The sequence below is a fragment of the Vombatus ursinus genome, unplaced genomic scaffold (genome assembly GCF_900497805.2).
Source record: "Vombatus ursinus unplaced genomic scaffold, bare-nosed wombat genome assembly UNPS02014807.1, whole genome shotgun sequence".
Lineage (NCBI taxonomy): Eukaryota > Metazoa > Chordata > Mammalia > Diprotodontia > Vombatidae > Vombatus > Vombatus ursinus.
This window is the reverse complement of record NW_020954585.1, coordinates 9,767,123-9,911,301: the sequence shown is the minus strand read 5'-3', so window position 1 is coordinate 9,911,301 and position 144,179 is coordinate 9,767,123. Positions and strand designations below refer to the sequence as shown.

General features: G+C 36.2%; 2 protein-coding genes across 8 annotated transcripts in view; both read left to right on the top strand.

Moving 5' to 3' along the window:
- The window catches only part of LOC114052460 (centriolar coiled-coil protein of 110 kDa-like), a 27,453-nt gene extending 23,196 nt beyond the window's left edge, over positions 1–4,257 (top strand). For 4 of the 6 annotated variants that reach the window (XM_027875087.1, XM_027875086.1, XM_027875085.1 and 1 more), the window contains exons 13-16: positions 220–279; positions 833–918; positions 2,030–2,138; positions 3,602–3,663. In XM_027875087.1, the coding sequence (XP_027730888.1) occupies positions 220–279; positions 833–918; positions 2,030–2,097 (214 nt within the window). In that variant the 3' untranslated portion in view covers positions 2,098–2,138; positions 3,602–3,663. Of the gene's footprint in view, positions 1–219; positions 280–832; positions 919–2,029; positions 2,139–3,601 lie in introns of all 6 variants that reach the window. The other 2 variants (XM_027875084.1, XM_027875089.1) reach the window with 2 other exon arrangements.
- Positions 4,258–22,806: 18,549 nt separating this feature from the next.
- Positions 22,807–142,147, top strand: LOC114052273 (UPF0505 protein C16orf62). 2 transcript variants are annotated; one of them, XM_027874811.1, is made up of 31 exons: positions 22,807–22,899; positions 31,866–31,965; positions 32,536–32,703; positions 37,166–37,288; positions 37,979–38,003; positions 39,372–39,448; positions 41,641–41,769; positions 47,977–48,061; positions 50,189–50,248; positions 56,891–56,987; positions 57,884–57,931; positions 60,653–60,746; positions 64,246–64,323; positions 65,713–65,835; positions 71,222–71,268; positions 73,382–73,493; positions 74,205–74,321; positions 79,533–79,586; positions 81,176–81,256; positions 82,602–82,664; positions 92,119–92,204; positions 93,119–93,199; positions 97,495–97,558; positions 103,126–103,224; positions 104,645–104,722; positions 105,231–105,345; positions 115,258–115,397; positions 117,318–117,483; positions 126,660–126,778; positions 139,065–139,211; positions 139,792–142,147. In XM_027874811.1, exons 1-31 carry the CDS (start codon positions 22,883–22,885, stop codon positions 139,888–139,890), a joined length of 2,892 nt encoding a protein of 963 aa, XP_027730612.1. In that variant the 5' UTR covers positions 22,807–22,882; the 3' UTR covers positions 139,891–142,147. The 2 variants fall into 2 exon arrangements, with proteins under 2 accessions (XP_027730612.1, XP_027730613.1); XM_027874812.1 differs by lacking the exons at positions 126,660–126,778; positions 139,792–142,147 and having other exon boundaries at positions 139,065–139,199.
- The last annotated feature ends 2,032 nt before the right edge of the window (positions 142,148–144,179 follow it).

The following is a 144,179-nucleotide window of genomic DNA, read 5'->3' as shown; positions in this document are numbered from 1 at the left end:
TCTATTAGTAAATAAATACTGGCTGCCATGTTTGACACAGGTGCTCCTGTTTAAGAATTCAGTAAAAATTGGTTGGACATATCCAAGAAAACCTATTATACAATTAGCTCCTAACTTAATATTTTCCTTTAAGAAACTTAACATTTGAAAGATAATATAAAAAATCCAAATTTAATTTGTTTATTTTTTAGTAAACTGACTTATTTTCTTTGTTAACAGAGTACTTCAGCCAAGTCAAGGACAAAATGCCCCTATTCATAAGCCATTCTGTAGACAAGGGTAAGAGCACTGTATACATTTGTTTATATTAGAAAATATTTAAAATAAAAGGCAACTTTGAGAGGAAATTATTCATATTCATGATCAATGTTGCAAATACTTTTAAAACATCATTACTTATTTTTGGTTGCAAAAGTATATTTAAATTTTTTCAGATTTCTTTTTATCTTAGAAAACAGTTTGAAAGTAAATTGGGCATACTGTTGTGTATTGTGTTTTCATTATCATCATGTTTTGCCATGTGTTTTGCATTCACTTCATACAGTTTTGGTTCCATTAACAACAATGAAATACTAGCCATATAAACAGCATTAAGACTACAGAGGGATATAGGTCAATATAAATGATAAAGTATAAGCAAAGCTTTATGTGGTTGTGGAATGTGGATTATATTTTCTCATTAAGAACAAGTATAGCTTCCTGCAGGGTTTCTGACTGCTACTGTGTTCCTTTTTCAGCTATTCCTACTGAACAGTATGATGCTTATTTTCTTTCTAAGTTACAGCATTTAGACTTTAATGTGTAGCTTATTAACTTTTCTATATTTAATTAGAACCCCTAAGACATCAGTGAAGGGGGTTGAGCAAAATAGAGAGAAGTCCTCAGACAACAGAATGCGTAACAGAGTGCGTGTTTCAGGTGTGTAGAAAATGAGTTTCTGAATCTCATTTCATTGGAAAAAAGTGAGTAAGATGCTCAAATCCACATCATTTAAGTGGAATATATTGTTTTCTTTTTCTTGCCACTATAACTTTGGCATGTATAGTAAATCATTCCTCATCAAAGGAATGTGTTTCCAATTTAGTGGAGTTGAGAGGGTGGTGGAAAATTAAGGAAATATATGATTATAATCTTGGTTTCTAGAAACATCTGTATCCATAGATTACCATGTAAACTTTGCAGTTCAGAAAAAAGTATAAATTGTGAATTATATTGCCCCCTTTAAAAAATGAATACAAGGCAATAACTGTGCTGTGCCTAAGCTGCCCCGAATCTATACATATCTCTTGTTTTGCTGTGGGGAAATGTATGACCTTGTAGTTTGTTAGTATAGTATGGTAACTACAAATAAGGAAATAATTATTTGTTCTCTTCCTGTCTCCCCCAACTGCAAGATCATTTGGGAGGAGAATTTTTTTTTTAGAAAAGTTTTTTTCTTTTCTCCTTAGTTTCTTATACAAAACAGAAATTCCAGTTAGTTATCCTTAGGTTTATTACAGGGAGCTTGTTTCAGAACTTTATTATATCGTGGCAAGAAGACAAATACAATATTCAAATGTATCTAAAGCACTTATAAAACCTGTTTTTGTTAAATATTAGTTCTTACAAAATATTTGGGAATTATTCACTAAAATTATGTGTTACTAATGAAAATACCTTTATTAACACATAAAAAAGTTAAATCTAACATGTAATGTGGAATAATTCTTTAGATTAATACTAATGTTCTAACAAATATAAAACTTGACAGTCACAGAATGATTAATGTTAGTGTTCTAACAAATATAAAACTTGACAGTCACAGAATTTTCAGTACTTAGGAATAAAATCAGTCATCAAAATTAAAAAATGAGCACTGTAAGGTTTTTTTCATGTTACATTGTTAAATATGAGTTTAACATTAAATATCTTAAGAGATCATAGCTTTTTGAGATGAATACCAAATTTACAAATATATAATTGATCATAGAATATTACATTTGGAAGGGTTCTTAGAGAGATCATCTAGTCCAACTCCCTCATTTTTCAGATGAGGATACTGAGACCCAGAGAGGAGAGATAATGTCCAAAGTCACAGTTAGTTTGCAGCAGAGTTAGGCCTCAAACCCAGGCCTGTTGACTCTATTGTACCATACTTTGTGAGTATAACTCTTCATAGTGCATATGTAGTATAATCCACTTTAAAACAGAGCCATTTAAAATCATATGATTTATAGTAAGTGAGGTTACGTTAAAGGGAATTACATATTGAATATCATTTAACCCCCAAGTACATTCAGAATCTAATAGTTTAAATGATGACCAAAATCAGGAAAAATTTCACAAAATGACTAATGCATCTTCTGCTGTTTTTTAAAGGCCTTGGAACTATCTGGAATCCCTCTAAACATTATAGTTCTTTCCAGGATCTAAAGAGGCAAAAATTTTGATAAATTCCTGGCCATTTAGAGTTCTTAGAAATAGGGAAGTACTGGAAGATTTCTACATATTTCCTGATTGTAGTATATAATTTGTATGTGTTTTTTAATCAAATATTCCAGTTGACAACTATGAATTTTTTCCTATGTTATATCTTCCCTCTCATTTCATCTTCAAATGTTTGATTGTCACTTCTGATTCATCATATTTGTATGATCTGCACTTACTTAATACCACCTAATTACTTAAGTGCATATCAGTCAATACTCAACAGTATATAATTTGACATATATATAGTCACTGGGTTTATATATAAAGTATTTACAATCATACGGATTTGTATCACAACCAAATTACAGATGAGTTTCACCCTTGAAATGTAAAATTAATGTGCACCTGATTGTATACTAAAATTAATTTTAACTGTTTTCCTTACTGTTCTCAGTATCCTGTTCCATAAACAACAGTATTAGAATATGACTTTTGATTTATATATGATCCGTGAATTTATTTACACTGAGATCCATGCAGTTCTCTTTAAAAGAGAGCGTTTCCCTATTTACAATTTTTATTTCCCAAAACATACAGTTTATTCTAATTTTAATTCATTCTGACTTGACCTGCATGGAGAATGTATGCTTTGTCATTATAGAACTTTATGTGTGTTATACTGTATTGTATATTCATAGAATAGCAGAAATTGAAATCTCAAATAGAAAATTTAAGCTCTGTAGCAAAAGTTGTGAAGCTTATGGAGGCTCATTAATAATCTTTGTCATTCAAATTGAAATTAATTATTTCGTGCACATCAAAGACCTGTGATTTCATCACTGCAGGAATGCCCATTGGGAAAATTCCCTCCATGTATGTGGATTATAAGCCATGGATAACTTTTTATCATAGAGTATTAGCTGAGGCTGAGAGCCTAGGCTTACATAACTTGTCCATAATCACAAAGCTGTTAAGTGTCAGAGGTGGTATTTGGTATTTGAGCTCAGGTCTTCCTGACTCCATATCCAACACTCTAGTTATTATGGCATGCTTCTCCCAGTCTTCTAAGGTTTCAGAATACTGTCAAAGAACTTTTTTAGTTATTTATACTTAATTTGATGGTTAATGACATACAGTGTAATTTAGAAAGTAATAATTTATAGAAAAAAAACTGGTTTTATTTTGTTTTTAGGAGCATATGCAGGAAAAACCCAAAGAAAGCAGCCAAATGTTGCGACAATTTAAGAAGACAACATTCACTTGGATAAAACAATGTGGTCGTGCTCATCTATTTTTTTCTGCCCAAGAAAGTAAAGTGGAATGTTGAGAATTATTCAGTAATGTAGAGAAATCCTACTCTAAATCCATTTTTTCAGTAATAATAGGTTTAGGTGGGGAAAGAATACTGAAAAAAATACTTCAAGTCTGTGTTTTACCTATGTAGTCAAAATTTTGATATTTATGTGTCTAGGCTTGCAAAAGATGTGTATTTTCCAGATTTTAAGGATATCTGAACTGTTTTTGTGAAAGAAGATTGAAAAGATGTGGTAAAATTTTCATCAGTTGAGAAAACACATTTTACTTCTAAGAAACTTGTCTATGCTATTGTATTTGGTAAACAAATTTCATGATACCTTGTTCCAAAGGAGAACAATGTAGAAGCATATTTTGTTGTTTTTTTTAATTTTTAAAAACGATTTTCATTAGACTCTTAATGGAGTTGAGTCCCAATTTGTAAATTTTACCATGGACTAACAGGTACTTATGTAAACTGGAACTCTGGTTTAGGGAGCATAAATTGGATGAAAATTAACATAGAATAAAAATTTGGAATATTGTTTTTGGTCATAGATGCCTAATTGTTTTTCTTCTGGATGCCTGTATGCTAACAACAGACATATTAAATTTCCATATATGTTACTAATACTTATTAAAGCATTTTCATAGGATTGTCACTTCCTTTTATGGAGAGAAAATTTTTTGAGAAGACCATACAATCTTCTTGAATATATCATATTTAGGAATGTACTAAATCCACTGTAGTTTAAAAAAAAAAACAAGTTAATGCATGCAATTATATTTTCTATTTGGGCAGAACAATTTTTTTCCAGCAGTCTTGCTCCTTTGTGACATTATACTTTTTCTAGGATACTTAATTTTGGAGAGAATAAAAGGATTGTATCTAATAAATCCAAATTTTCAAATACGGGTTTATTTTCAATGTATGGATTAATTGTGTGTGAATATATGTGTGTGTGTGTTTGTGTGTGTGAATATGTATCTACACACACACACATAACACACGCATTATTATATATAGACAAATACCTATGTGTTTTATATACACATACAAGTAAAATTAAAAACATTACCCAGAATAACAGGAGGTAAGAAAACTTAATTTTCTTTAAGAGAGAATTTCATTTGTTCTTTATCAAGACGTTTTGGAATCTTAAGGAAAAGGTTTTATTCTTCTCTCATATGTAAATGTGGAAATCTTTCAAACTAGAATTTTAAAGAGAAATAATGTTGCATTTTAGAGAGAATACTGGTAATTTTGTAAAGCAGAGTGTACTTAAATGAAGGCTGGTTTTCTCCAATTTTCTGCTCCATTTAAAAATCACTTTTTGCCTCCAACTATAGACAGAAAACAACTACTCTGGGAATAAACTTGATTATAATTCTTGGAATTTTTACATAATTTATTGCCTGAGTGAACCAGAAAATTATAGGAGAGCCAGCAAAATGCCCTAGTTAGATTTCTTATTAATAAGTGAAACATATCAAATTGTTTACTATATAAATATGACAAACCTTGTTTTATAAAAATCAGAACCTCAGGATATTTGCTTACTTAATCACTATAGGTCTCTCCATTGATAAAGATGGATTCATTGTTTTGTGTGCAGCAGTGCTAATTAGCAAGATAAGCAATATGTTTTAGAGAAACTTAAGTAGTCTTAGAATAAAGTTGAAAACCTAGGTTATCTTTTAATTTTAAACAGTTTGTGTGTTACATTGCTGTCATCTACAAATTTTATTTTCCATGGATTTTTCTCTTAAAATGTGCCAGATACCTTTTTTGTGCTTTGGATGAATTTTTATTTATGTATACTATTTTTTATTCAAGTGTTTTTTATTTTGACTGGAATGCCCATTGATTTAAATTATATTTATTTTTGTACTTATAGTAATTTTCACCAACTTTGCTTCTAGGCAAGCAGCAAAATAAACTTTTCATCATTAAAGCTCTAGTTTGTTGTTTAGTTATTATTTGCGGGGAAAATGAGAAAAGAAGATGCCACTTTAAGGGGTCACGGTAAAAACTTAAATTTGTCAAAACTTTTCAAATCATGCAAATATGGTATTTTTAAAATTAGAATTAAATATTCAATAAAAAGTGTACTTTCTTTTAATTATCTTTGCACAGTGGGAAAGAATGTGTTTGATTTGGAGTCCAAGGACCTGGGTTCCATTCCTGGTTTTGCTACTTCCCTCTGTTACCTTTGGCATATATCTCTTCAATTATCTGGACTTTGGTTTCTTCTTCTTCTATAAAAGAACGAGGTTGGACTAGATGCCCTCTGAGGTCCTTGCCATCTGGAAAGTTAATGCTAAAGTGTGGTATGGGATTTGAGTTTGAATTAATTGGACTTCCCAGGAATTGTTAGTGGTCTCATCAGTTAAAACTGCCACTCCGCATCATAAAATTTTATCTAATCAGTCACAGAAATATTAAGGAATATTATCATGCTCAAGTGTTTCATGATAGTTTGGTGGTGAAACCTGGGTTCTCAAAGGCAATGCAAATAGGGCATACCAAGGCAGAAGAGTTTCAGGGAAGGGTCACATTTGCCTTTATTGGACCCAATATCAGTCTAGTTAAGTTTGTTTGTTCGTTCGTTTTGACTAGGCAACTGGGGTTAAGTGACTTGCCCAGAGTCATACAGCTAGTAAGTATCAAGTGTCTGAGCCGGATTTGAACTCAGGTCCTCCTGACTCCAGGGTCAGTGCTCTAGCCACTGCGCCACCTAGCTGCCCCTTAGTTAAGTTTAAAAAGAAAAACTCGTCTGCCAAAATACTGACCAACAGGTGATTTTTTTTTTTAATCACAGAGATCATTATTAAAATGTGGAAGGGTTATGATCAATGTTAGTGGAAGGAATATATTCATCCTATCAGATCTTTTGGAGTATAACTGAGGGGAAAAGAAATTGAGGTAAGAATAAAATTAACACTGAAACCTAGAAAGTTTCCCTTGTAGGCACTGAGTTTAAATGGTAACTTGCAGAGTTCTGAAAATGTTTGTTGCTATATTGTCATGTAGCAAATAACGTCTGGTACCCAAATAGGCATAATAAGTTAGATATACTTAGGATGAGTGAAGAAGTGAAACCAATATGCTTCCTGCAGGAGCTACTTTTCTCTCTCAGTTTCTTTATATGGAAATATAATAGTTTCTTACTTCTCATAGGCACATGTGATGCTGTTGAAACTACCTGATTATCCCTTTTATTTACTCATCCTACCTTGGGGATTGCCCACTTAGCCTTCATTTGTTTTTCTGATTTGAAAAACTTCCACCTTCTACAAGATGTTCCCAATCCTCCTTATTAATATTTTCTCAATGAAATTATCTACTGTATATACACTGTTTATACATAACTGTTTGCATATTATGTCTCTCTGAATTCCTTGAGAAAAGAAACTTTTTTTGTTTTTCTTTGTGTCTGCAGCACTTGTTCAGTCATTTTTCATTTGTGTCCAAATCTTTGTGATGCCATTTGGAGTTTTCTTGGCAAAGATACTGTAGTGGTTTGCCATTTCTTTTTCTTGCTCATTTTACAGATGAAGAAACTGAGGCAAACAGGATTAAATGACTTACCTAAGGCAATATTGCTAGTGTCTAAGACCAAATTTGAATTTGGGAAGATGAATCTTCATGATTCCAGGCTTAGCACTTTCTCCACTGTGCCACCTAATTGCGTTTTCTCTCACTTAGCACCGTGCTGTTAAGCAGCATGGAAGAGTGTTTATTGCTTGGTGACTAAGAGTAAAGAGTTTTTTTTTCCTTTGGGGCCACTAACTGATTGAATAACCATTCACAGGTAATTGGGTGCTTTGTAGCTATATTTTATCAGTGTAGGTAAAATTTCTGCACTGCAGGATCTGTAACCCCTCTTTGCTATCTAGTCTAGTCCAATGGAATTCTTGTTTTTCCATAAATTCTCCATAACAGTTTGACCCGATATACTGAAGGCCTTCCTCTTGTTATTTTCTGTATCCTTGGGTTCACAGTGTGTCTTTTGTCTTCTCAGCATCTCATTAATGTCTTTTATTCCTCTTATATTTAAGTCATGATTGTTAATATGGTACAATCTACTTGTACCCATCATTCTCTATTCTATTGTACTTTACTTGTAATTTTCCAAATTATGGGGTAGGTTTGGAGTTTTGGTTTTTGTTTCATTTGATTCAATAAAAAAACAAGTGTCTTTTCATGTACAAGCCACAGGGATACCAATGTGAAGTTACAACCTGTCCTAGCAGAGAGGATACAACACACATACAAATATAATACAAATTAAAATGTTACAGGAGAATAAGAATTCCAAAGAGCATTATAAGATAGGTGTCAAACATGCAGTCCACTAGCTGCAGGTAGCCCACACAAGATTAAAATGTAATTGGGACTACTTGAAAAAATAAAAATTCAACAAAACAGATAATATTACATTTTAAAAGTCACTATGCAGCCCACAGGGATTTATGGTTTAATGGCTCCTGTTTTTTGTTTTTCAAAATTATTTTTATTTATTTCTTAAATATTTCCCAATTACATGTAAAGATTTTTTTAACAATCATTTTTAAAAGTTGAGTTTGTGGAAAATGATTTTCTTAGTAATCATTACCTTGGAAACTCAGAGCTTCTCCATCCCCCTTTCTTTTAAGTTCAGTCCTTCAGAAAGACATTAAGATGTAATTTAAATGGATCTATACCTGCTCATTATGTTGCCTAGACAGGTTGATTCCTCCTTATTGTCAAGACAGGTGATATGGAAATTGATGTCTCTTTGACCAGGATTGAGTGACCTGGGTCACATACTGAATCAGACCCTTATTTTAATATGGCCCACCTCCCAGAGTTGAACACCTACTCTTCAAAGGGCATAAAAGGCTGTACCCCCAAAATCTCAATTCAAATCAGTTCTGAATTGGCCCCCTTAGGGGGGCCCAGTTTTGGACTGAACTCCCATGTAATGTATGTCAAGCCAGCTTGAGAGAAATTAAACCGTGGGCACGCACCCCAATTTCTTCTCTTAGAGTTGACTAAAATGGGGGTTTTTGGGGGTTCAAAACTTTCATATTCTCTCCTCCCATCCCCCCCTTGAGAAGGCAAACAATTTGATTTTAATTATACATGTGAAGTCATGCAAAATATTTCCATATTAGCCATGTTGCAAAGGGAAACAATAGAATAAAAAAAGTATGCTTCAATATGCATTTAAGAGTTGATCAGTTCTCTCTCTGGAAGAGGATAGCATTTTTCATCATGGGCCCTTTGGAATTGTTTTGAATCATTGTCTTGATAAGAGTAGCTAAGTCTTTTATGGTTTATCATCCTTACAATATTGCCTTACTGTGTAAAATGTTCTAGTTCTTACTTCATTTTGCATCAGTTCACATAAGTCTTCCCAGGTTTTTCTGAAACCTTACTGGTCATTTCTTATAACACAATAGTATTCTATTCCATCATAATCATATACTTGAACTTGATCAATCAGCCTTTCCTCAATTGATGGGCATCCCCTCAATTTCCAATTCGTTGCCACCACAAAAAGATTTGGGTTTTTTCCCTTTTCTTTGATCTCTTTGAGACACAGACTTAGCAGTGGTATTGCTGGATCAAAGGGTATGCACAGTTTTATAGACCTTTAAGTGTAGTTCCAAATTGTTCTCCAGAATGGTTAGACTAGTTCACAACTCCACCAACAGTTAGTGTTCCAATTTTTCCACATCCGTTCTCAAATTTGTCATTTTTCTATTCTGCCGTGTTAGACAATCTGATAGCTGTGAAGTGTTACTTCAGGAGTTGTTTTAATTTGCATTTCTCTAATTTAAAGTTTTCTTATATGACTATTGATAGCTTTGATATCTTCTGAAAACTGCCTATTATATCCTTTGACCACTTAGCAACTGGGGAATAGTCATTTTTATAAATTTGGCTCAGTTCCTTATATAGTTTTTTGTTTTTTTATTTTTTGTTTTTGGTGAGGAAATAAGGGTTAAGTGACTTGCCCAGAGTCACACAGCTAGTGAGTGTTTTGTCTGAGGCCGTATTTGAACTCAAATCCTCCTGACTCCAGAGCCAGTGCTCTATCTACTGCGCCACCTAGCTGCCCCTATTCCCTATATAGTTGAGAAATGAGGAATGGCCTCCATTTTTATTTGAGTTTGGCACCACTGTTCTAAGAGACTTCAGGGAAAAAGAGATCACTTTCAGTTAGGGTCATCTGGGAAGGCTTAGGATTTGAAGCTAGAAGAGACCTTAAAGATCATTTGGTTTGATCTCATTCTACAGATTAGAAAATTGAGGTCTAGAGGTGACTTGACTCATATGAGGTCATGTATATAAAAGTATTAGAGTCAGGGTTTGAACCTAGGTCTGCTGACTCTAAATACAGCGATCTATAAGTTTAAGCTCCTTCATTCAGCCCAAGACTACATAAAAAGACAGCCAGAAGCCTGAGGGCTTTAAGAAAGGGATCCCACTAGAAAAGCCAGAGTGAGCTCAGGGAAACAAGTCTGAAATCTTCCAGAATTCTCATCAGGGTTGCTTCAGGAACACTTGAAAACAGTAACACTGAGAGGGCATGTTCCAGGGGGGCCTGGAAATTACCTGACACTCTCAGGATGAACCAAAGGCACTAACTGTGCACAGGAGACTGACATGCTACTAGGGGTAGTGGAAGTCAGCAGTTAAAAACACAGGAAAATCAGGAACAGGAATAGGCCCTGACTACCCCATCCAAGAGAATGAGAGGGAGTGCAACCTGGCCCTGGTAGGAGTCCCAAAGAAGGAGCTGAATCTAGGAATATGAGTAAACAGAGAGTAATAAAAACCTTTTAAGGGATATACAAGAGGTAAACCCAGAAAATGAAAGTAAATCCATAACACCACAAAAAAGAGCCTCAGAGAAAAAATGGCTTGACCACCAGGGTTATAAAAATACCTGGAAGAAATAGGAGAAAGGAAGAAAGAAAGAAAAAGAAAAAAGGAGGAGAAAGAAGAAAAAGGAATGAGAAAAGAAGGAAGGAAGGAAAAAGAAAAGGAAAGAAGAGAGAAAAAAATCTAGAGAGGGAAAAATTAACTTTTCTCAACTAACAAAAAATATGTTTTTTTCCTCCAGCTTCCCCTTGCACTTAAAAAAAAAACCAAAACAAAACTCTTGTCACAGATGTGCATAGTAAAGCAAAACAGATTCTTGTATTGGCCAAGTGCAAAAAATATATGTCTCATTCTTCATCCTGAGTCCATCACCTCTGTAACAGGAAGTGAGTAACTTGCTTTACCAACAGGCCTCTGGAATCATAGTTAAGTCGTGCTAATCAGAGTTCTTAAGTCTTTCAAATCCGTTTGTCTTTGCATTATTTTTGTGTAAATTGTTTTCCTGGTTCTGCTCACTTCATTCTGCAACAGTTCATACAAGTCTTCCCAGGTTTCTCTGAAACTCCCTTTCATAATTTTTTACAGCACAGTAGGATTCTCTTGCATTTATATACCATAATTTGTTCAGCCATTCCTCAGTTGATGGGTGTCCCCTTCCCACCTCCAGTTTCTAGTTCTTTGGTACCACCAAAAGAACTGCTATAAATGTTTTTGTATACATGGGTCCTTTTCCTTTCTCTGATCTCTTTGGTAGTGTGTGGGACAAAAGACCACCTACCTAAATTTGAATCAGAGTCTTGACAAGAATTTGCAAAAAGGAAAGCTGCTTTGTTGGCTTTCTTGAGAAAGGACACCCCTGTGTCGCCCAAAATGGCGTCAGCCAAAGAGTGCAAGAGTGCTTTGTTCAAAATGGGTTTATATAGACCCTAGCACAATAGCCCACCCTAACCTCCTTCCCGTTGGGCCACTGGCTGAGCCTCAAGGGCACAATCTATTTGCATAAATCTTCCACAGCAATGAAGAGAACACAGGAATACAGAGATCGCAGCATGTTCCCCTTTTCAGGGCCCCATGGTTTCAACAGTCTTCTACACAAGGTCATATAGCTAGAGGACGAGATAAAACAGGATACACTATAGTTCAGGAATTTCTGCTTACACAACTAAAGAAGAGGGGGGGTTATGTCCTGAGGGGTCTTTACTGGTGCTGGTATGCATGTACCACTCAGTAGGATATAGGGATATGCCTATTAGTGATATCACTGGATCAAAGGGTATGCATCTTTAATAACTTTGGGGGTCTAATTCTAAACTGCTTTCCAGAATGGCTGAACATTTGAATTATAATTCTACCAACAATGCATTAATGTACCAGTTTCCCCCAGTTCTTCCTACATTAGTAATTTATTTTTTTAACCAACTTGGCCAATCATGTGGGTTAAAAGTGGAACCTTAGAGTGGCTTTAATTTGAACTTTTCTAATTATTAGTGATTTGGAACATTTTTTAATAATGGCTATCAATAGCTTGAATATCTTCCTTAGAATACTGCCTGTTAATATCTTTTGACCATTTGTTAATTATGGAATGGCTCTTATACATTTGAATGTTGATATATTTTGGAAACAAGACCCTTATCAGAGAAACTTGCAATAAAGTTTGTTTGTTTTGTGCCTGAGGTAACCCCAGGCCAACTTTTGTCCTGTGAGAGCATCCCTGGATGAGGGACTGTTTTTCTTTTTTTAAAAAAAAAATTTTATTGAAGCTTTTTTGTTTCATTACTTCTTACCCATAGAACCCTCCCTAGTAATAATGAGAAACAGTTAAATAAAATGAGCTGACATAGTGACCATGTCTGACAGTATATGAAGCACTCTTCATCTGTAGTACACTGCATCTCTGATGAAAGGGAAAAAATGAACTTCATTGTCCTGGAAATCAAGATTGCTCATTGCATTAATCTGAGTTCTGATATATTTTAGTGTTGTTTTCCTTTATGTTATTATGGTCTTTTTTTACATTGTTCTCTTGGTTCCACTTTTTAGAAAAAAAAAATTGATTTTAAAATTACCCAATGTAAACAAATATGAACATTTCAATATACCAAAAAAAAAAACCAAAACAGAAAAAAGAGAATTACATATGAAACTCAACTTACATTATATAGTTTGTTTTGTAAAGTATATATTAAGCTTACTATGATAGTACCAAAACTCTCCTTGTCTGTTTCCTTCTGAGTTTCCTTCTACTCTATTTTTAAAAATGTTTCACTTATACTTTTATCTTTTTGATGAGCAAATGGACTTAAGAAAAACCTGGAAAGACTTGTATGAACTGATGCTGAGTGAAGTGAGCAGAACCAAGATAAAGTTGTACACAGTAACAGCCGTGTTGTGTGATGACTATCGTTGATAGACTTAGCCCTTCTCAGCAATGCAAGACTCTAAGACATCTCCAAAGGTCTCATGATGGAAAATGCTATCCACATCCAAAGAAAGAACTATGGAGTTTGAATACAGATCAAAGAATATTATTTGCTATTTTTTTTCTTCTGTTTTGTTTTGTTTCCTCTTTCTGGTGGTTTCTCCTACTGGTTCTAATTCCTCCTTACAACATCTCCAATGTGAAAATATGTTTAATAGGAATGTATATGTATGGCCTATATCAGATTGTGTGCTGTCTTGGTGAGGGAAGGGGATAAAAATTTAAAACTCAAAAGCTTATGGAAGTGATTATTGATAAAGCAAAATAAATTAATAAAAAAAAATAAAGTGAAAAAAAGAGAAAGACTTTTTTTAGAAGATGCTGCTTGCTAATTAGTTTTGAATTAAAAACTAGGTATTCTTAGAGGCAGAGACAGAAGAAGTAATACATTCCAGGCAAGGTGGACAGCCATTATGAAGGCATAGTGACCACAGATAATAGTGTTGTGTATAAGACCAATTTGTCTGAACCACAGAGTCAAGGAAGGGGAGTAATATATAATGAGGCTGTAAAAATTGGTTGGGACTAATATGAAGGACTTTAAAAGCCACACAAAGAGTTTATATGTGATCGTAGAGGTAATAGGGAGGCACTGGGATTTATAGAGAAGGGAGAGTGACATGGCTAGATCTGTACTTAAGGAAAATAACCTTGATAGCCATATGGAGGAAATGGGGAAAAAAAGGCAGGGAGAACAATCAAGAGGATCTTACAAGGTAAGAAGTCTGAAATGAGGCAGTGGCTATGTAAGTAGAGTCAAGGGGCTGAATGTAAGATATGGTGGAGGTAGAAACAAAATTTGAAAACTGATAGAATATTTAGGATGAGCGTGAGTGAGAAATTGTGGACACCAAGATTACAGACCCTGGGACATTAAAAGAATGGTGGTGCCTTTGACAGAAATAGGGAAGTTTGGGAGAGGGATGAGTTTTTTGGAAAAAGATAATGAATTTTGTTTTGGACATATACATACATACAGAGGGAGAGAGATAGAGACAGAGACACAAAGAGACAGAGAGAGAGACACAGAGACACACAAGAACTGGATGTATATTTATGTATATATGTGTATATATGTATATATGCGTATATGTGTCTGTTTGTGTATATCTATCCATCTATAAAATCTATCTGTGAGTTATCTGCATTCAGGAGATAATTAAACTTAGGGCAGTTGAGGAGGTTATCAAGCAAGTGTAGCAAAAGAAGACAGTCCAGGACATCCTGGGATACAAACAGTTACCGAATATAATATGGATGATTAAACAGGAAATAAAACTGAGGAGTAGTAAGCTAAGTAGGAGGAGAATCAGGAGAGTCATAAAATGAAAATCCAAAGAGGAGAGAATATCCAAGAAAAGAGGGTGGTCATCTGTTTCAGATACCATGAAGAAGTCAAGAAAGAGGAAGACTGAAGAAAGATCATCAGCTCTGTCAATTATGAGATCACTGGTAACTTTGGAAAGAGCAGTTTCAGTTTAGTGAGGTGGAAGCAAAATTACAAAAGGTTGAGTGAGAAAGATGAGAAGTGAAGGCAGGAAGGGTAGACTGCTTTTCTTAGATGTTTGGCTGAAAAAGGGAAAAGAGATATGGGATAATTTAGGGGGTAGTAGGGCATAGTGAAGAATTTTAAGTATTGAGAGATTTGTGTTCTTTAAAGACAGTAGGGAAGGAAATCAGTAGACAGAAGTTGAGGGTTAGAGAAGGAAAAGGGATAATTGAAGGGACAATTTGCTGAAGAGGATGGGAAAAGATAGGATCAAATGTATATGTAGAGTGGTTGGCCTTAACAAGGAGAAGGAAGGGCCACTTCATTATCAGAGACTGGAGAAAAGAAGGACAAAGTAGGGGTTGTTGTCAAGGGGGTTCAGATAAAAAAGAGAAGGGAAGAAGAGGAAGCTCCTGGTGAATGGTCTGGTTTTTTTTTGGTAAAATAAGAGTTAAGGTCCTTAGCTAAAAGCATGGGGGAAAGGACAGGAATGGGATGTTTAAATTGAGAAGAGAATGTTTGGAATAGCTTCCATGAAGAGCAAGATAGGGAATAAACTAGAGAGAGAAAAAAGCATTGCCTTGCTGCAATGAGGGTCCATTTGAAGTTAGATAACAAAAATGCATAGCATACTCATTTGGAATAGTTGTGTGATTTCCTCAAACTCCATTTAGCAGCATATGAGTAGGAATGGGAGAGGTGGGCAGTGGGAGTAACTCAGAGTTTGGGTGAAGCAAGGGATTAGCCCAGATAGGGCAATGGGGTGAAGGATTTAAGAGTATTGTGTGTGGTTGAATTGTTTAACTATAGGGTCAAGATTAGGAAGGAAGGAGAATGAGGTCCGAGGAGGAAGTACAGAGAAGGCCGAGAAAGTACAGGGGAGGTGGATCTTTCTTTTCTAGGTCTTCAGTAGCTGCGGCGACTGAGGAGATGGGGGCTATAGCTCCAACCTAGAGGCATTATATCCCTGGATCATATCCCTGGATGATGGCTTTGAGTGTAAGTTGGAAGCAGGGATGGGGTGAGGTTGTTCTTGAGGTTCTTGGACACAGGGTCCTGGGCTGTCTCCACTGGAGTGAAAGGAAGTATTGGTAGTGATGGTGGTTTGACCCTCCTTGCCTATGCCACTTCTTGTCTCTCCCTCAGGTTTTCTTGATGCCTTAATTTATTGGCTTCAGTTGGTTCTTAGCTGGGGCTTGAGAAAGAGTGGATTAGATTGCATTTAGGAAATTGCACAATGCTTTTAACAGCTATAAGTTGCTTCCTAACACAAAATCCTATATTTTTAATACCAGTGTTCTCTTAGTGATACTTTATTTTACTTGTGAATCTTGAAAAATTATTATTGTGAGTGACCCAAGAAGCAACTAAGAACTACTGGATATATTACTCCAAGGAGATCAAAGAAAGAAAAGTCTTCTATATGCTAAATATTCATAGCAGCACTTTTTTTTTTTGGTGGTAAAGAAGCAAAATCAAAGTGAGTGCATTGATTGCAGAATGGATGAACAAACTACAGCATATGAAGGTAATGGAATATTATTATGGCTAAAGAAACAATGAATATAAGAAATTTAGAGAAACATGGGAAAATTTATATAAACTTATGCAATTTAGTGAGAAAGGAATTCATAATTTTCATATTCCTCTATATGATATGTGTAATGAATATACTAATAATTTCATTTTCTCAAGAGCTGCCTTTTGCAGTTTGTGAGACAGACTCACAATGCAGCTTGAACTGATCAATCAAACCTTGACAAGGCTCACAATCACTGGCATCCTTCTGCCTGTCTACCTGAAGAGAAGCAAATCAAAGACTGTAGAACCTGTTACCATCACAAAACTCTATGACCCACTAAGTAATGACTTCCAAGGACTTGAGCAGTATTGCTCCCACAGGAGTCCAGAATTGTTGTATTGTCTTCCATTTGTGGGTTTGTTGTGGCCCTGGAAATGATTGTTTGTAATCCACCTTCTCTCCTCCCTTCCCACTTTCCATTTATGTATAATCTCTGTCTTCACTTCAGCAAAGTGGAATTCTGATCAGGAGAATTCCCAATTTGCAAATCTGTTCGTCATAATGAAACTAATTAATTAAATGGCTACCTGATTACTGGCACTTTGTCTCTGGCCTGCTGATTGTTCACACTCAGGTTAGAGACTGGCTCAGTAAAATCCTATTAACATTAGTAAATCAGTAAAGAACTAATGGGGCAGCTAGGTGGTACAGTGGATAGAGTGCCAGGTCTAGAGTCAGGAAGAATATCTTCCTGAATTCAAATTTGGTCCAAGACATTTATTAGCTGTGTGACCCTGGGCAAGTCACTTAACTCTGCTTGCCTCAGTTTCCTTATCTGTAAAATGAGCTGGAGACAGAAATGGTAAAGCATTCCAGTATTTTGGCCAAGAAAACCCCAAATGGGGTTATGAAGAGTTGGACATGACTGAAACAACTCACCAACAACAAAGAACCAATGACCATAGTAATGACTCCATTATCCATTAAAAACAGTGACTAAAGAACTAATCCAATCCAATAAACTTTTATTAAGTGCCTACTATGTACAGGTACTGTGCTAAGCTCTGGGGATACAATTAATAAAAAGAAAGACAGTCCTTGCAGTCAAGGAGCTTACAATCTAAAGGGGAAGATGCAAAAGGAAATAGGAAAGGAGAAGGGGAGAGAAAGGGAAGGGAGCGCATCTCATTCTGTGGAACTGAAATCAAGCAGGGCAGCAGAGGCAAAGTGGAGAACTAATGGCTAATGAAAACTAATGACTACATCAAGGACACACTCCACCCCTCCCCCTAAAAAAAGACCAATAAAATGAAAGATGCTGTATAATTATAGTGACCAATCTTGGCCTTGGAAAAGGGATGAGGAAGAGGGACTATGATCATGGAATGCTGCATATTACTGACAGATGTGATCAATGTGTTGACCGGTTTTGCAGAACTACTTTTATTTTTGAATATTTATTTCATTGAGTGGAGAAGGGAAGGATGAGAGGATCATAGGTTTAGGGCTGGAAGGGACTTTTGAGATCATTCAGTCTAGTAGGCTTCAAAGTAGCCCTCCTGGCGTACCATACTATGACCCCAAAGAATGTGAGATCAACCAACTAGAGGGTGGTAAAATGGGTTACATCCCACCCTCCCTGTCACAGTTAATCATAGAACTTATCTCCTACATGACCACACCTATCCTTCACCCATTTTTGCCTAGTAGTTCACCACTCCACCCTTTCCAGATGACATTAACAAGCTTCCAATCTCCCTGTTATGAACTAAATTCCCAGTTTTATTCAGAACTGCTGTCTAACCATGCTTTCTTAATCTTCAACTTGTTATGTTGTGGGTTTTTTTTTGTTTTTTTGTTGTGCCCAAGTTCAAGACTACATCTATTCTTACTGAATTTTATTTTATGAGATTTAGGCCGATATTCTAGCCTGTCAAATTTCTTTTGGATTCTAACTATCCATCCCTTTGGTGTCATCCACAAATTTGATGAATAAATCACCTGTGCCTTTATCCAAATCAATGATAAAAATGCTAAACAAAAGGAGGTGAAGCACTGATAGTACCCTAGGGTACTCCACTGTAGGTCTAGCCACTTAAACACTGGAACATTAACACCCACTCTTTGAATACAGCCATCAACCAATTCTGAATCCATCTAACTGTATGAACATTGATTTACTATCATCCCAAGAACTGTGTGGTGCTTAAAGAAATCATACAACTATGCTAAATGAGTATGCTATGCATTTTTTGTTATCTAACTTCAAATGGACCTTCATTGCAGCTAGGCAATCCTTTTTTCTCTCCCTAATTTATTCCCCATCTCACTCCTTATGGAAGCTATTCCAAACATTCTCTTTTCAATTCAAGCATCCCATTCTTGTCCTATCTCCCATGCTCTCACCTAAGGACCCTAATTCTTATCTCACCAAGAAAACAGATCATTCACCAGGAGCTTCCTCTTCTCCCCTTCTCTTCTTCATCTGAACCCCCTTGACATCAACCCCTACTCTCTCCTTTTTTCCAGTCTCTGATAATGAAGTGGCCCTTCTCCTTGTTAAGACGAACTTACTCTACAATCCAGGGCAGCTAGGTGGCTCAGTGGATAGAGCTCTGGGCCTGGAATCAGGAAGACCTGAGTTCAAATACAGTCTCAGACACTTCTTAGCTGTATGCCCCTAGGCAAGTCATTTAACCCTGTTTGCCTCAGTTTCCTCATCTGTAAAATGTGCTGGAGAAAGAAATGGCAAACTACTCCAGTATCTTTGCCAAGAAAACCCCAAATGGGGTCATGAAGAGTTGGACAGGACTGAACAACAACTACAATCTAATAGCATTGGCCTCCTCGCCGTTCATCAAACATGATATTCCATCTCCTAACTCTAGACATTTTCACTGGTTGTCCCCTCTGCCTAGAATGCTCCTGCTCCTCATCTCCATGTCCTAGATTCCATGGCTTCTTCTTTCAGGTACCAGTTGCACCGCCATCACTTCTACAAGAATTCCTGCAGGCACCTATACAAAAATTGACCATGTACTAGGGCATAAAAATCTCACAATCCAATGCAGAAAGGCAGAAATATTAAATGCACCCTTTTCAGATCATGATGCAATAAAAATTACATGTAATAACGGACCATGGAAAGATAGTCTAAAAATTAATTGGAAACTAAATAATCTAATCCTAAAGAATGAATGGGTCAAACAACAAATCATAGAAACAATGAATAACTTTATCCAAGAGAATGACAATAATGAGACAACATACCAAAACTTATGGGATGCAGCAAAAGCGGTTCTTAGGGGAAGTTTTATATCTCTCAATGCTTACATGAATAAAATAGAGAAAGAAGAGATCAATGAATTGGGCATGCAATTAAAAAAGCTAGAAAAAGAACAAATTCAAAATTCCCCAGTTAAATACCAAATTAGAAATTCTGAAAACCAAAGGATAGAGTAATAAAATTGAAATTAAGAAAACTATTGAACTAATAAATAAAACTAAGCGCTGGTTTTATGGGAAAAAAAAACAATAAAATAGGTAAACCTTTGGTTAATTTAATTTTTAAAAAAAGAAAGAAAAATTACCAACTTACCAAATTACTAACATCAAAAATGAAAAGAGTGAATTCAGTACCAGTGAAGAGGAAATCACAACAATAATTAGGAGTTATTTTGCCTAACTGTATGCCAATAAATTTGACAGTCTTAGTGAAATGGATGCATATTTACAAAAATATAAATTGCCCAGATTAAGGGAATAGGAAATAAAATACTTAACCCCATTTCAGAAAAAGAAATTGAAAAGCCCTCAATGAACTCCCTAAGAAAAAATCTCCAGGGCCAGATGGATTTACAAGTGAATTCTATCAAACATTTAAAGAATGATTTAATTCCAATACTACATAAACTATTTGGGAAACTACGTGAAGAATAAGTCCTACCAAATTCCTTTTATGTGACAAATATGGTGCTGATACCTAAACTGGGAAGAGCCAAAACAGAGAAAGAAAATTATAGATCAATTTCCCTAATGAATATAGATGCAAAAATTTAAAATAAAATATTAACAAAGAGATTACAGCAACTAATCTTGAGGATAATACACTATGACCAGGTAGGATTTATACCAGGAATGCAGGACTGGTTCAATATTAAGAAAACTATCAGCATAATTGATCATACTAACAACAAAACTAACTGAAATCATATGATTATCTCAATAGATGCAGAAAAAGCTTTTTGACAAAATACAACATCTATTCCTATTAAAAATACTAGAGAGCACAGGAATAAATGGAGTCTTCCTTAAAACAATAGGTAGCAACTATCTAAAACCATCAGCAAGCATTATATGTAATGGGGATAAGCTAGAAGCATTTCTATAAGACTGGGGGTGAAACAAGGATGTCCATTATAACCACCACTATTCAATATTGTACTAGAAATGTTAGCTTTAGCAGTAAGAGAAGAAATTGAAGGTATTAGAATAGGCAAAGAAGAAACAAAGCTATCACTCTTTATAGATGATATGATACTTAGAGAATCCTAGAGAATCAACTAATGAACTAATTGAAATAATAAACAATTTTAGCAAAGTTGCAGGATATAAAATAAACCCACACAAATCATCAGCATTTCTGTATATTACTAACAAAGCCCAACAGTAAGAGATAGAAAGAGAAATTCCATTTGAAATTACTGTAGACATTGTAAAATATTTGGGAGTCTACCTGCCAACAAACCCCACAACTACATGAACACAATTACAAAACACTTTTCACACAAATAAAGTCAGATCTAAATAATTGGAAAAATATCAGTCGCTCATGGGTAGGCTGAGCTAATAATAATAAAAATGACAATTCTACTCAAATTAATTTACTTATTCAGTGCCATACCAATCAATCTGCCAGAAAATTATTTTATAGAGCTGGAAAAAACAATAACAAAATTCATCTGGAAGAACAAAAGGTCCACAGTATCAAGGGAACTAATGAAAAGAAATGCAAAGGAAGGTGGCCTAGCTGTAACAGATCTTAATTGTATTATAAAGTAGGAATCATCAACACTACTTGATACTGGCTAAGAAACAGAGTGGTGGATCCGTGGAATAGGTTCGGTATGCAATTCACAACAGTCAATGACTATATTAATCTACTATTTGATAAATCCAAAGACTCCAGCTTCTGGGATAATAAATCACTATTTAACAAAAACTGCTGGTAAAACTTGAAAATAATATGGCAGAAACTGGGCATAGTTTCTTACACCCTACACCCTATATCAAGATAAAGTCAAAATGGATACATGATTTAGATATAAAGACTGATATTACAAGCAAGCTAGGAGAACAAGGAATAGTTTACCTTTCAGATCTATAGAGAAGGGAAGAATTTATGACCAAAAAAAAAGACAGAAAATAAAATGCAAAATACATAGTTTTGATTACATTGAATTGAAAAGTTATTGTGCAAACAAAGCCAACACATCCAAGATTAGGAGGGAAGCAGAAAGGTGAGAAAGAATTTTTACAATCAGTGTCTCTGATAAAGGCCTCATTTCTAAAATATATAGAGAACTGAGTCAAATTTATAAGAATACAAGTCATTCCCCAATGATAAATGGTCAAAGGATATGAACAGGCAGTTTTCAGATGAAGAAATTAAAGCTATCTATAGTCATATGAAAAAATGCTGTAAATCACTATTGAGTAGAGCAATGCAAATCAAAACAACTCTGAGGTACCACATCACACCTATCAGATTGGCTAACATGATAAAACAGGACACTGATAAATGTTGGAGAAGATGTGGAAAAATTGGAACCCTAATGCTTTGTTGGTGGAGTTGTGAACTGATCCAACCATTCTAGAAAGCAATTTGGAACTATGCCCAAAGGGCTATAAAATTGTGCATACCCTTTTACCCAGCAATAGCACTTCTAGGGCTGTATCCCAAAGAGATCATACAAATGGGAAAAGGACCCACATGTACAAAAATATTTATAGCAGCTTTTTCTGTGGTGGCAAAGAATTGGAAACTGAGGGGATGTCCATCAATTGGGGAATGTGCTGTAAGAAATGATGAGCAAGCAGACTTCAGAAAAACCTGGAAAGCCTTACATGAATTGATGCAGAGTGAAATGAGCAGAACCAGGAGAACATTGTACACAGTAACAGTCACATTCTGAGATGACTGACTTTGATAGGCTTAGCTCTTCACAGCAATGTAAGAATCTAAGATAACTCCAAAAGACTCAGGATGGAAAAAGCTATCCACATCCAGAGAAAGAACTATGGAGTCTGAAATGCAGATGGAAGCATACTATTTGCTCTCCTTTTCCTTTGTGGTTTTGTTTTATTGCTTCATTCTTGTGGTTTCTCCCATTAGTTCTAATTGTTTTTTACATAATGACTAATGGGAAAATATGCTTAATAAGAATGTATAAGTAGAGCCTATATCAGATTGCACGCCGTCTTGGGGAGGGAAGAGAGGGAGGGGAATAAAATTAAAAACTCAAAATCTTATGGAAATAAATGTTGAAAACTGAAAGAAAAAAAAAAGAATTCCGGCAGGACGCCAATAATTTGAATTCTCGTCTCCGTTTTCTTCCCTTCTAGCTTCCTGCGCATTTTCCTTCTGGGGATCCCTGTCCCGTCCTCTAGAGGGCGCAGACACCCTACCGGGAGCGCCTCGAGCGCCTCAGACGCGCCCCTTGGTGTCTCTGCCCTTCACAAAGATGGCGGCAGCAGGCCGTTAAATGGGCGAGGCGGCGCGGGGCGGAGACGGTCTCGTGACGGGGGAAGATGGCTGCTTTTCCGTGGTAAGCTGGAAACCCACCTGGGCTAAGCTGTCGGGAGGTTGGAGTGGACGGGTCACCTCTTGCTCTGCAGCTGTAGGGGGGCGTCTTAAGTTGCTGGGCCCGGCGAGGGCGGCCATCCGGGAGTGGGGCGACGCTGTGGGAGGGGGAACCCTTCCTCTGCTCTCTCCTGTGGCTGCCGCCACGACCGAATCCTCCCCCCTCTGTTTGGCCCACCGCTCTCATCCCGTCCCCCATCCCACCCCTCGGTGTCCTCCGAGGCTCCGAGATCTCGTTCTGGAAGAAACCTGAAAAGGATGGCGTCCCCTTTTACAGATGAGGAAAGTGAGGCCCGCGGAGGCTTAGTGACTGGATCAAGGACTCACAGCTAGCTAGCTGAGTTAGGTTTTGAACCCAGGCCTCCCTCCTCCAAATCCAACCATTTTTTCCTTCCGTCATATTACGCAGACCCCTGCTCTTCCTTGTCCGGAGGGACTCGCAGGTTCTAGGCTTCTTGGGTGGATCGGAGTCTCTGGGTTGTTAGGGCTAGCTTTTTTTTTTTTTTTGGTGGCCCTCCCCTATTGTATTCCCAGCCAGGAGGATACCACGGAATGTAAGGGCACAGGTAGTAAGGTACTAAGGAGGAATTCGTACTCAGGACCGGGCTCTAGGTTCAAGATTCTTTCCACCCCTCAGGGCTTCCTTTCAGTTTTTGAATTGGAGCGGCTTTAGAGATATTCTAGTCCAGTGTCTAATTTCATGGAGAAATAAACTTTAAACCATTTTTATAGGTTTTATAGGTTGCCAAGAACACATTTCTAATAGAGTAGAACTACACAAAAAGACAACCTATTCCATTTTTAGACATCCTAGTTATTAGAGAATTAGGTTGGGTTTTTTTGCTAATTTGTTTATTTTTGCTCCTCGTTGCTTTAAAATCACCCATCTTGTGACTTTTTACAGCTAGTTTGGCTTTCCAGGGCCAAACAAAACGAGCCCAATCCCTCTTCCATGTTATAGTCCTTCAAATAGTTGAAGCCAGTTTTCATGTTTTTCCTTCCCCACCTAAAATCTTGAATATTTCCTCATGTGTTTTGGTTTTTATTATGCTCACCATCTTCACTCTACTTTGGACATAATCCAGTTTGTCAATGTCCCTCTTAAAATGTAAATGAGGGGCAGCAAATTCGGCCTCAGACACATAACACTTATTAGCAGTTTTGACCCTGGGTAAGTCACTTAACCCTATTGCCTAGCCAAAAAAAAAATGTTGTAAATTAAATTGAATACAATGCCCTTAATGTAGACTTTCCAGTGAAAATATTATTACCCTTATGCAGCATGCATTACTATACTTTTGTTACTGGCATGTAAGATTGTATTAGGATTTTTTTTACTCATATAGTTGATTTACATGTAACTTGCAATGAACTAAAACACCTAAGTCTTCATTTCAAATGGTAATAAGCCATATCTCATCCAAATTGTATTTAGGTAGTTGATTACTGGGAAGCCAGGAGCAAGACTTCACATTTATCTCAAATTAATTTTATCTCCTTTGTTTTGATCTAGCTCAAGTCTGTAAAGTTTTTTCTGGATCCTAATTTTTTCGTCCAACAAATTAGCTATCCCTACCATTTATATGGCATTCAACCATTATATCTTCTACATCTTAACCAAAACCATGGAGAAGGAGAAAAATGAAAAGAATAGTTTGGCATTGATACATTTATCATCACTTTTTGGGTACAATGAATCAATGAACTATGACTCCACTGAAACAGTCTATCAAGCCCACAGAGGGCTAGGTTAGGGCTTGGCCTGGGGACACCCATGAGGATTTGGGATGGGGGAAATTGTTCCTTTTGTCATCACCTGAGCACCTACTATGTGCCAGGTACTGTGTTGGTCACTGGGGAAAAGGAGAAAAAAAAATAAAACACTAATAGCCCCATCCCTCAAAGAAGGAAGTTCTTAGCCCTGTGCCTGTCACGTAGTAGGCACTTAATAAATGTTGATTGATTGATTGCCTGGCACACAGTAAGTTTGTTGATTTGTTCTCCTTGGGGTAGGGAAACAAGTATCAATTAGTAATGGCAATATGATTTTTTTTGAGGGAGTGGCTCTTTTCCTCCAATCAGAAGCCAAGAGATGGTTTTTCTGACCTTTGATAGCTCTTGGGGCGTTGTGGGTTAAAAATTCTTGTGACCCTCTGCTTGGGTTAAGTAGCCCATTCCAGTGTTTGTCATATGCAATGACATGTGGGTAAGGAGATTTCTGATCTGGAACATTTTCTCCCTATTTTTTTTTTAACCATACTATAAACTTTAGCATATTTTTTTCTGTCTTATTGGCACACTATCTAGAGAGGTGGGCTTGGAATTAGGAAGACCTGAGTTTGAATCGTTCCTCAGATACTTACTAGCTATGTGACCCTAGGCAAATCACTTAACTTCTGTTTGCCTCAGTTTGCTTATTGCAAAATGAGTATAATAGCACCTGCCTCACAGGATTGTTGTGACAATCAAATGTAAAATGCTTTGCAAACCTTAATATGTTATGTAAATGCTTGCTATTATGACATGATACAGGAGCAGATGTGCCCTAAGTACTATCTAAATCACAGGTGAAATTCTCATCCATTGTTACCAAAACTTTTCAGGGGTCAAGTCATTAGCTCAGATAAATCAGGGAGAACTATAGAAAGATTAGACTCTTTAAAAAAGTTATATATATGTATGTATATATGCATACACAGCAATGTATATGTATTTTTAACAAGAGAATTATTTTATTATATTTATTTTATATTAATTTTACAAATAAATATAGTTTTATATTTATTTATAGTTATTCCTAAAGCACAGGTTTTACCATGTCACTCCCTGCTCAATAAACTCTGGTTGCTCCTTATTACCTCTAGGATCTAGTATAAATACACTTGGCATTTAAAGCCCTTCACAATCTGGCTCTAGCATTTATTCCAGGTTTATTACAAACTGCTCACTTTCAGTCACTCTCAGGTAGCTGAACTGGCCGTCTTATTGTTTCTTAAACGTGGTATTCCATCTACATGTTTTTGCACAGCCTTTCTCTTATTCAAAATGTACTTCCTCTCTCCCTTAGCATTTGAGCTGCCTTCAAAGCTCTGCTCAAACATCGGTTCCTTATATATACTTTTCAGTTATCAACATTTATTTTTTTTCTCTTTCCCACTTCTGCCCCCATCCACTTTAAAAAAAAAAAAAGAGAAGGGGCAGCCGGCCCTGAAGTCAGGAGGACCTGAGTTCAAATCCGGCCTCAGACCAAACACTGGACACTTACTAGCTGTGTGACCCTGGGCAAGTCACTTAACCCCAATTGCCTAAAAAAAATAAATAGAATAAAATAAAGGAAAGACTAGATTCTTAAGGGTAGTGTTATGTGGCTATCTTTAAAATAAAGTCCACAAAAAACCAACAAATCTCAACAATAACGGTAGGAGGGATGGATAAAAAGGTTTGTCTAAGGAAAAGGTCACTTGAGATATTTTTCTACTAACTACTACTGTTTGTTAGTAGATTTAAATAGCTCAATTTTGAGGAAATAAAGAGTAAACTGAATAAGCCATAATAGAGCCTGTGCATCCATAGTTTCTTATAAAAAACAGCAATTTAAAATAGGAAGCCAGGTTTTTAACACAAGAGACATTGATAGGTAAGATGTAGTAGCATTTCTTTTGTCAGCTGCCTAGTGTCCATGCAAACTTTTATATATTCAGCTATCCCGTAGAGGGTGCTGTTTAAATTTACAAAAAGCAAGTTTAACCTCTGCAATGATAAGAAATATTTATATTTTCCAGTAGTAAAAATACTACATTAGTAGAGCAAAACTGAGAAAACAAGGGAAGAAATGACAGCCAATAATAGTGAAAGCTATAGGCGACAATTCAAGAACCACATATTTCTCATAGGAGAAATAAGGCAAACACAACCAGCCATATTCCACTTCTGAAAAATCTTTCCCAGAAAGGAAATATTTCATAAAATACTTTTGGAAGTTTGATCTTAGCTTTTTAAAAAAACGTTTTATTTTTCCCTAATTCATGTAAAAACAATTTTTAACATTCACTTTAAAAAATTTTTTGAGTTCCAAATTCTCTCCCTTCCTTCCTTTATGGAAGGAAACTCCAACCAAAAAAAAAAGAAAGAAAAAGTGAAAAATAGTGTGCTTTGGTCTCTGTTCAGACTCTATCAATTCTTTCTCTGGAGGTGGATAGCATTTTTTATCATGAGTCCTCTGAGATTTTCTTAAATCATTATGTTGCTGAGAATAGCTAAGTCATTCACAGTTGTTCATTGTACAATATTGCTGTTACTGTGTACAATATTCTTCTGCTTCTGCTCACTTCACTGTTCAGTCAGTTCATGTAAGTCCAGGCTTTTCTGAAATCATTCTCCTCTATTTTTATATTGGCTTTTTTTTTTTTTAAAGAAGAAACTTAGCTTTTATGACTCTCAGAAGGACAGAGAATTTTAAAGACTTGTTGGAAGAAATGTATCCAAGAGGAGGCTACAATGATTTGGGAAAGTTGTAGCCTCCTCTTGGATACATTTAGAAGATTGCTCTTTTTTTCCTGATGCAAAATAGCTATGTTTCATTAGATTGTATGTAAAATCACTCACTATACAGTACTGCTATTTTAATATAATGTTTACACAGATGTTGATTATTGTAGGACAAAACGTTTGAGGGAGGAAAGAACACAAATTCAGCTTTAGGTCAGACATGTCTTTCTGCTTTTATACAGTCTACTTCACAAATTGCTGACTGAATATTGTATATAGTTTAGTGCTTTAGCTTTGGGGTTTCAGATGGAGAACTGGCTTCAGAGTTAAAGCCAGACCTTGGTTCAGTTGCCCCTTTGGTCACACATTTTCTATATGACTCTGGGGGCAAACTCCTTCATCTCTCAGTGACCTGAGGGAACTCCCTGACATTAGAGATATCACATAGAAGGGCACATTCTGCATTGCTAGAGGATGCTCCTCACCAGGAGTTCTCTGCACTGATGAAATAATAAAGAATACATTCAATAATTAAAAAGTAGTCAAAAGTCAGCCTTTGGGGGAAAACTCGTCAGCAGATGTTTTGTTGAATTGATTGGCCAATATGAAACTTTTAAAACTCCTACTATGTGCAGAGCAATGTGCTAAGCCATCAGTTTATCGTTTCAGTGTTTTCCCTAACCTTGGGGATTGTTTTATCATCTGTAAAAAAAAAAATTTCTAAGGGAACAATAATCAGTGAATCGACATTTTCCAAAGTATAATAATGTGTGCTATATAATGACTACCAAATACTAGCTCACATTTATATAACTCTTAACATCTGTATTATCTCATTTAATCCTCTTAGAGGCAATGTGACCTTATGGATAGAGAACCTGGCCAGAGAACCAGGAAGACCTGGGTTGCAGTCCTACTTTTGAGCAATAGCTGTGACTCTGCCTAATCACTTGATCTCTTATTGCCGTAGGCAACTCTCTAAGACCTTCATTGATTGAGAGTTTCCTTATCTATACCTATGTGCAAGGGTAGGCATTATTTTTAATACTCATCTTGCACATGAAGAAACTGAGACCCAAAAGTTTAGTGCAGGGTCACACAGCTAGTAAGTCTTTGAGGTGGGATTTGAACCCAGATCTTCTTACTCCAAGTCCACTAGTCAATCTGTCACATCACACTGTCTCTCTTCTACTGAATTACATTCTATTTTTAGGCATTTTCTTCTCCCTTGCACTCTGTTACCCAACCTAGCTCTGGTGCTTGCTCTTGCAAGTTCTCATTTTCTAGTTTGAGTTCCAGATCAAGCAAATGCACTCTGATACATTAACCAGAGTTAGGTTCACATATTTGCTCTTTTTTTTCCTGTCTTTTTCTAGCTTCTTCTTAAAGTTATTCATGTACGTTTTAGCACCTTTCTGTTCCTTTGACCAATGCTGGTTGGCACTTTCTCTTCATTTTAAAGTTGTAAAGAATTGGTAGAGAGAGTTTCCTCAGGAGGGAGTTCCCTATACTAGTGACCTTCCCTTTCTTTTCCTGTTAAATTTCTTTAGAAATAACATCTAAATGTGCTATGTAAGGGGATGATTCTATGCCCCATTTCATTTAGGAAAATAAATAGCATAATCTCTATGAAATGATGAAGGACACAATGATGACTATGACCTGTCAAAGAATTTGGGTATGTGTTTCTACAAAAACTAATGAATGAACTAATGAAAAAGATGGTAGATCGAAGAGAGAGGAGAATGGACCACAATAACATTCAAAGGGCTACAGCTTTAGGGGGAAAACAGGAAATTAGAGATTAAGAAAACAAAAAGGACATTTTGGTATGCCTTTTGGGTTTTATTCTCTTTCCTTGGCCTGAGGTGTTTCAGGAATCTCCAGTTGTGAAATGCTGGAGTTTATGGCTGAGGATTTTGCTTCTTTTCAGTACTTAGATGAAAAGAAATAGACTTCTTTGTTGGTTTAGGTGTTAGCTTAAAGTCAGAACTGTCAAGGATTCTGTCAAGGATCCATACCACCTTTCTCTGAATGTAGACAGCATTTTCCATCTTGATTCCTTTGGAACTGTCTTGGATCATTGTATTGCTGAGAAGAACTAAGTCAATCATAGCTGATCATGGCATAATGTTGCTGTTACTGTGTACAATGTTCTCCTGGTTCTGCTCACTTCACTTTGCATCAGTGCATGTAAGTCTTTACAGGTCTGGTGATTCTGTGACTGTAGTTAGATTTTAAATTTATGTATAGATTTATACTTATTTTGACATTTAGCTATTAAGCATCTATACAATAGTTTCTGATTTTAAAGAAGGCTATTGAGTTGTCAGGGGAGATGTTCAAAAATAACACATTAAGATTTCCCAGTCGTGAGTCACTTATTTTATTTTTCACTTGTCTCCTTCAGAGTATAAATCCATTGAGTAGGAGCTAGGAGTGAATGTATGTGTATGTCTATGTTCCCATGAAAAAAGAAGGCAGTTTAGTAGCTTTATTGTCAAGAAGTAGAAATCAAAAATGGTCAAAGGATATGAACAGGCAGTTTTCAAATGAAGAAATCAAAGCTATCAATAGTCATATGAAAAAATGTTCTAAATCACTATTGATGAGAGAAATGCAAATTAAAACAACTTTGAGGCACCATCTCACACCTACCAGATTGGCTAATATGACAGACAGAAAAGAAAAATGATAAATGTTGGAGAGGATGTGGGAAAGTTAGGATACTAATGGATATTTGGTGAAGTTGTGAACTTATCCAACCATTGTGGAGAGCAATATAGAACTATGTTCAAAGGGCAATCAAACTGTGCATACCCTCTGATCCAGCAATACCACTACTAGGTCTGTATCCCAAAAAGATCATAAAAAAGGGAAAGAAAATTAAAAAAATAGAAAAATATGCACAAAAATATTTATAGCAGCTCTTTTTGTGGTTGCAAAGAATTGGAAATTGAGGAGATGCTGATCAATTGGGGAATGGCTAAACAAGTTGTGGTACTGTTGTGCTATAAGAAATGATGAGCAGGTGGATTTTAGAAAAACCTGTAAAGACTTACATGTACTGATGTACATGTGATGTACAAGTGAGCAGAAGCAGGAGAACATTGTACACAGTAACAGCAACATTATGCCATGATCAGCTATGATTGACTTAGCTCTTCTCAGCAATACAATAATCCAAGACAGTTCCAAAGGCATCATGATGGAAAATACTGTCCACGTCCAGAGAAAGAACTGATGGAGTCTCAATGCAGATCGAAGTATACCAATTTCACTTTTTTTTGTGTGTGTGTATTTTTTTTTCCTTTTGGTCTGCTGCTTCTTTTACAACATGACTCATATGGAAATGTTTTGCATGATTGTACATATATAACCTATATCAAATTGCTTATTACCATTTTAGGGAGGGGGGAGAGAGAAAAATTTGGAATTCAGTTTTAAAAAATGAATGTTAAAATTGTCTTTATATGTAATTGGAAAAAATAAAATACTTTTAAGAAACAGGGAAAAAAGAAGTAGAAATCAAACCCTGGTTGCTTTAGGACTGTTAGAGTGAGCTGTTTTCATTATTTTGAGAAGATATTTCTGAGTATTTAATCTGCTTTACTTTTTAATCTTATGTCTTTTCTTATTGTTAAAGAAAGTAAATATGTACAGATTCTGTGTACTTCCTCCATCTTCATCGTGGAGTCTTAGAGAATGGCATGAGGTACAAAGAGGTTAAGTGACTTGCCTGTTGTTACAAAGTGTTAGAAGTGATTTTTGAATCTCTGTCTTCTGTGCTCCAAGTCCAGCATTCTCTCTACTACACTGTGCTGCCTTATTAAAAGAATGAACCAGATTGAAAAATAAAAGTGTTTATGGAAAAATTTGAGGTTGTGGTTGTATGTTTTTGCATCTTATAAGTTACTTATGAGTTTATCTTTTAATCACTATTAAATGCAATGTTTGATATTATGAAAATTCTCCACAAAAGCTTTTTGTTTTACTGTTAAGCCCAGAAGAGTACCTTTCAATTCTTAGAAACCTGCTATAGTTTTAAAAAAAAATAAACTATCTTTTTTTTTTAAATTTAGGGATGTTACATAATTTGTGCTATTGTAAGGAATTCATTTGCTGCTCATTTTTCTTTAAACTATTTTTGGTAAATGGAAAATTCATAGGAATAAGGTCATTTGATACTTTAGGCTAGAGAGCTAAAAACTCTGTAAGGTTGGTACTATTTTAGACAAACTAATAATCAGCTTTTTGGTCATGAAGGGGACATTTCTCTTCTGGCCTCACTTTCCCTATTTATAAAATGAGAGGATTAAGATAGATGATCTCTGAGGTCTCTTCCAGGTGTAATATCTTGTGATTCTAATTAGCTCAGCAAGAAGTGTTTTTTTACATGGGCTTTTATTAACTGCTTGGTTTATGCATACATGTATTTAACAGGCATTCAAGGCAGAGAAACTACAAAACTGAATTTGAATCATGTAGTTTAGAGGCTATACCCTTGGACTTTGGAGATTATCATCCACTGAAACCTATAACTGTAAGTTTGTTATGTATGACATTCTCATTGACTGAAATTACTGGTTGCTATCTTCCTTTATCTTTTCCTGTTTATCACTGGAAGTTGGTCATGTCACTGGTATTTCTGTGTTCTTTGACTTTTATTTTGTTGCTTATGTTGCTGACAACTATTATTTCCTTTCATATTAATGGAATTAACTTGAACATTTGATTTATTGCAGGGGTGGAGGAGGGATGAATCTAGTTTATTTTTGCTTTCTCCAATTAGAAAAGAAAGATCGTGCACGGTTAAGGCCTTGTCTCAAGTAAGGAACTTTTTCTGTAGCTGTTTTCAAAATGGAACCTCACTTACCATGTCCCATATGGACATGCTGCTTTAAAAATATCTGTGAGAATATGAGATGACTTGTGGAGGAAGTAGCTGGTGTAGTATACTCTGGGCAGGGTGTTCATTATTAACAAAAACAATGTCAGACTTAAAATAAATAAGCTAGTACAACTGAGTCATCTATTCATAAGAGAAAATTCTAAAGTCATTTTGTTGTTTGATTAGGAAGAATAGTAAAATCTCTTTAACGTTTTCCCACAGGTCACAGAATCAAAAACCAAGAAAATGGGGAGGAAAGGAAGTACTTCTTCTACTTCTTCTTCTTCCTCAAGCTCAATGGTGGACCCCTTGAGCAGTGTTCTTGATGGTACTGATCCACTCTCCATGTTTGCAGCAACATCAGATCCAATGACTGCCACATCTAATATGGTAATGGAATGTTCTTTTTTTAATCAAGGAAGGAGTTCTTTTATGTTGTCATTTCTCCATTTTTAGGAAATACTTTTATATGAAAAAAGTAATTATTGCCTTAACATCATGGTATCAAATCAGAGAAAGTGCTTTTATAAACTTTAAATCACCATGTAAATTCAACAAGCAAGTCAGCAAGCAAGTACCTACTATGTACCTGGCACTATGCTAAGTGCTTGGGATACAGAGAAAGGTAAAACACAATCCCTTCTCTCTAGGAGCTCATAGTCAAATGGGGAAGACAATATGTGAACAACTGAGTGTATACAAGATATGGAGAAGGCAAATTGGAGGTAAGCTCAGAGAGAAAGCGCTAGCACTGAGGGGGCCTAGGAAAGACCTTTTGTAGAAAGTGAACCCTTTTCCTCTTTCTTTGATCTCTTTGTCCATTTACAGTGGACTTTTGCCCACTTTTGTATCCAACATTCATAGTATGACAGACAGACAGTGAAAAGAAACAAAGTGAGGAGATAGAGTGACTTGTTTAGAGAACACGTCACTGTTGCTGGATTGTAGAGTACAGGGAAACTGTTACAGTGTAAGAAGATTGGGAAACATAGAAAAGGGCTTGAAAATCAAAGATTTTATATTTGATCCTGGAGGTAACAGGGGTTTACAGGATAGGAGTTTATTGAATAGGAGGGCGATATAGTCAGACCTGAATTTTAGAATGATTACTTTTGCAGCAGAGTGGAGGATATACCAAATAGGGGATAAACTTGAGGCAGTGAGACAACCAGAAAGTTACTGAAATTGTATAGATATAAAGTGATGAAGGTTTCTATCAGGGTGGCAGCTGTGTCGGAGGAGGGAAGGGAATGTATAGGAGAGGTGTCGTGAAGGTAGAAATAATAATTCATAACGAATTGGATATGGGGCTACTTTCTCCTACAAGAGAGTGAATTGTCAGTAACACTGAGATTGTAAGCCTATATGACTGGGAAGATTGTGGCACCCTTAACAGTAATAGGAAAGTTAAGAAGAGAGGAGGTTTTGGAAGAAAGATAAGTCCTGTTTGGGGCATGTCAAGTTTGGGATGTCTATGGGACATCCAGTTGAAGGTGTTCAATAGATAATTGGAGATGTAAGACAAGAGGTCAACTGAGAGGTTAGGACTGGATCTATGTCTGTATGGAGATGATAATTGAATGGGAGGGGGGGAAATGAGATCACTAATCAAGATGGCATAGAGTAAAAAGAGTAGAGGGCCAAGGACAGAGCCTTGGGGAATCACCCATGGTTGGAGGGAGTGACCTGGATGAAGATCTATTGAAGGAGACTGAGAACAGAGTAGGAGGAGAATCAGGAGAGGGCAGTGTTATGAAAACTTAGAGAGAAGGGAATATCATTGGCAATTAAAAGACTAAAGGTAATTTTGGAAAGATTAGTTTCAGTTGAATGATAAGGGAACCAGATCAAAGAGAATTTAGAAGAGAGTGAAAGGAGTAGAAGTAGAGACTTGATAAAGGAGGCAATCTTCTGGAGGAAATAGGATGGAATGGGTCTTCCTTAAAATAATAAATAGCATCTACCTAAAACCTTTAGCAAGCATCATATGTAATGGGGACAAGCTGGAAGCATTTCCAGTAAGATCGGGAGTGAATGTCCATTATCACCACTGTTGTCCAATATCATAATGGAAACGTTAACTTTAGCAATAAGAGAAGAAAAAAGAAATTGAAGGTATTACAATAGGCAAAGAAGAAACAAAGCTATCTTTGCAGATGACATGATGATATACTTAGAGAATCCTAGAGAATCAAGTAAAAAACTAGTTGAAATAAACAACTTTAGCAAACTTGCAGACTATAAAATAAACCCACATAAATCATCAGCATTTCTATGTATTACCAACAAAGTCCAACAGTAAGAGATAGAAAGAGAAATCCCATTTAAACTTACTGTAGACATTATAAAATATTTAGGAGTCTACCTCCCGAAACAAACCCAGGAATTATATCAACACAGTTATAAAACACTTTTCTCACAAATAAAGTCAGATCTAAATAATTGGAAAAATATCAGTTGCTCATGGGTAGGCCGAGCTAATATAATTAAAAATGACAATTCTACCTAAGCTAAATTACTTATTCAGTGCCATACGAATCAAACTACCAAAAAATTATTTTATAGAGTTAGAAAAAAATAATAACAAGATTCATTTGAAAGAACAAAAGGTCCAGAATATCAAGGGAACTAATGAAAAGAAATGCAGGGTAAGGTGGCCTAGCCATTCCAGATCTTAAATTATATTACAAAGCAGCAATCATCAAAACTGCTTGGTACTGGCTAAGAAATAGAGTGGGGGATCAGTGGAATAGGTTAAGTATGCAGGACACAGTAGTCAGTGACTATAGTAATCTATTATTTGATAAACCCAAAGACCCCAGCTTCTGGGATAAGAACCTATTATTTGACAAAAACTGCTGGGAAAACTGGAAAAGAATATGACAGAAACTAGGCATAGATCAAAATCTCACACCATATACCCAAATAAAGTCAAAATGGGTTCATGATTTAGATATAAAGGCTGATACTGTAAGCAAACTGGGAGAGGAAGGAATAGTTTACCTATCAGATTTATGGAGAATGGAAGAATTCATGACCAAATATGAGATAGAGAACATTACGAAAAGCAAAATGGATAACTTTGATTACATTAAATTGAAAAGTTTTTGCACAAAGCCAATGCAACCAAGATTAGAAGGAAAGTAGAAAACTGGGAAAGAATTTTTACAACCAGGTTCCCTGATAAGGGCCTCATTTCTAAAATATATAGAGAATGAAGTCAAATTTATAAAAATACAAGTCATTCCCCAATTGATAAATGGTCAAAGGATATGAACAGGCAGTTCTCAGATGAAGAAATTAAAGCCATCTAATAGTCATATGAAAAAATGCTCTAAATTACTATTCATTAGAGAAATGCAAATCAGAACAACTCTGAGGTACCACATCACCCCTATCAGATTGGCCAAGATGACAAAACAAGAAAATGATAAATGTTGGAGAAGATGTGGGAAAATTGGAACACTAATGCATTGTTGGTGGACTTGTAAAATGATCCAACCATTTTGGAGAGTAATTTGGAACTATGCCCAAAGAGCTATAAAAATGTGCATACCCTTTGACCCAGCAATAGCACTTCTAGGGCTGTATCCCAAAGAGATCATACAAATGGGAAAAGGACCCACATGTACAAAAATATTTATAGCAGCTCTTTTTGTGGTGGCAAAGAATTGGAAATTGAGAGGATGCCTATCAATTGGGGAATGGCTGAAGAAGTTGTGGTATATGAATGTAATGGAATACTATTGTGCCATAAGAAATAATGAGCAGATGGACTTCAGAAAAACCTGGAAAGACTTGTATGGCATGATGCTGAGTGAAGTGAGCAGAACCAGGGGAAGGTTGAACACAGTAACAGCCGCGTTGTGTGATGACTAACATTGATAGACTTAACCCTTCTCAGCAATGCAAGGATCTAAGACATCTCCAAAGGTCTCATGATGGAAAATGCTATACACATCCAAAGAAAGAAATATGGAGTTTGAATGCAGGTCAAAGCATACTATTTGCTTTTTTTTTTCTTCTGTTGTGTTTTGTTTCCTTGTTCTGGTGGTTCCTCCTATTGGTTCTAATTCTTCCTTACAACATCACTAATGTGAAAATATGTTTAATAGGAATGTATATGTATAAACTATATCAGATTGTGTGTCATCTTGGAGAGGGTGGTGGGGAGGGAGGGGGAGAAAAATTTTAAACTCAAAAGCATATGGAAGTGATTGTTGATAAATCAAAATAAATTAATTTTTAAAAAGCTAATTTATTGAACGATACACAAGACAACAATCAAAAATAGGTTATAAACCAATTAACATTTTTCATTATTTAGAGTAATCACTTTAAAAAATATTTTCAGTTTCAAATTCTTTCCCTCCTTCCTTTCCTTACCCATTGAGAAGGCAAGAAATACAATACCCATTATGTGTATGAAGTCATAGAAGACATGTTTTCAGATTAGCCATGTTGTAAACAACAACAAAAAAAAAATGCAAGAAAAATAAAGTGGAAAAAATATGCTTCAGTCTGTATTTAGAATTCATCAGTTCTTTCTCTGGAGGTGAATAGTATTTTTCATCATGAGTCCTTTGGAATTGTCATGGATCATAATATTGATCAGAGTAGCTAAGTCTTTCACAGTTGATTATTGTTCTGATATTGCTGTTACTATGTACAATGTTCTGGTTCTGCTCATTTCTCTCTGTATCAGTTCATATAAGTCTAGGAGTATTCTTTTGCAGAACAAAGCATAAACTGCCTACTTGGTAGGACCCTTGGAAGGTCATGGGGTTGTTTTTTGTTTGTTTTTGAGTTTTATCTGTTGCTATTGAGTCCTTTGTGCCTTTCTTATCTGTAGGATAGCTCAAGAAAGAAACGAGATAGAGATGATAATTCCACCATAGGAACTGATTTTGAACCTTGGTCAAGCAAACGTGGTGATATCCTTGCCAGATACACAACAACAGAAAAACTTTCTATTGTAAGTTGCCTAATCCTTTTTGTCTCAATGTAGTCTCAGGATTTTAGACTTCTTTCTCCTTATTATGTTTGGGCTCTTCTAAGTTTGTTATGTCATTAGTGTTAGAATTTTGGAGAGAAGGTGCAGATCAGGTCTTCTAGAACCTCATTATCACAAAGCAGTGGCAGAGTATAGAAAACAATTGTAGAATTTTCCCCTTTTTTTTTTTTTTTTTTTTGGCAGTTGGGGTTAAGTGACTTGCCCAGAGTCATGCAGCTAGTAAGTGTCAAGTGTTTGGTCTGAGGCCGGATTTGAACTCAGGTCCTCCTGACTTCAGAGCCGGTGCTCTATCCACTGCTCCACCTAGCTGCCCCCAGAATTTTTCCATTTATTGACCTACTTTGACTCCTCAGTTCCCTTGAAATTTGCTCTTTTGGCAGTTAATTTTTTTTTCACCTTTGAATAAATGTTCATCATGTTTTATTTATTTTATTATTCATTTATTATTATATTTTATTTATGCATCATATTGCTCCTTAGAACTGGCTTGCTAATAGGTTTCAGTCTTTTGTGATTTCTGCTTGAGGGTGTTGTAAAGGGGTTGCTTGGTCAGATACTTAACTCTGTGGCTTTAGACATCCCTTTTGACTCAGATTCTATGGTTCCATAATTGTAAAATCTTCATTATAACAACATGTTATTTCTCTACAGAATCTGTTTATGGGATCTGAGAAAGGTAAGTTAGTTACAAATTTCTTGATTGGTGAACTGTTATTCTGTTGGATTGAGGGACAGTATTACAAAAGAAACAGATTTTATCCTTTAACTTGTGTGCTCTCTTAATTTGTTAGATCACTCTACATATAGTAGACATTTGTACAGTAATTATTGATTGAATGAATGGTTAGGTACTTAATAAATGCTTGCTGTTGACTTATCAAATATTTTAAATAAAATTTTGTTTTTAAAAAATAAACAAGCATTTCTTTTCACTCTTTAATGACCCTTACCCCTGGGAAAAAAATAAAGAAAATATAAGATGCTATTTGAATTCTAAATTATTTCATAGGCCATGCATGAAGGAGCAGCTCCCCAGTTTATTTATTTAATCCTGAAATTCTAACATTTAATTTAATTCTACAAGCATTCATTAGACACCTACTAGATGGCTGACACATTGCTTGGCCCTAGGGATTTATAAACATAGCCACGAACCTCAAGGCTGGGGGGGAAGGTGGTTCTTTCTGGTTTAAGACTTTTTTCCTTTTAGAAAATGCCAGTAATCATGTGAGTGATAACTTTTCTGATTGGTTTTACCTATCATTTGTCTCTTAGAATCTGATAAACTCGTTAAGGCAGTTTTGATGAGACTATTGGATTCCTGAGTTGAGGGAGAGGTTTGGGGTCCTGGGAAAGCATAAAAAGGGGGGATTAGGCATGGAAGAGGAGGTCTGGCTTGGGCTGAGCCTGCAGCTACAATCACTTTTCACCATTCAGGGAGACTGAAAGCCGCTACATCTAGTATTGTTGGGCTGAAAAGGTTTGAAAGCCTACTCCCTGTTTTCAAGTAATGTAACTAAACAGGCTTAGTGCCTTGTGCAGTAAATACCCAATGCCCTAAGTATAGAAGGAGCTTAATAAATTTTTGTTGAATGAATAAATCAGTCAATGAAATGGTAGTTTCACTAGGGTAGCAATTTTTGTGTGTGCTCCAAAGGGGACATTTCAATTCACTTTGATTCCTGGAAGTAATCCAAGGTGTAATTTGTGTCATCATTTAGTTTGGTTTTTTTATATGGTGGGTGAGCAAATGATGCACTGCAAAGTTTTATAAATATAAAATTCAGTGGAAGTGTTTGAATGGAATGAAATCAGGTAGGTGGTAAATTCTGATTTTCTCTGTGAAATATTGATTACTTAGGTAAATTGCCCCTAGAGTATTGATTTGTTTTGTTTTTTTGTAAACATTCAGAAATTCTATTATGTTTAATCATAATGCAGCAGAAATTCTTCTATTATAGATGTGGTCTTGGTAGGAAAGAATCCTAAATAATATAAATTTATGAAAATTGAGATCCTAAAACATTGAACTCTGTATGTCTAGGCAAGGCTGCAGCCTCCACGTCTGCAGTGTCCGAGAAAGTCAGGACGAGGCTGGAGGAACTCGATGATCTGGAGGAGGTGAGCTGGTTTGAAGGACTGGCAGTGAGGAAAAGAAAGACATTTTTGTTGATTCTCTATTCTCTCCATTTAGGAACAGTTTCATTTTTCATCTTTTGCTTTCTTCCTGATTTCTCACCTAAGGAGCTCTGTGTAAAGTGTGCGGGTTCTTCTCTAGCACTGATACTGACTAGTAAAAGAGATGCCAAAGCTACATTGAGAAGCTCCTGAGACCTCTAACTTAAGTTTGCTTTAAGGGTTGTGTTCTATCCTCATTGTAATGCATCTGTATACAATAATCTGTGATGTAATCTGACAGTTAGGAGGAAGTTACTGTAGTTGATAATGCCCCTGCATTTTATGTGGAAGTCACATACATATTTTCCTTCCTTTTTTTTTTAAAGGCAATTGGGGTTAAGTGACTTGCCCAGGGTCACCCAGCTAGTAAGTGCCAAGTATTTGGTCTGAGTCCAGATTTGAACTCAGGTCTCACATACACATTTATGTGGCCCCATTTATAGTTACTATTAACCAAGACATGACCACCACGTGGCCTTTGGAATAGAGTATAATGCAGTATACTAATGTAGAAATTAGAAGTCTAGAAGAGTGTATTTAAGACAATCTTCATATCATTTGTCTCAATCAGCTGGCTTTAACTTAGTTGGAGATTTAAGTGGGACCTTTAGCAAGCCTCTTACCTTATTTGTAGAGCCTAGCTCACAGGATTATGAGGATCAAATGAGATCATACAAATGTGGGATGTGTTTTGTCAATATTAAAGTATTTATATAAATATCAACTACTAATTATTTTTAAGAATGTGAAGGTTCTGGCCTGTTATCAAGTGAAATTTATTTGTTCATGTTAATTTTAATTTGGTTTAATGTTCACAATTCATTAAATGGCAATAAGGTCTGCACAAATATTTTGGTAACTTTTGTATGTAAGTTCTATCACAGAATTTTGTACAGTGCCTAATAATCTTACCTTTTTCATGGAATGAATCATTCTAAATGAACTTTTCTCTCAGTGGCTTGATTTTTTTTCATTATGTGTTGTTTTCTTTGTCAATAATCTCTTTAGTTGGCTGTAAAATTGTATGTGCAACGTCTTTGTCATTTTTTTACAGTCTGACACAGCAACCAAAGACAGGCACACTTGGAAGAAGATATTTCTTTGTAGAGCAATATATTCAGGGATTTTGGCAGGGAATCTCTGTGTCTGATGACTCCTATCAACATATGGGCAGCATGGTGTAGTGGAAAGAGCTCTGTATTTGTATTTGAGTACCTGGTTTTAAATCCTGGTGCCCACTACACTCCCCCTCGCCAGGTAGTATATGGCATGGCCTTAGGCAAGTCAGTTTGCCCCTGCGGACCTCAGTATCCTCTTCAGTAAAATGAAGGGGTTAGACCAGGAGTGGGGAACTTGCAGCCTCAAGGCCACATGTGACCTTCTAGGTCCTTGGGTATGGACTTTTGACTGAGTCCAATTTTCACAGAACAAATACTTTTATTAAGGGGATTTATTCTGTGAAGTTTGGATTCAGTCAAAGGGCTGCACTTGAGGACCTAGAGGGCCACATGTATCCTTAAGGCTGCAGGTTCCCTGTCCCTGGATTAGACCAAGTAGTCTCAAATGTCCATTGCATTGCTGAAGTTGAGATCCAGAAGGCAAGAGGTGTTGTCATTTATTAGATTCTTGTAGAAAACTTCCAGATTGCATGTTATTAGATAAATCCACTACTCTCCATTGCTTACTCAACAACCTTGCTATACTATGAAGCACCAAAATAAAAGTAATACAAAATGGAGGTTTTTAATAGTAACTATGCGTTCTCCCTATTTAATAGAACCTGAGTGGCTAGTGAAGAATTTTGAATTTTTTTCTTATCCTACCCCCATCACTTGGGAATATCAACATCCTTTTTAATTTCAGGAACTTTTTATTGAAGGTTTACCTTCAGGTGGTATCACTTTGAGCACGTTTCACTCACATAACCAGTGTAGTTCAGTGTGCTCTTTGAAGAAAATGGAAAGAAACCATGTTGATGAAGAATAAATGCTGTTTAATGGGGAAGGAACATAGGGATGGAAAGAAAGAGAGAACTTCAGAGACCAAAGCTTAGCTAACTGACGTTCTTTCTCTTGGATGATTGTTAGATGCAATTTTGCTTTCTTGGTTACATTTCCCCTATGATTTATTTACAGGGATCTCAAAGAGAGCTACTGAATTTGACTCAACAGGATTACATGAACAGAATTGAAGAGCTCAATCAATCACTAAAGGATGCCTGGGCCTCGGACCAGAAAGTGAAAGCACTAAAAATTGTTATCCAGGTCAGGACTGTGATCCTTAAAGTCTTGTGTAAAAATGACAAAAATAAAAAAATTGCTGAAGTGAATAATAGGACTAAAGGAGACTTTTAAAACATGTCCATTGTTAGTAAGAAAACCTGCTCCCATATGTTTATCTTCTTATTACAATGTCTTCTTTTCCCTTTAAAAAGAGAGACAAGTCAGATAGTGAATGGACTACTCCTAGGGTATAATTGGACACTCTGGGGACATAAACTCATTAAAACCACCAAGATACCATTTAACAAATCTTCTGTTTCTAAAAGTTAATGCTTCTACAATATTTAAAGAGACTCTTACTTATCCATTGCAAGGTGTATTATTGGTTAAGGAAAAAAAGGAGTATATAAGTAGAGTCTTGGGATGAAAATAAATGACTTGTGAGGAGATAGGTTGTAGCTTATAGCAGCAAGAAAATACCAGAGCTCCTAGCATCATTCCCCCCTTTTTTTTCTTTCTTTCAACAAAGTAATGCTCAGATCATTAGCTGATCAATACATCTTCCATCATGAAATTAATAAATTCAAAGTTAGAATGAAATTATATGTAGAAAGGAGCAAATCACTGAGGCATTTCCTATTCTCTGTAGATAAGTTCATTCTTTTACCACCTGTCTTTCATTTTTCCAAGAATTTAAATTGCTCCTTTCAAAATACTATGTAAATCACACTAATAAACACAAAGAATACATAGTAAACCCTCTCTGGATAATAGGCTTTTCAATGTATAGTTTTTTCCATAAGGGGTATTTCCTCAGTTGTTATTTTAAAATATTAGTTATATAAGAAAGGTATTGACTTTCATAAAGCATTGCATTTCCCCCCCGAAACTTCACATTTATGTGATAAGTATGAGTTGAGTATTTAATAGCTTTGATTTCCTATCCAACTTTTTTTTTTGTGAAGCCACATTGGCTTTTGTTGGATATTTGTAGCCAAAAGGTGTATATCCCAGGCAATATCAAGCAGTAAACGTTTATTAAATACTTACTATGTGCTAGGTACTATGCTAAGCACTAGGGATGTAAAAAGAGGGAAAAGAGAGTCCCTGCCATCAAAGAGCTTACAATCTAATGGGGGAGACAACATGCAAACAAATATACACACACACACACACACACACACACACACATATATATATATATATATAGAGAGAGAGAGAGAGAGTAAGCAAGCTGTACACAGAAAAAACAGGAGGTTGTTAACAGAGGGAAGGTACTTAATTAAAAGGGGTTGGGGAAGAAAGGATTTTATTGGGGCCTTAAAGGAAGCCAGGGAGGTCAATAGCTGGAGCAGAGGAGGGAAAGTGTACCAGGCATGGGGAACAGCTAGAGAGAGTGCCTGAAGCAAAGAAATGGAGTGTTTTGTTTGTGAAACAGCCAGGCCACTCTCATTGGATCAAAGAGTAAATGTCATGGAGTAAAATATAAGAGGATTGGAAAGGTAGGAGGGGACTAGGTTATGAAGTTTGAATGCCAAACAAAGCATTTTGTTTTTGCTTCTAGAGGCAATAGAGAACCTCGAGTTTGCTTTAGAAAAATCACTTTGGTGGCTGAATGCAATTTTGTGCTATGTTCTACATTTTTTAATGTTACTGGAATTTTGTTTCAAGTTTTGGGAGATACATTTTGATTTGAATTGAAAGAAATCTTTGAATAACGATGTGCAATCCTGTAAAAAGAAAAACAGACTGATTCATAGGCATGAATGGACCTAGGAATGATAGTACCCTGTCAAAACAATCTTTGTGATTTACACTAGTATGAGTAATTTAAGTAACGTTATTTTTGTAGATATGTTAAAAAAGATTTCCAGGTTGCTATTATTTTTATTTTATAATGTCAACTTTCACCATTATTCAATACTACAGTAATGGTGACTTTTCTTACCTGTTTTTTTTTTTTTTGAGAGATTTAATAGAGTCTGAGATTCTTTGGTTTAGATATTTGAAATCTCATTAAGACGAATCTTTGGATCCTACTGTATATTTTTTGGGGTTTCCAGGACATGTGGCAAACTATAGCTTATATTCTTTCAAAGACTGTTATTATTTTACAAAGTAAATATTATTGAAGGAAGATCATCTCATTCCAAAGATATGTGATATGAATTGCTTGCTGTGTAGTTTAGGTGAAGAAATATCTGAATCAGCAAGTGTTTCTCCAAAATATTTTTATTGGCAAGAACTCCCTGTAGATTTAAGTTCTGCCCCTATTCTAAAACTGACTTTTTAAGCTTTATTTCAAGGAGATTTTATTTCATCTCTTTTTTTCCCAATAAAAGAACAATATAGAAGCTTCTATTAGCTAAACACCTGGTTAATAAGAGTATAAACTTTATTCACTCTTCTTTTTAAGTGTTTCCTTCTTTAGTTGAAGATATAGTCAAGGCAGAATGCTTACTTGGTATGTTGTCTTAGACTTTAGTACTCTTTTTACAGGTTTGATTTTTTTAGTTAATATGTACATCTGAAAGTTTTTTTATAGGTAAGCTTAAAATAGAATCAGGTCAAGAAAAATCATCAAAGTTTATTGATTTTTATCAATCCCACCTTTGGACCATTTTCAGCAAGTTAGTAAGCATTTTTAAGCACTTACTATGTGTCAGGCACTGTGCTAAGCACTGGGGATATAAAGACAAAAACATTCCCTGTCCTCAAGGAGTTGGCATTCTAACGAGTGAGACAGCATATGAATAACTAGGCACTTACAGAGGTCTATATAGAGTATATGGCAGGTAATCTGAGAAAGGAGTACCCTGTTGAGGGACTAACTGGGAAAGGTTTCCTACACAAGCTGGGATTGGAACTAAGCCTTGAGGGAAGGTGGGGAAGCTAAGACGCTAGCTAAGGTGAGAAGGGAAAGCATTTTTGGCATTGTTCTAAGATCTGTTTTTTCCCCCTAAAGCCAAATACAAATTGCTTTAAACATTTATGAAAGGGTAGAAGCTGCAGTAAATAGAGGATAATTTTGTGATGATTGTTTTAAAGCTTTGTATTATCACATGATTGATGGGGAAAGTAAAGAAAGAACTAAACTGAGAATTTATTTAAATTATCTCAGTTTCCCTCAGATTTCTTTTAAGCGCAATGAAAGCTTGTAGGATTGCCATGTTAATGGCATAAGTACAAACAAATGTTCCAGTGATGATGCTTTAGCTATTAAGAAATTTTATTGAGTATTTACTGTGTGCAAGGTTTTATATAGCCATCAGGAATTTTAAAAAATCTTCTGGAATAGATTTTTTAAAGTAGCATAAATAAAAATTTTCATAGAATCTTAAAGTCAGAAGGAGTTTTGGAGGACATTTAGTCCTATTCCACTCATTTTATAAATGAGGAAAGTGAGGCACAAAGAGGTTGGGTGACTTAACAAGGTCATGCAGCCAATTCTTCTTTTGATTTCTCTCTGTTCCTACTATATATCTACTATATGTCCTTCTCCTACTATATATACACCATGCTGCCTTTCACACAAAAAACCACAACATGAAGTTCAGACACAAACTTAAGCTTAGGAGTCTGATGTTTATTACTGAACAGGTAAGATGAGAGAATTTTTGTTATTAAAGTCTAGTTCCTATTGGCCTTAATTATATTTTTTGATATTACTTTGGAATCAAAGTTCCTGAGTATAGCTGTTGGAGAAATTTCAGCTGCGTTTAATTTTAAATCTGCAATTTAAGTTATTTTCATGTTACTTTGATCAAAGGGTAATAATTCATTCCTGAGTGGCTCTTTAAAAGGATAACAGCAGAGTGATCTTGGTGCCGTGTTTTAGAACTGGCAAGTTGTGGTAGTGCAAAGAGTTATCAGAAAAGAGAGATAGGGTTGGTTTTGCTAGCCTTGAATGCACTTGGAAAAACTTTTGAAGTTGGAACATTTATAAAGATGATGATAAAAATGAAGCACCAGCTAACAGGAAAGAGAGCATGCCTAGATGAATAGTAATAATATTGAAAATCCAAATTAACTTGGGAAGGCTTTACAAAACAGATTTATCAACTCATTTATTTTAAGACATGCACTTCTGAAGAAAAATTTTTAGGATAATTTAGGTAGGTTTTGTGAAACTCAAAGCAAAGTGAAAATGTTACCAGGATTCCAGAGACACATGTGTCTCTTCAAAATTTTCAGTGGATCTGTTTTTAAGTGTTCTCTTAACTGTTTTTGTGACATGGTTCCCTTTGGCAGTCTGGTACAGCCTGTGAAACCCTTCCCAGAGTAATGTTTTTACATGCACAAAGTAAGTTATGTAGAATTACAAATAAATTCAATTATATTGAAATAAAAATTTAATTTTTTTTTCCTGTCCAAGTTCATGGGCCAATTGACATTTATCTGTGGACCCTTTGAGAAACCCTAATGGTTTAGGTTCAGAAGGAAGTCAAGCCTTTCAAAGAAGTAGTAGGAAGATGTTGGTGGAAAAAGCCCCAAGGACTTAACAGTTGATTTCTTTAGAAAGAATATAAATCAAAATTTCTTTAAGCCAAATCGTAGTGGCAGAGATAGTGAGCATATATGGCAAAAATTGTGTACTTCAAGTAGACTGTATCTCTAGTAGGCATGTGAGCATGGCAATTTCATACTGCCCTCCTTTTGGATTTAAGACTTTACTTTGGAGTTTTTAATGTTCTCTCTCTGGGGTTTCTGCCAAATCAACTTGGTAATTTGCCTCAAAGGGATAACGTCACCAGGAAAGTGATTCTCAAATGTTTTAAATTTCATAATTCCCTAAGAACTCTCATCACTTAACTCTACTTTTCATGAGTCATTCATATAAACATCCCGAAAAGCCTAATTCACTTTGTCTTTCAGATGCTACTATCACCAAACAGAATCTTGGAGATATGAAATTTATCTCTTTGAGGCTCCCTTCCCCTTAGTTTCTCTACATGCTTCTGGATCTCCTGTCCCTGACTTGGAAAATATTTCTCTAGGGCAGAGACATCAAACTTGTGTCCAGCAAAACTCTTGAATTCAGTCCAAACCAGATTAAAATGTAATTGGGAAATGTTTCACAAAAATAAATAAAAATACAGTGAAACACAGCTAATGTTAATTTGTGGTTTTCTCAGTCGATATGCCGCCTACAGAGATCTGTATGTGTTGGAGTTTGACACCACTGCTCTAGGGTATCGCTGTAATTCTCTTGTGAAAAGAAGTTAACATGTACCCAATAGACCTGAAGGGATAGCAGCAGAATCCTTCTAGTCAGTTTTGTGGATGTGCTTTAGCTATATTATTCTATGTTGTGTGATTATTGTTTATCCTCTGTTAGAATAAATGTCTTAGACATTGAATTTAGAGAATTCATATGTTTTTAGAAAAGACCTTAGAAGTTATCTAGTCCAACATCCTCATTTTATTGATGAGGAAATTGAGACTTATAAAGGCTAAGTGTGCCTAAGGACATGCTGGAGTTAGTGGTAGAACTCAGGTCTCTTGACTCCCAATTTAGTTTTCTTTGTAATTCATCATATTGCTTGAGCCCTCCTCTATTCCCGCAGAGCCCGTCGGGGCAACTTTTAGAGCTTCATCTGGAGCTGGCACTCCCCTAATTGCCCCAGATCTTTGAGCAGTGCTTGGAAGGGCCCAGCTGGAGCTGTTTCCAGGTGGTGTGACTTTTTATCACTCTAGGGCTTGTAGGTCTCCTCCTTAATCTCCCTGCAATTTTTTTTTTAAACTTTTCCCTTCCTGGCAAGACATTGACTTTCTCCACTCCATCCCCACACCTTCTGGGGGCAACTTAGAATCCTCATTCCACTCTGACCTTTAGACCCACTCCCTCCGTTCTCATAGTGGTCGGCCCCCTCTCCAGGTTCCTTATTCTGTGGAACTGATGCTTCAATATGCCCTGAAGATTCCTGGGCCTTGCCATCTTCACTGCAACTCTCTGGGACTTTACATCTATCCTGCAGATGAACCGTCCTATCCTACATGTGTTGTCTCTCCCAATTAGAGTATCTGAGCTCCTTGACAGTGGACTGCCTGGTTTTTCTATTAGCGTCCTCATCACTCAGCAATGTGCTTAGCTCATGATATATGTAATGTTTTTTCATTCATTCATTTTGAAGTATACATTGTACAATGTTGACATCCCTTGCCTAAGTGGTTGTGATGTTTTCCAATACTGAAGAATTCTAAGCCAGATTCTTCATAATGAATGTGTTATTCTTTTTGCTTTCCTAGTGTTCTAAACTTCTTTCTGACACGTCAGTAATCCAGTTCTACCCAAGCAAATTTGTCCTCATCACTGATATACTTGATACTTTTGGTAAGTGCTGGCAAGATCTAGGAAATGTTTTTTTTTAAAAATCATATTATAGGTAAAGTAGATTTGCTCAAAAAGAACTTGTTCTTATTGCCTGTTTCTTTTTGTATTTCATTTAGAGTCCTCTTTTCCCATATTATTTTCTCTTGTCCCCATCCTTTAACTTTGCCTCCTGGACACTTAAATTTTAGGGAGTAGAGAGCTTGATTTGGTGCCTGGCACATAATAGACATTTCATATTTCATGAATGCTACTTGATTAATTGTGTATATAAACATGAAGAAAAGTAAAATGAAGGGTGGAATATGATGGAGAAATTGCAACTCAATTGGATTCAGTGTTGGATCTGCTAATCTCAGCCTCACCAATAGATGGGATTACCAGCACGCACCACCATGCCAGGCCAATGACTTCTTCCTGGTTATCTGTTTCCTTTCTTATCCTAGCTGCTTTGATTTTATTTGTGTAAAATTTAAAATTTTATGTAATCAAAATTGTCTGTTTTGTCTCAGTGATTGTCTTTGTTCTTTGTTTGGTCATGAACTTTTACCTTATCCATAGATTGCACGGGAATTATATATGACTACAACTCCAAAACACTCTTAGCAATTATTCTTAGTAATAAAACTAGCCTTAATAATTAGAAAAATATTAATTGCTAATGGGTAGATGAAAATAGCACAAATGACAATGCTACCTCCTTATTCAATCTACCTACTATTTAATAGGCAGCTAGGTGGTACAGCGGATAGAGCACAAGACTTGGATAAACAAAATGTTCCCTGTTCCCAATGTGTTTACATTTTTTTAAACTAAATTTTTATCAATATTTTTAGTTTTTTATGTTGCCTACGTTTCCCCTATATCCTTAACTTTCCCCCTCCCAGAGAAACCTGCCCATGTAACAAGAATAACAAATTTAAAGAAAAAAGAAGAAATAACAAAAAATCAGTGAAAAAAATCAATACGTTGAAAAACATCTGAAAACATATGCAGTGTTCCACACTCATTGACCCTCTAACCTGTGAAAAGAAGTGGGAGGAGGTGTCTTCTCATACTTCTGTGACTATAAGCTTGTTCTTTGTACTACTTTTATTTTTGATTGTTTTATATTCTTTCCTGTGATAGTGTAATATTGTTTTTCTGGTTGTGCTTACTTTACTGTGTATCAATTTATAGGTCTTCCCATGGTCCTCTATTCATATTGATAATTTTTTACAGTCATATTCCATTACATTCATGACTCACAATTTGTTTAGTTATTCCCCAGTTGATGACCTTCTTTGTTTCCTATTCCTTTCTACTACAAAAAGTGCTACTTAAAAATATTTGGTGTGGATGAGATCCTTTTAAAATGAAATAGTAATTTGTTATAAAGTAGTTAAGAAGTTATTGAAAATATTTTATTTTCTTGACTTGATTATAGTAAGTTATTGGCATTCTTACCTTTTTGGGACTATTAAAAACCAGTTTTTTTGGTGTTTGTTTGTTTTTTTTGGTTAGGCAATGGGGTTAAGTGACTTGCCCAGGGTCACACAGCTAGTAAGTGTTATGTGTCTGAGGCCGGATTTGAACTCAGGTCCTCCTGAATCCAGGGCCGGTGCTCTATCCACTGTGCCACCTAGCTGCCCCTAAAAATCAGTTTTTAAAGTAGTGAGATTTTTTTTTTCTTTGCTTCTGATCTTCACGTATGTATTTTGACTGGGTTCTATAGGAATGACTCCTATACAGTAACATATTTCCTTAGCTTTTCTGTTTTTCTCTAGCCTACCACAACCCAAATTTTAATACTCTTTTATCTTCCTGCTGTTGTCATCTCCAAGTACAATACAGAATATCCATTGAGTAAATGAAGAGTACCAAAGCTCCTTTCAGCCTTGATGTTTTCTGACCTCTGTCCCATAGAAAAGTCAGGGTGCTATTTTATTTGTTGCATGTTGTCTGCAATAAAGTCAAAGATTTACTTTAAATTTTATACTCACTAGGTGGCAGCATGATATAACAAGAAAACATTCAGGAAGCTGATGAAAGGAAACTTTATTTTTATTATTTGTTTGTCAGTTGTATAATGTCTTAATGCCATGTCATTTTCTCCCCCCCTCCCTCGCACTGTCTTCCCCCCCCACCCAGGAAAATTAGTGTACGAGCGAATCTTTTCCATGTGTGTGGACAACCGCAGTGTCTTATCAGGTAATTTCATAGATGGCTGGCTACCTTTGTAATTCTACTGCTTTCATGATTGCATTAATTTGGGGTATACAGTTAGTCTCTTGAACATATATTTTATATGTAAAACATATAGAGCTGTTCTACTTCTATCCATTTTTTGATGTGTTCAGAAAAATACATCATTAATAGATTTCTGAATAGATTCTATCTTTTAAGAACCCTAGAGATTTTTAAATGGGTCAGGTTAATTGGGAAAGTAATTTGAATTTGCTTCACGTTTTTTGAACACAAGAGAGTTAGATGGAACTAGATTTTATTTGATACCAATTTATTTTGTCTCCACCTGACGTTTCTAAAATCCTTCCTGATTCCTAAGAACATTTTTTTGCTTAATGTATATTTATATATATAATATAGAATAATTCAAATAGGTTTAATAATAGTGGCTAATATGTATATTTATATATCCTAAATTCTTAGGAAGAACGATCTGTGGATCAGTCTATCTCAACAGGTACCCCTAACCTATCAATTCTTACCTATTTACTCAAATGAATCTATGATTTTATTTAAGTGGGTATTTCCTCCATCAATACAGATGGAAGATCCCAGTACATCTCTGTCTGCCTATCTGGTCCATATTCTCTTCTGGGGGTGTGTTCCTTCATTTTTCTTGACATTTTCAAAGATACCAGTGAAGTGTATTGGTTGTCCACTGGTTATCCCTTATTATTACTGCCTGACTAGCTCTCCTTTTTTGAACATCAGTTTCTTTGATGATCTTCTTTAATGTTATAAATTAATTATAATGATTAGGCATTTGGTAGCGTAGAATTTAACAAGTTACTTCTTCCATTTTTCCTTAGCCTTTTTCTCTTTTTCTCGCTACATTACTATTTTATAAAATCCTTATGTAGGGTTCTGTCCTGGGCCCTCTTTTCTTCTCTCTCTATACTGCTTCATTTGCTGATCTCATCAGTTCCCATGGATTTAATTACCATCTGTATGTTGAAGATTTCAAATCTACCTATCCTGCCCCAATCTCTCCACTGGCTTCCAATCTTGCTTCTTGAACTGTCTTTCAGACTTCTAAAACTAGATGTCCAGTAGACATCTTAAAGATTTAAATTCAACATGTCCAAACTAGAACTCATTATCTTTCCCCTAAACCCTCCCTACCTTCCCACCTGCATCTTCTGTATTACTGCAAGGGGTAACACTATCCTCTCAGTCTCTCAGGCTCATGACCTAGGAGTTTTCCAGGACTCTACTATTTCTCACCCCACCATATCCAAGCTATTGTGAAGGCCTATCACCTTTGCAGCATCTTCCAAATATGCCCCCTTTTCACCTCTGAAACAGTTTACCACTCTAGTGCTGGTCCTCAGTTATCTCACACCTTGTTTATTGCAGTAGACTGCCTTGGGTCTGCCTACTTCAGTTCTCTCCCTACTTCAATCCATCCTCCTTTCATTTTCCTGAAACGCAGGTCTGATCATGTCACTTCCCTATTCAGTAAACTGCAGTGGTTTCCTATCACCTTCAGGAGGAAATACAAAATGCTCTGTTTGGTATTCAAAGTTATGAATAACCTAGCCCTCTCCTACCTTTCCAGTCTCCTTACATCTTACTCTCTGACACATGGCTCTTCCATCCAGTGACACTTGCTTTCTGCTGTTCCATGAATGAGACATTTCATCTCTCAGCTCCAGGCATTTTATTTTCTCTGACTGTCCCCTGTGCTTGGAATGCTCTGCCTCCCCTGTTCTGACTACTGACCTCCCTGGCTTCCTTTATTCCAACTAAAATCCCACCTTCTACAGGAAGCCTTTCCCAATCCCTCTTAATTTTAGTCCTTCCCCTCTTTTAATTATTTCCCACTTATCTTGTATATAGCTTGCTTTGTATTTATTTGTTTGCATGTTTTCTCTCTCATTAGATTGTAAGCTCCTTGAGGGCAGAGATAGTCTTTTGTTTCTTTTTGTACCCCTGTCTTAGCACAGTGCCTGCCTGGCACATAATAGGTGCTTAATAAATCTTTACTGAATGAATGAATGAAAGGTAGAGGCAGTGCCTCTTCTTTATTTTTACATCTTGAAAGAGGGCTGAATTGGGAGATGATGAGATTCTGTAGGTGTAAATAAATCAGCCTAGTAGTAATGCCCTTTTCCTTTTATTCATCTTTGTTCTTGCTATTCTTGGTTTCACTTAATTTGCAAATCCTAGTACTCTTTCTTTGAAAGTGTTAGCAGTCCAAGATTGAGGTAGTATGTTTTAATGAAAGAGCATTGGAGGAGTCAGGGATCCAAGTCATTTTGTCTCTTGGATTCTGTTTCTTCATCTGTCATTTGAGAGAGTTGAACTCACTTTTGCAGACATTTGTTAAGCACCTATTTGGTTCCAACATTTTATGATTTTATGCCTTCCTAGTCACTTCTGGCCCTATGAGGTTGGTAACATGCATTCCACATTTTAGCTTCATATTCCTGTAAGTCCTGAATATTAAATGTGTTTTTGCAGATTGCTGATTGTGCATTATTGTGCTTACCAGATTGTTCTCAGATCTAATTTCCAAGATTAGAATGTTTGGCAGACTACAGTGGGGAAAAGAACTCTCAGAAATAAGTAATGTCTAGCTTTTCTGATAGCATTTAAAGACATTTTTGCTCTCATAGTTCATTTAGCCTCTTGGCTACAAGATTATTTCATGTTCAGTTCCGTTTTCTGGTGTTTTCCTAGAAGAATAGGTATATGTTATCTAATTGTTTTTGAAATTTTCCAGTATTCCCCTCTTCATTCCATTGAACTGTTCCTTTTAACCAAAAAAAGCAGTTAAGTAAAAATAGCTGACACAGTGACCACATCTGACAACATATGTTGCATTCCAACACCTACAAATGCTTGCATTTCTACTGTGTAGAGCAGGGTTTTTATTTATTTTTTTTTTATATTTAATTTATTTATTTTTAGTTTTCAACATTCATTTCCATAAGATTTTGAGTTTTGAATTTTCTCCCCCTCCCACTTCTTCCCCTCCACCCTGAGACAGCATACAATTGATATAGGTTCTACATGTACATTCATGTTAAACGTATTTTCCCATTAATCATGATGTAAAGAACAATTAGAAATAATGAGAGGAACCACAAGAATGAAGCAATAAAGCAAAACAACAAAGGAAAAGGAGATCTGGAGTTTATGAACTTTAAAAAAAATATTTTGGGGGCAGTTTGGTGGCGTAGTGGATAGAACACCAGCCCTGGAGTCAGGAGGACCTGAGTTCACATGTGGCCTCAGACCAAACACTTGACATTTACTAGCTGTGTGACCCTGGGCAAGTCACTTAACCCCAATTCCCTAAAAAAAAATAATTTTATAACTATAATTGGTTTCCCTTGTAATGTATATATTTTATGTATTTAAGAAAATTATTCTGAGAAAAGAGGTCCATAGGCTTTACCTGATTGCTGGGGTTCGATGGGGGTGTTGGTGACACAAATGATGTTCAAGAACACCTGTTGTAGAGGGTGCCACGTTTCAGGATCTGTTTTCCTGAACAAGACTACTCGCTACATTTAGTTAACTGTCAGATTCCTTTAGTTTTTGTTTTCATTTATATTATTGTAGTCAGATATATTGATTTTCTTATTCTGCTTGCTTTACTTGGTATCAGTTCATACAGATTTTCCTGTGGCTTCCAGAATTCCTAACAGTTAGTGTTATTGTACAATACCATTCCATTAGATTCATATATTATGGTTTGCCTAGCCATGTCCCCATCCATGCATTCTTATTTGTCTCCATTTTTTGCTATCATGTACACACATGCATACATACACATTTTATATACTTACATACCTCCTTATCCATATATATGCATACATATGTAGGATTTTCCTTTATGCTTCTGACTTCCTTGAGGTATATGATCAATGGGGAATTGCTTGGTCAGAAGAAGGTATATTCAAGCAGTTGAATAACTCTTCCCACAAAATTCCAAATTTGTTTTCAAAGTGGTTGGACCAATTTACAGTCTCATCACCATTGACTTTTATTATCTTTGCTACTTTCAAGGGTATGAAGTGGTAATACCTTAGTGTTTTAATTTTAATTTCTCCTATTAGTGATTAGAGTAATCTTTCATGTTTGTTGCTACTTTGCATTTCTTCCTTTGAAAATTGTTTACTATCTTTTGACCACTTACACATTGGGAAATAAATCCTGGTCTTATGTTTGTGTCAATTTTCTTTATATTTTGGATATTAGACTTATCAATGATATTTTATGCAGCATTTTTTAACAGTTGCTCTTTATCCTCGCTACATTAATTTTATTTATTCTAGAGCTTTTAAATTTTTTCACAGTTGAAATTGTCTTTCTTTTTTATGATTAACTCTTGTTTGGTTAAGAATCCCCCTTCTTTAAGTTCTAGATGTGGGATTCCCTCTTTGCTTTCTCCTTTAGTTTTTCTAGGGAGTGACTTTTTATATTTAGACATATGTTCTTTTGAAATTTATTATAGCACATAGGCAGCTAATTGGCATAGTGGATAAACTGCTAGACTTGGAGTCAGGAAGACCCAAATTCTAATACTACCTCAGACACTGATTAGCTGTGTGGCCTTGAACAAATCGCTTAACGTCTCTCAGACTCAGTTTCTTTATCTATAAAATGGTAATAATAACAGTACTTATATCTTGGGGTTGGCATGAGGATCAAATGAGATAATATGTAAAAGTACTTTGCAAATCTTAAAAGTGCTATATAAATGCTAGTTATTAATTATTACGGGGTATAAGATTCTGTGTTAAATATAATTTCTTCCAAATTTCGTTCCAGTTTCCCCATCATATTAAACTGATTTAGTTTTGCAAGCGATAACTTTTTATGTTCCAAACAAATTTCTAATTAACATGTAAAATTTTTTAAAAATCAAAGTGTATGCTAAGAACAGGTATTTCTTTCCTTGACTTTTGGTGTGTTGCACTGTAGCTTTCATTTTATATGGACTTATAGTTGTAGAAGGGTTCTATATGGTAGAATGTAGTCTCTTTGAGGCCAGGCAGATACTTGAGTTTTTTGTCTTTGTATTCCTGGCACTCAGCTAGTGCCATGCTAAATAAATGTTTGTTTTTCTCGTTGTGAATATTTGGGAATGGAAATTGGCAATAATGAATTACATTTTTCTTCTCCCCATATTTCCACATAAGCTCCATGTCCTGATGGAAAAACAAGCATAACTTCAGAATAATTAGAACAGGAAAGGAAAAATCTCTGCTCTTTTTTACTCAAGGATTTTTCTAGATATAATTTCAGAAATGTGATTATCTGTCCTTGAAAAAAATTCTCATCTTACACAAAATAACCTTTTTTTTTTCTAAAAGGGCCTAGTGAGCTATTTTCAAATTTAGTGTCAAATTTTTATTATTGATTAACTGCAGATATACACTTAGCATCTAATCTTTAGACTTAGTGCAACACATCCATAGTATAATTTCCAGTGTGTTTGAATTGTGTTAGTCAGAGGATGATGTAATGGAAAGAACCTTAGAATAGGGGACTGGAAACTTGGGTGTTAGTCCTTGCTCTGCCACAAACTTTCCATGTTACCTTGAGCAAAGCATTCTACATCTTGAAGCCTCAGTTTCCTTTTTATTAAATGAGAGTTGATCTGGGTGATATTCAAGGCCTCATGATTCTAAATTTCATGCTTTAATTATATGAAGGGAAACAATTCAATACTGACAGTTCACAAAGACTTCAAAAAATACTTCCAGGCCTCTTTGTCTATTCTTTCTAGAGAGAAGTAAGTACTTTTGAAAGTGATCACATTTTTCTGTATATTAGTTGGGATGTTTTCATTACTTTTTGAACATGGCAAATGTGGTACTTAATGTTGTATGAATGAAGCCTATCAAAAGAGTTCAATGTAGAAAGATGCTCAATATTATATCTTTCAATTTCAGGCAGCTGTGATTAGTTATTGTTATCTCCTGTCAAAGCACTGAGTTTTTCTTATTGATGAATATATCTAAAACTTACCACTCTAATCTTCTCTCACTAAATGCTAGGAACAAGGGAGAAAAATTCCCTGTAAAAATTAATTTGCTACTCTAAAGGCTAATTAAATGTCTCCTTTTTGGTTCAGTTTTAGATATAACTGGGTGCTATTATGTTTTGGAAGATAATTTAAAGTGAACAATTACACATTACTTTATTCGTTCTCTCTCTGAGAAACCTTTATTTAATGGTCTTTTGGTGACGTTACTCAGGCCCCAGGTGAGTAAAATATTAATGCGCTAGTGTTGGAATTCCATCTCCAGGTTCAATTCCACAAGGCTGTGGCATTTCTGGCTAATGTGATGCTTTCAGAAGTTGAAATTTCATTTTAAGCAGTTAAATACATTATAGATTTCTTAAATATTTCAACCTCTCAGGATGTATGTTTCCTAGTTTGCATTGTAGAAATCAATTACTTGTGGATGTAGAATATATCTGTGTCATTGGAGGAAGAAGAAGAGAGAAGAGGAAGCCAGAAGATTAGGATTCTTGTATCTCAGTTCTGTGTTTCATGGCAAAGATTTCACTGTGATTGAGTGTGCAGGAGCAGAATCCCTTATGTAGGAAGGAAAATTCTTATGGATATTCACTTTTGTATTGCAGATCACTTTTCTCCAGAGAATGTAAATGACACAGCCAAAGAAACTTGCTTAAATTGGTTTTTCAAGATTGCTTCAATCAGGGAACTTATTCCTAGATTGTATCCTTTTTTCCTGATCACTTTAAAGATAGGCCGAGAGATCTCTTCTGTTAACAGAAGTCATGTGATGAACATTCTGTGGAAAATTTAGTCATTGTTGCTTACCCAGTGGTTTGTTAGTTTAAAAATACAAGAAAACACTAAATTAGAAGCTCTTAGCCATCTGATGAAGAATATGACTCTGTCATTAACTGAATCTTAATTGCATAGTGTATTGCTTATGCCCTGATTAAGTTTTAATTATAAAATCCCCAATTTCCATTTTATTTCATAATGTAACGAGATGACATGATTTCCCAAAGTTTATTTAAAATATAATTTTGCAAATTAGAAAACAAAATGTAATAATAGTAATTGCTAATATTTGTGTAGCACTTTGAGTTTGTCGAACACTTTACATTTATTATCTCATTTGATTGTCACAACAATCCTGTGAGGTAAGCATAAAATTGGGCAGCTAAGTGGTACAGTGAATAGAGTACTGGGCTTGGAGTCAGGAAGACTCATCTTTCTGAGTTCAAATCTGGCTTCAGACACTTAGACTGAGACACTCAGACACTGTGTGACCCTAGGCAAGTCACTTAACCCTGTTTGCTTGTTTCCTCATCTATAAAATGAACTGGAGGAGGAAATGGCAAATCACTCCAGTACCTTTGCCAAGAAAACCCCAAATGGGATCCGAAGAGTCAACCATGACTGAAAACGACTGAACGACAAAAAAAGCATAAAATACACAAAATATCTGCCTACTGAATTCTATGATTTCTAGAAGTTATAGGTAGCTAGAGTAGGAGAGTAGCAGCATTATTTTAATTCATAACCAGTTTTGTTTTCTCCTCTTCCCTACCAAGGAGGATATCCCATAAATATTTTTTCCTTAAACATTTTTGTTGTAGCTATGTGGAAGCAGCCATCCTGAACTGCAACAAGTTTTTGTCCAAAATGTAAGCATAGTGCCAAATGTGTAGAACAGCAAAAATTCTGAAGCATAGTAATTATATTTTTGTAACAAATTTGTTGATGCTGTTGTGTAGGCTATAGTTCTACTTTTAGTAATGACAGTAAAATATTTTAATAAAGTTGCCAAATACTAAATAGATTATAAATTGAGTGCAGGAACTGTGTTTTGTATTACTTTATATCCCCCAAGTGCCTAGCACAGTACCATGCATAGCATAGGTTTCTGATAAATTTTTACTGATTTTATTTGTTATTCAGTTTAACTGGGTTGAAGTTGGATCATGGTATGTCTGGTACAATTTTTTAGGATGATGTTGGCACTCAGGAAACATTTGTGATGGATGATAACTTCCTTGGGTAGGAAACACCAGAACCATAGAATAAAGGCATCATTAGTAACATTGATTTACACTACCCATAAGCTAAGCCTGATGATAATGTATTCTGCCTGAGAGTGAAAGGCAGCAAAAAGACATGAACTCAGTTTGAAGGAAGAGGATGGGAAAAAATAATGCTTAAAGAGAAGGGAAGTAGAGTGCCAAACAGATGGAAAGAAACTAGTAAAGTTGTGAAAGTGAGATGAGGACTCAATTAAGACATTATAGAAATAAATCTTTTATATAAGTAGTTTATTGAACAGTAACAGTTATATTTATAGTTAGAAATAATTGATAGAATTATACCAATTCATCAAAGACATATAAAAATCTGTTTTGTGCAAAGCATTGTTAGGCTTGATCAAAGTTCAGTGATTAAAAATGGGACACAAAATGTTTGATAGAAGTTAGAATATAATGATGGCAAAAGAAAGATCTTTACAAAATGCTATAAAATTTTGGAGAGAGAGAGAGAGAGAGAGAGCTCTTTCATTTAGGGAGGTGGAAGATTAGTCAAGATTGTATGGAGGACCAGGCATCTGACCTAGGTCTTGAATGAAATAAAGTATTTCGTCAGGTAGAGATAGGAGGAAGTGTATTTCCGACTTAGGGACAAGTTATAAGAATGCAAGACAGGAGTGTGGAAAAGCAAAAGCCCAGTTTGGCTGGAATATTGAATTCCTGAAATGAAATGATATGAAAGGAGGCTGGAAAAGTAGATGGGGGCCAAATTATGAAGGGCTCTAAGTGCCAGGCTAATGAGTTTATGTTTTTTCCTTTATTATGGGCAGAGCAGTTAAAGGATTTTAAACTACAAAGTGACATGATCAGATCTGTGCATTAGGAAGATTATTTTGGCAGCTGTATGAAGGATGGATTGGATGAGGAAGCTTCTGAAGGCTAATATAATAGTCTATACCAGAGGTCTGGACTAGGTTGGGGCCAGTGTAAATATAGGAAAAAGGATAGATAGGAGAAAATGTTGAGGTAGAATCAATAAGATTTGGCAATCTACTGGATATTGGGGATTAAGAAGGAGAAAGGAGTCAAATGTGATTTGACCTTGGCCTGGAGCTTTTCGGTTTAGGTGGTTGGGAATTTTAGTGGTGCCATGAATAGAAATAGATAATTATTGTTGGTCAAGAATGACTTGGACGTGTTGAGTTTGAGGTGTTGGTTGTTGGAACATTAGTGTAAACATCTAAAGAGGGAGTTGGAAATGCAGGCATGGAATCCTGGAGACATGAGGGCTAGATGTATAAAGATGAGTCATTTGCATAAGAGGTGATCATTGAAATCAATAAGCATTTCTTCAATACCTACTATATTATGAGCGCTGTACTAACAATAGGGATGCATGATATTGCTCAAGGAGGGAGTATAGTCTCCCTCCTAGAGGAGGGAGGAGTCAAGGGCTGTGGATAGAGCATTGAGAGTTAATTTAGTGAATGGGAAAGAGAACACGAATAAATGAATGAAACTAAGAAGGAATAATTGAGGAGGCAAGAAGAGAACCAAGGAAGAGTTATATTATAGAAGCTGAAAGAGGGGGAATAATCAGTAGTATCAAATACAACCCGAAGAGCATTGGAATTTGTAATCAAGAGGTCATTTATGTCCTTTGAGAGAAGAGTTTTACTTGAGTGGTGCGGTTGAAAGTCAGATTACTGGGCGTTGGAGTGAATTGAAGAAGTGGAGGCAAGTGAGTATAGACCAGTCTTTTATTGTTTTTAATTATTATTATTTATTATTTTATTTTATTTTATATTTATTAATCATTTATTTTTAGTAAAGGAGAGGGGAGGGAAGAAGACAATAGCTTGAAGAAGATAACAGGGTTAAGGGGAAGGTGTTTTTCCCCCCCCTCTTGGCACAGGGAGAAAAAGTAGATAGGCATAGATTGAAGAGAGAGGAGGAATGATTGATAAAGCAAGGTCTTAGAGGAGACAGTTGGGGATGGGATTAAGAATACAAGCTTTACCTAGGGCATGGAGGACTCCCACCTTACCCTCAGAGACTGCTAAGGAGGAGAGAAGGAGAAAAGATATATAAAATTTTGAGGTATGGAGGGAGGGAAGAAAATCTCAGCAAAATCTCCTAGGGGTAAGGGTGAGTAGGCTTGAAAGGGGTAAAGGATTACAATAGTGGGGGGGGGGGGCGTGGAATGTGTACCAAGAAACAAAAACAATATCTTTTAAAAGTCTTAAGATATTTACCTTGATTGGTGCCAAAAATTTAAATAAGAATTCTTAATTTACATAAAAAAAGATATCATTTTTAAATCTCTGTGTGTAATACTGACTTTTTTGTTCCTTTTACTTCTAACAGAGGAATTTCAGAATGTCTCCCACGACTGACATGTATGATTAGAGGAATTGGCGACCCTTTGGTTTCAGTATATGCTCGAGCATATCTGTGCAGGGTAGGCTTTGATTTAATGAGTGCTATTTAAAATGTATGTATGTGATGTTTCCTTGAATGCTCACATTTTTCCGCTGCCACTTCATAAGTCATTGAAAGAATGACTTTATTAGCTGCTAATTCTAGTAAATGAATCTTTAACAGAAAGTACTCCTTAAGCCATGCTTGTTGTTTGAAAAATTAATTTCACAATAGTGTAACTTGATTAACTAATTAAATAGGATCATAAAAATCAACTTTTTTCTGGGTTAATTTTTTTCAGTTCTTCCCAAGATAGAAGGCAAAAATAGAATCCTAAAGACTACGTTTTCATTGACACAAAAGACATTTAAAAAACCCAATGATTTTTTATTTGGTGCTTTTGTGTTCGTGTTGAAGTAGAGACTTGGGAACAACATCATTGCTACTTGCAAAGTGTGGAGACTCCCTTTATTTAGGACAGTGTGACAAGATGCAAAATCTGTCATGGCATTGACTCTATGCTTTACTTGTGAATCAGCCCAGGGTTTCAGTTTGCCCCTCAGTTATGGGCTATGTTGATTGTAAAGTACTTGAAAACCCTCTAGTTCTTGAAGTATTTAAATATTTCAGTTTCCATTTAGAAATAAAATGTTTTTGGCTAACCTCTGCCAGGTTTCTCTTGTAGTTCAGTGAACAATTTTTGCTGGTTTTATCAGCATCGTTATTATTTTAATAGTCCTAAAGGTTTGTGACTCTAGTTCCATTCAACAAGCACTTAATTAAGTATCTACTCTGTAACAGGCTCTATGTTGGGTGCACAGGGTACAAAGACAAAAGTGAAACACTCCCTGCCCCCCCCCCCCAGGGCAATATTCTATGGATGGAGATGGTAGCCCCATGTTGCTTTGATAGAGAAACTGTTTCATTGGTTTCTTTGGCTCAATATTTTCATAACCTCGAAGTTAATCTTTTGATGATGAGCCTCTTAGAATTTAGCTTGGTTGGATCTTGACTCTGTCAAGACAATGTTCCAAATCATTCGAGCTTGATAGGACCTACCCCAACTTGTGTTTTGTTGGCATAGCCTTGGAAAACCTAGGGTCCCTGCTAAGCCAAGTAGAGACATCACAATAATGGTGATATCAGCATAATAAGTTTTTAAAACAAACTTAATGATTAATGAGATCCTGGTGAACATTAAAATACTTTGAGAACAAAGCTATAGTTTATATTATTAAATCAAATAGATTTAAGTCTATAGGTTTTGATTTTGTCTTTTTCCAGAATATATAGCAATACTGGGGTAAGTGTTGTCTCTTAACTGGTCACAAAAGGAATCAGATAATCACAATTGTCCTCAGAATAAATGAGATACCCACTTTAAAGGAGACCTTTAAAGATTTTTTTTTTTAAATACTGACAATAGAAGACACAAATAGGCACTTTAAGGTTGGGATTTTTTTTTCCCTTTGTAATATGTCCATATATTTCCACCCCCTTAAAGCATGTGGTGTGTTTTCATAACCTACATGGGAATGTCATGTATACACAATGTTTTTCCCAAGCTGCTGAGTTTTGAATTTATTAAGAATCAAACAGTCCCTTAATTGGTCAACATTTACTTAGCACTTACTATGTGCAAGGGATTGTACTGGGCAGTTTATCACAATAAGCTAATATATTTAAAATGATTCTTCTTGTACCTTAATGCTGTTTCTTGCTTATGAGAAATCAGTTAGATGAGGGGGGGAACCTTGTTCTTCTAGATTTATATTATCTTAAAGAAGTGAGGAAAGTTAGGAAGTGATAATGTTACAAAGTATCTTTTAGTAGTCAGTAGTGGCTGTAACTTTAAAATATTGCCTCTCAGGAGTGAGAGACTAAATGGTGATAAAGATAGATCCTGCCTTTGATGTCCTAATAAATCTAGGACATAAATAAATTCCCCACATTGTGTAGATATAAAGGCTTTTTAATATTAAGAGTGTAAGTGATAGCCCATTAATTAACTGGGGAATAATCTGAGACAGATGTAGAAAGCCCTAGTGTGGGAGATGAACACTCTATCAGTGCTGCACTGGGGGAAAGTGATCCTGGCCCAAAGCAGAGTCCAAGCTACTCATTTGCTTTCCTTGGGAAGAAACAAACAAAAGATTTGAGTGGGTAGAATGGGGGGTGGGTGTAGGGATGGGACTGGGAAGCTGTTTATAAAAGGAAAGTATGATTAACTTTTCTTCTTGAGTCATATCTCTTTCTCGTTTTTTTGTGCTACTTGTTTGCAATTCCTTTCTTGGCTGCTGATCGTGCCTAACAGATAATTATTCCCTCTTCTATGGTATGATTAAATCGAATTCGAGGCAGTCAAAATATAATGCAACTTGATGTAACATTTCTCTTTAGATGTTTTTATTCTGTGTTCTTATCCCTCAACGTTTCACTTTTTATATACATTATTCATAGGGGCTAGTTGATCTTGAGGATCAGCCTTTCTCAGGTGAATTCAAAGTGATTTACAGACTTTGTCTCACTAAGCTTCCTGTTGTTTCTATTGAACATCCTCAATTCACAGAAGTTATTTTTCGTGTTGCATTTTAGTGATAAAACTGGAATTTTCAAATTGCTTTGATTCCCAACTTTATCAGCCACTTTTATGTGGAAAGATCTCAATTTCATGTAGGTTTTTCAGTTTGCCACTCCTACTTTTTTAATCCCACACCTCTTCACATATATGCTAACACACATTTATTACATACCCTATAATTAACTAGCTTATGTCGGCAACTACAAATTTGAAAGAGCTGTTTTGAAGAACTGATTCTTGTAATTATTGGATTTATACTGTAATAATGCTTTACAATATGTTTTATGTTGAACATTATTTTTAAAAAAAGTAAAAATTTACTTCTCCAGTGATGATTCTGCAAGGAGCTAATTTGGTGTAACAGAAGGAATTAATTTAATATTTGAAGTGATGTTAAGCTCAACCAAAATACAATGTCTTATCTCAGCATGGAGGGAACCCTGAGTTCACAAAGCCTATATCATTCCAGTGCAAGCTCTGGCTGATTGTATCAAGCAAGAAAAGCTTTGATTGTGAGACTAGGTATAGACTGTTAGAAAACCAGTTTAGTTATTTTTTCCACAGAATTAATCCCAGAAGTTTGGCCTCTAGGAAGTGGTTAGACTTTTTTTTGGGGTGGGCAGTGGTGGAGAGAAGGGAAGGATTGCCATGGCAGTTCACTAAGATGGTCTGCTAAGGCCTACCAAGGTTTGTAGTTTACATCTCTAGAGGAAGTAACCACAGCAATGAAACATTTAAGTAGAACTTGTAATGAAGGTCTCTCCTGGTTGCTTGGTTATCTTATTAAAAATTAGAGACATTAGTTGTATTTTCTCTAGAGGGAGAGGATATCATAGACAAATTAAGCAATATATTCTACTTTGGAGTTCTCTCTTTATTGATTGGTTCCTTAGATATCTGTTTGTAAATATAAACTGCTAGGAAGCTCAAAGATGATTTTACTTTGATTTGTCTGTAGGTTGGGATGGAAGTGGCTCCACATCTTAAAGAAAGTCTAAATAAGAACTTTTTTGATTTCCTCCTTACATTTAAGCAGGTAAGAAAACTAAAAAAAAAAAAAAACCACCCTAATTAATGGGTCAATTATATGACAAACTTATTATCTTATTAGTCAATTCAATTTTGTCTTCCAAAATGAAAATGCTTTATAGCCTTTAAATTGAGTTTATGCTGAGAAATTGTGAAACCACCTATTATTGGCAATTAAAATGTATTGATTATATTGACCAAGTATAGGTTATTAAAAATGTATGTGTTAACAGGACTGATCTCCAGTTGATTAGTTTTTTTCCTTAGCATCTTCTATTTTTTTCAGTTTACTAGCCCTGCAGTATATATTTCCAAATCAAATGAGCTAAGTGAGGTTGGAAACTTTGGGCATATTTTTTCTAGCTTTATCAGGACAACTGGAAATGGCCCAGGATACAATGGGACACCTTGGCCCTTTTAAGCTAAGGTCTTTTCAGGTTCTCACCCAGTTCACTCTGGAGCTCATAAATTGGACAAAAATAGGTCCCTGCCCAAGCATGGTTATTTTTTGGCCCTCCTTGGTCCCAGTGAATATAAAGAGTAACTGTTTCTCTTTTGGCCCGTAACCCTGAGGGTCTTCCCCTCCCAGTTTGATTTTCATTTTTTTTATTTAAGGGGCCATCCCTTGACTCACTTCTTAAAGAGGTCTATTCACTGAATGGGTGTCACCTCACTCAAAGTGAGAACCTGAAAAGATTTTAGCTTAAAAGAGCCAGGGTCTCCCATTGCATCCTGGGCCATCTCCAGTCATCCTGATGAATATCTGGCACCCAGATGACTTTGGAGGAGAAAGTGAGGCTAGTGCACTTGCACAGCCCTCCCTCACTCAAATCAAAGTCAATTGCAAGTCATGTCATCATCTCCCTAATGTCTTAGTCCTCTTCCAGAACAAAGGACAAACACAAAATCTAGCTTTAACAACTGGAGAGAGGAATGTGCAAAAATATCCATATAAGTATGCATTATTCATTTATTATTTTTTCTCTTTGGTATATTTTCTAGAAAAGTAATATGTGTGGGTGTGTGTGTATACACACACATGCATATTTATATTGCTGTCTAGGTCAGTCATGTCCAACTCTGTCCATTGGGTTTTCTTGGCAAAGACACTGCAGTGGTTTGCTATTTCCTTCTCCAGTGAATTAAGACAAAGAGAGGTTAAATGACTTGCTCAGGGTCACACAGCTAGGAAGTATCTGAGGCTGGATTTGAACTGAGATCTTCCTGACTCCAGGCCCAGCCTTTATCCACTGAGCTATCTAGTTGCCTCATCTACATATTAATGTACATAAATAAATTTATCTTTATACTACCATTTATATTAATTTAATTAATATAATATATATTTATATGTAAGTAAATATATAATTTTTATGTGTGTATGTGTCTCCTTTAGATTCATGGGGATACAGTTCAGAATCAGTTGGTGGTGCAAGGGGTGGAGATTCCATTGTATCTTACTTTGTACTCTCCTGCTATTGACTGGATTTTGCAGTGCATTGCTTATCATGCTCCTGAGGTAATTTCCTTATACAAATACTTTAAAATGAAATTTCATAGATAATACACTATGATTATTATTATTATTTTTTTTTTGATGAGGCAATCAGGGTTAAGTGACTTGCCCAGGGTCACACAGCTAGTGAGTATCAATCATGTGTCTGAGGTCGGATTTGAACTGAGGTCCTCCTGACTTCAGGGCCAGTGCTGTATCTACTGTACCATCTAGCTGTCCCCACTATGATTATTTTTAAACTGGATTTTTTTCTCTGAAGAAGGTATGTTGTCAAAAATAACCTTGACACATCTTCTTTGAAGCATTTTTAATACTTTGCACAGATTCCGGATTTGGAGTTATATTTGTCACAAGAATGATATGGCAGTTGAAAGTAATTTAAATACTTTAATATTTAAAATTTTAATTAATTTAATTAATATTCAAATTTAAATAATTTAAATGAAGGTGTTGCTATAACGAAATGATGAGTTGTTCCTAATTCTGGGGTAAGTGAACGTTAAAAATGTAATAAGTGTCAAGAACTAAACTTCCTTTAGGTTCTTTCTTATTTAATGCCAAATAAAACTGACGGGAGTTTAATCTAAGAAATCTCTGGTGATTGAGAAGAGTCAAGTCATAGAACTTTGTGAGGAAAGGTTCCTTGCCACACAGCCTTCCCCACCACCTCATGCTGAAGTGTTCTTTTCTCCCTTTGAACACCCAAAATATTTATCATCACCACCAATGTGACAGCTATGTAAGGTCTTGTGGCATTTCTGCTGTTGTCTTGAATAGTTATTTAAATCTTCTTATTTTTATTTAACTTATTACATGCTTGTCTTATTATGCCAACTTAATAATGAATCCTTTGAGAGCAAAATATATCTTAGACTTCTTATTACCCACAGCATCTAGCATAGTATAATTAGCCTTGCACATATAGGTGTCCAATAAATATTTGTTGAATTGAATTATGTTTGGTCATTGTTTTAGCGTATAGTATACATTTTTTCTCATCTTCAGTTTTCATTCTTTGAATTTTAATAGAGTCTTAGGTTTTTGAAGATTTTACTATGGAAAAAGATGGCAGCCCTGTATATTCAGTAGGGCACTTAAGATCTCGGAATAGTGGTAGGTGTTTTTGAAAACCAGGGAATTTTGTTTCCCATGCTTTAAGGAAAAACAAATTGGCATAATTTATTCTGTGAATATTTCAGCATCTACTATTTATGAAGCACTGTGGAGTACATAGAGAAGATAGACATTGCCCTTGCATAGTTTATGGATTTATTAGTAAGGAAACATATATAAACACAAATAATTATGTTACATGGTAAATTGTGAATATAAAGTAAAAGAAGAAGAACACAGTGTTAGGTTAGTATATAGGTAGAAAGAAGTTACTTTTGGATGGGGAGGATGATAAAAGAAGGCTTGTGGGAGGATTAAAAAGAACAATGTCACAAGGTATTCTAATTTTTACCTTAAGCCTGAGTCACACAGCTAGTAAGTGTCAGAGGCCTCATTTGAACTCAGGTCCTCCTGACTCCAAGGCCAGAGCTCTATCCACTGTGCTACCCAGCTGCCCCACTACTACATCCTCTTGACTAGTCTTCTTGATGGTAGGCTCTTTTCCCTTCTACTATATCTGCCATATTATTATCAGATTAATCTTATTTTCTTTAATTAATTAATTAAGCTTTCTTTTTTTATCACCACACCTTCCTTAAAAATCTCTAATGACTACCTATTCCCAACTATATCAGGTCTGAGTTTCTCTTCCCTGTATAATTGATTCTGCTTTGAATAGAAGAATTGGGGAACCTTTCATGAAGCCAGGACAAATGTTTTATCATGTAAATAATTCCCTCCCTCCCTCATCTCAAAGGATGTCAGTGGGAACTTAGAAATCTTTCCTGGAGAAGAGTCATCTAGGAAATCATTCATATTCTAGAGTGATCAAAAATTATATCTTTGATGTACTGTTTGACTCTGAATGTGACATGGCATCTTGTAAAAAATAATTGGTCATATTTCACAAAGTATAGGAATAGCGCAGGTAGAATTAAAACATCCTTAGTACAACCCTGAAAAGTAAGTACTATTGTTATTATTCCAGTTTTGTAGATGGAGAAAATTATGTTGAGAGATTAAGTGCCTTGCCAATTTCATACAGATAGTGGTAGTCTGAGGTACCATTTGAACTCATGTCTTGCTGACTCCAAGACCAGAACTTTATCCACTATGCCACCTTGCTGGCTCAAAGACAAGGACTATTTTTTGTCTCTTTATCTTCAGTACTTAGCACAGTACTGTGTACACAGCAGGCACTTAACAAATATTTATTGAATATAATTTAATACCAAAAAGAAGTAGCTCAAATTGAAGCTGAGTATATTTAAATAACATAGATAAGCCTCCACTTGAAGAAAAATATGATCCCCCAGATTTGAATTTAAAAATCAGATAAACCAGGAGGGAATTATTTACATGATAAAACATTTGTCCTGGCTTCATGAAAGGTTCCCCAATTCTTCTATTCAAAGCAGAATCAATTATACAGGGAAGAGAAACTCAGACCTGATATAGTTGGGAATAGGTAGTCATTAGAGATTTTTAAGGAAGGTGTGGTGATAAAAAAAGAAAGCTTAATTAATTAATTAAAGAAAATAAGATTAATCTGATAATAATATGGCAGATATAGTAGAAGGGAAAAGAGCCTACCATCAAGAAGACTAGTCAAGAGGATGTAGTAGTGGGGCAGCTGGGTAGCACAGTGGATAGAGTTCCGGCCTTGGAGTCAGGAGGACCTGAGTTCAAATGAGGCCTCTGACACTTACTAGCTGTGTGACCGTAGACAAGTCACTTAACCCTGATTGCCTCACCAAAAAGCAAAACAAAACAAAAAAAAAAGAGATAATAGTAATGTAGGTGTTCAATGACAGGGCTTAAACTAGGGTGGTGTTGTTGGAAATAAAGAAGTAACAGATACAAAAGACATTTCTTAGGAAAATTGGACAATATGTGGAATGAAGGACAGAGAACAATTCTAGATTGATTTAAAGGTTTTTGTAGTTAACTCTGATACCAAAAGATTTAATTCGTCAAATCTTTTTCCTTCTTTAGATATGTTTACCCTATGGTACAGTCTTGAAGACAGATAAGAACTTTAGTGAATTCACCAATGGAATTCTGTTATGTTGAAGTCATGTTGTAAATTCAATTTTTAAGTTCACATAAAAGCAAATCAAAGCATATCTTTGACAAAGAATTAGCCTGGAGTGTTGCAGCATTCGTGACCTTTATTTTTTTCTTAGGCCCACAATTCTCTGATTTGCTTTAAAAAATAAGACAAGAAACAGTAAAAGTGAAATATAAGAAATTAAAAGTCATCTTTTTACATACTGTGTTACATATATAATTATATATAATTACATATATAATTTATGTTGAAAATAATAAATTTTGTGAAATTTAGGATGCATTAACTCTAGATTTGTAGAAATGACAGTGGCTCTTGTCTTTAGGTCATTGTATGAATTTGCCCTTAACCTCTCTCTCTCAGCTGTAGAAGTATTAAGTGACATTATCTTATTTGTTAAAATCATTTTTCATGAAGTCATATCTGTGAAGGTATTGTAAAAAGTCAGTGCAAGCCTATTAACATTATGTACTTTAAAGAAATATTTAGAAAGTTAAAGTTCACAATGAAATGTTACAAGACAGAGGCAACAACTTTCCCTTCCTATATTTTTTTTCATATGCTTTATGCCCCTTCTGAGCCTATCCAAATATGTAGTATATAGGACAAATTGACCAAACTGCAGATTTTGCAGTGGTTTATCACTGCCAAAAGATTTCCTTAAATTGTAATCTGTTTTGAGCTAAAGTATTCATCTTGTTCTTGCCGAAGACAATCAACTTTGTCATCTTTTCAGATGAAGAACTTTTGGCAAACATGCCTACGATCGAGACATAGGTTTTTGGCTACATTTATATTTAGAGATATTTGTATTTCCAGAAAGAATTCAAATGCTTTCACAATCCTTTAGTGGGATATATTCTAAATACATACACATTTTATTCAAAATTGGAAAACATATTCTCTTTGTAGCTAAAATAATTCGAATTGCTCAATGTGTTCTTTTAGAAGTGGTGTGCCAAGTCTTCATTTATTCACTTCCTCTTAGGGGACAGCAAGGAAACTATACTTACAGGATACTACCTTCCCTTCCTAATTGGAGCTCCCCAGAAGCTAGTTGGTACCTTCTGCAGTGCTTGATTCAAATTCAGATACTTCTAGTAGAAGTCACTTTTTAGAGCATGGGTGGAGACCCTGTGGCCTCGAGGCCACATATGTCCCTTTAGGTCCTCAAGTGTGGCCCTTTGACTGAATCCAAACTTCACAGAACAAATAAAAGGATTTATTCTGTAAAACTTGGACTCAGTCAAAAAGTCATACCCAAGGACCTAGAAGGCCACATGTGGCCTTGAGGCTGCAGGTTCCCCACCCCTGTTTTAGAGCCTTAGCCTTAGTTAATCCTAGTTAATACCAGATTATTTGGTATTATTTAAGAGTCAGCTGAGGATAAGAAGCAGGACTTTAAGGAGTTGTACTAAGAAGGAGGTAAACCTTTTGATCCATGATTTATATAAAAGTATCTACTCCTTAATCTAGTTCAACAATATTTATTAAGTGTTGGTAGGAGAGGTAGGACAGCATTACAATTTTGCTTACTTCATATTTGCCTAGGGTGAATCTTGGCAATACCATTCAAGATTTTTTTGCATTCTCCTGGTAGCCTCCCTTAGACCCTTCCCTTAGAAGATGCTTTTCTTTTTTTTTCTTTCTTTTTTTTTTTTTGGTGAGGCAATTGGGGTTAAGTGACTTGCCCAGAGTCACACAGCTAGTGAGTATTATGGGTCTGAGGGCACATTTGAACTCGGGTCCTCCTGACTCTATCCACTGCACCACCTAGTTGCCTCTTTCTTTTTTTTTTAAGTGACTATTTTGAGGTCGATTGTCTTAAGAGCTTTTTCAATTATTCAGTAATCAACAAGCATTTGTTAGGAGTGTCCTATGAGTTAAGCACTATTCAAAACTATTGGTTATAAAAATGTATACAGAAGAAGTTCTTCCACTGAGTGCCATGTGGAATTGGTATCCAATTAATTTTCCCCTTCATTTAGGTTATGGGGAGAATTGGGAAGAGGTCATTGGGAGGAGTAGAGTGGGAAAAGAGGAAGCATCAAATGAGAGAAGTAAGGTAATTTTTTTTTCTGAAAAAGAGACATAGAATTTCATGGTTTAATTACACTTAGAACACTTAATTGTACTAGAACTTTACTGTAAAGAATGGTACATTTGGTTAACTCACCTCTAAACTCTTATTAAATGTTCACCTAGGTTCTGCTTACTGAGATGATGGAAAGGTGTAAGAAACTAGGGAACAAGTAAGTATTCTGTCATTCCTAGAGCATAAATTAAAGACTGAATCTTCTGTTCCAAGGCAGTGAAGTCCATTTGTGCATATGCTTGTAGAAGGGCTATATGAAACTCTTCCATCTGGTCAACCAGAAGCAATTTTCCAAACTCTTAACCTTTTTTTGATTGTCCTTGAAAGATATCAGACTTTATTTATTTTTTTTCTCATTGCTATTTTAAAGAGTATAAGCAATCATTCTTACTTAGCTAGAAAGAGAAATCATTACTACTTAATCAGGAGAGATATATAGAGGCAATTGCTTTTTGATGGCTAGCAGAGGGAATAAGAAAGTATCGCTCCTACACTCTGCCTTGCGTTTTGGTTATTTGCTGTCTGTTACAAAAGCCTTTTGCTTTGTTTTATGTAGCTGTAGAGTCTACTCTTGCTGCTAGATGCTGTTGAGGATAAAAGAGAAGTGTTAGATATGAACCTTGACTGCCAGGAGTTGACTGTCTGGTTGAGGACATGAGGGTTAAACATGTTAAATAGAAAATAATAAGGGGCAGCTAGGTGGCGCAGTGGATAGAGCACCAGCCCTGAAGTCAGGAGGACCTGAGTTCAAATCCGGGCTCAGACCAAACACTTGACACTAGCCGTGTGACCCTGGGCAAGTCACTTAACCCTGATTGCCTAAAAAAACAAAACAAAACAAAAAGAAAATAATATGTAATGCCATGTAAGATTAAGTGCCAAACTATGTGGTCTAAGGACAGTAAGTGCTTGAGACAAAGCAGGGAAAGAGATTGAGACTGAGCCGTTGATTTCCATTAGTATAGGTCCCAGGTGAGGGAATTCTTTCCACACAATGCAGGCTTCTCTACAACCTAGAGTCTTAGAGAGCTCCGTAGAGCACTGAGATGTTAAGTGAGCTGTCCAGAACCACAGAGCCCATATATTTCAGAGGTGGGATTTGAATCCAGATGTTGCTAGCTTTGAGGCTAACTTTCTATCCACCATGCCATGTTTCCTCTCATCAGAGTAGGAAGAGATCAAAATAAATGTAAATGGGATTCCTGGGTGTTTTTTTCTTTGCCAGTCCTTAAACAGAATCTGCTATTGGCTGCCAGTAAATATGACTGAGGATCATATAGCTCCTTGAAACCTTACTTTCTCTGAAATCTTTGAAAAGCATGTAAATAATATTTCTACTTTATAAATTGAAGCAGAGGGAAGTTCACATGGCACAAGTTCACATAGTAGTTTGAAGCCATGGCCAAAGAAAGATTTTGATGAAAAATACTATTTGTAAGCTAACCAATTTATTGTATACAGTTATGTGTACTGTGTGTATAATTGTTTGTTGGTTTTGTTTCAATAATACTGTTTTGAAGGGGCAGCCAGGTGGCACAGTGGATAGAGCTCCAGCCTTGGAGTCAGGAGGACCTGAGTTTAAATCCATCCTCAGACACATGATACTTACTAGCTGTGTGACCCTGGGCAAGTCACTTAACCCCGATTGCCTTACCAAAAGCCAAAAAAAAAAAAAATAATATTGTTTTGATAAATTCTACTATGAAAATAGAGTGCTCTCAAGGGAAGGATTTATCCCTGTGTACTTTATAATCTTGATTAAAATTTTTGTAAGTTTGGAAATGTGTTGATGGCCATCTTTAAAAACATGGGTAGGATCTAATATGATAGGGAAAATTATTAGACAATTATTAATTTAGTTTCCTTGTCATCATGGATTTATGTGGTTGTTTACATATTTAGAAATCAGATAACTTATTTTTTAGTAGCAATAAGGTAAAGTGAATACAAATTGGAAATGGAAAAGGTCTTTATTTTTGGTTTATCTAGCCTTCTAATTTTTACTTTGTATTTTCTTGAATATTATGTAAATAATAAATTGCCTTTTTTTCTCAAGCTATCGATAGTGTTGCCACTATATCTTTTTTTATTTGCATACTGACCCTCTGAAAGCATGTTTTTCTCCTAAGTTGTTTTTATTTTTCTTCAGTTGTTTTTTTTTAAGCTTTCATTAAATTGCTGTCAGTTATGTAGTAAAGCCCTGTAATTTGTAAATTAAAATGGCTTTCATCGATGGGAAGCAATGTTGATTGGTGTAATGTTTCTTGCAGTGCTTTGCTGTTGAATTCTGTGATGTCAGCATTCAGAGCTGAGTTTATTGCTACGAGGTCTATGGATTTTATTGGCATGATTAAAGAGTGTGATGAGTCTGGATTCCCCAAGGTAGGCTTTTGACTTAATGTTCAGTGAGAGAACAAATAAGCAGTATTTAGTTGATCACTCACAAGGGAGAGAATCAGGTGTTTTAGGTAACATAGTCCAAGAAGAATACAAATGTAGGTTCTATTCCTGTTAAAAAAGTAGGTGAAAGACGATTTAGATATTGAGTTTGTTGTACATCATGTAATTACTGTACATCTGTCATTCTAGTCCTAAGTTTTCTGGAGTAACTCTCCATGGAATAGTTTTATTAGACTTTGGTCCTAGATTTTTAAAAACTTTCTACCAGGGAGTAATCCTCAAAGACTGTCCAGTAGAATATTTTATTTAATAAAGCAGAAGGAAATTGATGCTGACTTTTTTTTTTTAGTTTCTCACAGTTTAAGCCATGTGATTCTATAGCAGAGATTTAGAAATGGACATTCAAAACAATAACCTTGGAAGTTATCAATTTTATTACCTTTATTTAAAAAACCTTACATGTCTGATTTAAAATCATAGTATTTAGAGGGGGAAGGGTGACCCTAACATCTAGTTCCTTATTTATACTGGTCAGAAAACAGAGGTCCAGAGAGGAGGACTTTCTAAGGTGTCATAGGAAATAAGTAGCAGAGCTGGGATTTGAGCTTAGGTCATCTGACTCTCAAGCCAGTATTTCTTCCATTATGTCACACTGTCCACCAAAAGTAACAGGATGATTTGATATTTTCTTAGCACCTCCTTTTTCGCTCATTGGGATTAAACTTAGCCTTGGCTGATCCCCCTGAGAGTGATCGACTTCAGATATTGAATGAAGCCTGGAAAGTTATCACTAAATTGAAGAATCCACAGGTGGGTTACTAGTCAAGACATCAAATCTACTTTTAACCGTGTTCTAACAGCATATGTATATTTTCTCTTGAAAAGATATAATCATAAAGTTATTTGCACTTCTGTTTTTAGTAGAAGTGCAAACCTTTAATTATTCTTGAGCTTATTGTACAAGTCTGTTATCTATGCAGATGTTTATTTGATTTGTGCCTATGTCTATACCCTATGCCATAAAGCCATGAAAGCACTAAAAAGTGTAAGAATATGTATGACTAAAGGCTTTAAAGAACTTCAGTATTTCTTAAAGCATCAGAAAATAATTTTTTGTTTACTAATTTTAAAAAGCCAACATGAAAGTGATTGAATAGGATTAAATAGATTGAATAGGAACAGATTCAAATCGTTTTTAGTAGGGAATTTCGGTTTCCTAGCTCCTACATAAAGACAGAAAAACCTCTGAATCTTGACTTCAAATTCAGGAATCATTACAACGGGCAGATTGATTTTGATTTCTAGAAGGGTATTGTTAGTCTTTACTTTATGATTTTGGGTTAGCTAATCTTAGCTGTTTAGATTTCAAGGTATTTATTTCTTCCTAGGCACTAACCCTACAATTTGCATAGCTGCTATTAGGTGAATGGCAGTCTGTAGATTAAGGGTTTGTGGACCATCTAGCTAGGCTTTTCCCACCTATACGTACCTGAACATAAATTAGTACACAATCTAGTCAGTTGTGCTTTTCTATAAACGTTTATTAAAATAACAAGCATATATATATATACATATATATACATACATATGTATTTGCCAATTATTGTCATTTATATAACATATTTTCAGAATTCTGTAATATAGAGAAAGATTTTCTTAAAAAAATAGATGAGAATGAAATCTGGTACTTCTGGGTAAGAGGACTTTTTTTTTTTTTTTTAGGCAATTGGGGTTAAGTGACTTGCCCAGGGACACACAGCTAGTAAGTGTCAAGTGTTTGGTTTGAGGCCAGATTTGAACTCAAGTCCTCCTGACTTCAGGGCTGGTACTCTATCCACTGTGCCACCTAGCTGCCCTGACTTTTTTTTTTTTAAAAAGACTGGTTTTCCTTATTTCATCCAGACTGCAAGTACAGGCCAGATTCCACTCCTGATTAGCACTGGAGCTTTGACCTATTCCATTTCTGACTTGGGCTGCCTCTTTAAGCAGCCTGGCGAACCCCTGGGGCTCACCTTATTGGTGGTGGATTTAGTATGGACACCTGATTGGCTTAGCGTGCTGCAGCTCAGAACTTCCTAACTCATGAGATTTGCCAGCCTCAAAATTCCTAGTAGGTGGGATTATAGGGTTGTACTAATCTGCCCTGTGAGGGAGCATTTTTAAGCGAACAAGTGATACAGGAGAGCATATAAAATAAAATAGATAATTTTGACTACGAAAGGTAAAAAACTTTTGTATGAAAAAAATTAATGAAGACAGAATTAGAAGATAAATGGTAGAGTAGGAAAAATATTTGCCTCACAGGAAGTCTGACATATAACATATATAAGAAATTCACATAAATATTTAACACAGATCAATTTCTTAATAAATAAGTGATGAAAAGATACAATTCCCTCCCTCCCTCTTCCCTTTTTCCCTCTCTCCTCCATCCCTTCTTTCCTTCCTTATGTTTTACATCACTTTTATTTCCCTTTCCCCTTCTCCTATCCAGAGAGCCATCCCCTTTAACAAAGAATAAAAAATAAAGGGAGAAAAAGGCAGTTCAGTACATCAGTGGAGTCTGATAGTGTAAGTAAGCTCTATTGTCATATGCCCCACCTGTGCAAAGAAGAGAGAGGGAGGTGAATATTCTCATTTCTTTAAGGCCAAACTTGGTTGGATATAATTACACAGTATTCAAATTTGTTCTTTTTGTATTTACATTGTTGTATTTTGACAAAGACACTTTCTCTAGCTGCTGGACAGGGAAGTCCTTTCCATCTTCATTATAAGGCCTTTTTCAGCTCTGAACTCATGCAGATTCAGTCTTAGGAGAGACTGACCATCTACAAAAAGGGTTAGGCTCATTTCCTTGCACAATTTAAGACCACAGTGCACATTGACATAAAAATTTAAACAAGCAGCAGCAATATATATACTCTTATTCTTTCCCAGGAGACTGATATTTAAAATACTGAGATATGATATTTTTGTAGGACTAATGAATAGGCCTTTTACATTTTACCTTAGCTCTGGTACTGTTCAAACATTTTTCTCTAGGTCCATGTCTTCTGGTGAGCCAAGCCAGGGCTTGGGCTCATCCTCCTGTCAATGGTTGTCTTCTCCTTCAAGAAATACTGTAGTGAATGTAGGAATTACCTCCCATAGTCCATCTAGCACTGGATGAGGATCCTAGGAACCCTGACCTCTCTCAGACTCACAAGATTGCCTTTAAGGCTGGACAAGCCTATCTTAGGATTGCTGTGTGCTCACATGTGCTCAAGGAAGGAAACCCAATGCTGAAGAAGCAGCTACGGCTCAGAGGGTCCAAGCTTAGCTCACTTAGTTGAACCCTTGGTTTAACTGCATTGTGGGAATAGTTGCCAACATATGTTGCCAGGGGGAAGGAGGCCACCCATCTATTATTCCTCCTAGGAAGTCTCAGAGTTGTATGATGCCACCTGGAGGAAGAGAATGAGCCTGAATCTGTCTTTCCTTTCTAACTGATGTAGCTCTCTGCATTCCCTGCACCAGTGGTCACTGGGTGGGGAGAGGATCAGAAGACTACCACCCAGGCTTTGCTAAATAACCTTGAGAAAACTTTCTCCAAATCATTAATAGTAAGAGAAATGTGAATTAAGACAACTCTGAGGTTTTACTTCATTCCACGTAAATTGTAAAAAATGAAAAGAAAAAAAAAGACGAAAACAGTGTCAGAGAGGTTATGGTAAATACACACATTGCTGTACTCTTGATGGAGCTATGAAATAGGTCCACTTGGTCTAGATTTAAAATTAGAATTGTGTAATAAAAGTGACTAAACTGTCCATCCTCTTTGACGCAGAAATTCTACTATTGGGAATATATCCCAAGGAAATCAAGCAGAAACTGTAGTCTAATGCATGCCCAAATATTTGTAGTAGTACTCTTTGTGGTAGCAAAAAGCTGGAAACAAAGTGGGTGTCCCTTCATCGGGAAATGACTGAAAATTCTGTGGTATATTATTATAATGGAATATATTATACAGGAAGAAATGATGACAGTGAGGAATTGAGAGAAACTTAGGAAGATTTGTATGAACTGATACAGATCAAAATAAGTGGAACCAAAAGAACAATATATGTAAATGAAAGTACTACGTAAAGGAAGTTGAATTCTGAGTAGTAGAAAAACCATTAAAGAGATAATGAAATATACTTCTTGCCTTAAGGCAGATAGGTGTGGGTCTATTAAGAGAAATATTGTATACATTTTCAGACACAAACTGCATAGAATGTTTTTGCTTAAATGTCTTTCTTTGTTATAAGAGAGGGTTAAGTATTAAGGGTGTGTGTGGGAAATTCCTATGGTGTAAAGACAAAAGTCATAAAATGTATTTTTTTTAATTTTATTTTTCTTAGGCAATTGGGGTTAAGTGACTTTCCCAGGGCCACGTAGCTAGTAAGTGTCAAGTGTTTGGTCTGAGGCCAGATTTGAACTCAGGTCCTCCTGACTTCAGGGCCGGCGCTCTATCCACTGTGCCACCTAGCTGCCCCCATAAGATGTATTTTTAAAAAGAAAATTAGTGAGGCAAATAGGTGGTGCAGTGGATAGAGCGCCGGCCCTTGATTCCAGAGGACCTGAGTTCAAATTTGGCCTCAGACACATAACACTTATTAGCTGTGTGAGCCTGGGCAAGTCACTTAACCCCATTGCCTAGCCAAAAAAAATTAAAGAAATTTTAACACTTTGGCACATAATTTGGTACTTTTCTTTGTCAAACTTCAGTTATTAACATCTCCTCTGTAGTTATGGTTCTGTCTCAGGTAGAGGAAAACAACGTTTATTGAATTTTACTTTTTATTTAGTTAGAAGTGGTCTTGGGTGTATACATGGTTCTGGCTCTCTAAGGCTTTGGAACAGCTATGGCATCAAATGTCCCATATTGGCATTTTTCTCCAACTTTTTATCTCAATTAGACCTTTGAATTTTAAGCCTTTATATGTTTTCCATTCTTTTAGAACAAGTCTTCAACTACCTGCTTGTCAGAGAGAAGGTGTTAATTTGTCTTTTTAACATTACAGTTATTTCCTGGAATATAATATTCTTTATTCATTTTTTTTTAAATTGAGATTAAAAACTTTTTTTCTTTAGTGTTTCCTTTCTCTTCCACTGTTAAAAAAAAAGGAAGAGTAAGATATGTTGAGTTATATACCACATTTTCTTGTGACTATCTTTCTAATCATACAGTCCCTCATAACCAGCCTTAGTAAATTCAGCTAAATCCTTTTCCCAGAAGAGAGTTGAAATGTCCAGTTAGTTTCTTTATTAAACTCTGTGAGCTTCTTTTATTTTATAGCAAAAATCCAACAACACAACTGCTTCTTGAAGTGTGAGAGCCTCCTTCTTTCACATTTTAAACATGTCACAGAGATATATGGATTTCTCTGCAGTGACTAAGAGGAAGATTCATCCAGTTCTTGAAACGATGGACATCTGTTCTATGTAATAAAAGCACCAAACTCCAAATTATGTGCTGAGATGTTCATGTTTTTAAAAATCTTTTAAAAAAAATACATTTTATTAAGGCTTACAATATTGAAAAGAATGGATAGTACCCATACATTTAGGGTTTTGTAGAATCACATCTTAAAAAGTGATAGGTGACAAATATCACTATAAAGCTAAATGTATTTGTATGTGTATAAATCAAATCCCTTTATAAAGGATTCTAAAAATAGAATTGGATGATAGGCACGTTGTGACTGCTTATAAATAAATTGGGAAAATAAGACATTCATGTAAAAATGTAACTGGCAGCAATATAAGGCATTATGTAAGTGCTGAAATGGTAGGTTGAGAGTCATAGGAGTTCATATGAGGAAAAATATATCATAGGCTAGTGGTCCTTGTATCACTCTAAACTGTTTTGTGGATCAGAGGACGTGAGTAGGCTTCAAGCTTGATTGGATATTGCTACTGATTAGATTAATTGAATCTTACTGTTTTGTAGCTAGTTATTATTATATTGTTATAAAAATAATTTACGTTTTCTTGTAGGACTATATTAATTGTGCTGAAGTATGGGTAGAATATACGTGCCGGCATTTCACGGTATGTCACTATTCTGAAATTTTGTGGAAAAACTTTTTTTTCCTGTTTTACAAAGAGGTATGCATGCTTTTCCATAGGGTAAAAAAAAAAAGGTTAGATGAGTTCATTGTTTTTTGTATGTAATTGTTATGTAACATAAGTAGTAATTTATGACAATTCAAAACAACAAGCATTTATTGAACATCTTACTATATGCTTGTCCTAGTGCTAGGCACTGGCAAAAAACTGAAAATATTGTCCCTTCCTTCAAGAAGCTTATATCCTACTGGGAAAAACCACATGCATGTATACCTGTAAACATGAAATATGTATAAAGTAGATAGCAAATAATTTTGGAGGGAAGCACCAACAGCTAGAGGGATCAGGCTAGACCTTTTGTAGGAGATGGCACTTGAGCTGAACCTTGAATGAAGTTAGGGATTCCAAGAGGTGGGGGAGAGGGAGGAAAACATACCCAACCCAGGGGAGACCCTGTACCCTGCATGGAGACAGAAGATGGAATTTTGAATTGGGAGGTCAGCAAGGAGGCCAGTTTGGCTCATAGAGTGTGTGAGGAGATGATGTTTCACAGGTAAACACATAGGCAACACCATTTGTTGGGCAGGAGAACACAGGAGGGGTCCTAAAACTAACAGTTTCATTCTAGCACAGGTTCACTCTTGATGTGGTCAGAGAGGAAGACAGCTTCAGAGGGGTTAAATAATACTGTAGTCTCAACGGGAGTTTGCTGATAATGGGAGCACCAGCTCCTACAGCATTCCCTAATCACTCTTCTCTATGGGACAGGAGAGAATAAGAGTACAACTCCTCATTTCTTAAGCCACAATGGGGGCTGGTTGAAGCAAACACAGATTCCCCCTAAGCCTTGATGGGGGTTTATCTAGGCAGGTTCATGCATTCCTCTATGCATTACCCAAATTCCAAAATGGGTTCCCCCCTTACTGATCAGTGCCCACTTGCTTTATAGGGTAACAGACAAAGAAGGCATCTTGCCAATATTAAGCTCACAGGTTAACTTTAGCAATATTGTCATTCAGCATAAGCATAGTAAATTTTCCTTATGTCATCCCTATATCTCACTGTGCAGGCGTGGTGGAAGTTGTTTTCAACCATAATTCATGGGAAATATTATCTAGGATCCTGGAATTGTTGTCTAAAAAGGAATAACAAAATCCTTCTTACACATACTAAAATCCACCTTACTTATAAGAGGAATATGAAATCAGTCAGGAAAGATAGGTTAGAGCCCAGTTGTCAAGGACTTTAAATGTAAGGCAGAGGAATAGGGTCTTTTTTTTATATTACTCCTGAAAATAGTCATGACATCCATCAGAATCTTTGAAAATGAGATTAGAATTGGTTTTCTGTGAGAGCAGCTATATTCTTTGGTTATGGATGTCTTTCCAGATTGTTTGCAGGAAGTACCATCTTAGACAAGTGACATGATTTGTATTTCTTCTCTTAAATTTGGGCTTTGAGGTACATTTAGGGGGAAATGAGTTATGGGTTCCATAAATGTGTGTCCTTTCATCAGCAAAATTTTCACAAACTTGTTCATGGTGTTTTGGGTTTAATTTTTCCCCAAATAGAAACGGGAGGTCAATACTGTTTTAGCAGACGTCATCAAACACATGACTCCTGATCGGGCATTTGAAGATGCATATCCACAGGTAACAGAATTTTCTCTTATTTCAGTTTTGTTAAATTTCATCTTGTACAATTGAATTAAGTATTAGTTATCGTGAAATGACTTGCTTACTATGTTTTATTCAGAACTAAACTTTTGTAGGCCAAGAGTTAGTTTATGTAATGATATAACGGCTCAGAATTTGTCTGAGATTGGTTTTGAACTCGAATGAATAAGAGGCCTGATAAAAGCTATAGAGTGTAGATCAGTTATGGGCTAGCCTTAATGACCTTTGAGGGGCATCTCAGTGGTGCAGTGGATAGAGTGCTGGGCTTGGAGTTAGGAAGACTCATCTTTCTGAGTTTAGATCTGGTCTCAGAAACTTACTAGTTGTGTGACCCTGGGCAAGTCACTTCACTCGGTTAGCCTCAGTTTCCTCATCTAGAAAATGAGCTGGAGAAGGAAATGGCAAACTGCCTCAGTATCTTCGCCAAGAAAATCCCAGATGAAGACACAAAGAGTTGGAAATGACTAAAGTGACTGAAAAATAACACATATGACCTTTGAGATCAGTTCCCATTTAAAGGATTCTGTCAGTATTTTTATTTCAAATAATTGTCCATTACATTGTCAGAAAGGTAAAACCAAATGACTTGAACTCTTAAGCAGTTAAACTTTATGATACTGAACTAATAGGAGTTTTCTTATAGTGTTTTGTCCTGGTGCTTTTTCTTTCTATCCAGGATTTATTTTTGTATTTTTAAATTAAAAAATTTCCCCCAATGAATAAAAATTGATTTTCTCTTCTTCTCACCCTCTGCTCCCCACATTAGAAAAACAAAACTCATATTTATTTTTTAAAATTAGCTTTCCAGAGATGTCCTGGGGTCAGTCAACATTCAGATCAGTTTTCTGCCACCTTCTTGGTGTATGGTCTTGGACAAACAGAATTGTTATTTACAATTTTGGCCCTGAGAACCATTGTAACATCCTATAATATAAAATGTTATTATTTTCATTGTTTAGTTTACATGAATTTTTAGTGATGAGGGTTGAAACAAGAAATCATAGTTAATGGGGCAGCTAGGTGGCGCAGTAGATAGAGCTCTGGCCTTGGAGTCAGGAGGACCTGAGTTCAAATCCAGCCTCAGACACATGACACTTACTAGCTGTGTGACCCTGGGCAAGTCACTTAACCCCGATTGCCTCACCAAAAAAAAAAAAAAAAAAAGAAATCGTAGTTAAAACAACTAATTCCTTGAGCTGAATCCTTTTATGTCCAAAACTGATTTCTTTTATTTCCAAATTAAAAATGTGTATTTTATACATGTATATGTATATATATATGATATGTCTGTTAAATAAAATGTGTACATTTTGTTTTTTAGCTTCATTCAATAATTCAGAAAGTTATCACCTACTTTCATGATTTTTCAGTTCTTTTCTCAGTGGTAAGTGAGTATTTAAAATCATCTCTGTGTGTATGTGTGTGTTTTGTGTGTGTTTTGTGTATGTGTGGTGTGCACATGCATGCTCGCACATGGGTGCACATGGATGCATCTAGCAGTGTCTTGAAACTCTAGAATATCTTCATAGCTTCCAGAACAGTAGTTTCACTTTTTCTTGTGCTGTTATAGTTTACTTTGGTTATAGTTGACTAAATGATATGTTATTTGCAGGAAAGCTTCATTATTAGGATTTTCCTAATTAGGACTGACACTAGGCAAAATGGTAAAGGAGGAAAGTTTTTTTCAATCTCTTTCTACTTTTGTTTTATGCTTGTCTTCCCCTTTCCTTTGTGTCCATTTCCTCCAAAGGTATTTACTGGATTGATACTGCTTCCTCTCTGCTCAGAATTTCACCATGACATCAGACCCAAGCTCCTACTCTTGAAGAAATGCTCCCTTAACTCCTAAATTACTTTCCCCAAACTGCTATTTCTTTGAGTCAACTGATCTCCTTGATCTTTAGTTGTTCTAGGCAATTCCCTCATTGAAATGAATTTTCCTTCATGTGTGAATTCTTAACCTGTTAACTGTCCTCTAGGAGGTTCTTAGACATTTCAAGAGATGGAGACATCGTGTGAAGTTGGATGGGGAAAAAAGTTATCATTATATCTACAAACCTCTAACTAAAATTTAACTTTTTCTTTAGTTATGGATTTTTAAAAATAGAGTTTTATTTTATTTTCAGTTCTGAATTATCCTCCTCTTCCTCCCTCTCTCCCCATCCATTGAGAAAGCAAGAAAAACAAAACCTTTACAAATATGCATAGTCAAGCAAAACAAATTCCTACATTAGCCATGTCCGAAAAAATGCTTTAAATCTGCACTCTGAGTCCATCATATTTCTATTTAGAGGTGGTGGATAGCATGTTTCATCTTGAGTCCTCTGGAGTTGTGGTTGGTCGCTTGTCTTGATCAGAGTTCTTAGGTCTTAATTATGAATTTTTAAAAAAGACAGTATTCTCGATTTCACCAAGACTGCTACTGACTTTGTGTCAGTGACACAAAGAAGATTAAAAACTCTGGCCCTAGAATATGGAGTGAATAAATTAATCAACAAGCATTTGATGAATCCTACTTTGTGTTCAGTTTGATGCTAGGTCTCATATAACTGAAGCAGAAAGAATGGGCACTTCAGGAGTTTTATTGCTGATAAATGTGAGGTTTTTGTTCAACCGTGGTTATGTTGTTGTACTGTGACAAAGACATTTTATATGTCACTAACAGGAACATGAGGTTTGCTTTTTAGGTTATAGCCTCCAAAGTACACTATTCATCCCTTATTGTTATTTTTTTTATCTTTAATTAATTTATTTTGAATTATCAACAATCACTTCCACAAGGTTTTGAGTTTTAAATTTTTCTCCCCTTGTCTCCCCACCTCCCTCCCCAAGATAGCACACAATCTGATATAGCCTATACATATACATTATTAAACCTTGTTTTCACATTAGTGATGTTGTAAGTAAGAATTAGAACCAATAGGAGGAACCACCAGAACAAGGAAACAAAACACAACAGAAGAAAAAAAAATAGCAAATAGTATGCTTTGATCTGCATTCAGACTCCAGAGTTCTTTCTTTGTATGTGGATAGCATTTTCCATCATGAGGCCTTTGGAGATGTCTTAGATCTTTGTATTGCTGAGAAGGGTTAAGTCTATCAATATTAGTCATCGCACAACGTGGCTGTTGCTGTGTACAATGTTCTCCTGGTTCTGCTCACTCCTTATTGTTATTTTAAAAAACACTTCAGGGAAGTTAAATTGAATAATTTTCTGAAGGATAGCAATAAAATTCTTTTCCTTTTCATTGTCTTCTAGGACACTGGTAAATCTGACTTTCTTCTCCTTGATCTCCTATCCAAATTGGTCACTTTATCCTGTCTTGCCTCCAAACCTTTTTCCACTTGAGCTTTTTCCTGAGCTTGTTTTTCCATTTCATCTGTTATCTAGCATTCCTTAGTCTACTGTATTAATTTTCTTCTGAGTTGAGTGAAATTAAATCCTATAAACTTTTCTACTTTTTCCATTGTTTCCCCCTGAGATTTTTGAGTCTCATTCAATTTGTTCTTTTATTCCTTTTGTCATATTTTTGGTAAGTTTTATTCCTTAAGTGGTTTATTATTCATCTGAGCATATCTTTCAGGATTTCTTGTGCCATTTTCAGTGTAATTTTTGATGCTGTTTCAGTATTCGTTTTTTTCCTGATATTCTTTGCCCTTTGTTTCTCTTACATCTTTAAAAAATTTTTATCACAGATTTTCTTACTTTCTTGGAAATTTTCAGTAATTTTTTTTCTTTTTGATATTTCTGTTCCTATTTTTGAGGGAAACATAGGGAGGCTGGATGCCTTGGGACTTCACTCTACCTGAAAGTCCCTTCCTTGTTTTCTATCACCATGGTCTTTCTCTCAGTTCAGCAAGGAATCCAGCCATGCAAGCCAGTAGGCTACACAACGCCACTTAAATATGACAGTTAAGATATTCAGAGTATGTATATTTATAATGTTTATTAATGTTTAGTCAGTTGTACTTTTTTTTTTTCCCAGAGGAGGGAGCATATGAGTTGGGTTTTAAATGACTGATGGATAAGTAATGGTGGAGCCATGGGGAGCAAGAACATTCTAGCATTGTGAAAATGCAGAGCATGCCATAAGATTTAATAGTTCAGCTTAGCTTGACTATTATGAAAACATGGGGATAAGTAGCATTACATAAGGCTGGAAAGGTAGAGGGTCTTAATTCTACAAGACCTTCAATGCTAAGCAAAGGAACTTGAATAGTAATAGGGAATTCCTAATGATTTTTGAGAAGAGTTAGATCTGTTCATCAGAAAAATGAATCTGTGTGAAGAATGGATTGGAAATGGGGAAAGAGTAAATCTTGGACTATCAGGATAGATTCACAGTAAGCTTTTCATATGATCACAAAGTCATAAAGAACCTTGAGAGATTATTTAGACCAATCAATTTGGTCATTTAAAACTTTTGGAGGCGTGAAAATATATTGCCCAAACTCACAAATACTGGTATGGGTAATGGGATAATCTCCTTGGAAATATTGGACCACATTAGAGCAATTAAATTAAAGAACCACTTATTAAGCACCTACTGTATATAGGGAGATGGAGTTTACATTCTATTGGGCAGGAGTAATGTATACTGTTAGAAATTTTATACAAAATAAAAACAAAATAATTTTTCTGGTGGGTTGCACTAATAATTTTTTTTAATGGTAATTTTCATTTATTTTTTGTTTTCAACATTTACTTCCACAAGATTTTGAGTTCCAAATTTTCACCCCATCTTGCCCCTCCCCCCACCCCAAGATGGCATGCATTCTAAATACCCCTTCCCCTAGTCTGCCTTCCCTTCCATCTCTCCCCCCCTTCTCTTCTCCCCTTCCCCTTCAATTTTCCTGTAGGGCAGGATGGATTTCTGTACCCCATTTCCTGTATTTCTTATTTCCCAGTTGCATGTGAAAACATTTTTTTTAAACATGTGTTTTTAAAACTTAGGGTTCCAAATTTTCTCCCTTCCTCCCTCCCCACCCACCCTCATTGATAAGGCAAGCAACTAAATATAGGTTATATATGTGCAGTTATGCAAAACACTTCCATAGTAGACATGCTGTGAAAAACTAACTCTATTTCCCTTAATCCTATCCTGCCCCCCCATTTATTCTATTCTTTCTTTTGACCCTGACCCTCCTCAGAAGTATTTGCTTCTGATTACTCCCTTTCCTAATCTGCCCTCCTCTCTATCATCCCCCTACTCTCTTGTCTCCTTGCCCCCCTATTTTCCTGTAGGGTAAGACAGATTTCCACACCCAATTGAGTATGTATGTTGTTCCCTTAAGTCAAAATCCTATGAGAATAAGATTCACTCATTCCCTCTCACCTTTCCCCATTTCCCCTCCACTGTAAGAGCCTTTTCTTTTCTGTTTTTTTTTTTTTTGTGGGATAATTTACCCTGTTCTACCTCTCCCTTTCTCCTTCTCCTAGTATATTCCTCTCTCACCCCTTAATTTTATTTTCCAGATATGACCCCTTCATTTTCAACTCACCCTGTACCCTCTATCTATCTATATCTATATCTATATCTGTATCTATAGATACATACATATAATTTTTTCCCCTCCAACTACCCTAATACTGACAAAGGTCTCATGAGTTACAAATATCATCTTTCCATGCAGGAATGTAAACAGTTCAACCTTAATAAGTCTCTTATGATTTTCTCTTTCATGTTTACCTCTTCATGTTTCACTCAAGTCTTGTATTTGAAAATCAAATTTTCTATTCAACTCTGGTTTTTTCATCAAGAATGCTTGAAAGTCCTCTATTTCACTGAATGACCATTTTTTCCCTTGCAGGATTATACTCAGATTTGCTAGGTAGGTGATTCTTGGTTGTAATCCTATCTCCTTTGCTCCCTGGAATATTATATTCCATGCCCTGCGGTCCCTTAATGTAGAAGCAGCTAAATCTTGTGTTATCCTGATTGTGTTTCCACAATACTTGAATTTTTTTTCTTTCTGGCTGCTTGTAATATTTTCTCCTTGACCTGGGAACTCTGGAATTTGGCTGCAATATTCCTAGGAGTTTTCCTTTGAGGATCTCTTTCAGGAGGAGATGGGTGGATTCTTTCAATTTCTATTTTGCCCTCTGGTTCTAAAATATCAGGACAGTTTTCCCTGGATAATTTCTTGAAAGATGATGTCTAGGCTCTTTTTTTGATCATGGCTTTCAGATAGTCCAATAATTTTTAAATTCTTTCTCCTGGATCTATTTTCCAGGTCAGTTGTTTTTCCAATGTGATATTTCACATTGTTTTCTAATTTTTCATTCTTTTGGATTTGTTTTACAGTGCCTTGATTTCTCATAAAGTCACTAGCTTCCAATTGCTCCATTCTAATTTTTAAGGAAGTATTTTCTTCAGTAATCTTTTGGACTTCCTTTTCCATTTGGCCAATTTTGCTTTTTAGGGCATTCTTTTCCTCATTGGCTTTTTGGACCTCTTTGCCATTTGGGTTAGGCTATTTTTTAAGGTGTGATTTTCTTCAGTATTTTTTTGGGTCTCCTTTAGCAAGCTGTTGACCTGTTTTTCATGATTTTCTTGCATCACTCTCAGTTTTTCCTCTACTTCTCTTACTTGCTTCTCAAAATCCCTTTTGAGCTCTTCCAAAGCCTGGGACTGATTCATATTTTTCTTGGAGGCTTTGGATGTAGGAGCTTTGGCTTTGTTGTCTTCTTCTGGTTGTATGTTTTGATCTTCTTTGTCACCAAAGTAAGATAATATAGTCTGACTCTTTTTGCGTTGCTTACTCATGATCCCGGCCAATTACTTGAGTTTTATACTCTTTGTTAAGGTAAAAGTCTGCTTCCAATGTGAAGAGTGTACTGTCCCAAGCTTCAGGGGTTTGTATAGCTGTTTTCAGAGATACTTCTAGGGACCTGCAAATTTTCAGTTCTTCCAAGGTGCTATGATAAGGGGCGAGGTGTTTCCTCTCTACTGCCACAACAAGCTCCACCGCACCAGCACTACTCCTTGCCCCAGGACTGCCCCTCAGAACTGTGACCCAGATCCAAGCACGGGCAAAGCAAGAGATTCCTGCCTCAGCACTGGCAAAGAGATCCCTGCAGTTCCCCTCTGATCAGCCATTCAATTCCCCCTCAGTCTGTGGGCAGGGAGCTCAGGAAAAAGCCATGGCCTTGGGCCGCGCTCGAGACTTGAGGCTGAGACCTTGCTCCTCTCTCACCACAGTCACAGACTTTTCCCACTGACCGTCTGAGTTGTCTTTGGTGTTCAGAGGTTGAGAAGTCTGGAAACTGCCACAGCTGCCCGCGATTCAGTCCTCTGAGGCCTGCTCCAGGATCACTGCGGCCTGCACGTCCATGCCGAACTGCACTCCTCTCCCTGCTCGGCACGATATACCTTTCCAGTTAACCATCCAGGCTGTCTTTGGCTGGAAATTTGTTTCACTCTGTCTTTTTGTGGGTTCTGCTGCTTTAGAATTTGTTTAGAGCCATTTTTTTAGGTATTTGGAGGGCTTTGGGAGAGAGCTCAAGACAGTCACTGCTTTCCCTCCACCATCTTGGCTCTGCCCCTCACTGCACTAATAATTTGAGGGATTAAGAAAGTCCTTGAGTTCTTAAGAGGTGGCAGCTGAACTGTACCTTGATGGCAGAGAGGGCTTTTAAGAGGCAGAAGTAGAGTACAACTTGTGTACAGCAGTGGGTTGTCTTGTGTAGCAGACCAGTTGTCTGAAATATACAGTAGTACAAAAAGGAGAGAAATATAAAAATCATCTGGAACCAGATTGTGAATGACTTTAAATGCCAAATATAGGCATTTGTATATTATCTCAGAGGTGATAGGGAGCCTCTGAAGCTTTTTTTGAGTAAGGACCTAATGTGGTCAGATCTGTGCTTTATGAAAGCTATTTTGGTCCTTTGAGAGAAGAGAGACTAGAAGTAGGGATATCAATTCAGAAGATATTGTGGTTATCTAGGTAACAGGATTGAGGGCCCAAATTATTTGTGAGTGGAGAAGTGGAGATGGGGTGAGAGATATTATGGAAGCAGAATCAATAAGACCTGGCAAGTGATTGGACATTTGGGGAGCTATGGAGAGTGAAGAGTCAGAGATAACTGTAATGCTGCAAACCCTGGTGAATTGTTGTTCTATGGTAGTGCTCTGGTGGGGTTGGTATTATCTGGGGAGGGCTTTTTTAAGAAGGGAAGAGACTTGAATATGTAGATGTCAAGGAAGGAAACAATAGAAAGGGAAAGATTGAAGGTTGGGGTGTATGAGAGTAGGGGTAATCTGGTGGAAAAGATGGGAGAAGATAGGATCCATAGTACATGGAGAGGGAGTGGTCTTGGGAAAAAGAAGGGTCATTTTTTTTTTTGAAATGGAAATATTTAAATAATTTATTTCTTCCTTTCTCCAAGCATGACATATTTGCTTTTATCAATAATTATGCAAAATATCAACTTGAATATTTTCCATTATTTTCTATAGTTGTACTTTTTTTTTTAAAGAGGTTTTTTTTTGTTTGTTTGTTTTTTGGCAAGGCAATCTGAGTTAAGTGACTTGCCCAGGGTCACACAGCTAGTGAGTATCATGTGTCTGAGGCTGAATTTGAAGTCAGGTCCTCCTAACTTCAAGGCTGGTGCTCTATCCACTGTACCACCTCTCTAGCTGTACTTTAATTTTCACATTAATACATTTCTGATTCTGTAGCTTTAACACATGGTGCAAGAACCAGGGGCATCTGGGACCATAAGTTTAACCAGGAGAAGGGCCACTTTTCCATCAGAGACTGGAGTAGAGGAGGGAAAAATGGATAATGAGGAGGAGGAGGAGGAGGAGGAGGATGGTGAGTTTGATGAGAGAAAAGGGTGCTAGTGGTGAATGACTTATTTCTTTGTAAAATGTTAGGTAAGTACCTCAGCTGAGAAGGATAGGGGAGAGGGTGCCATAAGAAGCTTGAGGAAAAAGAATAAATGGTTTGAAATAGCCATTGGTGAGAGAGAGGGCCTAGTTGAAATTAGATAACATAAATTTGTCATTGACCCTGTCAGTGTATTTATGTAACTTCCTTTTGCTCCATTAAATACAACATGAATAGAATTGGTAAAGATGGATGGAAAGGGAAAGATAATAAGTTCTCTTTTATACATGTTGAATTTGAAATGCAGTGGGATATGTAGTTGGAAATGTTCAGCAAGCAGTTGATTTGTGAATCTGAGAGCTGAGGAGAGATTAGGGTTGGATATGTAGTTTTTAGAATCATGTAAATAAAGTTAAGTGAACCCAAGGGCAGCTAGGTGATGCAGTGGGTACAGTGCCATGCCTGGAATCAGGAAGACATCTTCCTAAGTTAAATCTGGCCTTAGACTTACTACTTGCGTGATCCTGGGCAAGTCATTTAACCCTATTTGCCTCAGTTTTTCATCTGCAAAATGAACTGGGGAAGGAAGTGGCAAACCACTCTAGTATCTTTGCCAAGAAGATGGGCCAACACAGAGCCTTGGGGTACCTTTACACAGTGAACAGGACATTGACTATGATCCCACAAAGGAGGTGGAGGAGGAAAGTCAAGAATGAGCAGTATCATGAAAGCCATGAGAAGAAAGAGTAAAGGGTTGGCAGCAGTGTCAGTAAATGTAAAGAGGTTAAGAAATCTAAAGACAGAAAAGGCCATTGGATTTAACAATTGTGGAGGGAACAGTTTCATTCCTGGTTCAGGAGAAGAAGGTTTTCTATAGGATGAGAAATGAGTTGGGAGAAGAGGAAGAAAAGATAATGACTATAGATGACTTTTTCTGGTAGTTGTACAATAAAAAACAGGACATAATGATATGGACCTGAAGGGACAGCAGGGTCAAGTGAAGATTTCTTAATGATGGAGAATGTTTTTAGGCAATAGCAAAGGAGCTAATGGATAAGTAAAGATTGAGAGTGAGAGGATGAGAATGAGTATGTGAAGGATTGACAGGCAGGCTGCTGGAAGAGACAAGAATGAATGGAATCCAGGGCACTAGCAGAGGGATTAGCATTGTCAGAGTACTGGAGCAATGGAGGAAAGACTGGGACATGGTATTGAAAGGTTTGGAGGAATTGGGGAAAAGAGCGAGCTTATGACTAATGGCCACTTTTTTTTCTCAGTAAAGTAGGAGGTGAAGTCTACTGCTTGGAGGGAGAAGGGATAGTATAATAAAGGTAGTTTGAGAAGAGAAGTCATAGATTGGCCCCTGTAGAGAGTATGATAGAGTCAATCAAAGAATAAAAGGATTGCTGTGCAGTGAGCATTAAGGGTTTGGTTGAGATTGAATGACATCAGTTTGTGGAGGATCCAGTCAGCATAGCCAGAGCCTATTTTCATAGTAATAAATTGCTGTGCTAATAAGTATTTTTGATGTAAATAATTTCACATTTAATGCTTTAGAACAGGAGTTCTTAACCTGGGGTCTGTGAACTTGTTTTGAAAAATATTTTGATAACTGTATACCGATATAATGAATTTCCTTTTGTAATCCCATGTATTGTGTTTTACGTATTTAAAAATATTCCTCAGAGAAAGGGTCGATAGGCTTCACCAGACTGACCAAGGGGGCTAGTCACACACACAAAAATTTGAGAACCTTTGTTTTAAAGTGAAAAATGTCAGTGATAGTTAACTTTCCACACAGAATCTTTATTTGCATTAAGTGGAACATTAGAATTCTCTTCAGCACAGTTTAGGAAAGCGTGATTTATAGATTTTCCTTTTAGACAAGAACACCCTTGAGCACTGTAGATAGATGGGAATTTCTTTTTTTAAATCTTCAGAGAAATATTCTACAACTTCTTTCCAGTAATCCATATTAATTAGATGTGCTTGGTTATTTTTAGGAGAAGTTTTTGCCATTTTTGGATATGTTCCAAAAAGAGAATATCCGAGTGGAGGTTTGCAAGTGCATTATGGAAGCTTTTATTAAGTAAGTATGAAAGCATTCTTGAGTCAAATATATTGATGAGAAAAATATATTCACTTTGTAGACCCCTTGGCATTTACAACATGTTCTATATATTCAATTATAATAAGATAGAATAAGTTAATATTTTTAATATCCCTGCTGTTGTCACATTGTGATAGTTTTAATATATGAAGCAAATGGAAAACTAATAATAACACATTTGGGTAATTATTAAGCATACGGCTCTGAGCTAACTTGTTTTTGAAGCAAGAAGTGCCTCTCCTTAGTACCTTGGAAGCACCATTTCATATTATGAACTTAAATTCATTATTTTCTGTTAGCTCCAGATGCTCCTGTAAAGACCAGAACATTTAAGTAATTATTTTGATTATCCTGTGAACAGATCCAGTTCTGAAAAATGAATACCTTTTTTGGTGGTTGTGGCAGAATTTACACCATTGTTTGTTGCCTTATTTATAAAATGTGTATTTTGTATGATTAGGAAGGAACATGAGTACTCTAATTTACATAACTCTTTGCTACAATAATTAGTTCTTTCCTTTTTATTGTATACATCTAAATTATGCTTTTACTTGGTAGTTAATATACAAAGAAAATGTGTGGAGGATACCCTGGAACATATTGGCAATATATTTAAGGGGTGATTTTTAATGTATTCTTACTGTGTTTTCAAATTTTTAGCATGTATGAAGTAGTAAACTTTGTCACTTGACCCCCCCAAAAAAACCCCAAAATAAGACCTTGTCCCTAACTAGTGTGATCTATTTCTGATGCAGATTAGATAAAAATGCCCATTTTGTAAATAATGTGAGATTTTTTGGTGTTGTTTTGGCCTGATGTTATGCATTTTCATTGTCCTAAAACATTCCAATACTCTCTATACTTTTTACCCTCTATCTTTAAATGTTTTTTAGGCATCAACAAGAGCCTACCAAGGATCCCGTCATCCTGAATGCTTTATTGCATGTTTGTAAGACGATGCATGACTCTGTGAAGTAAGATCCCATTCATATCTGTGAACCATTGAGTTCTTATGTGGTGAATGTTAGATCAGATATCCCAAGAGTTCATACTAGAAAATTATTGATTTAAAATGCAACTCTGACTATCTTTATGTGTTATAACTTTGTTTAGCCCATTAAGATTTTCTCTAACACAGAGCTAACAAGGGTATTTTGTTCCTTTTGCTGATGGGAAGGCAGTCAACTGGTAATCTTTTGATAAATGAAAGGCAGAAATGAAGTAGCAGGTGGTTTTTTAAGTGATTAAAAAAAAGCCTGTTGTATTTCAGATGAAAAATACTAAGATGAAAAGCCTTTGAGAGGCTTCTTATAACAGCTGGTAGCAGAACATTTATCCAATAATATATAATTTTAATTAAAACTCATTACCAGCTAATTATTTCAAATTTAGACAAAATATTGAATTGTTCAAGGGAAGGACAGCTTTGTTCTGTAGATGGTCTAGACTGGAGTCTGCAAGAGCTGCTTTCATTGCACTTGGGGGTCAGAATCCTTTCAGAATTCTTTGGAAAGGGCCAAATGATCACTTCTGCCATTTTCCTTTTTCTTGGGCGGCTCCATTATGGGTTCATTTAAGTGGGGAAAGGATCTAAAGTTTTGATTTCCTAAGAGTCTTTTTATTTTAAATAAATTTATTTGTTTATTTTTAATTTTCAACATTCACTTCCATAAGATTTTGAGTTCCAAATTTTCTCCCCATCTCTCCCCTCCCCCCATGCTAAGACAGCATGTAAATTGATATAGACTTAACATAAACATTCATATTAAACCTATTTTCACATTAGTCATGTTGTAAAGAAGAATTAGAACCTATGGGAGAAGCCATGAGAAAGAAGAAACAAAAAAAAGAGAGCAAATAATATGCTTTGATCTCTATTCAGACTCCATAGTTCTTTTCTGGATGTGGATAGCATTTTCCATCATGAGTCTTTTGGAGTTATCTTAGATCCTTACATTGCTAAGAAGAGATAAGTCTATTGCATAATGTTACTGCTACTGTGTACAGTGTTCTCCTGATTCTGCTCACTTCACTCAGCGTCAGTTCCTATAAGTCTTTCCAGGGTTTTCTGAAGTCTGCTTGCACATCATTTCTTATAGACAATAGTATTCCATTACATTCATATACCACACAATAGTATTCCATTACATTCATATACCACAGCTTGTTCAGCCATTCCCCAGCTTATGGGCATTCCCTCAATTTCCAATTCTTGGCCACCACAAAAAGAGCTGCTATAAATATTTTTGTACATGTGGGTCCTTTTCCCTTTTTTTATGATCTCTTTGGGATACAGCCCTAGAAGTGCTATTGCTGGGTCAAAGGGTATGCACATTTTTATAGCCCTTTGGGCATTGTTCCAAATTGCTTTCCAGAATGGTTGGATCAGTTCACAATTCCACCAACAATGCATTAGTGCTCTGATTTTCCTATATCTTCTGAAACATTTCTCATTTTCCTGTTTTGTCATGTTGGTCAATCTGATAAGTGTGATGTTGTTTTGATTTGCATTTCTCTAAGCAATAGTGATTTAGAGCATTTTTTCATATGCCTATAGATAGCGTTAATATCTTCATCTGAAAACTGCCTGTCGATGGGGGTGGAGCCAAGATGGCGGAGTAAAAGCAGTGACTTGCTTGAGCTTTCCCCCAAACCCCTCCAAATACATATTAAAAATGGCTCTGAACAAATTCTAAAGCAGCAGAACCCACAAAAAGAGTGAAACAAATTTCCAGCCTAAGACAATCCGAACGGTTAATTGGAAAGTTATATTGTTCCGGGTGGGGAGAGGAATGCAATTCATCATAGGCGCACAGGTCTCAGCAAACCTGGAGCAGGCCTCAGAGGACTGAAACGCAGGCAGCTGTGGCAGTTTCCAGATTCCTCAACCCATGAACACCAAAGACAACTTAGAAGGTCAGTAGGAAAAGTCTGTTTCTGCGGTAAGAGAAGCTCAGGGTCCCAGCCCCATTCCCCCAGCTCGGCCCCAGGGCGGCAGCTACTTCCTGAACTCAGCCCACAAACTGAGGGGGAATCAAGTGGCTGATCAGAGGGGGGCTTGCAGGAATCTCTTTGCTGTTGCAGGATTTTCTTGCTTTGCCTGAGCTTGGATCTGGGTCACAGTTCTGGGTGGCTGTCCTGGGGCGACGAGGAGCACTGGTGTGGTGGAGCTTGTAGTGGCTGTGAAGAGGAAATCCTCCTCACGGTTCCAAGACAGAAAAGAGTGCTTGTGGTCACTCACAGACCAGAGTACAGGCCAGGAAAGGAGTAAACACCTCACCCTTGATCATAGCACCTTGGAAGAACTGAAAACTTACAGGTCCCTAGAAGTATCTCTGAAAACAGCTGCATAAAACCCCTGAAGCTTGGGACAGTACATTCTCCACACTGGAAACAGACTCCTACCTTAACAAAGAGCTTATAACTCAAGTAATTGGCCGGGATCATGAGCAAGCAGTGCAAAAAGAGTCAGACCATAGAATCTTTTATTACTGACAAGATCAAAACATACAACCAGAATTAGACAACAAAGGCAAAGCTCCTACATCTGAAGCCTCCAAGAAAAGATGTATTGGTCTCAGGCCATGGAAGAGCTCAGAAAGGATTTTGAGAAGAAAGTAAGAGAAGTTGAGGAAAAACTGAGAGTGATGCAAGAAAATCATGAAAAACAAGTCAACAGCTTGCTGAAGGAGACCCAAAAAAATACTGAAGAAAATAATACCTTAAAAAACAGCCTAACCCAAATGGCAAAAGAGGTCCAGAAAGCCAATGAGGAGAAGAATGCCTTAAAAAGCAAAATTGGTCAAATGGAAAAGGAAGTCCAAAAGATTACTGAAGAAAATACTTCCTTAAAAATTAGAATGGAGCAATTGGAAGCCAATGACTTTATGAGAAATCAAGACACTGTAAAACAAATCCAAAAGAATGAAAAAATAGAAAACAAAGTAAAATATCTCATTGGAAAAACAACTGACCTGGAAAATAGATCCAGGAGAGAGAACTTAAAAATTATTGGACTGTCTGAAAGCCACAATCAAAAAAAAGAGCCTAGACATCATCTTCCAAGAAATTCTCAAGGAAAACTGCCCTGATATTTTAGAACCAGAGGGCAAAATAGAAATTGAAAGAATCCAGCAATCACCTCCTGAAAGAGATCCCCAAAAGAAAACTCCTAGGAATATTATAGCCAAATTCCAGAGTTCCCAGGTCAAGGAGAAAATATTGCAAGCAGCCAGAAAGAAACAATTCAAGTATTGTGGAAACACAATCAGGATAACACAAGATTTAGCAGCTTCTACATTAAGGGACCAGAGGGCATGGAATATGATATTCTGGAGAGCAAAGCAAGAATCACCTACTCAGCAAATAACCTCAGGAGAGGAGAATTTCTTTTCTCCAAGTTTCAAACCTCTCTTACCCCTGCCTTTTTGTTTGCAGGGGTGGAAAATCTTCGGCCTCTTGAGGCCACACGTGATTTTCTAGGTCCTCAAGTGTGGCCCTTTGACTGAATCCAAACTTCACAGAACAGAAATTTTATTGTTCAGTGAGTTTGGATTCAGTCAAAGGGCCACATTTGAGGACCTAGAGATTTAAATATCTTCTTCCTATTTCCCCCCAATTTTATCTTTTTTCCCCCTCAAGCTTTTATATAGATATTTATAGATTGATCTATAAATCAATATATGTACAAATATAAATATATGTATAGAATATAAACTTGAGGGAAAATAGATAGTCAAAATAATCTATCTCTATAGAGCCTAAATGGTCAAAACCTCTCATGAGTTAGAGTTTTTTGGATTGTACTTTTGATAGCATTTACATTTCAAAGGATGTTTCTTGTTGCACAAAATTTATAATATTGCAAAAGAATACCAGTAAATAAAATGTAATCTGAGAAAGATGAAAGATATATTAGTAAAATTATCTTCAATTAAATAGAAGATAAAAATGTCTAGCTTGTTGTGATTAAAAAACCAACCAATGGGGCAGCTAGGTGGTGCAGTGGATAGAGCACCGACCCTGGATTCAGGAGGACCTGAGTTCAAATCTGGTCTCAAACCAGATACTTGATACTAGCTGTGTGACCCTGGGCAAGTCACTTAACCCCAATTGCTTCAAAAAAAAAAAAAAACACACACACACAAAAAACAAAAAAGCGAAACCCACCAAGTTAAATTTTTTTTAACCATGTTGTTTAACTTTTAACATATTTTCTTGAGAACATGAATTGTTTCCATTGTCAGTAATATAAATCCATTGTTTACAGTGCACTCACCCTTGAGGATGAAAAGAGAATGTTGTCAGTTTTAATTAATGGATTTATAAAAATGGTAAGTGGTGGTAGGGGGGTGTGGAGTAGAAGTTTAGTTCATTTGAAAAGTGACTATGCATATATATATACACATAAAAAATAATATAACTTTTCTGTTTTCTGGTAAAATTTGTTAAAAAGGAAATTTTCTCTATATTTTTGTTGGAATTATTTAGAAAATGCCTCAATCAATGTAAGTATCTTGTCATCATTTTGATTCATGTTTTTCAAATCTCCATATGTGGTAGTCATGCCTTTCTTTGTTGAGGTAACTTTGAGGCAGGAATTAAAGTAACTAGTTTACTTTGAAAATGGGATCATATTCAGCAGCTAGCTTGCTTATATGAAATGAAATATAGAATTGGATGTTGATAATAGGTTAGATTCATGAGCCCATGTTAGAAAATGCAATGGTGCATTTTATTACCCTATTGATTTAGATATTCATTTATAATGTGATGTTTGTAGTTTTGTATTGCTTTTTCTGAAAGTCACAGAAACTAACGTAAAGGAACAAGAGGCATTCTAAGGAATTCTAACAGCCTTGTTGAGAACACGTGTTAAATCTCCTTTTGGCTAAGTATGGGGAGGAAGAGATGTTTGACTTTCCTGGGGAATCAGTCCTACTCAAAGATGGGAAGAGGGAGAAGCCCCTTGGATGAGAAGTTTCTTTTCACATTTTCACTTGCCATCCATGAGCTACCTAGAATAGCAGCACTATTAATAGTAGGAGGATTTTAATATGATTCTTATTAGGAAAACAGTTGATAAATGGCTTTAGAGAACAGATATATGTTTTTGAAAAGGCCATAACCATTATAAAATTCCTTTAATTCTCTTTTAGGTGCTTTCCCCTAGTAATCCATTCCATCTTAAGATTTTGGAAATCTCTTAGAAATTAGAGAACAATGGATACCTCATATACTGAGGTAAATTTCAAGTCATTTTAAATTGTTGTTCAGTCATTCAGTAGTGTCTGACTCTTCATGACGCCATGGACTATATTGTTCATGAGGTTTTCTTGGCAAAGATATTGGAGTGCTTTTCCATTTCAGGAAGAAATGGATTAAGCAGTAGATTAAGGCAAACAGAGGTTAAGTTACTTGCCCAGGGTCACATAGCTACTAGTTGTCTGAGGCTGGATTTGAACTCAGGTCTTTCTGACTTTAGACCCAGTGCCCTATCCCCTGAGCCATCTAGCTGCCCATTTAGATCTTTAACTTTTTTTGTGTCATGGACACCTCCATTTTAGATTAGGGAGTCTTTAACTTTTTTTGTTGGGCAGCTGGGTGGTGCAGTGGATAGAGCACTGCGCCTGGAATCAGGAGGGCCTGAGTTCAAATTGGGCCTCAGACAATTAGTGTGTGACTCTGGGCAAATCACTTAAACACTATATGCCTCAGTTTCTTCATCTGTAAAATGAGCTGGAGAAGGAAATGGCAAACCACTCCAGTATCTTTGCCAAGAAAATCCCAAATGGGGTCATGAAGAGTGTGATATGACTGAATAACAACAAAACTTTTTTTGTGTCATGGACCTCTTTGCCATGGACTGCTTCTGAGAATGTTTTAAAATTTAATATTTTATTTTTCCCAATTAAATGTAAAAACAATTTTTAACATTCATTTTTAAAAATTTTGAGTTTCGAATTCTCTCCCTCTTTCCCTCTACTTCTACCTCATTGAGAAGGCAAACAACTTGATATAGGTTATATATGTGTAGTTGTGCAAAATGTTTCCATATTAGTCATGTGAAAAAAAAAACAGACCAAAAAAGAAAAAGAAAGAAAATTTAAAAATATATGCTTTGATCTTCATTCAGACTCCACCCATTCTTTCTCTGGAGATGGATAGCATTTTTCATCACAGGTCCTTCAGAATTGTCTTGAATTTTTGTATTGCTGAGAATAGTTGTCATTCACAGTTGATCATTGTAGGCGCAGCTAGGTGGTACAGTGGATAGAGCACCGGCCCTGAAGTCAGGAGGACCTGAGTTCAAATGTGACCTCTGACCAAACACTTGACACTTACTAGCCATGTGACCCTGGGCAAGTCACTTAACCCCAATTGCCTTAAAAAAAAAGTTGATGATTGTACAATATTGCTGTTACTATGTATGATGTCCTCCTGATTCTGCTCATTTCACTTTGGATCAGTTCATGTAAGTCTTTCCAGGTTTTTCTGAGAGCATCCTGCTTGTCATTCTTATAACGCAATAGTATTCCATCACAATCATATACCACAACCTGTTCAGCTATTCTGTAGTTGATGGACATCCCCTAAATTTCCAATTGTTTGCCACCAGAAAAGAGCTGCTATAAATATTTGCCTACACATAGGTCATTTTCCTTTTTGTTTTTAACTCTTTGGGATAAAGACTTAGAGACCTAGTAGTGGTATTGTTGGGTCAAAAGGGTATGCATGGTTTTATAGCCCTTTGGGCATAGTTCCAAATTGCTCTACTGAATGGTTGAATCAGTTCACAACTTCACCAACTGGGCATTAGTGTTTCAATTTTCCTGCATCCCTTCCAACATTTATCATTTTCCTTTTCTGTCTTATTAGCCAATCTTATAGGTATGGGGTGGTATCTCAGAGTTTTAATTTTCATTTCTCAAATCAATAGTGATTTTTGGAGCATTTTCATATGCCTATAGGTAGGTTTGATTACTTCATCTGAAAACTGCCTGTTTGTATCCTTTGACCATTTATCAATTGGGGAATGGCTTTTATTTTTACAGATTTGGCTAGGTTCTCTATATATTTGAGAAATGATGCCTTTATCAGAGAAACTTGCTTTAAAATTTTTTTTCACGGTTATGATTATTCTGTATTTCCCTCCATCTTATTTTCCCCGTTTATCCTACTCTTGCTTTCCTTTTACCCTGTCTATCCTCAAAAGTTTTTTGATTCTGACTACTACCTCCCCTAATCAGCCCTCGTTTCCATAGTCCCACCTCCTCTATCCTTCCTGCTTTGCTATAGGGTAAGATTGATTTTTATGCCCAACTGATTGTATCATTATTCCCTCTTTGAGCCAATTCCAATAAGAGTAATTTTCATGTGCCCCTCCCCCCATTTCAAAATGTTTTTAAATGTGTAAAATACATAAGGAAACCAATTTTATTGAAATGTATTTATCAAATTTTTTAAAGTTCTTGGATCCCAGGTTTAGAAGCCTTCTTCTAGATAAAATATAAAAATGATGCTTTTTTCAAGTTTTATTGCCCATCAGTAAGAAGAAACATAGAAAAAGATCAATCCCATCCAAAGAGATATATCTTGTGAAATTAATAGATATGCCTTAGGACTAACTATCCTAATATCTTTGAAGTTTTTCTTATACAATGCTCATCATGGCAGTAAGTCATCATTTTCATCCTGATTATAAGAAGCCCAGTGGGTGTGTAGATTGTATTAGATCTCAGATACATTGGTCTAGGTGCTACCCCGATGAGAAATTTTACTCAGTCTCTCAGCAATTAAACTTCCTAGCATCATGAATCATTCTATCCTGGACATTCAAAAATATAGAAATTTTAATTTTAATTAGCAATGGTATGAAAAAATAGGTCAATATCAGCCTTTTGTTGAGAATTTGGATAACCTTCCCAATTTCCCTATTTCGGTCAGAAGCACCATTAATCTTTTTGTTTCTCTAGCTGATAATCTTTAGTTTATCTTTGACTTTCCTTTCCTTGATCTCTTATATTCATTCTCATCAAATCCTGTGAATTATTCCTTTGTAATATTTCTCAAATTTTTCCTTTACTCTCTATTCCTTGTGTTATCCCCACAATCCAATTGCTTATCACTTCATGCCTGGATTACTGCAAAAACTTTCTAATTTGTCTTCCCAGTTTTTAATATGTCTTTCCTATAATAGGGACAATATATATACTAAGAAAGACTCTGCCCTATTGGTCAGGCTAGTTTCTTTTAAGATTTTGCCATAATTTGGCTTCTTGTGTCCTGAAAGTCAAAGAAACTGTCTCTGAGACTTAATTGATTCAGGGGGATAAGACTCGAGCTGCTAATATGGTTTCACAGTTACCTAGGGCATAAAAAATTTAGCCCACCAGGAGTCAGTGTCCCCTCAGACTTGGCAGAAGATGCCCCACTGCCATGAAAATCACCATACCTCTGATCCAACACCAGCTCTTGACCACATGCATTTCCATGTGAAGAAAAGGGTGAGGGAAGAGGACAACTGTATTTACCTGAACCAGTGCTGCATTCTTGTTGAGTATCCTTTTCTTGCTATCGCTAGGTAAACCTCCTTCTGTTAACTGTTAGATGACCTGTTACAATCCCAAATATGAACCACTGAACTCACCTGAGTTAAACCTGATCTACAAGCTTTTTCCATCTATTTTTTGTGTAGTATTTATTGGATTATGTCTAAAATACCACTTCCATTGTGTTAGTCACTTGTTCAAGGGACCTATAGAAAATCCCTGTTATCTTTTCCATTGAGTCTGAACTTACTTACTTTTAGGCCCTCCAAATCTGGTCCCCTAGTTATCATATCTTATTTATTCCTCAGTATGAAGCTGCTACTCTAGTTTTACTATTCTCCTTAATTTTTACCATTGCTTAGTATGTATCTTTGTGCATACTGCTACCTCATTCAGGACTGTCCTCTCTCTTTTCCTCCTATTTATAATATACTCACCCTTCAGGGTCTGCCTTGTTTCCCCTGTTTAATAAATCCAGCTTCTCTGGGTACTTCAGCCCACACAAATAATTTCCTTTCCTTAATTATACTTAAGTCCCCAAACATAATTTAGCCTCTAATTGTGGTGCCTTGTGTATTTTTTGTTTGATGTGTGTTTCCTATTTCCCCAACTAGATTTTCAAGTTTCACAAAACACCTTAAATGGGAATGATGTCTTGTAATTTTGTATATCCCAGACAGCCTAACACGATTAGCACTAACCGTTCAATGATTGATTTTTATAGCGTGAAAAATTATTCTAAAGTCTTTTAGGAGCCACTCATATTCTCTTCATCCATTAATCAATTCCCTCCCGCAGTATTTTCCTTCTGCCCCTTTCCTCTAAAGTTCCCCTTGCCTAAAGTATTTCTCTCACCTCCTTCCTTTCTAATTCTTACCCATCCTTTAAGGCTTTGTTTGTCTCCATTACCCTTGATTTATTATTCCAAACGAAACTAGAGTAGGATGACTTTTTCCTCATTAGAACTCTTTATACATATATTTTCTGTGCTTCATTTTGGCACTTACATTTTTTCTCCCCAGTTTGATTGTGAGCTCCTTGGAGAAACAGTGATAGTATTTTATACTTCTTTATTAGCCTCAGTGCCTAGCATAATCTCTTGTACATTGTGGTAGCTGGGTAAATATTTGTTGATGAAGTATTATGATATTCTAACTTTTACATATTCCACTTCAGTGGTTTCTATTTCCCACTCACTCTGTGATGGAGGCAGGTACCAAGGCAATATTAACTCATTATTATCTCATCAAATTATCTCATCATATTATCTTATCAAAATCCATCAATCAGGAGCTTCTGAATGAATAGAATAACCTATGACTTATCCTCATATTTCTTCCTGATCCTAGGTTTCATTTGGTCGTGACTTTGAGCAACAGTTGAGTTTTTATGTGGAGACCAGGTCAATGTTTTGCAATCTGGAACCTGTTCTTGTCCAATTGATTCATGTAAGTGTATACACAGACCTGAATCTGGGTTTTTAATGGTCTGCCATTGCTATTGCTTTCTTGGTTAGGAAAAGCAGAGTTTACTAATGTTAACAAAATCATTGCATAATGGTTTTGATTCAAGTTTTCTCTTAAAATTTAAATGCTACTATTTCAGTGTATCTCCAGACAAGGATACAGATGAACTTAAGTTAAGTGGCTTGTATTGATTTTGAATGTTAGACCTGAAGCCCTTGTTAAAAAATTAAAAAAAAGATTATTATAGCAGTTTTCCACCTCTACAAAAAGACTACATGTATTCTATTTTACATTTCACTTGTGTGTTTAAAGGGAAACAACTTTTTTTTGTTCTCAGGGTTAACTTGAAGTCAAAAGAATTTTGAAGTAGTGATTCACCTAGTCTACGTACCTCATTTTATGTATCTTATAGCTGAAGACACTGGGGCCTTGAGAAATTAAGAGTGACATAAGTAGTTAGTAGCAGAACTGGAATAGACCCCACATTTCCTGATTTCATGTGGCTTATTGAATTTTCATAGCAGAAGTAGAAAATAAAAATAAGCAAGGAAATTGAGACATCTTTAAGAATTCCTTAGTCCAAATGTGGATTTAAAGTGAGCAAATTTTAGTGCAGGCAGACCTCTATGATTTTTTGAAAAGGAGATTATTAAATTTTTTTTGTTTCTAACAAGAAATAATCCTTGTACATTTAAATAGCTTTGTATGTTTATTTATAGTTAACTACTGCTGTACTCAAGAAATAGAAATTAGAATAAAAATCAAGTTTCTTAAAAGACCTATGTCTATTTCATGCACAGTCCTCTCCTGTTCTACAATGTACACGGAAATGCTCATTTTATTTGGTGTTTGCTAGGTTCGGAATAAAAAAAAGACCTGTGACTAAGTTTTAGTAAATATTAAATGATGAATTGTGAGGGTGATAATCTGCTGCCATATTTGAAGCACCTTTTAAAGTCAGGTTTTTATTTTTTTATTTTATTTTTTTTTAATTTTGAACTTGGAGATAGTGTAGAGATCATCCATACCAGCAGGAATAGGAAAATCTGAATTTTTTATTCTAAATTATTTATTCTAGGCATAATAATGTTAATCTTACCATTTCATGAGAATTGCTAATTTGACGAGTTTGTTTGTTTTATCACTCTCATTGGAGTGTTTTGATTAAGTTTAAGTGTGCATATTTTTACTATTTTGACAGCCTAATGGTAGGTATTGAGTGGTGCTTTGGAAATATTTAGATGTCCCTCACATTAACTATTTCTATATAAGCTGAGCATAGAACTTTGGCCAGTGATCTGTAGTCTGTTATAAAAGTTGTGTTTCACAGTTAATTTGGATAAGCTATAGCGGCACATTGACGATTAACTTTTTTTTTTTAATTTACTTCAAAACTCTTTAGAGTGTGAACAAGTTGACGATGGAAACAAGAAGAGTAATGAAAGGAAATCACTCCAGAAAGACTGCTGCATTTGTCCGGGTATGTTCTGAAGAGAAAAGATTCTTGAACTCATTATACTAATTTTTTATTTAACTTTTTACTTAGTAAACAGTTATTAAAGTAAAAGAATAATAAAGCAGTTGTTAAGTAGCAGGATGGTCTAAATACTGATTTTTCAAATCACTCACAGATAAATAAATTTTCTTTAATTTCTCCATTAGCAGTAATATTTGAAGGAGAATTGCAAGAAAGTTGATGTCAATTATGTTAAAGGTCATCAGAAGATTAATTGTCTTTCTCATATGCTCTTATTGTAACTGATAAGAAACACTTTTTCATTTGGAAATTCAGATTTGAGGAGCTCTTAGAAACTTCCTTTTTTATTTTTTTATGGAGAGTAGGATCTAAATTCAAACTTGTAGGGGTGGATTTCAATACATTTACCTGAAAAAAAATCTATTTTTAAAAAGTAGAAATATCAAGCTACCACGTTGGCACCAAAGATGTGTCCTGAGATGTAATAATAATCTTTTCCTTTCTCTTTTAGGCCTGTGTTGCCTTTTGTTTCATTACAATTCCTTCCTTGACTGGTATCTTCACACGTCTTAATCTCTATTTGCATTCAGGTCAGGTCGCCTTGGCAAATCAGTGCCTTTCCCAAGGTAGGTTTATGTTTTTTCCTGCTAAAGCAACTTTTTTTTTGTTTCAGAAAGAACTCTGTGATGTATCTGTGGGTTCTTTGTTTTAGAAAAGACCAAGAGAAGTAAATAAATTATGAGTTTTAAATGAGTTTATGAGTATGCACATACATTTTGTATGTAAGGGAAGCTTTGGCCACCTAAATATCTACACTCTTTAAGATGTTTTCCTGTAAGGACTTTATAAAATAATCTATCACAGACAGACTGGGTAAGGTGGCGCAGACAGATTGGGTTTTGTGTGTCTAGTGATTCTATAAATTAAAAATATTTAATAGTTATATATCAAAAAGAGCCAACCATCATTCCATATTTTGGAAGCTTGAAAACACACAAATGGACGCAAATCTTTTTGAAAACAGAACCACTTAGCTAAGTGTTATGGGTGAGAATGATGCTAGAGTGCCTTTGGAGTGTTCTTTCTAGAAAAGGTACAGATCCTATGGACTTTAGAACAATAATTTCATGTTTATTTAGAATATAGTTGAATGAATTCAAATTACTAGAAATCTTCTATAATATTGTACAATGACAATTGGCTATTTCACTGATGACCCCAAGGCTTTGAAATTTCTCAAGTACCATTTGAACCATTAAAGAAAGATTAAATAACTTTAAGTAGGCTTTTACTAAAAATGAATCCTTTTAATTTCAATTAATTGCTTATTGAGTGCTTACAACATGCAAGATGCTGTGTTAAGCATAATATTCAGTTCTCTCATATACAAAACTGATAGTAGCTCTTGTTAGCCTGAATATGATAAATGAACCCCATCCATTTAGTAGTTATATAGTGTAGGAGATGGTGCCCTGAACTTGGAGTTGAGAAGACCTGAGTTAAAAACTTTGTTCAGTCACTTACCAGATATGTGACCTTGGGCAAGTAATTTTGCTTTGAGAGGATCAGTTTCCTGTAAAATGAAGAGGATAATGGCACCAATCTCACAGGATGTTGAGAGGATCAAGTGAGATAACATATGCAAAATGCTTTACAGACCTTAAAGCACTCTAGCTGTTCAGCTCTTATAGGGGTGAAAAAGAACTTGAAACTAATGGGGGTGCCAATCAGAATGATTGGATCAATTGTGGTATATGAGTAATGGAACACTATTTTGCTGTAAAAAATGGCTAAGGATACAGTTTTAGAAAATCCTGAGAAGACTCGTATAAATTTATGTAAAGTTAAGTGAGTAGAACCAGAAGAGTTCATACAATAAAAACAATATTGTAAAAATGAATAATTTTGAAACACTGAGCAGTGCAATGACCAGTCATGATTAAACATGCTACCAACCTGACAGAGAGGTGATGGACTCAAGGTACAAATTGAGACTTATATTTTTTGAACTTGAAAATTTGTTTTGACTGCATATTTGTTAGAAGAATCTCCCCCCCCCCAAAAAAAAGGGAGAGAGAGAAAGAAAATAGATTTTTCTTAATGAAAAAAATAAAATTAAAAAAGGTAAACCACTATTGCAAGAAATCCTAGCTATTTTTCATATAAATAGGATTTGTTTGAATTGAAAATATATATTAAGATCACAAAAGTAAAAATGTGATTATTTATTGGCTGAATTTTATTTTGTATGCCAAAATTAACCTTCTACCCTCTGCTGTTGTTTTTCCAACTAGGCAAGATAGCTTTCAGATTTCTTTTTATTCAGAAAATACTTATCCTTTTAATACATGATTCCTTTAAACATGATTTTAAAAAATAACTTTTTAAGATCGTAAGATGATGGATTTAGAGCTGTAAGAGACCTCAAAAGTCATCTACTCCAACCACCTGACTTTACAGACTAGGACCCTGAGGCCCATTGGCTTAGCCTGAGGTCACCCTGAGTGGCCGAAGCTAGGATTGTAACTTTGATCCTCTGACCCCAAAATGAGTGTTCCTTCCACTGCACTTGTACCACCTCCCAGTCTAAAGCACAGGCTTAAAAACACTGTCACCTTTCACCTCCATGTAATTTTGGTGCATGATATGCATCAATTAGTTGACTTTTTTTAGTATGAGGACTGACCAGAAGACAGAGTGGATCTGAAAAATGTGTGGTAGCTGTCAATGTAAGGTGTTGTCATTAACTTGCACAGAATTATCCAAATGTACTGAAGAGTAATTGGGCATATAGCATCTTACTGTATTTATACTTAATAATTTATATGATTATTTTACTTTAGTATTTCAGTTTTGTGGTACTAAACCTTAAAAGCTTATTATTGTACTTAAAACCACTCACAGTGGTTATAAGCCAAAATAAATAATGCATTAAATTGCTGAGAATATAGAGCAAAACATAAACGAAGTCACATAAATATGCTTCATTGTCAACCCCCCAAAAGCTCCAGCTGCATAGAGAGTACCAAAGTAGAATAATCTATTGGTAATTTATTCCCTTGTCTCATCTTCCTTTATTAGCCTGTGATTTTTACCAGAGCAGTCTTGTGACAAATGAATTCCCAGCTAGCCCAGCCCAGGAAGCTGACTAAGGATTACAGCATGTGACCAGCAGTCCATTTTTTTGTTAGAAAGTGGTGTTACCCGTGGCATAAGCCTGTTGGTATTTAGAACAAAGCTGGCTCATAGGCTCAAGTCTTTAGGACAAACAAAAGACTTGCTAAATCAGTTGTTTGGTTGCGTGTATCTCGCTTGGAGACAGCTGAAATAGTTTTTAATCTAAGTCTGTTCTTAATTTTTTTTTTTTTTTTTGGTTTTGTTTGATTTGTTCTGTACATTCTGAGAGGCACTGGCTGTGATGCGTTAGAAAGCTTGCTGGATTTGGAGGTTAAAGAACTTGAGTTTGATTCCCAGCTCTGCTCCTTACTACCTATGTGATCTTGGGCATGCTACTTAACCCCACTCTGGGCCTTATTTTCTTTCTCTTTAAAATGAAGGGATTGGGCTACATGTTCTTTAGGTCCCCCAAATCTGTAAGCAATCATGTTGAACTCCCATGCCTTTTACTCATCAGTGGTTCCTTCTCTTAGGTTCATGATTGGGTTTCACTAGAATCACAATTCTTTGCCCTTTATAATTCCTTCACTTTTGTGAGTTCTGTTCTTGGATTACTTTCAAAATATAAAAATAGAGCAAAGGGGTCCCTGCTCTTTTGGCATTGCTTTGTTTCAGATCATGGTTCTGGCACCATAGATTCAAAAAGGGCCTTCTATAAGCTCAAAGGATAATCTTTCAGAATTAGGCCTGAGTTCTTAGCCTTGCTGGGGTACTAGCTAGCTTTCTGTCCTTAGGAAAATTTCTTGTTATCTCTGGGCTTCGTTTTCTTCATCTGAAAAATGAAGTAGGTTATACTTTATCAGAATTGGCATCTGTTTAAGGGAGAACAGCCTTTTTTAAAAATATTAAACTATAATTTTTTATATGTGTTATCTTTTATCCATTTATCTTTTTTAGTTAATAAGAAATCTTATATCAGCCTTATCTGTTCTGATTTTTACATTTTAACTTATATAAGCAAACACAATAGAAAGATAAAAGATTTATATATAGTCTCCAGAAAGCTCTTGTCATAATGTACATATGTAGCCTAGGAAATGGAGACAAGGCCCGGAAGAGTTGCTGTGTAGTCTTCTTCTAGTAGTATATTAGTGTTAGGTAAATTGACAGAAGCTTTTATGGTTCTAAAGTAAATTTTAGTTATTTCTTTGTACATATGCAAAACCTTCAGGTTTTCATAACAGGGTAAATGTTTATTTTAAAATTAAATTTTTTCAATTGAACTTGGATAATAAGACCTACTGGGTTTTTTTGAGCTTGTGCTAAAACAGCGTAGAAGAGTATGTTTATGCACACATGAGTGTGTCTATATATGTGTGTGTGTGTACATGTGTTTGTGTCTGTGTGTACATGTATATATCTGTGTATATGTGTATATACGTATGCACATACATACTTGTGGGAAAGTCATAAGTGTTACAAAAAGCAGCTATAGCAGGACATGATTTACTGATTCTCCAGAGTCGAGTAGGAGTAGTTTAGCTAAAGGAATACATACCAGTGTCTGCTGTAGATTTGGAGAAATTATTTTTACAGGAAAAGATAAAATGGATCCTAAAAAACAAAAATGAATTATAATCAGATATTTTCCTAAGTGTATAGGAATGTGAATCCAAGCTATTATGTTGGTTTGATCTTAAGGAAACAAAATGGAATTGTTTTATATTGCAATTATGTGTGTATGTGTGTGTATATATATATATATATGTAGTTATACTGCTGGCAGGCTGTAAGGTAGGAAAATGGAGATAAGGGAGAACAGAATTTTATGTTCTACTGAAAAGTAGAGCTGGAGGGTAAGAATTTTAAATGAAATGGGAGAAATGTCTTTATTTACATAATCTTTGATTTATATTCTTAATACCATATCAATTATATTTACTATATGCTCTCTTAAGTATATTTATTAGATGTGGCCATTGATTCCTTGCCTATATAATGAAGGGATGGAAATATAATAAGCTGTCTGCAACCATGGGTGCCCACATATCTCTCCAGCATAACAAATGAGACAAGAGGGTCAAGGTGGGTTGCCACCTTGAGGTCATAGGTTAAGGTTTAGAATTGGAAGAGACTCTCAGAGGTTGTCCAGCTGAACTTCTTCATTTTGCTGGTGAGGAGACTGAGACTCAGAAATAGGAAGTGATTTGCCTGAACTGAGATTTGAACCTAAGATTTGACTCCAAATCACATCCTCTTTTCACTCCTGTGTGCAAGCCAGCAATTCTGGAGCTAGCTCAAAAGAGAAGCAGATTCCACTCACATGTGTGTCCTTTTAATGTGTTTTTTTTTGTTTTTCTTTTTTATTTTTAACATGTGTTTTTAAAATTTTGGGTCACAAATTTTCTCCCTTCCTCCTTCCCCACCCACCCCCATTGAAAAGGCAAGCATCTCGATACAGGTTGTAGATGTGTAGTCATGCAAAACACTTCCATAGTTGTCCTGTTGTGAAAAACAGTATATTTCCCTTCATCCTATCCTACCCCTCATTTGTTCTGTTCTCTCTTTTGACCCTGCCCCTCCTCATAAGTGTTTGCTTTTGATTATCCCCTCCCCCAATCTGCCCTCCCCTCTATCATCACCCTGCTCTCTTATCCCCTTCCCCCCTTATTTTCCTGTAGGGTAAGACAGATTTCCATACCCCATTGTGTATGTTATTCCCTCCTTAAGCCAAATCCTATGAGAATAAGATTCACTCATTCCCTCTTACTTTCCCCCATTTCCCTTCCACTCACTGTAAAAGCCTTTTCTTGTCTGTTTCATGTGAGATATTTTACACCATTCTACTTCTCTCTTTCTCCTTCTCTCAGTATAAATTCTTTCTCACCCCTTAATTTTATTCTCCAGATATCACCCCTTCATCTTCAACTCACCCTGTGCCCTCTATCTAGCTATCTATACATACATATAATTTTTTTCCCTCCCACTATCCTAATACTGACAAAGGACTCATGAGTTACAAATATCATCTTTCCATGTAGGAGTGTAAACAGTTCAACCTTAATAAGTCTCTTATGATTTGTCTTTCCTGTCTCCTCTTCATGTTTCACTTGAGTCTTGTATTTGAAAGTCAAATTTTATATTCAACTCTGATCTTTTCCTCAGGAATATTTGAAAGTCCCCTATTTCATTGAATAGCCACTTTTTACCCTGAAGTATTATACTCAGTTTTGCTGAGTAGGTGATTCTTGCTTTGCTATCCAGAATATCATATTCCATGCCCCCCGGTCCCTTAATGTAGAAGCTGCTAAATCTTGAGTTATCCTGATTGTGTTTCCACAATACTTGAATTGTTTCTTTCTGACTACCTGCAATATTTTCTACTTGACCTGGGAATTCTGGAATTTGGCTATAATATTCCTAGGAGTTTTCCTTTTGGGATCTCTTTCAGGGGGAGATCGGTGGATTCTTTCAATTTCTATTTTGCCTTTTGGTTCTAAAATAACAGGGCAGTTTTCCTTGAGAATTTCTTGAAAGATGATGTCTAGGCTCTTTTTTTGATCATGGCTTTCATATAGTCCAATAATTTTTAAGTTCTTTCTCCTGGATCTGTTTTCCAGGTCAGTTGTGTTTTCCAATGAGATATTTCACATTCTCTTCCATTTTTTCATTCTTTTGGATTAGTTTTACAGTGCCTTGATTTCTCAAATTGTCACTAGCTTCCAATTGCTCCATTCTAATTTTTAAGAAAGCATTTTCTTCAGTAAGCTTTTGGACTTCCTTTTCCATTTGGCCAGTTTTGCTTTTTAAGGCTTCCTTCTTCTCATTGGTTTTTTGGACCTCTTTTGCCATTTGGGTTAAGCTATTTTTTAAGGTGTTATTTTCTTCAGTATTTTTTTGGGGTCTTCTTTAACATCATTCTCAGTTTTTTCTCCACTTCTCTTTCTTGCTTCTCAAAATTCTTTCTGAGCTCTAATGGCCTGGGACCAATTCATACTTTTGTTGAAGGCTTTGGATGTAGAAGCTTTGGCTTTGTTGTCTTCTTCTGGTTGTATGTTTTGATCTTCTTTGTCAGCAAAGAAAGATTCTGTGGTCTGACTCTTTTTGCACTGCTTGCTCATGATCCCGGCCAATTACTTGAGTTATAAGCTCTTTGTTAAGGTAGGAGTCTGTTTCCAGTGTGGAGAACGTACTGTCCCAAGCTTCAGGGGTTTTGTGCAGCTGTTTTCAGAGATACTTCTAGGGACCTTTAAGTTTTCAGTTTTTCCAAGGTGCTATGATCAAGGGTGAGGTATTTACTCCTTTCCTGGCCTTTGCTCTGGTTTGTGAGTGACCACAAGCACTCTTTTCTGTCTTGGAACCGTGAGGAGGATTTCCTCTCCACAGCCACTACAAGCTCCACCACACCAGTGCTCCTCGTCGCCCCAGGACAGCCACCCAGAACTGTGACCCAGATCCAAGCTCAGGCAAAGGAAGAGAATCCTGCAACAGCAAAGAGATTCCTGCAAGCCCCCTCTGATCAGCCACTTGATTCCGCCTCAGTTTGTGGGCTGAGTTCAGGAAGTAGCTGCCGCCCTGGGGCCGAGCTGGGGGAATGGGGCTGGGACCCTGAGCTTCTCTTACCGCAGAAACAGACTTTTCCTACTGACCTTCTAAGTTGTCTTTGGTGTTCATGGGTTGAGGAGTCTGAAAACCGCCAAAGCTGCCTGTGATTCAGTCCTCTGAGGTCTGCTCCGGTTAGCTTCGGCCTGCGCACCCATGCTGAACTGCATTCCTCTCCCAGCCTGATACAATATACCTTTCTGATCAACCATCCAGGTTATCTTGGGCTGGAAATTTATTTCACTGTCTTTTTGTGGGTTCTGCTGCTTTAGAATTTGTTTAGAGCCATTTTTTATAGGTATTTGGAGGGGTTTGGGGGAGACCTCAAGCAAGTCACTGCTTTTTCTCCGCCATCTTTCTTTTAATGTTTTTACTGCAAAACTGCTTAATAGGCTGCAAGATTTTCATGTAGAACTAAAACACAACCAAGCTGTTATAATAAGTCAAGGATAAATGTAGGAATTGAACTCCAGATTTGGTGTTAAGGGTGTGATGGGAAGTGTAAACTCAGCTCCTTCTTGGCCATTTTTCAGTGTTTTGTTTTCCCAGATGATTACCAGCTCCTAGATGGCAATGCTTGATATCCTTTGTTTAGAAGCTCAAGAGGAGAAGGGAGGGAGAGATAGGTGTAAAAACAGCATTACAATATAAGCTTCAATATAGTCCAGTTTAGGACACAGGTCAAATCCTATGCCTTTTTTTTTTTTTTTTTTTTTGTAAAGAATGATCACGAAGTAGCATTTTGGATAGATATTAGCAACTTGATTTCAGGATCACCCAGACTCACAGTGATCTTTCTTCTCTGAACTCTTACAGTACACAGTATTCATACTAGTCATTTGGTATGTGTGATATACCATTCTGCACTCTGACTTCTCCCAGCTTAACCACATCCTTATAAAATCAGTAGGGACAAATACACTTTGGTGTATGTGTGAGATTTTTCTTTTTCAAAGATACTTATGAGTGGGAGATTTGTTTGCTGGAATTAAGAGCAAACAATCAGTCCATCCTATTTATATGCCTTGTTTTTGTAGGTAAATTTGTAAACCCCTAAAGGTCAGAAATCAGGTCTTGTACTTTGTCATATCCCTCACAGACTCTGGCACAGTGCCTTGAACACAGATGTGCTAATATTTGGTTGGTTTCTTGGAATAGTCACCATAAGTAGTCAGTAGCTAAACTTTTTAGTGTAAAGGGATTAGATTGATAAGGTATAAATTGTGGAAGATGAGCGTGTAAGAATATGGCCCCACAGGGACTATCATTTGGCTCTTTTTGTATCTCCAGGGATTAGCACAGTGCCTGGCACATAGTAGGCACTTAATATTTTTTGAATTATTGATTTGAAAGGACTAAGGATGTTTAGTGTGAAAAAAAGGAGAGGGATAGAGAAAGAATAACTGGTGTTCAAGTATCTAAAGGTCTCTCTTGTGGAAAAGGAATTTTATTTGTTCTTCTCGACCCCAGAGCCAATGACTTCATTTGGATGATGTAAGGAAAAATTCCAGCTGTCCTTTGCAACACTGAAATTCTGGATTAACTAAAGTAAAAGACAGTTATGTCTCTACAATAAAGTCTTTTCCAAGAAAAGAAAAAAATAATATGGCTCCATTATTAATGTTCAGAATGTTCTGTGAGACAAATCTTTTAGGAATATTAATTTTTCTTTAAGGAACAAAGGGTAGTTAAGAAAGCCCTGCTTCAGAATGTAGATTTTAGTATACATATTCTTCTTGTTAAATGCGGGCTTTATTCCCAGTAAATTAAATGTTTGTTGTTGAAGATGTTTTTCTGGTATTGGATAGAATTCCAGTTTTAATTTGTGATGCTATGAACAAGTATAGTTTCTCTTTGCATCATTGGAAATCATTTCTGAGTGGAATTATACTCGGACCATGAAAGTCTTTGATCTGTTGAATATTCTAAAATGTTAGTTGTCAGGTCCATATTTTGATTATTTTGCTGTTCTTATAGCCTGTGCTTTGGGAATTGTGGAAGGGAGAGGAGCTCTTTGTAAAATATGCCCACACTCATTATCTTCCTCCTAAATTCTGAAGGGTAGTGTGGTTAGCAGATGGAGAGTTGGCCTTCCGTTCAGGACTCAAGAAGACTTGGATTCAAATGACACATATTGCTTCTGTGACCATGGGCAAGTCACTTAACTTCTTGGTGCCCCAGACTACTCTTTAGACACTAATGTGCTACAGAGACCATCGGTATTGGTGGATGGGGTTTCCACACTAGATGTTCATCACATTGACAAAAACACAAATACAAACTCACCCCAAAACATTCTTCTAGGAAGATTTCAACTTATCTTGAGTTCTATAGATGATAGAAACATAGTTTTAGAGATGTATGGAATCTTAGAAATCAAGTCCAAATTCCTCATAAGTAGGTAGCAGAGCCAGGATCCAAAACCAGGTGTTATGTTGCTTTGTCTGTCGTTTCATGCTGTCTGCCTCCTATGTATCCTAAATGTTGCCTTAGAAAAATACTTTAGTGAAATAGGAAGCTTCAAAAGCAGATTTTATAATAAGGGTCTAAACTGAATATTCTAAAAACTGCAGTGACCACCTTATTGAATGTACAGTATGTTCAGTAAAGTCACCTTGGCACTCCAGGAAGCTTATTCCAGTATATCCACCTCTGTGGAGTTTGGGGTTTCTGTTGGACCTAACATTGCATTGTTTGTTTGTTTTTTTGCTTGAATTCATGTGTTTCTCACAACATGGTTCACAAACCATTCGATAAATACAATATGTTTTATAGTTTGTAGAATGCTAATACATGACCTTTTTTCTTTGTTATTGTAGCTGATGCTTTCTTCAGAGCTGCAGTAAGCCTTGTTCCTGAAGTTCCAAAGATGATTAATGTAGATGGAAAGATGCGGCCATCTGAATCATTCCTTTTGGAGTTCCTCTGCAATTTATTTTCTACTTTATTAATAGTTCCGGTATGTAACAATGGCATAATTATAAGTAGCAGCTTTTTTCTTCTTGCCCTAAGAATGTCAGGAAATTAGACCTTAAATCTTCTAATGGTCAGATTTTATAATTTTGAATAACTTTACTTTTTATTGATGTAGTATAGTGTATCTCCTTTCAAACTTCTTTGGCTTTTCCAGGGTTTCGGTTTTTTTGTTCTTTGTGTGTGCCTTAGTGACGTAGCCACTTTTATTCTCACCTCTTAGCCTGATTATCTACTTATATAATGGGAGGAAAAATCAGCCCTAAGGTAGGATGTTCCTTGAAGTTGTTATTGCTTGATTAAATAATTTAAATGCATTTAGTTCACATTAGAGATTTTCTTATGTTAATTGACTAAATGAGAAGGAAGCAATGATGGAAATTCACACTCTTATGCTTAAACTCTATACTTAACTACCTTGTGGTTCTCCAGTAACTCATGTCCTCCTTTGAGAACTTTGTAGTGCCCTTTACTAACTAGGGAAGTTTATCTAGAAATGGCCAGCAGCAGGGGAAAACTAGTATTGCTAGAAGCAGTGTGAGTACCTTTCAGCCAGCTGGGCAAATCAAAGAGTTTCTTTGCCTCATTTTATAGTGAGGCAGCTGGGGTTAAGTGACTTGCCCAGAGTCACACAACTAGTGAGTGTTATGTGTCTGAGGCTAGATTTGAACTCAGGTCCTCCTGACTCCAGTGCCAATGCTCTATCCACTGCCCCACCTAGCTGCCCCTCTTTGCTTCATTTTAAAAGATGGGTGATAAATAAAAGAATAGCAAATAGGAAGACAAAGATGAGTCACATTTGTTATAAATAGATTTCTCATTGCCTTTCATATTACAGCCTTTGAGAATGAGTTTGATAAGCCTCAGTCTGGTTTCATTTATTTAAAACCAGATGGAGGTTCTTTCTGACTAGATAAACGGCCTAACATGTTTTTACCTTTACTTAAAATTTCAGTGTTAAGTATTCCTCTGGGACATCCATGCCCCTTTCTCCATTGAAGCTTTTAAAGTAGTCAGAAGTAGTGACTATTTTAGTCAACATCTAAATGGACTCTTAGATAACCAATACTATTATTCATTCAGCTTATTTAATTGATTAGTTGATAGAACAATAACTTCTAGACTTTAATGGCTTTATCCAGAGGACTGAAAGTATTTCACAGACATTTCCACTGATATTAAAAACACCTCTTCAGAGGTTAAGGAAGAACAGATTGCTCTAGTTTCCACATATTTGCCTCATCCTTGACTCTATACCCAGCCAGATTCTCTGACATGGGATTTTAAATTTTAGTATCCATAGAATATCAAATGGTTAGTCAACTCTTATTGCCTTCCTCTTTACCTTCTGCTTCTCTTCCTTCATTTGGTATTGGGTCAAAGAAGGAAGAATCTTAGTTTTCTGAGCAAACTGAAAGAATCACCTAAAGGAAGCATTTGTTCTTTCTTAGTTTGTCGTTTATGTTTTAAAAGTTCTCTTAACATAAAAGAAATGCAGTATTTAAATCTGCCATTAGTGATAACAGTTTTGACTTGGAGACTTACCCATTGTGGGTGGTTCTGGGATTTCATATGATAAGAGAATATTCATCTTTTTTTATTGTTTGTACAAATTAGTGGGTTTTTAACAAAAACTTTTATGTACGCGTAAAATTTGTATGTAATCTTGGGATTTTAGCCATTAAATTGCACCTACCTTTTTTTACTTCTCAGCACTTCTAATGGGAGTTTAAAAGTGATGAGTAATTTGATCTCTGTATTATTTAACTTGGTTTACTAGTGTGATTTTTTTTTAAGTAAAGCAATTTGCAATTTAATTTTGTTACTGTTGGTATAACTAAGGTGCCTGAGCTATTGAATATTTTCCCCCAAGTTGTGTGTTTATATAATTGTGGTTGCCCTTTAGGATCATCCAGAACAAGGAGTCCTATTTCTTGTTCGAGGTTTACTCAATGTGATCCAGGACTACACTTGGGAAGACAATAGTGACGACAAAATTCGTATCTACACCAGCGTTTTACATCTCCTCTCTGCAATGAGCCAAGAGACTTATCTCTACCATGTAGACAAAGGTAGCAATGTGTTCTTCTTTTTCACTAGTAAATATTCCAGAGTGCATGCATTACCCACCTACCTTAGTGAATCTCATGAAAGTCATAAATGAAAATATTTACAGTAGATGGCTTTTGAACTCATGTTTTGATATAGCCTTTATAGACTAAGGACTTTTCTCTATTTAAATACCTCCTGGGGAACTGTATTAGATGCCTTTTTTCCCCATAAATGCTACTAATGCTAGTGCTTCATGGATGTGGACGACCAGAACATCTCATGATCTATGAGCATAGTGGTTTATGAAGGTGCTCCCAGGCTTGGAAATTTATTCAGAGAAATTTGCTTAAATGACCAGCAGCATTGTGGCATTCTCAGATTGGTATTTTATAAAAATCTCTCACAGAGGAGTTGAGTAATGATGGTTAACAGAATCTATTGGTACTGATTAACAAAGAGTATGGTAGAATCGAGATTAGATTTGGAAAATGTAGCTGAAGCAGACTTTTAGGTCTGCTAGGTTAGGTAATAACATAGAAGAGTAAAAAAACTGTAGGTAGTTGGATTTTTTCTTTTAAAACAGATTCAAGTGAAGTCTTAGAACTTTTAGAATACATTGCAGCATCAGATTTTCAGTAATAGAGGTTGTAAGGGTGGAGTTGATAGGGAAGGAGTTCAGTTTTTTAGACGTTTAAAATTAGAGAAACTTCTTTCTTAACACAGCTGTGTTTGAATTGGATGAGGAATTGTGCCTTGACAAGTTTTGTAGCCAGAGAAGTTCTCAAGGAGGAGCAAAAAACTGCATGAATTGGATGAGTTCCAGTTTTCTGACTGCTTATTTTATCTTCATGCTGTGGCAGTTGTATAGTCTTGATACTGACTAAATCTTAAGAAGAAAAGGGTTAAATAATTATTCTGTTTATAGCTAATTACCTTACCAGCTTTATTTCAAGATTCATTGGGAGAGGCCCAAAGTTGCCTCTAGCATTATTAAAATAGCCTTGGGTTTCTCAACCCATATTCTAATATATATATATACATAGGACTACTAAGCATCTACTAGCATTCTCTAGTGCTATGATTTTGATAACCTTGTCTATAACTTTCTTGAGAAGTTTTCTTTTTTCTTGTCTGGTGTGATGACAGCACGAAAGAACATAACTGGCAAAAACCAAAAGGAATTTTCAAGCTTTAAATGTCAGGTTCATGTGTTACATAAATTGTGACAGCAAAAATTTCTTGTGCTAGGGGAAGGTTAAATAAAATCCCTGGCTTCAAGATGAAAGAACAGAATGCAATTGTGCAACGGAAGTAATTAGTTGTCCTTCTGAAAATTTGTACTCTGAGACTACAGTGGTTTATATAGGAGACATTTTGGGTGATCCGTTTGGGATAACTCACGGAAATGATGAAATTAAAAGTTCTCTGATATTAATGTTTCAATGAGGTTTAAAAAAAAAGACTCAAACAAACTTTAAAAAATTCTGTCTTATTCAGGAGGGGTTCTAAAAAATAAAATGGTAGAACTCTGTCTTCAAATCTCAGAAAAACCAAAGCCTTAATTTGTATTTTTTTGGAGAATGTTTTGCAAAAATGTATATTGAGGCATTGAATAGATACAAATATGTCAGTGTCCTCTACTCTAAGCATGTGAATGCAAAGAGGGTGGAATGAGGGAGCTTGTGGCTAAAGTTTGAGATTTTATTGAATTCTGAGTAGACTGTACTTCAAATGAGTTGACTCTAATGCCAGTATTCCAAAAAGATCATAGTCTGTGCTTTTTTCTCTTTCTACCTTCCTACCCTCACCTCCAAACCTGGGAGCCATGTTTCTTTGTAGCCTAGGATGAATATGTATTTATGTAACAGCTTCACAAATACCCATTTATTCTCTTTATGTAATGTCTGGGAAGTCTCAAGTGTGTATAGGTATATGAAGTTTTCTTTTAATCATCAAGCATTTATTGAATGTCTACTATATTCAAGTCACAGAACTAGATACTGGGAATATAGATATAAAAATAAAATAGGGGCAGCTAGGTGACACAGTTATAGAGCTCTGGCCTAGGAGTCAGGAGGACCTGAGTTCAAATGGCCTCAGCCACTTGACACTTAACTAGCTGTGTGACCCTGGGTAAATCACTTAACCCAAATTGCCTCACCAAAAAAATAATAATAATAGTAATCTCTGCCCTCAAGTATCTTACATTCTAAGAGACAATAATGTAAATCAGGATACCCAAAATTATTAAATATAAAGCAATTTGTGGGGAGGTGGAAGCATTTTTGTTGTTTTTTTTTTTGAGATTGCTATTTTAGATGGTAAGGGAGTTTTACTCACCAGCATAAGAGTTGATTCTTGTCTAAAGGAGATTAGAAATTTATATGAGAAACTATCCAGTCTGCAGTGGTAGGCAGGAGGAGTCCCTCCAGCAGCTGATGTTTGGCTGCCCTGTGGCAAATGCAGCTTCAGTCTAAGAATGACTTTCATAACTGATTTTTGGAAAGGTGTAACAGCAGCAGCAATTATCGAGGATGCCATTATTTGGCATACCTATATTCTGTAGAAGAATGATAAATTAAGTAGTGATCACCCACGTTGTAAAAAGAATCATTGGGAGGAATTTCATAAATGGCCATTCTCTTAGCACATATCTGTGTTTACAGAATACTGCTTAATAGAGAGTGGTAGGGTGAGGGGAGTCATGAAGGACTTACAGTTAAGTACTTGTTAGGAGAATTGGCAATTGCAAATATACCAAAATCAGAGCTAATCAACAGACATTTATTAAATGAATGTGCTGTCATGTGCTAATTGCTGGAGATTGAAATATAAAAAGGAAACAGTCTTTAATCTCAAGGAGCTGTGGTCTACTGTGATAAGATAAGCAATCCTGAAATTCTAATGTAAACCAATTAGAAAATGGAATTTGATTTATAAAAATATGAAATGGTTACTCATTTTTTTAAAAAAAGAAATATGTCTACTCTGTAATTTAAATTTTATTTTCTTTTTAGACATTTAATGGCTCCCAAAGAGGTGAGGGGTCAGGGGGGTGATTTACAGAATATCTTTTGAAATCTTTTTTTTTTCCTGTCAGTTATGATTATTATTGTTCGTTGCTGATGGAAACTATAAGGTTACCTGGCCTGGAGCTTGTACAGGGCTTTCTTTTTAAGTTGGTGATGTTTTGAGGCTCAAAAAATATCCATTTGTCTTATAACCTTTCTTCTCATGCATACTGGCTAATCTTCAATTTCCATTGATTGTGATCACCTCATGTCTCACTCCTGTAGCCAGGCATCTAAAACAATTGGCCAGTTGTATAACATGACAGTTCTAGGACCTTGGTCTGCACATTTAACCTACTTCCTTCTGCATAATTCCACAAACTACAAATTGCTTGTCTAGTGATACCTTGGTTATTTTCGAAGGGTTTGTGGGTTTTTAAGCCCTTCTGTACATTTCTTGTAAATATTATGAACTTTTTATCCAATTACATGTAAAGACAATTTTTAACATTCATTAAAAATTTTTTTTTGAGTTCCAAATTTTCTCCCTCCTTCCTGAAGGTCCCCCCCTCCTAAAACAGTAAGCAATTTGATATAGGTTATGTATGTGCAATGATGTAAAACACAGTAAATATTATAAACTTAAGATGCTTAGAAGTACATCTGACTCTCCCTAGCCTCACCTTCAAATCTGGGAGCTGTGTTTGAAAGCTTAGAAGAGACAATATCTGCTTAACTTATTGCAGAGAGCCATAGATGGCTCAGTCACATTTGATGATGATGAGAAAAGCGTGACAAATGACATTCTGGCAGCTGAGCCAGAGTGGCCTTAGGTTGTTTAATGAACATTTATTTTTTGTCAACACACCTGAATTCTATGTGTGTATACTAACTCTTCAGTTAGCCTTATAACTAGCTTGTTTGTACCTACCCTCTAAGACATCAGCAATAGAAGGCACTTCAGTTACCCCATCAGATTTCTTGAAGTCAAAAACAATATTTTGATCTTCCACCAACTTGAAAGTGTTAACAGGTCACTTGTGCTTATCCTTTGTGTGTCTACATCATTAATATGGCATAAATTTCTCAGACTTTTTTGTATCCTTTTGGCTTTAATGCTATATCATTTGTAAAGAATTCTCTGTGTTAAAAGTTTTATTAAGTATATTGAACAGTATAAAGAAAGACTCTTTGTTGAAGTGTCTAGAAATGATCATTTAGAAAAACGAGAATAAGCAAATGTAAAAGAATAAAGGTGAAATCATCTCTTTTGCCCCTTGAATGCAGGGATTGTTTTATTCCTGGGCTTTAAATTATTTTCTTTCATGGCGTCCCAGCCTTTTTCATTCTTAGTGACACCTGTAAATAAATTTTGGTTGTTCCATACACACTGATGAAAATTCGGTGGGATGGGAGAAAACTGGACTTAGTGGAAGTGGATGGCGGGCCTTTGAAAAGCTATATTTGGCAAGAATAATGAAGATAGAAAACATAGGTTCCTCAAATTCCATAAGTGATGGCATGGTGTCATGGGAGATTCTCTCTGTCCAAGGATGTTTAGCATGAAGGAGATAAGACTTTGGAGAGGCATAATTGCTTTCTTCACATATTTGAAGGGCTATTATGTGGAAGAGGGATTAGACCTTTCTGATTTCAAAGCAGTGTGGTGGAGAAGGAGAAGTACATTACTTGGAGTTTGGAGACTTGGTCTCAGGTCCTAGATATAACACTACCTGAGTTACCATGGACAAGTCTCAGTTTCATTACCACTAAATTGGAGTTAAAAATCCTTGCACTACTTAACATGAGGGTTATTTTAAGCGAATTGGTGGAATATTGGGAGTCATATCTTTGACTCTATATATAAGGAAAGATTTCCTGATAATTAGCACTGCCCCAAAACTGAATAGGCTTGTTTTATGTTGTGGTAAGTTCCCTATCACTATGAGTGTTTGAGCAGCAACTGGATGTCCATCTGTAAGAGCTGTGATAGAAAGGCAGTTCCTGTTATTGTAGTCTTTTCTAACTCTGAGATTCTACAATTCTAAGCCCATAGCTATGTTCGAAAGTAGTAGGATAGAGAAAAAGCTGGCAATTGATGTTGAGGAAAAAGTAAGTTTTACTGGCTTCAGCAGTGGTCTGCCCAAGGGGGGAAGAGTAGGCCCATTTTAGCTTATGGTAATGAGCATAAGGATTGAACCTGTAATTTCATTAGTATAGGGAACTTCTAGAGGAGGGAACTCCTTCTACCAATGCAGTTTATAGTTTTAGATTGTTGCCTTGAGTACTGAGAAGTTCAGTAAATTGCATCGTCACACAGTTGGTATATGTCAGAAGTGTGATTTGAACCTGGGTCCTCTTGGCCAACTTTATCCACTAGGCAGTGCTGCCTTTCTTAATGCTACATATTTATTTGGACTTTTACCCTTTATGAAGTTAACATTCCTCATAACAGCTCTATGAGATAGGTTATGCAAGAATATGTCTGTTTTATAGATGAGGAAATTGAGGCTCAGAGATGTTAAATGACTTGGCCATACATGTGTCCTCTGTGTACAGAGAGTACTTGCTGTCCTAGGCTTGTCTGAGCTGAGCTTCCCAGTTAGTTTGTTGGAATGTATTCACGTATTATTATTATTATAAAGACCTCCCTGGTGTTAAGAGAAACCTTCATCTATTGAGGAAGGATATGAAGCTTAAAGGAAAAGAAAAACCGAGTATCGTAGCTAGGACCTGAACCCAGTTTTTCAGACTCCAAGTCCCACATTGGTGTCCAAGTATTCCCTGGGAAACACTGCTCCGATGAACTTAGTTTAGGGTTCTTCCCTCTCCTCATTTACATAAGGGACTTGGAGATACATAGGAAGTAGAATAAAGTCCAGTGGGACTGGGAAGACAATTTGGGGTCAGGTCTTAGAGGGCTTTAAAATCTAAACAAAATAGTTTTCATTTGATCTTAGAGGCAATAGAAAGCCACTGGAATTGGTAGACTAAGGAAGCTACATGGTCACTTCTGAGATTGAGGGAAATTATTTTGGCAGCAGCATTTAGGTTGGGCTGGAGTGGCAAGAGAAAACTTTAAAAATGTCTAAAAATTAGTTTTAATTGGAGAATTAATTAATTGGAGAAAAAAGAAAATATATTAATTTTTTTAAAAAGATACCAAAAAAAGGAAATGCTGAATGTCTCTTGGAGTTTAAATGTCTCATAGGTGATTGATGAAAGGAGACTGAACCTCAGAGGAAAAACTTAGGGCTTGATTTGGAGATCATTGTGTCATCTCCATAGAGATGATAGGTAAATCTGTGGCAGTTGATGAGGATACCAAGAGCATAGAGGAAGAATAGGACCTAAGATAGAAACTTGGGGAAAACCTGACATTGGGGCTAAGATGATGAGCTAGTAAAGGAGCCTTGAAAAAGAGCGTCAGACTAGTGGAAAGAGAACCAGGAGAGAGAAGTGTCATGAAACCCAGAGAAGAATCCATGACAAGAGATGTCATGTGGCTACATTCATCAGCTTTATGAGTATGTATGATGGAGGTGGATGGTCAACAGGGTCAAGTGCAGCTAATAGGGTTAGAAAAATGAATGGTAAGAAGAGACCTGCAGCTTTGCCAATCAAGAGGTCTGTTAAGTAGTAACATAGGAGAGTAGTTTCCATTAAGTGATAAGGCTGGAAACTGGATTTCAAAGGTTTGAGGAAAGAAAGTGGAATCAGCAAGTACAGGCAACTTTTTCAAGGATTGGGGCCTTGAAGGAAGAGATACATAAGGGGGTAGAAGGATCTAGTGAGGGGTTCTTTTTGTTTTTGTTTTAAGGATAGAAGGATAGCCATATTTGAAGGCAGAGAAGGAACCAGTTCATAGGGAGAAGGGGGTGATTGAGGCAGTCTGTTGTATTAGACAGAAGAGAACAGGATCAAATATATAGAGAGAGAGGGTTTGGCATTAGTAAGAAGGGCCACCTCTTAGAGAATGGTGGGAAGGAGGAGAGAGTGAAAGATGATGTTGAAGGGTTTAGAGGTGAGAATGGGAGAGAATGAAACTCATATGAATGGATTCAATTTTTTCAGTAAAGTAAGAGGGAAGGAAGGTCCTTGGCTGAGAGGGGTAGAAGAGGGTAATGTATAAGAGGCTTGAGGAGGGAAAAGAAGAATTAGAATAGCTTCTGTAAGGAGTGAGAGAATCAGGCAGGAAGAAAAGTATTGCCTTGCTGCAGTGGGGCCCAATTGACATTGGACAACATGAATTTGTAATGTACTGGCATAAAGGTGAGATGTCATGTCACCACATTCATTAACTCTATGAGTATGTATGATGGAGGTGGATGGTGTGAGTAACCCAGAGCTGAGGTTTGGCAAGTCTGAATGTTGATTTGAACAGGGTTAGGGATTTAAAAGCAAAGGACTATGGAATTAAAACAGTTAATGATTAGCTTAAGATTGGAGAGAGAAGAAAGTGAAGTAAGACTAAGTGTAATGGTCTCAGAAAGTATTGAGGATTGGCACGATTTGAAGTCTCAATGAGGGCAAAGAATAGATTTAGGAAAGGTATAAGGTATAGGGAGAGGTGGAATGATACAAAGCTCTGGGTCAGAAAGGGGAATTTCAGAGTTTCTTGTTAAGGAAGTAGAACATTTGTAGGTAATGTTGAGAGCTAGTGTGTGACCATGCATCCCCATGACCATGCCGTGAAAGTCATGGATTTTAAGGAGGCTAAGGAAATGAGAGGCTAAGGAGTATGAAGGAGCATCTTTGGGGATGGTAAGATTCCCTAGTGTAAGAGCAAGAATTGGGGAGGAGAGGAAGATGCTGATCCCTGCAGGTGCTGAACCCCTTAAGAAAGGAGGAAGTAAAACCTGGCAGTTAGTATACAACAATTATCATAATTTAGATTGAGTGGAAAATTTGCGTGGATTTCAAAGGAGGAAAGGTTGCTAAGTGATAGAGGAAAAAGGAGGCTCTGGGAGTGACAGTGAAGATCAATGTGTCGGGTGTACGAGAAGGGGCAAGTGCTAGATAGGATGGCTGAGGATGTAGTGTCATCAAGGGAAGCTAGATCTCTGTCAGGTTTAGTTAATGAAAGTGTCTGAAAGAAAGAGGACCAAGATGTCTGAAGTATTTGAAAGAAAGAAGACTCTTCCTATTCTTTGCCACCACAAAAAGAGCTGCTATAAATATTTTTGTACATGTGGGTCCTTTTCCCATTTGTATGATCTCTGGAAGTGCTATTGCTGGGTGAAAGGGTATGCACATTTTTATAGCCCTTTGGGCATAGTTCCACATTGCTCTCCAAAATGGTTGGATCATTTCACAACTCCACCAACAATGCATTAGTGTTCCAATTTTCCCACATCTTCTCCAACATTTATCATTTTCCTATTTTGTCATGTTGGCCAATCTGATAGGTGTGATGTGGTACCTCGGAGTTGTTTTGATTTGCATTTCTCTAATCAATAGTGATTTAGAGCATTTTTTCATGTGACTATAGATGTCTTTAATTTCTTTTTTTGTTTTGTTTTGTTTTTGCTTTTTGGTGAGGCAGTTGGGGTTAAGTGACTTGCCCAGGGTCACACAGCTAGTAAATGTCAAGTCTCTGAGGCTGGATTTGAACTCAGTTTCTCCTAACTCCAAGGCCGGAGTTCTTTCACTGCACCACCTGGCTGCCCCTAGATTTTTTGTTTCTTAGCCTTTAAATAATGTTGAGATGTTTGTGTATATTGGATTATTTTAAGCCCCTCTGCTGAATGGAGGACCACTGAGATACTCTAACTTCCATGCTAGCATTCCCTTGAGCTCCCTTGTTTCAAGTGTGACTATAGTTTAAGTGCTCAAAGGTGATGGGGAATGTGTACTTTGAAAATAACTAATAGAATGAATTTTTTATTCTTCAAAAGCTACTGCGCAGATTCACTTTTTGTAGCATGGGTTCCATTACTAGCCAGTGGGAGGGTAAGTATAACACTGCAGGGTCTCTAGCTCAGTCTCTTAGATGATAAGATGTTTTCTTTATAGTAGCCAAGTTCCCAGGCCCAACAGGAACTTGGTTATGCCATTTCCATTTTGTTTTCCAAATTTTCTCAACATCTGTTGATGCTGTTTTTTCTTCTGACTCCCTTTCCCTTGGAAAAAGATAAAAGTTTGCTCAGGGTAGATTTCTCATGTTTCATTGTTTGTCCACTTAGTTGATTCCAACGACAGCCTCTATGGGGGAGACTCAAAATTTCTGGCTGAAAACAACAAACTTTGTGAGACCGTGATCACACAGATTCTAGAACACCTCAAAGCCCTGGGAAAAGATGAGGTATGTTGACTTGACCACCATTCATACTGTGCTGCTGTGAGAGTATATGGCTTTCCAGGCATGAAATGGAATAATTCCAGATTGGGACAAACTATTATGGTTTTTCTTTAGTTAAAACAGTTTTTATTGTTGAGATTTTCCCATCATGGCTTTTTATTCAACTGCAAAGCTACATATGGTTGTTATTTATGATGGACATAAACAGATCCATGAAACCAGAATTGCCTTTTAATTAACTTATCCTCTTCCCATATAGCCTTACCCTCACAAAGAACTTGTAAAATTTATTTTTTATGCCAAATCCATCACCTTTAGTGAATTCAGAACTTATCCTTGACAGGAGACTTAGAGTCAGGTCTTGCTTTTTCACCTTGATGATAGTTGTTTCATTCCAGTGCTGTGCTGACCACAGTTTCCATTTTGGCAGACTTGGGCAAAATTTATAAATTATGGATGGACCCTTGGTCCTTATTTGAATTCTTGTTTGGATAGATAGATCAGTCAGATTTAATTCTCTCCACCCTTTTTCCCAGGTCTGACCTGTTTCATAAATTCAAAATGCAGCCACGGTGTTAAGTGCCTTCTACTCTGTTAGGTAAAAATAATAGATAGAGGGACTGAGAGTCAGCAAGTGTGGTGTAATGGACAGAATGCTGGATTTGGAGTCAAAGACCTAAGTTGAAATCCTGCCTCTGATATATAATATCTGTGTGATTAGGGGCATAAGTCTCTTACCCTTTCTTAATCTGTTTCCCCATATAAAATGGAATCATAGTATATGTGGTACCTACCTCACAGGGTAGTACTGTGATATATGTGATCATTTTTTTAAAGCCCTTTGAATAGTTTTTACTATGTATCACACATAAATTCCAGTTAATATTATCATCATGATAATATCATTATTACTTGTGACTACTATGCTATTTGGATTTCCTTCCACTAGAGCTTTTCTTTACTTGCCTATTCAAGTTTTCAGTTCAGGCAAATGAAGATTATGAACTTTGAGTATTTCTTTTTTCCCCAATTTTAAAATAAATTTTCATTGACATATTTTGTTTTTTAGTTATTACCATAGTTTACCCCACTGTCTCCCCTCTGCCACTCCCAGAGAACCATATCATATATCAGCTTTGAGTATTTCTAATGCTTTTTCACTCTGACATAATAAAGATGATGGTCTGGTTTTTTTTATTTATTCTTGTCAATATTTCAGTTGAATTTGTGACAGTAACTCTTGGTAATACAGTGTTTTAATATTTACTTTCCTCACAATGACTCTCTGAAGTAATTAGGTTATATGAGTCTTAAATATGTCCATTTAACCAATGTGGACATTAAAGTTCTTACAAATATAAATTGGCTTCTTGAAAAACAAAATCCCTTTTCACTGACCCTTTCCAGCTTTTAAACTCATTTCCAGCTAACTGCTGTTTGTTTCTCTCTCCAAAATGAACTTGTCAGCTCTTCTTCAGTTTCCCCTCTCTCAAGTTCCTCCGTTTTGAATCCGAGTGTTTCTGTTGGGGCCCTTGTCATACACAGCTACTGCTGCGGCTCTGCTCCAGCCTTGGCAGGATCTCTTTAGGGAAGAATAAGCTTAGACTGATTTGAGTCTTTTTAGGCTCTGCAATACACATTTATAAAGTGTGTATCTTTTTTAAAAAAAAAAATGACATCTTCCCCTCCCCCCATCCCAAGAAATTTTTTTTTTTAATATAAACTCTTTGAAGAGGAAAAGGGTAATGTAAGCTAGTACTAGAGTGAGAGTAGACTTTTTTGAGAGTAACTCTATTCCCTATGCTTCCTGTGTTCACTGAATACTAGGTGCTATTCTAAGGATTATAGATCTAGAGCTGGAAGAATGACCATCTAAGATATCCAGCCTCCTAATCTTACAAATAAGGAAACTGATGCTGAGGGAGATTAAATGACTTGCCTCAAAGTCATACAGGAAGCACATATCAGAGGTGTGGTTTGAATTCAAATCCTTGACTCCCTTTCCCCTGTATTATACTACTTCTCTGTGTAAAAATTCTGTATTTACAGTTTAACAAGAGCAAAGACAGTGAAATCTCTCAACTCTGTTCTCTTGAAACTCCACATAGCTTAGATTTCTTTTGGGGAGCATGGCTTGCCACTTCACATTCTTTATTGGGGAATCTTCTTAGTCCAGCTGTCAGCCCTAAGGACTCTATTCAGTGATTTATATCAGTTTAGAAAAAAGTGGGGGAACTCATCATGTCAATTAACATTGGCATTACAATAGGAATTACAATTCTTTTTTACAAATTAGTGCTGCAGCAGAAATGCTAAAGAAAGAAAAGTCAAAATTTTTTCTCCTTTTGATTATAGATTTGGTAGTTTTTGGTCCAAAGGAGAATCTTATAATTTTGAGGAAAGAGTTGGAGACACTTGTCCAAGTTTCCTCCCAATGTGTTAATTCTCTCTGTCATCTCTAAATGATAGTTTTTCTGATGCTGCTTCAGTAATCTTGGATACAGTGAATTATGCCATTGTGGAGATACTATGTGGTATGGTAAAATGACCACTGGGAGGGGAGTTGGGAGACCGAGGTTGAGTTTTGCCTTTTGGTGCTATTATTGTGTGGTTTTAGGTAAGTGTTTAACCTAAAACATGGGAATTAGATTAAATGCATGTGAAGATCCTTTCCAACTCTAAACTTCTCAGCCACAGTATCCTCATCTGTAAAATGAGGAGGCTGAACTGAGTGACCTTTTTAGTTTCTTCCAATGGACCTTACATTTTGTAAATCCTTGTAAAACCTTAGATTCTTCTACTAATTATTAGGTTTTATTCCTATGAAAAATTATGTGAGTCATAGCCCTTTTCCTTTACTTGCTAAGCCCATCAGGTTTAGTCTCCACTTTGGAGGCCGGATAGGGAAGTGATATAATTTGGGTGAAAGGTATCTAAAACAAATGGCCAGAAATTGTTTGAAAATAAACTTCACCCAGTTGCCAACAGCTCTCTGTTTAATCAAGATTATTGTAGGTGATGTAAACTAATAAGAACCTAGTTCTTGGCCCTAGAACATCCAGTCTAAATATAAATCCTAAGCAGCATGTATGTAAATGATAACATCTTTTGGGAATGAAGACAGGTAACTCAACTTGGAATGTGCCATGATCACCATTTAAAAATAAGTTCTAGTGAACTTTGGGAGTATTTTCTGGGAACATTTTTTGACTTTTATAGAACAACAGGTATTCCCATCTGAAATGACTGAACACATATTTATATTACAGTTAAGATGTGGATTGAGTTGAAATTTAAGATTAATATCTTTCCTGAAAGGGCACTATGAAAATCTGTACAGACCACTTCCCTTTAGTAACTGAGCAAGCATTAGACCCATTGCTCATCCACACTAGAAGGACAGAAATAATGGTGTCAGATTTCTCCCTGCGCAGCAGGGAGTGTGATGCTTACAAGTTTGGAGAGCGGCCTTAATGTGAAATTTGATGGTTTCAAGTGACTCTTCTGCTTTTGGCTTGAATGCTGTGACAACCCTGCTTCACAATGAATAAAAATGTGTTTTAAAGTCATCTCAAGGGGATCATGGTGCTTTAATGAAGAACTTTATGCAGTTGTTTGGGTTGAGGTGAAGCTGGGAACCAATCCAGATTCTTAATGCTTCTTACAAGTGACAATTCTCATAAGAGAATTAAAAGAAACTCATAATTTTCTATTTAAAGCCTCCTAGGAGGGATTTCAAAAACTTGGTACTGTACTGTTATAATGTTCTTTAGTGCCTTTCTGTCCTTTTAATATTGGTCAACATAAGGGGCAGCTACGTGGCGCAGTGGATAAAGCAGCAGCCCTGAAGTCAGGAGGACCTGAGTTCAAATCCGGCCTCAGACCAAACACTTGACACGTACTAGCTGTGTGACCTTGGGCAAGTCACTTAACCCCAATTGCCTCACCAAAAAAAAAAAAATATTGGTCAACATGGTTTTTCCTTACAGGAACAAATACAACGATGTTGTTTTAAGTTAATTGTAGCATTTAAAACACAATATAGTTGTTCAAAAGAGAAGTATAATGGGACAGCTAGGTGGTAGTTATGTTCCTCGTTCTGATTTTAACAATATTTTCCACTTCAATGAATTTTAGTTTAAAAGGGATCTGTCTTTTACTTGGCCTTACTTTGAAATTTTCTTTTAGTGATGTCCTTTTAGATCAAAGTAGAGAATGGTGTCATCTTGTTACATGGAGAGTTGAATGTTGGCCACTTCAGCTGAAGTTGGCTGGATCTTCAGAAAGTGTAATTTTTGCTTAATTAGCACTAGCAGGTGAAATGGGGATCTTGCCTCTACCCTATAGTAGAAGCACCTTCATTTCTTTTATTTTCTAGGAGCTTGGATATTGGCAAAAAATTACCTCTATCTCAGTTTGATAAGCTCAATATGCATTTGATTAAGCTGACAGTTAGAGGTTAGTTACCTTTCTCTCTGCTTAAATGAGGGTATCATTTGGATTTACTCAGACCAAAGCTGAGTAAAATTTGTTAATGTAGTGGATCAGACATTACTATGCAGCTATTTTTTGAATAGGTATGTTACTTGTTTCTTTGTGACAAAAGAAGAACTTTTGACTTCTGTCTGGGGTGGGGATTTTCCTTTACAAATGAATAAACAGAAATTTATTCTCCTTCTCCTTCTCCTCTACCTATGCCCCCCCCCCAAAAAAACCAAACAAACCAAAAAAACACTCTAGAAAAGAAGGAAAACGAAATTCCAGATGTCAACTATGCTATATTAAATTAAGCTAGTTCTGGACCATCAGTGATAAACAACATAACGTTTGGAATCAAGGGCCTAAGCAGGTTTTTGACCTGAATAATATGGAGCAGAAAAAATTATGACTGTATATGAAACCTAAAATTTCTAATAGCACAGTGCTTGGTACACAGTAAGCACTTAATAAATGCTACATATAGCTTTTTTGTTTTTCAAATTTCATAGGGTAGTTCCAACACTATCCTGCTTTTCTACATGTCTTTCTGAGTTTCATCTTCTCTTTTCTGGTTTGTTTGTTTTTTTGAGTGATTCATGGAAATTCTTTTTTCTGGGTTTCCCCCCCTTCCTCTCTGGTTAGGTATCCAGACCATCTCACTGAAAAAGATTGGAGGGTCCCTTCTTTTCCTATTTTTGTAAAAAAAAAATGTAATAATGGTATTATTTGTTAGGATTCACTTGTAAATCTATCCAGTCTTGGAGTTTTTTTTCCCCCTTGGAAATTCATTTATGCTTATTAAATTTCTTTTTCTGTTATTGAGTTATTTAAATGCTCTGTTTCTTATGTTAATCTGGGTATTTTATATTTTATCAGTAGCTATTAATTTCCTATCATTATGAGCTTTTTTGATATGTAATTAGGTAAAATAATTTCTGATAATTTCCTGTATTTCTTCTTCAGTTGTTACAAATTCACCTTTTTTATTTTTAATTGGGACAATTTTGGTTTTCTTCTCTTAAAAAAATCAGACTAGCTAATTTTATTATTTTTTAAAAGCATCTAGTTTTCTTAATTCAGTTTTTTGCTTTTATTATTGTTAATCTCTTTTTTAATTATCAAAATTTCTGCTTTTCTATTTAGTTGGGTGTTTTCCATTTGTTATTGTCCTGGGTTTTTGGTTGTATCCTAATTCATTTATTTGTTATTTCACTGTTTTGTTGATGAAAACATTTAGGATTATAAATTTTTCCCCAAGGACTGCTTTAGCTGCATCCCATGAGTTTTAGTGTGCTACCTCATTATTGTTTTGTCTGATGAAATTTTCTGTTTCTATTTGTTTTGTTTTGTGTGTGTGTGATCAGTTCTTTTTTTTCCGTGAGGCAATGGAGTGAAGTGACTTGCCCAGGGTCACACAGCTAATAAGTGTCAAGTGTCTGAGGCCAGATTTGAACTCAGGTCTTCCTGAATCCAGGGCTGGTGCTCTATCTACTACGCCTTCTAGCTGTCGCCATCAGTTCTTTAGGACTAAGTTATTCAGTCTTCCATTAATTAAATACATTTACCCAATTAATTCTATGTTCAATTTTCATTTTATTGCACTGTGGTCAGTAAATGATGAATTTTGGCTTTTCTGTGTATATGGTGAAGTTTAGTTACAATGCATCATCGTCAGTTTTTGGAAAAGGACTATACATGTCTGAGGGCTATGCAAACTTCTTTTTGTTCCCATTTTGTAATTACCAGAGATCTGACATCTTTATTTTCTTCTAAAGTTCTATTCAGGGCCTTAATTTTTTTTTTCTTATGTATTTTTTGGTTGAATTTTTCTAGGTTTAAAAGTGATATGTTAAAGTCTCACACCGTTATAATTTTGCTATTTATTTCTCCATGCAATTCAATTAATTTTTAGATGGTATGCATATATGCTTTAGTGCATATTTGTTAAGTATTTGTGTTGATTCATTGTTTTTGGTGCCTTTAAGCGTAATGTAGTTTCTTTTTTCATCTTGTTTACCTATACTGTACTGTTATCTAAAATCATGATTGCTACCCTTGCTTTTTTGAGTTCACCTGAAACATAAACATTTTGCTACAGCTTTTCATTTTAACTCTGTGTGAATCTTATGTTTCAAGTCATCTCTGTGCTGAAGTTTCATGTCTCCAGTTGACTCTTGGACATCTCAAACTGATTGTTCTATAAATATCTAAAACTCATCATGTCCAAAATGGAACTCATTATCCATCCAAGCTCTATCCTCCTCCTAACTTTTCTGTTATTGTCAGGGACATCACCATCCAATCAGTCACTCAGGCTTGTAATCTTATTTTTTCTTTACTTCTCATTCTTTCACTATTCTGCTCTATCTAATCAGTTGCTAAGTTCTGTTGATTCTACCTTTGTAATATCTTTCATGTACACCCTCTTCTCTCCTCTGACACTGCCACCGCTCTGGTACAAGCACCCTCATCACCTCTCCTTCTGGTTGGTCTCCCTGCATGGTCTCTCCCTACACTGTTTCATCCTCTACTCAGTTCTCATATTTATTTTCCTAAAGCATGGGTCTGATCATGTCATCTCTTTACTCAATAAACTCCTGAGTTTTTATATATATATATATATATATATATATATATATATATATATAATTCTCAGGCTTGTAAAGGCCATCATAATTGGCATTTTTACCTTTTGGAATTTCTTATTCTAAGTGCCCTTCTCCTTTATAGTGGCAGCTGCCAATTCTTGTGTGATCATTATTGTGGCTCCTTTGTACCTTTACTGTTTCTGAATGCCTGCAGTATTTTTTCTTTGGCCTAGAAGTTATGGATTCTGGTTGTTCTGGGAGTGTTCATTGTGAGGTGTCTCTAAGAAGGTGACCAGTGGATTCTTTCTATTTTTACTCTGCCCTCTAGTTTTAAGATTTCTGCAGGGTCTTCACTTATGATTTTTTAAAGTATGGTAACCAAGTTTTTTGTGGGAGTTTTTCAAATAGTGATTTTCAAGTAGTCTAATTCTTAGATTCTCTCTCCTTGACCTTTTTCCAGGTCTTTTGTTTTTTATATTATATTACTTATATTTTTTTTTCTCCATCTTTTGATTTTGTTTCAGTATTTCTTGTTGTCTCATTGAGTTGTTTTCTGTTTGACCCATTCTGAATTTTAGGGTAAGATTTCTTGATGTTTATGTTAAAGTATTAATTGTTCTTGCCATTCTTTCTTCTCTAGCCATTCCATTTTATATGTCTTATTTAATTTCTTCCAGATACACTTGTGGTTCTTGTGGGCAGGGGATTTTTTTTTTTTAGTCTGAGGCTCTATTTGGACTTGCTTACTCTTGAACATCTCTTGGTCCAAAGTATTTTTTCATTTCCTTTGACATTTTCTTCAGTTTACTTATATCACCAGCATCCTTGTCTGTACTGGGAGCTTCTGCTTGGGTCATACTCTACTGCTGTTCTCCTGGATGATGTGGGCAGGCCCTGTTTGATTCTGAGGGTGGTAGCTGAGACTAGACCCCACTTTCTGCAGGAATTGTTTGGCCTTGTCTGCTGCTGCAGGGCAGACTCAGGTTGGGTGGATGCTGGGTTTGGCTAGGGCTGCCTGGAGGCTGCTGCTTGGGGCTTTTTTCCTAGTCCAGAACTTCCTTGCTGCTAGAAGCTTTGCCATCTGAACCTGGGAAAGAAGATTTAGATTTTATTACATTGAATGATCCTTGCCATTTTGGTTAGGATTTTATTGTTTTAAAGAAGTGACAGAACATTTGGTAACAAGTTCCAAATTAGACATTATTTTAAAAAAAAAAGGCCAGGTTTGTCATCAGTTTAAAAATTGGTATTTGCTGTTGTACAAAGGGGTCATGGGTTGCTTTAGTCCAAAGTTGCCAAATTTTGAGTGTCATTTATTACATTTATATTGACCTTTGTTTTACTTTAATACATTATGATTTCTTTTTTTATTGGGCTTGTGATTTTGTTGGTTTAGAGAACTCTAGGGGCAGAAACTCCCCTCTGCCAGTGCAGGTTAGCAACTGCTCTGCAACTTGGTCTTAAAAAATTGCATGAGAAATAGTGTCTTGGCGAGTGCCATGTAAGTGTTAGAGGCAGTGCTTATACCTGTCTCTTCCTGTCTCTAAGGCTGGCTCTTGGAGGTTCTGTGAGCTACCCTAACAACTGTAGATCCTGTCTTAATTTACCATGTTTTCTGTCTTTATGGAGAAAAAGCAGTTCATAGGAAACCACCGTGATTAATCAGAGGTTTCAGTATTTTTTTAATTCCAACACATCAGTTCATCTGCTGTTTGGGGGAGAAAAAAGTTCATTCTGCTTGAAACTTAAAGTACACACACAATATATGTAAATAGCTTGATTTAAAATGTGCTCTGCCACTAATCCACGTTGTTGTTGTTCAGTCATTTTTAATTGTTTCTGGCTCTTCATGACTACATTGGGGTTTTCTTGGCAAAGGTAGTGGAGTGGTTTGCCATTTCCTTCTCCAACTCATTTTACAGATGAAGAAACTGAGGCAAACAGGATTGAGTGACTTGCCCAGGATCACACAGCTAGTGTCTGAAGCTCGATTTAAACTCAGGTCTTTCAGATTCCAGGCTTGCCCCTCTATCTGCTGTGCCACCTAGCTGCCCTACCTCGAATGTAATTAGCTAGGAATAGGCATGAGGATTGTAACATTAGCAATTTGGAATATACCTCTTACATTTTCTACTTGCCTTTAATTTTTTTCTGTGTTAGAATTTATTGTTCAATTTTGAGTCAGTTTTATTTTCTGAACCTATATTTGATATTATGGGGTTAGATAAGATTCAGTCAAATGAGAAAACATTTATTAAGTGCCTGCTATGTGCCAGGCACTGTGCTAAGTGTCAGAGTACAAAAAAAGGCAAAAGACAGATCTCCTCAAGGAGCTTACAATCTAATGAGGGAGACAACATGCAAACAAATGTAAAGAAAGCACGCTATATACAGGATAAATAGGAAATGGTTAAAAGAGGGCACTGGAATTAAGAAGGATTGGAGAAGGCTTCCTGTAAAAGATGAGATTTTAGTTGAAACTTAAAGGAAACCAGGGAGGTCTGTAGTAGAATTAAAGGAGGGAGAGCATTCCAGGCGTACAGGACAGATACAGAAAATGTCTGGAGTTGTGAGATGGAGTGTCTTGTTTGTGGAACAGTCAGGAAGTTAGTGTCTCTGGATTGAGGAGTACATGTTAAGGGAGTAAGGTATAAGAAGACTGGAAAGGTAGCAAGGGGCAAGGTTATGAAGAACTTTGAATGCCAAATAGATCATTTTTGTATTTGATCCTGAAGGCAATATGAGCCACCAGAGTTTATAGTGTCATGATCAGATCTGCGTTCTAGGAAAATTATTTTAGTGGCTGAATAGAGAATGGATTAGAGTGGGAAAGACTTGAGGTAGGCCAATTACAATAATCCAGGCATGAGGTGATGAGACCCTACACTAGGATGGTGTCAGTGTCAGAGGAGAGAAGGGGACATATTTGAGAAATGTTGCAAAGGTAAAATCAGTAGTCCTTGGCAACAACTTAAATATGGATTATGTGTATAAGAGAAAGATAGAGATTCCTAGCTTGTGAGCCTGAGGGACTGGGAGGATGGTGTTGCCCTCTACATATTGAATTTAAGATGTCTACTGGACATACAGTTTAAGGTGTCTGAAAGGCAGTTGGAGATGCGAGATTGAAGGTCAACAGACAGACTGGAGCAGGATAGTTAGATTTGAGAATCAGCATAGAGATGGTAATTAAGTCCAGGAGAACGGATGAGAAAAGCAATGGCTTTGGTAGATTTGAGCACAATGTTTCAGCAAAATAACCCTTGGAGTTTATGTAGAAAGAAGCATGATTCGTCTCTGTCACTTGGAGCATCTGAAGAAAGGTTCAAAAGCAATGAACCTTCTAGAGTGTGGGAGGTAATATTCTGAGAAAGTCCCCAAGGTTATTTCCTAATCGGCTGTTGGCATGACTGGGGAGTATGTGCCTTTTAATTCAATTTAACAAATATTTATTGAGCCTCTTCTATGCTAGAGGCACTGAGCCAAGCATTGAGGGGGATACATGAAATCTAAGATATCCTCCCTGGTTCCAAGGAGCTTACCATCTTCTAAGATGAAAGGGAGGAGATAAGGACTGTGAAGTAAAATGTGATGAAGGTATGAGGGGAACAAAGGAAATATAATGAGAATTGAAAGAAGAGAAGGATCATTTCTAGCTTGGGGGGGCACAGACAGGGAAGGGAAAAGGCAGGATAGATTAGGATAGTTCAAGATTGAAACATGGAAGCACTGTGGTCATAATAAGAATTGCTAAAATGTAACTTCATTGCCTTGGTGGGAGACTGTGGAATATTGAATATACTGTCAGATGTAGACATTTTGGTTGGTCTTAGAAAATTATTTCTTTTTGGATCTTTGTTAAAAGAAAAAAACTCACTGGATCAGTGGGTGGGTGAGATAGATTTGGGAATATTATATAAAAAAAGAGTCATCAATAAAGAGTTGGGGGAAATCACTAGCATTAAAAAAGTGGTAGCACATTGGTGTTTGAGAGATGGCTTGGAGTTCAACTGACAAAGATGCTGAGATATGTCATTTTGAATTTAGAGAGTGGCATGGCAGCTGTGGGAAATAAACATTTATTTGAGGGATGATTTAAAGCCTGATTTGGCTGGAGTGGAGTTATATGAAAGATAGAGCTAGACAGTTAAATCATCAGGGTCTTAAATGCTAAGCTAAGGAGTTTGACTTTATTTTTATGAATGAGAAGTGTCTGTATAGGTTATTAATGTTAAGGACAAAGCCACCTGATTGGCATAATCTGGTATTTTGATTAATACTAATTACATTAATGACTCCAGGAAGAAACTGAGCTTTATTTTAGACTTATTAGTGTTACAATTGAAACCAAGGTAAACTGGGGCACAAAGATTTGAGCATGATCGATTTATTGACAAAACATGAATTTTCCAATAAACAGCGCCCTCAGCCCCCTCAGAAAAGCTAAGACCCTGAATGAGGGGGACAACACTATTTATAGACAATAGGAAGAGCATCCAGAATAGAAGGCAGCATTATAGGTAGAAAAACAATATTATTGGCCACAAAGTCTATAGCGTCATAGGTGGAGGAACAATATGATTGGCTGTAAATTGGGAATGAGGGGCTAGCAACAACCCCTCCTTCCATTCTGTCGCTAAGAACAATTTAGCACTAGTGGACCAGGCTTCCTTGGATATCAGACTAGACTCCCTGGCATCTAGCTGCACCCTTCAAAGATAACAAATTTCCTTGAAGAAAGAATAGATCAGTGATTAGCAGGGGAGTTGAATTTCTAAACTTAACTGAGAGACAATGAGCAATTTATAGGAAAGTTGAATTTCCATAGTCAACTCTGAGACAAATGAAACATGACTTAGGCAGTTACAAAAATGTTAGCAATGATGTAGAATGAAATCAATAACAACATAGAATAATTTGATTTTCCCAGTTTTCATTAGATACCTGTATCTATTAGGTTTTCATTTCTGATTATAGAATCATAGATTTAGAACTCTTTCACTTTATAGATGAGGAAACTGAGGAAACAGAGAGGATAAGTGACCATCATAAGGGAGTGACAGGTAAGCAAAAGGCAGAGCTGGGATTCATACTCAGGTTTCTAACTTAAGATCCAGCACCCTTTCCACTAGGATTGGAGTGTCATTTTGTCACTTTGATTCCAAGATGACCATTTGTGTTTGGATGACAAAATAGCTGATTTTTTTTTCTTCCTATTTTAGACCTTGAAGCGCCAAAGTATTCTGGCACTTTCCTTCTTTAACAGCATCTTAGCTCATGGTGATCTTCGAAACAACAAACTTAATCAACTGTCTGTCAACCTGTGGAATCTAGCCCAGAGGCATGGCTGTGCAGATACCAGGACCATGGTAAGGGTGGCATAGGAAACAACAGCCTTCCTTTTAAACCACAAGTGGCTTTACCATATGTAAGGGGATATCACAGAGCACTCTCCAGGCAAGGAAGGCTTAATAAAAAACTTAGAAGGTCCTTAGTAGAACCATCCAATATGAGAGGTGATGATAAATATCTGACAGCTCCCCAGCCTTATCTTTTAGAAAGGTCACAAGCACATATTTTTGTGAGGTCACTTTCTTTGTAATCAGAACAGTTACAGTTGAAAAGTTTAATAATTTTGGAAGAAAATGTTACATAGAAAGCAACATCTAACTTCTGTAAAGCATAATGTATCTATCTTGAGTGTACCCATATCTCATCTAACTCATATATAGAGTTTTATTTAAAGGCTTTCTTTCCTCCTTCCTTCAGAGTTCTTATCTGTTGTTTTTTTTTTTTTGTTTGATTTTTATTTTTTAATTTTTTTTGCTAAGAAGTTGGCTTCTGGGCAAGAATATGTAAACTTACTCAGCTGATTTAGCAAGTACCTTAGGGGAGTTGGCCCTGAGAATTATGAAACAGAAGGAAATATTTCTTTATTTTTCCTTTTAGGTAAAAACTCTGGAATATATCAAGAAAAGAAGTAAACAACCAGAAATGAGTCATTTGTCAGAACTGGCCCTCAGGCTCCCACTGCAAACCAGGACCTAACCAATACAGCCTTTTTCCTGAGCCCTGAGCCCAGGATTCTGTAGCTAAATCAGGAAATAGATACTTTTCCCTAGACTTTCATTGGAATTTAGTCTTCTTTCATTTTAAAAATCCCTTAACCTACAATAGATTGGCTTTTATTTTGGCATTGGTTTTAAGTATTCTGACAATGAAAAGAGAAATGTTAAAATCAGATTTCATTATATCATCAATTCACATCTGCTAGTAAAGGGCATCTTAGTTTCTTTTTGCAAATAACTTTTTAGATCTCAGCAAGCAGCCTTCTAATAAGTCTGCAGGTCCTCTAAGAAGAAAAAATTAGTGCACGTAAATGTAAAGAGCCTCCTAACACCTTTTCTTTTTTAAAGTTAATCCTAAAATCCTATTTGGAAAGCCAGTATGGGTTAGTCCCGAAGATGGAGTTGGAAAGAATTGGGTTAAAATTATGCTTCAGGTGCTTACTACTCATGTGATAGTACCAAATTACTTAACCTCTCAGAGCCACAGTTTCTTAATCAGTACTATTACCAACTTCACAGGATTTGTGAGATTAAAATGAGAAAATGTATATAAAAGGCTTTGCAAACTTATATCTGTTTAAATTGTCTGTTATTATTTAAAAAGTCACTCCAGTATACTTATACCCATTCTCAATTTTTTGATTTTATGAAAAATTAATTTCCATTAAAGAGCTTTCTAGGATTTTTTAGAAGGCTAATAAGTAGATTTAAAAAATACTTCCTTTGATTGTAATTTTCCACCCTAAAATCTGTGGAGAACTTTGTAGGTAGGGTTTGAGGGGATTCTCTTTTTCCCTTGCACTAGATATGGCATCTAGCATCAGAACAACTTGTGCAGGAAAACACTCCATCCAGCAGTTGAATAGTCAGTTTAGAAGAGTTTAAGTCAAAGTCAAAGAAGCAAAAACACATTTGACAGACATAGCTACGGAGAAGCTTTAGGAGTGGAATCTCTCAAAATGAAAAGAGAGCCAGCTGTGGATTCAAGAGAAAGCTAGCCTTGGCAATAAGAAATTGAGCTACAGGGAAAAGATCCTGGAAGCCCAGTTGAGCAACCCATGAAGTGCCCAGAAAGCTTTGTGAGGACTCGGTCCTAGAGTTAAGTGACTCTGGCCTTATGTCTAAATATGTCCCTCTTTACCATGGTTTGTGCCTGCCCTTCCATGGTTGTATTTCTGGTTAACCATGTCCCAGGTTTATGTAGGGGCAAGAGGACAATATTTTGTAGCTATGCCATCTCAGTAAATGTCTTGCAAAGAGCCATTTCTCTGTTGGTGGATTAAGGAAAGCACATAAGTTGGGGCTCATGAGCTACAGTTGCAAGAATTGGTACCCAAAAGTACCCTTAGAACCTCAAGGTAGAAACTTTATGTGGGAGTAGTCCAGAGCCAGTGCTATGTGCATGTATTCTGTTGGTTATAATAAAGGGAGTAGTAAATTTAGTTCGATATGGAGAGGCTGGAGACTTGAGTTTAAACACAACTTTGCAATTTATTACCTGTGTGACTTTGGGCCTAAATTTCTTCATGTGTGAAATGACTAGACTTCATGTTCCTAAATATAGTGTGTTCCAAAAGTCATAGTGCTATTCAGGCTTAAAATGGCACTAAGATCCCAGGTTACCCTGTATAATTTAGAGGAACAACTGACAAATTTTATAATTTTTCCTTACCTGCTTCATAAATTTTCTTGGAGAATGATTTTCTTTCATTGTGACAATGTGAGCAAAACTAAGGTCAGGTGATTCTTGAAACCTGTGTGCCTTTGTTTCTCAAACCCTTTACCAGATAAATGAGTCATTCTCTGAAACCACAGTTAAAAGTTGGCGTTAGGAGTATAAGTGTGCTTTAATGATAATCCAAAGACTGTTTTACAGGAGACTAACATGAAAATAATGGATAAACTGAGTATAACCAGTTATTCCATTCTTAACCAAAGGAGTTTAGGGATAAAGACTAGACTTTTGTCATATTGGTATAAGGAGTTCCCAGATGATGAAACTCTCTACCAATGCATATATAGTCTCAAGAGAATTGTTTATAGCACTGAGAGTTTAAATGACTTGCCCAGGGTCAGAGCTAAGGCATAATCTACATATTCCTGCCTCTGCTGCAACCTGCTGCCTCTCTTCAGAAGACAAAATGGGATCTGAAGGTTTTGGGAGTTCTATGTTGTTATTTACATATAAACTGTATTTACCAAAAGTTTTTGAAAATAAAGTTCATCATAAAAATGGGGACAACTCTTTGAAGGTTGGGGAAACTGAGCAACATGGAAGTATTAGATGCCAGTAGGTGTCTGCTACTGGCATCTACCTTCCCTAACACGGAGAGTAGCTAAATAGTGACTTTACAATCATCCCTGGTGGCACAACGGATAAAGCGCCAGCCCTAGAGTCAAGAGGACCTGAGTTCAAATCTGGCCTCAGATACCTACTAGCTCTGTGTCCCTGGGCAAGTCACTTCACCCTATTTGCCTGTTTCCTCATCTGTAAAATGAGCTGGAGAGAGAAATGGCAAACCACTCCAGTATCTTTGCCAAGAAAACTCCAAGTGGGGCCATGGAGAGTCAGACATAACTGAAAGGACTCAACAACAAAGGAAGAGAAGAAAAATGCTAAGATTATTTTTACATAAAAGCTATCCCCAAACCATCATCACTTTATATGCTGCTTAAACATCAAAAGTAATTACATTACTTTTATATGTCTGCTCAGTAATATTTTAAAAAACCTAGTTAGATCTTGCTGGTCACGAAGATCAGCTGGGGAGGAAAATCATTATGTGTATGTACAATATTCACTTCCCACAAGCTGTACTTCTTGGACTAGACTTCACTATCATCATGCTCCCAGGAAACTCACCATCCTGCAAGACTGAGTCAGCTTTGAGAATCTCACCTCAGCAGTGTCCCGTGCTGCTCTGACTAGAGGGTAGAGCAAAGAACTCTCCCCAAAGCCTCCATTTAAAGAGGACTCAGAACAGCCAACTTTCACTTTCCACCAGCCACACTCCTTGGAAAGGACTCTACTATGTCCTGCCCCCCTAACCTTCCCCTCATACCCTCTTTTTCAGCTTTCTTTGTGTGTAAGCTCTTTTAGATGTAAGCTCTTTGAGGGTAAGGACTTCCTTTTTCGTATTTTAGTTTCTAGAGTTTAGCACAGTACCTAGCAGGCACATAACTGGCTCTTTATAAATGTTTCTTCATTTCTGTAGTTAGATCTTGCTACTCACAGTTGGGAAGGCGTACAATAAAATATTTGTCCCTTGAGAGACTGTAAATTAATAAAACTACTTTGTAGCCTTCGAAAAGCAGGTATTATATATAATACACATAAATCTAATCACTTTTCACAGCTGTGTATATCAAGGATTGTTGTACATTATGAAGAAATATTTACAAAGGACCTTACATACAGCAAAGGTGGGGAAATCTACTTTTCATATGGTCTGCTCTGCTGATAATCCAGCAGATCTCTGGCCATCAATGATCTTATCCTACAGTTACAATTGCCATTTTGCTTAGTTCAAAAGTAAATCTGGAAAATAACAGGGTTATCTTTTCTGCTCACCCTTCTGAGGGTGTAAAGTTAGTATAGTCTGAAAAGTCAGAGAAAGCAAAAGCTAAACACTGTGCAGAGGAGGCCTCTCATTTGAGAAAGGAACTCAGTCAATTATTAGCTAATGTTGTAACATCTAGCCACCTCAAAAAGATTCTTGACATGTAATATTTGTAAGGCGTAAGAATTTTCTTAGTGAATCTAGATCTGAAAGCAACAAGGATTTTTAGCTATATCGAAGAAATAGCTCTGGGTGGGTGGGATTATGATAAGAGGGCAAGAGGGGCTTAACTTTTCCCACCTGCTGCACCAGAGAACAGGGAAAAAAAAAAACCTGACTAATAAGGAGTTGGGACACAAGAAAAGTTGAAAGATGGTAAGGAAGCACATAGCTAACCTTAATGAGTTTGTCACCGAGCCCAGAGGCTCCTGAAAAAGCCCACTATGTGGGGCAGCTAGGTGGCAGAGTGGATACAGCACTGGCCCTGGATTCAGGACCCAAGTTCAAATCCAGCCTCAGACACGTAACACTTGATAGCTGTGTGACCCTGAACAAGTCCCTTAACTCCATTGCCTAACCAAAAAAAAAAAAAAAAAAAAAAACCCAGAATATGTGATTACTGACTACTCGCCAGTTATTTCTGAAGGACCAAAAACAAACATGAATGAGAGACAAAAGATTTGAGATGGGCAAATGTTCTGATTTTCAA

Coding starts and splice junctions, on each gene's coding strand:
- LOC114052273 (XM_027874811.1), top strand. Junction 31,966..32,535: donor ATCCACTGAAACCTATAACT/GTAAGTTTGTTA, acceptor GTTTTCCCACAG/GTCACAGAATCAAAAACCAA. Junction 57,932..60,652: donor AACAAGTTTTTGTCCAAAAT/GTAAGCATAGTG, acceptor TACTTCTAACAG/AGGAATTTCAGAATGTCTCC.